The sequence below is a fragment of the Gastrolobium bilobum genome, unplaced genomic scaffold (genome assembly GCF_033153095.1).
Source record: "Gastrolobium bilobum isolate Gb01-03AN ecotype WA unplaced genomic scaffold, APGP_CSIRO_Gbil_v1 utg9634, whole genome shotgun sequence".
NCBI classification, from domain to species: domain Eukaryota; kingdom Viridiplantae; phylum Streptophyta; class Magnoliopsida; order Fabales; family Fabaceae; genus Gastrolobium; species Gastrolobium bilobum.
In genome coordinates, this window is record NW_026897818.1 from 6,819 (window position 1) to 128,714 (window position 121,896).

Consider the following 121,896-nt stretch of genomic DNA (forward strand, 5'->3'; position numbering starts at 1 on the left):
CATGTGCTACATCCATATTATGTTTGATGCGCAGTGTTCATATCATTCTCTCTCTCCCTCTCCTTATACTTTTTCACTTTTTAACTCAAAAAACAAGTCCCACATGGTCTCATTGCTTCCGGTTTGTCAAAAGTGTCCTGTAAGTTGTGCATTGGGGAGTGGTCCCACATAGTCAGTGTGCGATTTTGACTGCATTAATAGGATATAACTTATGGCATGCACATTAATAAGGCATATCTTTTTGCCACTGAATGGTCAAAAAGTGAGTACTCAACATATAAAATTATGTATATATATTAAAAATATATTTATTTCTAAAAAATTATTTTTATACGTGTATAATACAGTAATTACATTTATGAAGAAAAATAAACACAAAAGCTGTAGAGCTTCATATATGTCACATGGAAAAAATTGAATGATATGATTTTGAGGTTCGAAGAAAAACACTTATCTTATGTGAGATTCTTGTATTTAATTTCTTTCCGTAACTCACACTTCTTTGTATAAAATAAAGTCCTTATCATTGCCTACTTAAAATTCTCTATAAGGGATATTAACAAGTGATGAGTTAGCCTTAAGGTTAATATAAGATGTATACTTTCATGATGGATGCAAGTGAATTAACATTTTTTCACACAAAATTTGTTTATGTAAATTTTTGCATATGAATTTAGTTTTGATGCACTATTAATATAATTTTTTTTACAAGTAACACTTTATTAAATAATTTGTTTACAACAAAATCATATTGAAATTCAGCCATACCTTCATATTTGTGCAAAACTCATTTTTTTTTCGTTGATCATATATACTATTTACCAAGTAAGGTAAAACAAATGCAAGAAATCAACTTACAAAATAAATATTACCTAGGGGGCGTTTAGTTGAGGAGAAATTTTATAAATAATAGGAAAATATTATTGATAGGGAAATGAGGGGAAGTGAGTTTGGTAGGAAAATGTAAAAAAAAGTTGTTTGGTTGGAAAAAAATTTACCGGGAAAATTAGGTAACATTTATAAAGTCTAAGTTTGGCTGTAGGTAAAATATAAATGGGAAAAAAGTTGCTATTACGAAAATAACCCTGTTTTAAAATTTGAAATGAATCAAACATGATACCCTTTACTCATAAAAGTTGCTATTGCAATAATATCTTAGCGCTTCAGGAGGGTATTTTCGGTTGCTTTATTTTTTCATTTTGCAATTTAGCCGGCTATCCTCGAAAAACCACGTGCAACTTCTCTTTCTAAAGAGTGCAGATGGCTAGCTTTCTAAGCCAAATGGGGAAATGTTATGCAAATGGCACAGATGGGCAACTTTTATGAATCTCTCTACTAAACAAGGACATTGTGTTTTGCCAAGTTGATTTGCCTAGGAAAATTTCAAGATCTCCTCAACCAAACAGCACCCCAAAGATTATTCATAATATCACAGGTCATTTTAATACGAGTAATTCCATAGCTAGAGACAAGAGTTTAGTCAAAATTCATAATGTTTAATAATAATCGTTAGATAAGTCAAAATGAAAAAATTACCCATATTTTCAAAAGTTAATAACAACGACAACTTATTTAAGCAGGAATTTCAGGTAAAAAACTTAGGGCTTTGTTTTTCTCCTTTCACATGAGAAAAGAAATTTTTCTACACGCACATTCTTAAGATAGATCTCACCATTAAGAAATTAAATAAAATAAAAAAATAAAGTACACATATCGATGTATGAGTGTTATAAAAAATACTTTTTTTTTTGGAAACTGATCCTAATTACCTCTTTGAGGTCAGAACCCTTCGGTATTCCCACGGGTTCGACTCTTTGAGCCGCCTATGGGACTAATCCAGAGTTCGGGTGCGAGTCCAATGATTACGGTACTTATGCCCCTCTCCAGATGGTGTTGGTGGGATTCGAACCGAGATCATCTCCCACCACTAAGTTCTCATGCTACCAACTGAGCCACCACATTTGGGATTCCAACAACATAAGAAAGTATTTCGCCAAAAACTTATCTCACTTTGATTTCCGTGTGGGCCCCACTATATGCCCTTTCTGCCAGAAATAGAAAACTTTTCCTGCAATAGAAGTTTGGCTTTCAAATTTTTTTTGTACAATAGCAAAAAATTTTCTCATATATAAGATCCACATTTATTAAAAAAAAAATGCTACACAAAAATTGAAATATCGTTAAAAAAAAATTCTTTTATAACATAAGAAATTGTTTTTCGAAATTATAACCCCTATTTGTATTTTGAAATAGAATATTATATTTATATTTTTATACTTACTTTAACTACTTTTCTTCACACCGTTACATCTTAATTTCAACCAACAAAACAATAGAGATTTATATAATTAACAGACAAATCTTTTCGGTTCTTTTCCTCTCCCAACAACGGTGTAATTATTTTTCCATGTTTCAAAGAGTTTTTTTATAAACTTCTTTTTAGGAAAGTATTAGTACTTGTCAATAATTAATAATTAATATTTATGAAAAAATATTTATTATTTTAAAGAACATATTTACATGTCATTAAACAATCATATTTTGATGTTTTTTTTTTTTTTTCTTTTTCTCCTCTTTCGTGGAAATAAGAGAATATAAAAAAGGAGAGATTATATTTATATTTATTATTGAAAAATTTTACAACTCTTATTACTAAATAAATCACTATTGATTTCTGTCAATCTACTGTTATAATTCATTGGGTACACTTATTAATTTTTAATAAATTATAACTGTTAGATTGACCAAAATGAGAGATGATTAGTAAAAAATTTCAGTAATAAGTTTAACCGCTCCCATATAAAAATCATCAAAAATGTACCCAAAGATAATCGTTTTACATAAAATGACACAAAATTATATTATCAAGGTGCGGTTATACTTACCATCATTTTAGGTTTACTACTTGGTTGGTTATCGTTAAATTGATTTGAAATCAACGGCCGGAAAATGAAAAAAATTAACTGACGTTGATTTTAAATTGATCAAACAGTAGCCAATAGATAGTAAGAGTGGTAAACTTAAAATGATGATAAATATAACCTTCTCCATTAAGGAAGGGAGCAATTATACTTATCATCATTTTAGGCTTACTACTCTTGCTACTTGGTTGGTTATCATTAATTAATTTGAAATCAATGGTTAAAAAATTGAAAAAATCAATTACCGTTGATTTCAAATTGATCAAACAATAATCAATTAGTTAAAAAGAGTTATAAGTTAAACGGAAAAAGAATTCTCATGTTGCAGGAGACCTCTCTTCTCATGTTAGTGAGAGTTCGTTTTGCATGCAATAAATTTTTTTGTTTTCTTTTTTTTTATGTGTGGGCCCCACTATGAATTTGAGTGTGTAGGAAACTCTCCTCTTGTCCAATAACATGAGAAATGCATTGCCCTAAGTTAAATGGTGGTAAATATAAGTATATAACCTTCAGAATTATGAAAGATGAAGTTATACTTACTATCATGTTAAGCTTATTACTCTAAGGGCCTGTTTGGTGTGACATGTAAGGCATGATAGTATAAGCTTATACTATACGTTATGACATTTTTAGTTGTTTGGTATGACCACCGTATAGTATAAGCTTATACAACATAATCCCTTAATACATCAAAACGATGTATAACTTAATCCGGCCTAAGGGTGAGGGATAAGACCTGATAAGAGATTGATGTATTCAAGAAAGCACGGACACTTGTAAAAACAGGGAGAGTCGTGTCCGACACGGCGACACGCTCCGACACGGTGTCGAACACGCGGTCAACTTTTTCCGACACGTTGACCATTCCGAAATGACATTTTCGTAATTTTTTTTATAATTTTTTTTTATAATTTTTTTTATAATTTTTTTTAAAAAAAATTACTTTTTTTAAAATTAAAATATATTAATAAAGTTTCCACCTGATCATATCAATTTTATTTTTTTGTCTTTTTTCCCCTTAAGTAGATAAGAGATCATCTCAGCATCATTGTTGTCAATTCCTATCACGCTCTTGTTGTATCTCCTTCTCTCTGATCTCTCTCTCTAATATGATTTGATCTCTCTATCTGATATTATATCTCTTTCTCATCTCAGTTCTTATTTTCTTTATTAAAGCTTCCATCTTTATAACGTGTTGATGCGTATTATTAATTTAGTTTCATTTTTTTGTTAAATTATTAAATATTAAATGAAATATACATTATATAAATTAAAAATATTATTTAATATTAAAACGTGTCCCAACGTGTCGAAATCCATAATTTTTAGGATTGACGTGTCAGAGTGTCATGTCGTGTCGTGTCACGTGTCGCATGTTGTATCGGTGCTACATAGGATGTATTAACATCGTTGACCAATGTAATTCTCAAAAATTAATATATTATTTTAATATTAGTCTATTAAAATAAAAATTTATTTTTCAATATATTAATTTTTAAAATAATGAATATTTTTATTTTTATAAAAATTAATTTATATTTTGGACACACTAATCAATAAATTTTTATAAAAATTAATATCATATGACATTTTTTGAATAATTATATAAATTCTTTATTAAAGGATATTTTTATTAAAAATATATATTTTTATCATATATAGTATTATACAGTGCATTACCAAATATTAGATGATATTATCTTATACAATATATTATTTTATACAATACCGTGTCAAACGCTTAATAGTATTAAAATTCAATCAGGTCTTATACAATCAGACCTTATACTATCAGGTCTTATACTATCAGGCCTTATCTTATACTATGCATCAAACATGCCCTAAGTGCTTGTTTGAATTATTTTTTTTTAAGATAGAAGCTACTTATAAGCAAAAATTAGATCGAACAGATTATGAAAAAAAAATTTATAATAAAAAGTTCCTTTCTGTGTAATGAAAATAAAAAATTAAAAGTCAAAAGCTCCTCGAGCTATTATCAACTTTTATTAAATTGTGTGTGTGTGTTTTTTTTGAAATATAGAGATAGAGAAAATTTTCTTAAAATATGTATTTTTAAGTAAATTTTAAGCTAAAATTTTTATATATTCACCAAATAATTTTATTTTTTTAATTTTTTAACTCAAAAAAAAAAAATACATGTTGCTGTTACTCTTGCCATTAATTTAAAATAAACTGTACCCACGATCAATATTTATTTACGGGAAAAGAGTTTATCATTTTAAATAACAGAAAATTATGTCATTTTAAGAGAGATACAGACACAAAAAATTAGAATTTTAAATTAAAAAAAAATCAGTTATTTTCACTCTCCCATGATTTCTGTTTTTCCTGTATATATCTCTCCTACAATGACAAACAACAAATCCTTTATTTACATATAAAAACTCGTAAATAAGCGCTAGACACAGTCCATTCTCTTTGGTAGTCACGTTCGCCGACGGCAATCGTAATCGGAGCCACCGCATCTCCGACAAGAATCTCGAAGTCTCTCTCGTTTGATTTCCACTTCAAGTTCAAACTTCTTTCTCTGATTATGCAAAGCTCCGCATGAAACCCTAAAAATGAGTGCGGCAGGTATTTGTTTCTTTCTCCGCCCTTTTCGTCCTTCGTTTGTGTAAATTTCTACGTGAAAAGGATTGAAGGATTGATCTAGACTCTAGATTCTGTAGCTTAACTTTGTTCACTTGTTTGAAATATTTTCGCTTATACTTGTGTTTCTAAGATCAATGACTTGTTCTGGATTCAAAAAAGTGTTTACGCTCTTTTTTGGCCTATGGTTGCTTTGAAACTCAATTGAATTCCTCTGTGTGTGATATAGGAGGTGCATTTGGTGGCAATAGGGGGCTCCGTCCAGTGCCCCCCGAAAAAGGAATATTCCCATTGGACCGCATGCATTTATGTGATCTGGTATTATACATAGGGAAATGATCAATTTACACTTGTGTAAAAATAATATATTTTACACAATCTTAGTCGTTGATTTTCGATTTATTCGGTATTTTTATTAATTAATTATTAATTCTCAATAACTCTGAGTTTTTCAGTTGTACCTTGATTCTTGTATTGGCCTTGTGTTCAGGATAAGAAAGAATATCTCAATTGTCTAAAGACTGCTGGACACCAGTCTGAAAAATGCAGGGAATTCTCAAAAAAATACCTGCTTTGTCGTATGGAAAAGTAAGTTGGTTTCACTGTATTATACGCATCGTAATTATCTAGGAGTTTTTAATGCAGATTTGTTTTACTGTTGCCGTATTGTTTTTATTATTTTTAGTGTAATTTGGTAAGTAAGCAACCATGACTAGCTAACATAGCCTGACAAGTCATTAGTACTAATTTCAGAAGTCTTATATTTCAAAGGAGTTTTTGTCAAGATTTCGATAGAATCTCCCTTGAAATATGCCCATTTCTTAACAATACAGGCACTTGTAAATCAACAAAGATCCACAGCCAACCGACACCAAGGCCTCACACGGGCAAAAACAATCCAGAACCTACCTATTATTGTACTATTGTTCCACTAGAAAATGTAATAGAGTCAGTATAGGAATATTGGATTTATATAGTTTACAGTCCTAGAGCTGAGGTCTAGAAGAGGTGGTGGTTTAGCATGAGCCTGACTTTTTGAAATAGATTAGAGAGACAACGTGAGTCATCACTCAATGAGTAAATGATGAAGAGTATAACAAGCGGGACATGTAATCCAAAATAATTCTCATGAAGAAATTTGATGTGGAGAAGTTGGCATTTTTAAGTGGATATCTTGATCCGTTTTCTTATTATTCATTGTAAAATATTGATATATTACTGATGTTGTTATTATTTTTGGTACATATGGTTCTTTGGTTTGTTTTGACTAGAGTTTTGTTATAACTGGTTGTCCATGAACTATAATAATTGGTATCTTGCAGGAACTTGATGGCAAAGCAAGACTTGGCAGAACTTGGTTTTAAGGGAAGTAATGTAGAAACTCCTGGAGAGAAAATTACCGACAGGATTGATAATTGAGACCATTGAACCCAAAGAATTAAGAATGTATATTACTTTTGAGGTTAACTTTTGGTAATGTCGTTTTCCCGTTGTTATTCAATTCATTTGATAAGCAAGATGTCTAACCATGGAATGGTGTCAACGGTATGTCGGTGAACAAAAAATGATGGACACAGTTTGTCTCATTCCCTCAACCAGTCATGTGGTTATACTTACATGGAAGTGGATTACTATTGCAAAGAGGCATTTTGTTCACGGCTCTTTTTCCTTAATGTAGTGGGCAAAAAGCAAAGCTGAGGAGCATTTTTGGGAATTCCAAGTTCACTACAGTTTTTTCAATATCAGTTCGAGAATCATTTGTAATTTCTTCTGTGCCGTAAAGACATATTAATATGTGTTTATGAACAAATCTTTTATCAGATGAATATTTGGTCTTAAAAGTCGAATTCTGTGCGCGATTTAAATCGAATATGAAATGTCGTTTAAAGGGACAATGATTTATTTATTTTTAATTAATTCTCGAAGGTTGTTTACTACCCGCTGACTCTCAATAATTGCAAAACCTGTATCTAGTTCAATTAAAGTGAGTCTTGGGACAATCTTGTGTAGTTGCTCTGTACAATAATGGAGTAATGCAATTTTATTACCATCTGACTTATTAGTTGATCTCTGTAAGGATGGAGTGTGATTATATATCTGCTCTAGCTCCTCAAATAGAGTCTCAAGTCTCATGCAGAGCAGTGTTTAACCCCAATGGTCTTGGATTTGGGCTTTGCGGGTAATATAAGAAGAACCTCCGTGGAGTTGAAGTTTAGTGTTTGTACATCTTCAATTCTTTATACAATCTCTCTGTCTGTCTCTCTCTCTTTTTAATGGTTTTCATATTTGCAGTATGTATTCTGTCATTACAATGTTACAAAAACTAAGCTAGCAGGAGCTAAATCCGAAGAGAAATGTACAACAAAATATAATTTTAAACTTTTGGCTTTTCTTCCATTTGTAATGAAGTTGCTGAATTATTTATAAATCAGTATCTATCTCTTTCTGTGCCTCGATGACACCGCTACATCTCCAGCATTTATCAGTTCCAAGATGGCTGTTTTTTTTCTTACTCTTTCTCCTTCCATGGCTACCCATTTGAATCTGCAACATCAACTACTCAACTACTCGTAAGCTTCCTCTCTTTCTCTTTATTACTTTAACGTTAATATACTTTGCAATGAAGAGTGACACTCCTTTATCCTGTAAAAGGAATAATATTTGAAATATATATTAAGCACATTACATATTAATGTCAAGCACAATCTTGTTCCATTTTGAAGATTTTGCTACCTGAAATTGGTTTTCATATATATACACTTAAGGGATTTGTGCAGATTATACAGAAGATAATAACGAAATTTCTGAGTTTTGAGGATGAGCAACCGAATGGGATGTAGTTTCCATTATTGGTATACATTCTTTCGCTACCCCTTTTGCCCCATTATGAAATTAAGCGTCTCTATTTTCTTATTTTCCCCGTCTAGTAAAACTTCTCCAGAAATAAGCCTATTATATGTTGAATCAGAGTTCACCAAAGTATCAACGCAGTTGCTATTATATGTTGAATCAGAGTTCATCAAAGTTGTGTTAAAACTTGGTAGGAAGAACTTTAATAAGGTCCTATCCGGCTTGAATTGGACTAGTCGAGTAATCGATCATGGATAATATCTAAAAAAGAAATTCACCAAAGTAATTTTGAAAAAAAAAAAAAAAATCACCAAAATTGTTGCAAGGTCGCATTTTCATAGAAATTAAAATTTTATCTTCTGTTGCTGTTGTTTACGTCCTTGGGATGATGTATCGTTAAGGCAATCGAAAGTTTTCAAACCGAGTGTCCTCTTGCTAAACAGGGGAGGGATGCTCCCGTATCGTATGTGAGATATATTACCAAATAATAATTTATATATGACAAATAATTCATTCACAAATGTATATGTGTGTGCGTCTGTATGTGAAATTAAGAAGTAGCTTACTATATTGGTTCACTAGTTTCAATTGATGTGTGTGATGTCGTTTTTTCTCTATTCATTTAAGCCATTGCATCTCTACTATTCCTGAAAAGTTTATGCAACCCGTGTTTCTTCCAACAGCAGATCCTTCAGATCAGATATCAGAAAAAAGACAACAGCCTGTGCCCTTCAACATGCCAATTCGAATGCTATTGAGGAAAGTAACAATAGCTCTTTGAATAATGGTCTGTTAGTTGGATCTTTGTCTAGATGTTACACGTCCTTAAGGAAGTGCTCATCATTGGTAGCATCAGCTAAGGATCATTTTTCATGTACTGATCAAGGCAAAGAAGCAGATAAGGTTTCTAATGTTGCATCCAGTAGTCAGGAAATGGAATTTAATAGGGTGGATTGTGTTGTATGTGTATTGCACGAATCTGCTAGGAGTTTTTCCCAAGCAGTTGAGTCACTTGGACTAGCAAGGAGTGATCCAGGGATTGCAATGGCTTGGATTGGGAAGGATGTGCATGAGTGGCATAGACGTATTGCCTATCAGGTATATGCAACTAATTGTTCTTTGGTAAAGAAATATGTAGTATTCTCCTCCAAGTTTTAATGTAGTTATCAGGTATATGCAGCAAATTGTTCTTTGGTAAAATGTGGTATAAGCATTTTAATGAGATGGGGCATAGAATTATTTTCTGCCCTGAGAAATTAACATGGACAGTTGATTGGATCTAATAGAAAAAATAACTGATGACTGCTTACACAGGTTGCAGTTTATTCTTTAATGAAAACAGCAATTGATTTGGAGATGTTGCTTTCACATGAACGACAGAATGAAATTTCCCCTGTTAGAGAGATGTAAGCTTTTACTGTTTTCTCTTGCTTTCTAATAAATAACATGTAGTTGGGAGGTGCTTTACTTGTAAATAGCAACATTAACAGATGTAAGGGACCTAACAAGCTAGAATTTTATCAACTTTCTATGATTGGAAGAATATTGTGCCTAATAGTATATTATTTTTCCCATTTCTACTTTTGCTAAACAAGTTATGACTAGTAATTGTAAGTGCAAATTACCTTTTGGGTTCTTAACAAATATCACGTGGTCCAATTTAATCTCTTAAAAAAAAAAAAAGTCGACTCGTGAAACCCATATTAATCCTTTTGAAGGCCTAACATGGGTCTTCTTTGAATTGAATTTCAGAGGGACCACGATTTCAATTAACTGGGCCTATTTTGAATTTCAAAACTACCACAAGTCGAACTTTTTTTTTTCTTTCTAAGAGATTAAAATGGGCCCTTGATTTGCTGAGTACCCAAAAGTTACTTTACTCTAATTGTAACTACAAAACAGACTCATACAACTCATGTAAGCATTGCTCGAATCTGAGTTACTTTTTTTTTTCTTTTTTCAGTTTGACCCCATTAGTAAATCAGATGGGGGAACACATTGAAATTCAACTGAAAATGAGGCATCCATATTTGTTGCAGTGGTTTAGCGACACCGAAATGCCACAAATAGCAGGATATTTTATTCCACTTCTAAAAAAGTGGTCTGTGGAATATGCAGGAAGGTTTGCTTGTAACAATCTTGTTTTTAGAAACATATATTTGAACCTTGGATGGAAATCCTTTTTCTTAGTCCGCCAATGTCTTTTCATTAACTTGACCTCCGAAGTTATTCTTCAAGTTGATGATTTTACTTGCATTTCTGTTAGATTCGCCTATTATTCAGAGGAAGGATTTAGCCTGACAAAAAAGTATTCAGCGGTATTGCAGGAATAATTGTGGCTGTAACCTGCTGTTGTGCAGTAGTGAAATTGGGCTCTAGGCACAAATGCTGCTCCTTATTTGTATTGTCTCTTAAGGATGTTTTAGTCAAGCTCATGGATTTTTCACTCAATCTTGCATCTGTGGACAAGATACACCTGTTAGCAAATGAGGCAGGATTTGAACTGAATTTCTTGTCCCATTTTGGTGGGAAGGTTCTCCCCAGTGAAAAAACTGAGGACCTAGAGTTTTGGATTGGTTTGGCCCATAAGAAACTATTGAAAGCTTTCTGTGAAGAAAGCATCATTACAAACAAGCAAAATTTTCAGCACAAGGTTAACTTGCAAACTCATGCAGAGATTCATGGATTGTTAGAACTTAATCTGAATATAATATTTACTTAAGAAATTTGTCTCATTCACGTCGAATGCTGTAAAGAACCAGTGTTAGGTGATGGCCTTCTTAATGATTTATATTATCTTTTAACACACCTCCTCACGTAAGAGTCCTTTAGGCTTAAAGCGTGGATATTGTACAGGTCCAATTTTTAGTTTACCTTGCGTTTATTTAATTCCAATAGAAAGTGGATTAGGTGAGGATAGAACTCGTAACCTTGTGGTCACTGAAGCTCTGATACCATGTAAAAAACCATTTTAATCCAAAACTTTAAGGTGTTGAGTGAGGGCCTTTTTAATAGTTTATATGATTTTCTAACTAGGGGGTGTGTTAGAAATAATATAAACCATTACCCAACACCTTAAGATTTTGGGTTAAATTGATTCTTTACATGATATCAGAGCTTTAGTAATCACAAGATCACGAGTTCGATCTTTACTGTCCCCTATTTTTTAGTGGAATTAAATAAACACAAGGTAAACTAAAAATTGGACCTGTGCAATATGCACGCTTCAAGCCCAAAGAGCTCTTGCATGAGGAGGTGTGTCAAAAGATAATATAAACCATTAAAAAGGCTCTCACCCAACACCTTAAGATTTTGGATTGAAATATTTCTTTACAAATGCCAGAAACATTTTGGCAAATATTTTAGATCAAATTTCAGTCCTGTTTTCTAGATGCATAGTTGACATAAAGGACATACTTTGTCAGTGTGTAATTTTCATTTTTAGTTTCACTAAAACGGAAAACAGATATTCGTAATCATGCTTTACATGATCATATGCCTTGCCAAATACCTGATCCTGTTAATCTCATTATTTTATAGGTGCAGTGGTTATTTGGCATTCTGCATTAAGATAATTGTTCATGGTGTGTCTTTTACAGATTCAATCAGATAGTTTGGCCACTTTGGGACTTTTTGCATATCTTGGAAGAAGGACTAGAATATTTTTGTCAGCAATGGGCATTAAGGATCCAGACGAAATGGTTAAGGATTTCATCAGGTAGGTCTCTTTGCACGTTTATTGCATTTTAAAATTTCAATTTTCAAGATACTGATACTGAAGATCAACGCATTGGTTTAAGTTACTTGGAATGTGGCATTCTTTTCATTTATCCAGAATTTTCCTCCATCTCAGTGTACCAGCTTTTCATGGAGGTTAGTCACTGTTAATTCTGCCAATGCAGATGTTAAATACTTTTTTTGTGTTGAGATTAAATGTCACTAATTTTGATCTATACTGTTTTTCAGGTAGTAACTGAAGAGATAGGATGGCTTGATTTTTATGCTTCGTATGATCAAATAAACTGCCAGGAGAAAAGGTCCAAACATCATGCTTGCCAGGCTGAGAAAGAGATAATTTATCCTGTAGTTTTTACCGTGTGTTATGATGTATTTTCTGGATTTGCACACTTCAATCGCTCAACTCAACAATCATTGGACACAGCTTCACTCTCATACTTGCTTCACTGGTAACATTTAATTTTTACATCATTTTTACTATTTTATGTTTCTGTCTGCCTAGAGTTTCTATTCACCTTGTATGTTTTTCCTTCTTTCTCGACATTCTTAGTCAGGGGTTGCTAAGTATTTGTCTGCAAGATCACTGGGCTGCTTATGACAAATCAGGGTAGGCTGGTTTTGGTGGATTCTTTTACTCAATATTTTCTCTCGTATGAGCTAATTTTCTAAGAAAACAAGGAAATAATTATGATTGAATTTGCGTTCTATTTGCAGTGAATCACTTAATATGGTGGATCATGCTGCGTTTGACAACCATACATCATGTATACGAAGTATAAATGGAACCAAGTTACCTTTTGTGTTTGAAGCACGGCAGAAGTCACATGATTTAACAACAGAAGGATGTCCAAAAAGTAATTCTCAGAACAGTTCTGTATTCGAAAAGGTATATTAGGCAATTCTATTTGTTGTAAAAATGTAATATATACGAAGTTAGGAAATTCATTATCTTGTTAAACTAGAGATGTAAGTTGATGGCTTTTGAGTTATATACCCAAATTTATTTTCTGTTTGTAGAGTAACAGTACATATATTGGTATTAAATCTTAATCATGCAAATCAGCACATAAAACTTAGTTTTAATGTAAAACTAGAAAGTGGTGATCTCTATTTCTGCACATGCATTCTGCATAGCATGTATGCTTGCTATAAAACTCCCTATTCTGCACCAAATTTGTTAGCACAAGATCTGATGTGTATTCTACCATATGAGAAAACAATAACCTACATTTTTGAACTAGTGCTGTCAAGTGGTGGAACTTCAGTTATACATATGCTCATCTTTTAGTAACCACTGTTTTCTCATTTTATTTTTTATCATAGGCTCCAATTTCAGCAATCACAAACAAGAACACACGATGGAAAGGTTCTTGCATTGATAAGTCAACTCCTCCACGTGAAAGCTATATCAAGAGAAACAGCATCAAGTTGGCATCCACAAGTGCGGTAGGAGTTCTAAATAGTTTGCTTATAGTAAATGTGCAGATTGTCTTGACTCTTTAAGTTGTTAATCAATGGAATTTGTTACTAGGACCTCTGGAAGGGTACTCTGTTACTCTTCATAGACATCATGGTTGCTTTAGAGCTACTTATAAGTCAAGCACATGGCTGCAAAGCTTCAAGGAGTCAAAGAAAAATGCTAGAAAGAACCATGACTGACATAATTGTGCTAATTCCAATGACAATCTTGATGCTACTTCCTGTAAGCACCTTTACCCTTCCAGTTCTATTTGGTGTTTAGTTAGACTTGACGTTTTCTTTTATGCGGATGTAATAGTAACTAGTTGTTTATTGGGACAGGGACCAAAATGCCAAGCTTTGGCAAAAAATTATCAGAATGACACGCGAACAGTAAAATTTTCCAAACTGCCACGCGGCATAATTCGCTACAGTTATGTATGTAAGTAATTCGCTACACAGTGTAGCGAAATATGCCACGTTAGAATGCACAGAACCAAAAAGTGTCATGTGTCAGAATTGTTGAAATTCGCTACATAGGGTAGCGAATTTCAACAATTTTGACACATGGCACTTTTTGGTTCTGACGTGGCATATTTCGCTACACTGTGTAGCGAATTACTTGCATGCATAATTCGCTACACTGTGTAGCAAATTATGCCGCGTGGCAGTTTGGCAAAATTTACTGTTGGCGTGACAGTCTGATAATTTTTTTGTTCAAACGTGGCAAAATGGTCGGTGTCACTTGTTTATTGATATCATAAGAAGTTTGGTGGGTTTCCCCTGGTGTATAGAAACATTGGACTAAAAAAGGACAAAAACTGTGTTTAAGATAGTGAACCCAAAGTTACGAAACTTGGGTGTGGATATTTTTTTTTTAAATGAAATTAATGGGCTTACCTTACATGTCAGTTGCCTTGTTTTGTTGAATGTTTGCCATGTTGCCGTGTCATACATGAGGGGAATTTGAAATCAAATATTGAGGTGTTAAGAAAAGGGTTCGTTTTTTCTGCAATTAATGCAGATAAGTTATCTGTATTGAGCCCAAAACGACATCGTTTTAGGACGAAAATCAAGGTGTTTTTGTAATTTTAATTTATTTCAGAGTTATAATAGTCTTTATAATTATAATTTTTTAATATTTCATCACCAAAACAACGTCGTTTTGAGAGTAAATGCAAATAACTTATCTGCAGTAATTGCGGAAATATTTTTCTGTGAGAAAAATATCCATGGAGAGAACCAAGAGGTGCCATTGTTGAATAAATGGTTATTGTCAACTTCTAGTTGTTAAAGGTATTCATAAACTTGAGAGTTTAAGAAGTTAAGTAGAAATGTAGAGGTATCTATCAATTAATTTTTTTTTCGAGTGCTTGATAAAAGGCTTTACACTTGGACTGTGCAGAATGTGGAAGTTTGGGATATTAATGATGGGAAAACATTTTTTCCTTTTAAAGGAGAATTTTTTTCTCCTATTAAAGGGGTGTTTGGTAGGAGAGAAAATAAAATTGCCCAAGAAAATGGGGTGAGGAAAATAGTTTAGCCAAGTTTGGTAGGAGTAAAATAAAAAAATGGATAGCAAATTTTTTTGGCTGGGAAACATATTTTACACATGATCTTATTATAAAATATTACCATCCAATGTATGGTAAAAAAATTTGCCTAGAGCCAACACATATTTTCTTATCTTACCCGGCAATAAATTTTGACATACCAAACATCTTTTCGTATTTTATCCAGCAATAAATTTTTTCTACCATGTTCCCAACAAATTTCTTATCTTATAGCATAAGTGAATTTCATCTTGAATTTTTTTTCTCTCCACTATTTTGTAGACCTCACTTATATTACGAGACTATGAGTAGTAGGAGAAAATATTTTCCCATTAATGATATATACAATAGATATCTTTTAAGGGAAAATACTTTCTTATGTTGATGGAGAAAGCATTTTTCATGTTATTCATACATCGATATGCGTGTATTGTTTTTTTATTTTTATTTTTATTTTTTAATGGTGGGACCTACCTTAAACATGTGTGTGTAGGAGAATTCTTTTTCTCATGTGAAAGGAGAAAAACAAAGCCCATGTTTTAATGACATGAATACCTCAATTATTTTTTTTTATTTTTTTTTTTGCTTTTGGTATCAGTTGAGTATACTCTTAAAAATCACAGTGAAAAATCAAAAGATGATTTAAAAAAATAAAAGAATTCATAAAAATATCATCCCTAAAATTTTCACCCATTTTAAAGGCTATACTAACCTACCCATTAATATAATATGTAGTGCTTTTTCCAACATACATTGCGTCTGTTTTTTCCCCCCTCCAGTATGGGAAACATATAACATAGTTATGTTAAAATTTAATACCAGAGGATCCACTATAAAAAAAAAAATTGTTGGGAATGAGAACTGGTATTGAATCTAGCCATTTATGAATGGATACTTCACAAATTTTCCTTCCACATTTGGAATTCCAAACAAAGGGTTATATGATCTTCGCTGAATGTGGGACCATAATATGATATAAGTAAGAGTTACGCAGAGAAGAAATATGCTGTAAGTATTTCAATGAAACGTTGATTTTCCATTCTTTTACCAGGTAACAATTGTAGGCCATGCAGCTATGCTAGAGGCTATAAAGAAGTATATGCCATTCTTGGTAACTTTTTTCTGCCTTGTCCTGTTGTCCATCATCATGTTTTTCATTTATCTTCTACACTATTTATGGTGCTTGCTACTATTTGTAGATCCCTTCCTCCTATTCTACAGAGCGCTTGGATGTTGTAAAGCAACTAAATCAAACTAGAGAGATGGGTGATCAGTTATGGGGAAACCTTGAAGATCAATCATCAACCATTTCTTGAGTATGATAGTCTCATTTGCATTTAGGTCAGTGCTTAATCATTCGAATCAAACTTCATACTGATCTATCTGTTGATTTTCTAATAGATGACCACAATATTTAAATGTTAAAATGGATGTTTTACACTTACATTAGAAATTAGAATATTCGACTTGATAACCCCTAAAGCTTGTTTGATAAAATGCAAATGCAAAAAAAATGCTCCAGTTTTTATTGATCTCCACTAGCTCTTGATGCCAGCTCTACAACCCTCTGAAACTTATAGATTTTCACACCTTAGTATATGAGTAATAAATGAGAGCTAACCATCGTAATTGAGCACACTTTTGTTTTAATAATTAAAAGTTATATGAAATATTAGTTTATATGGCAGCAAATAGAGATCAGAATACCATTTCATTTGGTTTTGTAGTTTTAATGGTTTTCTTGGTATATCAGATCTCGTCTTTATGGTGAACTGGTTGCTATCAAGACTGGTCTAGGGATTGATTGGGATCATGGCATTCGAAACATGCAAAACTGATTCTCTTGAAGCTAGTATCCATGGAGCTTCTCACTTGGAGCGGTGTAACTTGAGTGTCATCCTCAGGGCTTAGGTCTTTTTCTAATAGTTCTAGTGTTCTTTTCCTAGACCTTAGGCTCTGGTTTCTTTTCCAGTGTACCTATAAACTATCTGTAATCTATGACATAAAATCGAGAACCTATAGACTATTGCGCTGTTTCACACAAACAACGAATAGAAATAAGGGAAAAAGATCTATCCTTTTAAAAGATATAAACTTATATCATTTTATATCCTAACCGTTGATTTCCGTCCATCAACGGTTATAATCTATTTGGTCAAACTTAATGGGCCAAATTTATTATTAATTAATTAATAATTTTGTCCAATAAATTATAACCGTTGATGAACGGAAATCAACGGTTAGGATCTAAAATGATATAAGTTTATATCCTTTAAAATGACAGATGTTATTCCCTAGAAATAAATATATATTAAGACAAATACTCTTTCAACGCACAAGATCATGAGAAACTAGTGATTTTCTTAGCACCTGAATTACAGTAGCGAAATCTCAACTATTCACTACATACAAAACATACTCAGGAGTCAGGAAAATAAAAACACTGCACAACATTCTCATCCTAAATTCTATCCAAAATATCGAGAACTAGCAACCATTTTGAACCTCTCTTTCCATGTCCAAAATGTTTTCATATTTTATTATTTTGTCAACATGGACATGTAGAATATCCCTATAATGCTACATCATGGTAAGAGAAAATCAACTTTTTGCTCAGGAAAGAAAACTATTAACCGTTTGATCTATTAATAACACCATAAATATCCTCCATAAAAGCACAAGATCTAAATTTCAAATCATTCTCCTTGAATCACGAGCAGAAGCAAGATGGTCCTACAAGCATGAAACAATGTGATCAAGTCAATCCACCAAAAGCTAGACAAAGTAATCTATAAAATGAAGCAAGCCAATAAACCAAACTTGTCATCACCTCATAAATTTCAATTCCACCCAAAGCTCACTGATTTTTTATTTTTATTTTCTAACTTTATGTATTAAATATTAAAAATTACCCCCCTGTCCCATGCATAGCATGGGGGACCGAGGACTAGTGACAACATAGTAATCCAGTTTATCAAACCAATTATAGTATGTTTTGCCCTGAACAGGAATATGCATCACCCATGAAGGAAAATGCAAGCTTGGAGTGTAAACCATGACCTAACAAAGTAAATTATTCATGTTGACTTTTGGTTTCTAGATGTTCAATTATGAAATTCTCGTTTCAGACTTTCAGGCCTATGTTCCATAAATGGTCTGTAACACCAAGTGGCTTGTTTCTGAAGATAAATCACATTTGAAATGATTTAATTTCATTCAAGTGGCAAAAATTAACACCGCACAAATTTGTATTTCACAAAGCAGTAAATTCTAACAGACCATTAACAAAAAAATAAATCAATGAAGGTATATGCATAAAGTATTTCACCCAGACTTACCGAGATAAAATCAAATGCTTTAGTTTCTTCTTTCTTTGAACTGTTGATCATGGAGCTCGGAGTTTGAGTTGAAAAATTTGGTTGAAATATGTCTGGCAAAGCTGTTCGTCCATTGGGTCCAGCAATGTGAGCAACACCATCATCTCGCATGTTGGCATTACTAAGTTGTTGGAAATTAGCCATTGTTGCCAGGAATTGCTGCTGAGCCAAGAGAGTCCCCATGGCACCATAATTAAGAGGCTGAGAAGAATACGATTGGTTCAACATAATACCAGGCTGTATATTATAAGGCAGATGACCAGTAGGAAACATGGGATTTACATTGAACCCAACTGGCTGAGAGCCCAACATGCCACCTAAATCATTGTCAGGGATGTGATTATTTAAACCTGAAAATAAAGATTCAGATTGCATGGCAGGAGATGCTCCCTTCTGCTTCGTACTTGAGGTATTTTCATCCATTGACAAACCGGCCATCAAATCACTAACAACCTCTTTATGGTTTCCTTGCTCAGAATTGGAAGCAAAAATGTCAACAAATTGAGGATCACTTCTGTTCCCCTGCCTTTGATTCTCATGATCACCCTGTTTATCACCGCCAATTGTCATCCCTGAAAAGAGATCATCTGCATGTTCTTTGTTCTCGCCTGTATGAAATGATACATCAGCAAATGGGTCATCATCATTTTTCAGTTCATGACGAGCTCCAATAGAGCCACTAAAATCTCCAAATAAATCATCAACCAGAGGAGTGGATGATGTCAAATTTGCTATATTTTCATCATTTGTACTCTTTGTAGTGTTGTCCATTATGTCATAATCATTTGAATCACCAGTGTCTATCAAGTCAGGCAACTCAGAAACTGTAGCACTCTCTGTCTTCACAGCCTTCTCTGAATTAATAGCAGAGCTGTTTGGCTGGCCTCCGCCTAGTAGACCAAGTACCTGTCCATCAAGGGGCCAAGTGCTAAATTAAATTACAAAAGTTTCTCTTAAACTTATTGGGCTGACATTACTAAGCAGTCTAACCTTATCACATAAAATATATAATCGAAAGTTTAATACAAACTAGTGATATATATTGCCAACTTATGGACTCTAAATGACCAATTTTTCCACTTCCTAGCTCACCGGCATTTTCATTACTGCAGCACGAGGTAACTTATTCACATTAAAACTGGATTGAAATAAGTTTAAAATGTGAAAATGAATGAGTAGATGAAATTTTAATGTAGTACTTATTCATTCAGATTGATTAAAGGGGTACCTTGATAGCCTTTTCCCTCAAAGAAGCCTGGGGAGATTCAGAACATCTCAGCACCACATCTTTATTTTCAGTGAAGTAAGATGCCATACATGAAAAATGATCATCATCCTTCTTCCTAAGGATGGAATCAAGGACACAAATAGCTTTCATGCGAACCTGAAAATATTATTCTCGTAAGAAATTAAAAAAAAAAAAAGTAATGCAGCAGGACCTTTTAAGAATTCTTTATATGACATTGCATTATAATATATGCAATATGAAACCATTTAACAAAAATGATAATTAACAATGCACTATTCAAGGTCTTCACTTGTATGTGCACTGACGCATGCAAGATTGCAAGGTCTAATAATACTATGGGGGAAAAAAAGGATATACATGCTTACATTAAAATGCATATAAAACTCATTCAAAATTAAAATGTTTTTCCACCAGAAAAGATGTTTAAGTTCCACCAGAAAATGAAAGTTAATCTACAAAATTTAAAAACTCATTTAAATAAAAAAGTGGAAGTTTGAATTATTCATATGGATTTTCATGCGAGAATTTATATTTTTGCAGAAACATCAACATAACAGACATGCCTGCCAAATTGGAGACTGGAGCCTTTGTTCAAGGGCATGACATAAAGCCAGGGCATCCAACTTTGCAGCCTCTGTTAGGAAAACTTGAATGGCATCTCGAGTGGGTTGTAGGCGAACACCTCCTGAAGTTACAATTGTCTCCAGCAACCTATCCTCTCTTGTCTTACTCTCTGAATAACTTGAACCAGATTCCCCATTTGATATTTCCATCTTAGGTGCTCTTGAATCCTGATTCCAAGGACCACTAGATTGATTCCTCGGAAGTCCAAAACTACTCTGACTTTCGTTTTGATACGCAACTGGTTCATATCTGTCGTTATGTTCTGTTTCAATGGTCAATGACCTTCGAAGATTTGGACTCTTGTAGCTTCCAGTTTCATTCTTCTTCAGTGAATGTCCCTGCGTTAAGCTATTAAGTCCTTGCTTAATTGATGCACTTCCAATACCAACTACTTCACTAATAAAAGATTTCTTTTCTTCCGACGGTGCTTCAAAGTTTGTATTTCCAAACCCTTGTATCCGCCTGGTTACATCTTCAGCAGGTGCTGGCTTATTGTCTTCTGAAAAGATGGCAGAAATAGCCTCATGAGCAGTGTCTCTCACAGCCTTATTTAGAGCATCACCTTTCAAAGGATCCAACTGTCCCTTGTAGTGAAACAACTGACGAACTGCAACTGAATGTCTTTGCATTTCCCTTCTGAACTCTACACCAGACTTTCCAACCGCATATTTTATCAATCTTAAAGCCTGCCAACATTCAAAAAAAAAAGAAAAAGGAACAGAGCAAAACGAGTTTAGACAAATGATATATGAACCTGAAATACAGTATAATCCTTTTTATACTTCCCCACTTCCAATTTTCTACCGTATAATAATAAAGGATGTGTGATTAAAGTTATAAATAAATCATGCAAATTCAAGGACAAGTACAACAATTCAATTTAGGTTGGAAGGTAGTGTTCTTAGAGGATAACTCCATTCCAGTGTCAGAAACATATAAAGACAGATAACTCTTTCCTCACAAATCAATGCAACACTGGATTGCACTAAAGATAGAAAAGTATGCATTATCAAAATCACGTTACTCAAAGCTGATTCCAACTATCTCTTTTATCCTATTTCAAAAACTACCAAAACTACCCCTAAAAAAAACAAAAATCAAAAATCAAAACTTTGATCCACCCAGATCCAGCTCATCCAATTCCATGAAGGAAACATAAACCAAAAACAACAATTGTTAATTGTACCTTCTGTTTTACGATTGGGCTCTTATGCTCCAAACGTTTCAAGACAAAATCTGAGACCTCCTTCACAATACTAGCATGCGAAGATCGCAAAAGCTCGCAGACTTCATCCAATTTGTAAACCGGTGTGACTTTATCTTCATCGGACGTAGCTGAATCGATCAACCGCGACCTCCAGTACGATTCCACCGCTCTTCGACTCGATTCCATTTTTTCTCCCCAAATCACAACCCAACAAAACAATGAAACCCACCCTAATCAGGAGTTTCAAAAATCGCAAATTTTTCTGTGGTTAATCGAATCAGAAACGTGCCTCAAAAGGATTATTAGGATTCGAAAACACAGAATTTTGAGATTTGGGATTTGTGGCAACAAATATCAGGATGAAGGAGCAGACATGCCTCCAGTGCGCTCGCGGTGCACGTTAGCATATTTTCCTCTGTGTAAAAAAACACACATAATAAAGACTATCATATTGTCCCCACAAAAAATTCATACATATTATGATAATACTGTCAGAAAAATTTATACACGAGTTGAAAAATATTTAATATTTTCAAGGATCTACGGATCCCATAATATATTTTTTATCAAAATGATTATACTTACAACTTATTTTTGTTTACAACATCTTATAATCATATCTTATTGTTGATTTTGCAAAAATAAAAAATAATAATAGTTGATTGACGAAAATCAACTGTTAAGATATAATTGTAAGAAATTATAAATGAAAATAGATGATAAGTATAACTTTGTTCTTTTATTAAATATAAAAAAAATTAATGTGTATACACAACTCTTATTAAATAATATCTGATTTTAATCTATCATTTGTATAATTATTAAGGGAAGGATATTGTATCAACCAATTAGGATTACTATCAATGTTACTACCAATCGATTTCACTGTTAGATCGATTATATTGATCCAACAGTTATATTTATTTTCATTTTTATATGGTTATAATTTCTCATACTTTATATTTATTTTCACTTTTGTATGGTTATTATTTCTTATATTTAATGTTTTTACGTAAAATATGAGAAATTATAACCATACAAAGATAGAAATAAATATAACTGTTGGATCAACATAATCGATTTAATGATAAAATTAATTAGTAGTAACATTAATAATAACTCTAATTAATTATTACAATATCCTACCCCAATTATATAATGTAACAGGGGTTGCATTTTTTCACGTGAGAAGTTTTTATTCTACACATACAACCAAGTGGGCTTATTAGTTTTTTTTTTAAAAAATAAAAAATATTGATACGAAAATCGAGCTCTCACTTATGTGAGAGGAATTTTATTTCTACAACAAGGACACTTATTTATTCCAATGTAATAAGTTCTATTTTTGTTAAAATAGTCTAGTATTTTGATAATACAAGGACTTCTTTCAATTCACCGGCACTTCATAAATTATAGTGTTATAATAAAAATTAAATTATTATTTTTATCTCCAAAAAAAAAGTAAGTTGATATTAATTGTTATTAAAAAATACTTGATATTAATTTAACTTATTAGTAATATAAAAATAAAAATTAACTTAATTGACATTAATTTAATTTGAAAATGATAATTTTGATATTATTTTTAAGATTAATGAATTAAATTGATATAATTTTTATTTTAAATATCAATTACTTATGTAATGCTTATTAGTTATTAGTTGATTTTTAAATGTTCTTTGTATACACGTTTTCCATGCATCGTCTGGGAAAGGACGAGCTACGTGCCCAAAAGTTAGAAAAGTTGGTAGAAGAACAATAATTTATACTATTAATTATGGGAACAACTTCTCCGGGAGAAGTTTTTTGGTGCAGCTGACACATTCCACTAGCATTGAAATGTGTGATATTTTTTTTGTTTTGTTTTCTCTAAAACAATGAATGGATCCACCAAAAAATTAACTTAGCTGCAAACAAAAAACTTCTCCTTTGAAAGGAGAAGTTGTTTACCCATTAATTATTGATATCTATTTATCTCATGTGAGATGAAATAATTATTTGATGCAACAAAGACAAAATATTGGGGTCCATTATTTAAAAAAAAAATAGTGAACCCTACTACTTTGTCTCTGTTGCAAATGAAATAATTATTTTCCTTAATTATTTATACTATCAAAATTTACTATCATTCTAATTAGGAATGTAAATGGGTTAGATCGGCCTACAAAAACCTACGACCTAGTTTATATTAGGTTAAATTTGGCGTGTTATAAAAAGTTAAATAGAACAGGGCCTAGGCTTTTAAAAAATCTATTTAGAAAGTAAGACATAGACTTTTTTGTACATGTCGGGCCTATAAGCCTACAGCGCCTTTATCATATTATTTATTTAAAATAAAATAAAAAAATTATTATTTTAATAATTTTGAATAATAAAGTAATATTATTTTAATTTTTTTGTAATTATTGAAGGTTTAATAGGCATAAACAGAATAACAGGTCTATGCAAAGACTTTTTATATTTTAAATATAAATTAGATTAGACTTATAATTGTGGCCTATATAGGTTAGACTTATAATTTCGACCTACACAGGCTATCAGGCAGGCTAGGTTAGAGGTTTTTTTATATAGTCATGACCTATTTTAGTCAAAGCCTGAATTAGCCTAATCTATTTAGACCCTTAATTTTAATCACCATTGGAACCCATTTTTTAGCCGATAATCTTTGAAAATATTTTAAAGAGAAACAAACGAAAAATAACTTTTAATGTATTTTCTGAAATATATATAGTTGTATTAAAATGATAGTATTGACAATAAAAATAATTGACAGTGTAAATATTCAATTCAAAGTAACACGTTTTTCATAAACATCTGATATAATACAACTACATACTACCTACTCTTTGCTTGCATTCTTCTGAAACCTGAGATGTGCATAGCCATCGTCCTCCACTTCCCTCCTTTTTGTTCAATTAAACAATTTGGTTTTGGAATTCAATTGCACCCTATGTCATAGCTGACAGGGCTTTTTTCTTGAGCAAGCCTTATTCTTAATCTACATTTGAGAATACAGTTTGCCATTACAAGTAAAGTCTGATGGGCAGGCCCAAACTCACTATGCACAGGACAGCCCATCTGAGAACTTTGGGCCAAATCATCAGCTGATGAGTTCTCCAAAGTCCAAAGGAAACCCAAGAAGTTATTGTAATAACACACGCCTTTCCATTTTTTTGAATATTATCTATTGATTTATGGATTTTATAAGAATTATGTTGTAGGAAAAGTGATTGCGTAATGTTATAGAGATTCATTTTGCGTGCCGTAATTTTTTCTTTTTCTTTTTTCTTCAAAAAGTGTGGGCTCCACAAAATGTTGTGTGTGTAGGAAAATTTGTTGTGTCATGTTAAATGACAAATGCAAATCCCTTGATTTATTTATTATTCAACTAGTTCGATTCGAGTTGGATTGAGTGTCAAAATTTTCCTTACCAAATTTTAATCCAGTTGCATTTTAGTAACTTGAACTCAAGACTAGCGTTTAAGTTGAAAAACTAGAACAATCAATTATGGGTTGATTCACTTACATGGTTGTACACCTTCCCACATTTAACATATTTTAAACATCAACTCTCTCATTATATTATGATTATTTACTTATTATTGGCCTCCTTTTTCTGAAATATATTTATATATATATAGGGTTTTATAATTTTTATGTTGAATGATAGTTGAAATCTCATGTTATAGAGATAAAAAACATGTGAGATTCATGTGTTAGAAAAAATTATATGTAGGACCCATGTCAACACGGAAATCGAAGGGTGTGTAGGAAAATTATAATTCTCATGTAGAAGGAGAATTATAAAACCCATATATATATAGGGAGTTACTAATCTCATGTTGCTTGAGATAGTTCTCTCATGTGTGTAAGATAAATATGTGGGGTCCACACTTTAAAACAAAAGAAAAAAGAAATGAAAAAAGCTGGGACAAAATTTGATGAGTGTATAAAATGAGATAGTTATCTCCAACGAAATGAGAAAAATATTTTTCATATATATATATATATATATATATATATATATATATATATATATTTTGATTGTTTTCCACTTCCATGCATGTTTTGTTGTCTGCTACTAAGATCCGTTATTGCATTGGCAATGCATCTCATACAAAGCATTTATAGGAGATTTCTCAAGTTGAATTCTAAAGATATAAGTCATTAATTTTAATGAAAAATAAAACTCCTTATGAAATAATATTATTCCACAGTATTTTCCATGTAAAACAGCATGAAGAATTTTTCGAGTCCATTAGTTAAAGATGATACTTTTATAACACACAGGACATCCAATTATTCTGCATGACATTAGTATGTGGGACTCAATTTTTAATAGAACTTAGTCTACGCAAAATTCGGAAGGGAAGGGAATCTGTAAGTTTTCCTAAACTACTTATGAAGTTATGATGTAGGAGAATATTATATTTACAAATCTTTTGTTTACAAACTCTTACAAATTACACTAAGTATGATCGGTCATACTTAGTGTAATTTGTAAAAAAAAATTATGAACGGATTATTCCTCTATGATATATGTACAAACAAGTGAGGAAATTAGAAATTAAAGAAGGGAATATAATTTCTACTTCAAAAGAAGATAAATTTGTCTATGCCCCATAGACAAATTGATAGAGAGAGAAAACACAGAGGAATAAGAGAGAAAAAAAAAATGAGGCCACTGCTTTTATCTCTCTATGGCAAACAAGTTTTTCTGCTTTTTGAAGTATAAATCATTTTCCGATTAAAGAAAGGGGTTTATTACTCTCTTTTTATAGGAAAATTGTTCTCTCCTAGAGGTGTTCATCAACCGATCCAAACCGATTCAAACCGCGGTGACCGAACCGAAAAACCGATAACCGAATAAACCGAAAACCAAAAAATCGAAAACCGATTAAAAACCGCAAATTTTAATTGGATTGGATCGGTTTTTGGATGGGTTGATGAAAACCGATCCAATCCAAACCGATCCAATATATTAATTTTCCTCTACCTACTTGGGTATTTCCCTAATCATAGCCTAAAAATTTCCAAACCCAAGACCCATTAACCCATCAACTAAACTCAAGAAAAAATCTAGTCATATCTCATCAACAAAATTTTATTTTTGTAGAGCTTTATATCTCATTTCCAAAATTAAAAAAATTATATTATAGTTTACTAATGCTTTTGTATTTCAAAAAAAAAATTTACAAAGGCAATATATACAAAAGATGTTATTTTCACAATAATCATGAAATAAATTTTAAAATTTTCAAAAAACCAAAAACCGATCCAATCCAAACCGAAAAAAATTGGATTTGATCGGATCGGATTTGAAAAAAAATCAAAATCGAATGGATGATTATATGATCAAACCGAATGGATTGGATCGGATGATTTTTGCTTCCAAAACCGATCCAATCCAAACCGCGAACACCCTTATTCTCTCCTACTGCACTCACAAACCAACAATGAAACCCACCAAAATAAAAAAAAGAAAAAAAAATTAAATGGAATCCATGTCATTTTTCACTCTACGTAAAAAATAATATCTTCTATGACAGAGAATAGTAAAACTCTTAGGGGGTGTTTGGTTGACGAGAAATATTATGAATGATAGGGAAATATTATGTATAGGGAAATGGGTGGGAAGTAAGATTGGTAGGAAAATGTAAAAAAAAGTTGTTTGGTTGAAAAAATTTTACTGAGAAAATATGGTAACATTTATAAAGTCTATGTTTGGCTGTTAATAAAATATAGATGGGAAAATGCGTGTGAGTTTATAAAATTAGCCCTGACTTTAATAAGTTTTTGAATGAAAAGCAAGACAAAAAGTGTCCGTGTGCTATTCTTGGTCTTTGGCAAGTACAGGTTCTAAAGAAATGGACAAAAAGTGAAGCTACGTCATTGTCATTTTCGCGTCATTCAGAAGGGTACGCTGGTCTTTAGCTTAGCACAGTAAGTGAGCAAATGTAGAGGTGTTTCACAATACCACTCTTCAAAAGGGCAACTTTGGCCGGCAAGTTGAGGAAAGATACATAGATAAATCAGAAACACAGCAAACACACTTACCTACATAAGTCAACAAACCCATCCAACCAAACGAAGGTTTCTTACTTTCCCACTCCTCATTTATCTATGTATCTGTTGAGAATCCTAGAAACAAACAGCCCCTTAAAGAAATGCTCTATGACCTATGTTTTATCCATGTTTCTTATTCTCTGTTGACTGGTGGCTTTATTTTATGGAAAAAATATTTATTATTTTAAATAACACAACTTGTATTATTTCATTTTTATAAAGAAGTGGAATCCACACCTTTATTTATTTTTTCTTCACTTTCTCTCCCTCATGATCTATCTTTTACTCTCACTTAAAATGACATAACTTTATATCCTTTAAAGTAATACACATTTTCCTCTTATTTAGATAAGGATTCCAAATAATTAATAACTTATAGAGAAAAAATGTACGTCATTTTAAAGGATGTAAAGTTGTGTCATTTTAAGAAAGATAAAGAGATAGACAAAGGAGGAGAGAGAGTTGACAAAAAAATATAAAGGTATGAGTCTCACCTCTTTGTGAGAGTGAAAAGATGCATTTATAAAAGTGAAAAAATATAAGTTGTGTCATTAAAAAAGATAAACACTTTTCCCTAACTTATAACCAGCAATTGGGACAAAAACTAGTGCTGCTGCTATGCCATTCTATGGTAAAATCTCATCTTCACATATAAGTACATCAGGTACAAAACTACTTTGATTAACGTCGTATGTACCTGCTACGCCTGATCTAAATGATACTTTCTGGAAAATTTATCAGCATTACATAGAACGCTTTCTGCTGCAATTGAGTCATTTGTGCTTTACTCTGAATTTTTATTAAGGGAAAATATTTTCACTTTTTAAAGGAGAAAATTTTTCTCCTACTAGCGACGCAAGTATAAGTGGGGCTTACAAAATAGTGGAGAAAAAAAATATTCAAGATAGAACCCACTTATGTTATGAGTCACTAATAGAGAAAATTTTTCTCTTTTAAAGGAAGAAAATGTTTTCCCAATAATTAATTATGCCTACCTCTTTTCATGCCTACTTTATTTAATCATATCCAATATCACGAGGAGAGAAAAATAATAAAGGTCGAGATTCTAATTTAACGATATTGGAAAGGAGCAAGTAGAGTATACATGAAAAAAAATAAGCATAATATTCTATGGGACAGGATCCGTTTACAAATTTTTTTTGCAATTACACTAATGTAGGACCGGTCGTACACTGTGTGATTAATGTAGGACTGGTCCTACATAGTGTAGTTTGTAAATAAAAAAGTTTGTAAATATAACTTGCCCCATATTCTATTCCATAAATTAATAATGACATAATCATAATTAATCAAACCCTTTTTCAAGCTTTTAACAAATAGAAGTGCCAAAAAGGCCCATAAATATTTCTTTAATTAGCACCCATTAGCCGACCATTTTTTCCGTAATATAGACCTAACCAACCATATATGCGACATATTAATTCGTTAAAATTATAAACACCAACCAAATTGTGTCACTCATTTTCAAATTCCACAACCTCTTTACAGTTTTTTTGACCATGGGCGGTGCTATATGTGGCCCAAGGCTATTCATGTTCTCCACTCATACTTTTCTTTTATGATTATTTCCTTCACATTCTACCCCACCAAACACCACCACTTCCCCATTCTCTTATGCTCACATGGAGAAATCATTCATTAGCTTCCAGACATCTCTAATAAAGCAAGCCCACACAACTAAGTTTGCCAGTAAAAGACCTCATTGGATCTGCATGGATATGTTGGACACATGACAGAGCCATATTCCCCTTTTATCACAATAAAAACATACACTAAAATAGTAGTATAACTTGCAATTAACTTAGGGGAACGTGTGTATCATTTTAAAGAATGTAAAGTTGTATCAATTTAATTGAGAGAAAAAGATAGATAAAAAAGAAGAGAGAATGGACAAAAAAAATATAAAGGTGTAGTCTCACCTCTTTGTGAAAGTGAAATGACACAAGTTGTGTCATTTAACACTTTTCCCATTAATTTATTAATACTGTGTTTTTGACAACTTTTGCGGTATATATATAACTCACCAGAGAAGCCCTTTGTGCCATATTTCTTATTTGAAACATTTCCTTACCTTATCCTAACCCCCATCTTTAAACAGTTCCTCTAGAAACTTGTGAACATGACTGGAATAGCATTCGGACGCTTTGATGATTCTTTCAGTTTGAGCTCAATCAAGGCCTATATTGCTGAGTTTATCTCAACCTTGCTTTTTGTTTTTGCTGGTGTTGGTTCAGCCATAGCCTATGGTTAGTTTTCTCTGCTTTACAAGAGAATTGAACCTAATATCTCTCTCAACATAAAACAATCCTTAAAAATAAATGAAAAGTGATGAAACAAAGAGTATTTATTTATTTATTGTTTTTAGTTGTTGCCATGCAGAAGTTTACATAACATTATGAAATCATACTGCTTACTTATTTTCAACATGTGTCTGATTTTTCTTTCTCTTTAATTGCAGCTAAGTTGACATCAGATGCAGCTCTTGATCCTGCTGGGTTAGTAGCAGTTGCAGTTTGCCACGGTTTTGCTCTCTTCGTTGCTGTTTCTGTTGGTGCCAACATTTCTGGTGGCCATGTCAACCCTGCTGTGACTTTTGGATTGGCTCTTGGTGGCCAGATCACCATCCTCACTGGTATCTTCTACTGGATTGCACAGCTTCTTGGCTCCATTGTAGCATGTTTTCTTCTCCAGTTTGTCACTGGAGGCTTGGTAAGTTTAAACTGAACCCATCTATATGATTCCATCACTTGTGGGATCAACATGGTTAAATGGAAAATCTCTTCCTTGCACCACAAGTTTCTTGCATAAACCAAGGGCGCATATGCCTTTTCGCTATCCATCGTACTATTATAGGAACCATACAGTTACCTAATTCTTTTGGTTATTACCAACCGGCGTTCGAAGTTCTAAGGCTCCACTGATCCGGTTTTGGGTTTGAGCCTCTCCAGCCTTCTCAGAAATTGCGATTTTTGGGAATCGAACTAACTATCTTTTGAGCGGATCAAATCTTGGGATCTAGCTGGAACGCCACTGAACCAAAAACTCTTGGGTAGTTACTTAAGTCTTTAGTATAAACCCTTAATTTTAGTTTGAACCATGACATTCAACTAGTAAGTAGCTTGAAAATCCAATGACCAAATTTCATTGATAACGAGTAAGACGGGGCATAATATAAATGTAAATAAAATACCCTCCATTAATTTAATACTACATAATAAAAAAAAGTCCAATAACAGAAAAATATCATAATATTGAGTTCATTTTTGTTAAGATTATAAACTGAAGTGGTGTTATTTTCTTGCCAGACAATTCCCATTCACAGTGTGGCATCCGGAGTTGGAGTTTTTGAAGGGGTTGTTACTGAGATCATCATAACATTTGGTTTGGTTTACACTGTGTATGCTACAGCAGCTGACCCCAAGAAAGGATCATTGGGGACAATTGCACCCATTGCAATAGGTTTCATTGTTGGTGCAAACATCTTGGCAGCAGGGCCTTTCTCTGGAGGGTCAATGAACCCAGCACGCTCCTTTGGCCCTGCAGTTGTTAGTGGTAACTTCCATGACAACTGGATCTATTGGATTGGACCTCTCATTGGTGGTGGTTTGGCTGGCCTTATCTATGGCAATGTGTTCATGCGCTCTGACCATGCACCTCTTTCCACTGAATTTTGATTTTATTTGAGATTATTACCTATAAGTAGTAATTCATGTTCCTCTATAATAAAAAGGAGGAAAAACAACTCTTGCTTTTCTTTCTTTTGTATCTCTTTCTCTTTTCTTTTCTTTTCTTCTAGGCTTTCTATGTTTTTACTTTAATTGTAAAGCGTGCGAGAGTCAATCGTTGTTGGGTGAAAAATTCAAGAGGTTGGTGGTGTGCAGAAGTGTTTTATTATATCTAAAGGTTTACTTTTCTGGGTTCACTTAATTTGAATGCCATAAGGACTAGTGTGCCACTGCCATTAATTACTATGTAGAAGTTGAGACCCTTATAACACTGCAAATTGCTGACATAGATCAAGAAAATGAAAGTGGTCACGATTAAAGCAGATACATTGAAAAACCCGTAACTTAGAATTATTTTGAAATTGTCCATGGGAATAATGGTTTAGTGACTTGGTGCAATGGAAGAGTTAATGCAAAATGTCAATAATTAGCTGTTCAATAATACCATATAGAAGACTGAAAAATGCAAAAAAAGTGGCAGGCAGTGCTTAGAAATGGGAATCCAAGGACTTTATGTTCAATAATACCATCATAGAGATATACCCTGTTGGCTGGCCCTTAGTCTCTTACATGACTCGGTGAACATTCTGTAGGGACAAGTTATCAGTATTAGGCAAGGAACAATGATCAAAGAAAAAAAATGATTGTGCTTGTAATCAGAAGATTCAATGAGAAGTCGCAAATCACAAGTTAGAAGCTTGTCTTGGCATATAAGAAAGTTATACACACATTGAAATCATTCATAAGTTGTGACAGAATCAACGAGCAAATATTATGGTTAAAAAGATGAAATTCATTGATCATAACAAATCTTGGATATTGAATAGTGTGAGGTAGGAAGTAAGCAAGATCAGTTATGTTAACAAGAAAGCTCACAAAATCAACAATAAAAATCCAACCCCTTCCCCCACCTCCTCCCCCTCTTCTCCCGAAAAATAGAATAAAATAATTGAAAATTTAAAAAAATAAAATAAAATAAAAATTTCTATATATATTCACACCAAACCAATACATTAGTGTTTCTCGTGTATGACTAATATTTCTATTATTATAAGGATAATTTTATGTTTTATTACACATACAAAATATGGAACCTATATTTTTTTTTTCTCTTTCTTCAATTTATATTGTCCCATGTGAGCTTCACACACATAAAAATATGTGTAAAAAATAAAATTATCGCAATAATGACAGTTAATTAAGAAGACATATATGGGCTTTGGACAATATTTGGGCCTCTCGAAGGCAAGGCCCGTTATTGAGTATCCAACAGTCCATCTTGATGGAGTGAGTCTAATAAGCTTTTTTCCTTTTTCCTTTTTTGGAGATAGAGTCTAATAAGCTTTTAGATAAGCTTTGTTATTCTGGTTGGAGTCAGGTGTTGGTGTTCATAAGCGATGGCTTCTTCTTGTCTCAACCAAAACACTACTTTTCTTAAACCCCACATTCAGCCCCCCTCCGCCACCGCCACGCGCTGGGGCTATGTTCGGGTGCGGTGCGGTGGACCACGTTCCCAGCGTGGACCTCTGGTGAAAGGTCGAATCCTTAGCATTGAAGCCATCCAAGCCATCCAAACCCTAAAACGCCTCCACCGAACCAACCCACCGAACCTCTCCCAACTCCTCTCCAACACCCTCACGCGCCTCTTAAAAAAAGACCTCGTTGCTACCCTGCATGAGCTCCTACGCCAGCAAAACTGCACCCTCGCCGTTCGCGTCTTCTCAACCCTTCGATCTGAATACGGCGCTGACTTATCCCTCTACGCCGAGATGTTGCAGGCCTTATCCACCAGCGGCATGTTGGAGGATGTGGACCGTATGATCCTCGAATTGGAGGATGGGAATGGGATCCAGTGTGATGATCCTAAGGGACTTGTGAAGTTGATCAAGGCCGTCGTTGAAGCTCGGAGAAGAGAATCAACGGTCAGGATTTACGAGTTGATGAAGAGTAATGGGTGGGCCACAGTTGTTGAGCCCGATGAGTATGTGGTTAAGGTTTTGGTTAATGGGCTCAAGAGTTTTGGGGAAGAGGCTCTTGCGGAAGAGCTTCAAAATGAATCCAACAAGTTTTTTAGGGCCAAATTTGACCCCTTCAGGATTCAATGAAATTTGTAAAATTTTGATTTTTTTTTTTTATATAATTATTCAATAGCTATTTAGTATTATGTTGGGACTACACTCTCTTTTTTTTCTTTTTTTTTTTCAAACTCAATATTTAAATTAATGTAGAAAAATAAATAAAACTCAAATCTAAGTTTCCTTTTCTTATTTTATAAATTGCGTATTATAAACTTGTCTCCTTTTATCAACCTTTTTTTGTTGGTTTAGAATATTTTGAACTTGGCTTTTATCAACCTTTTAGATTACGAGATACATGGTACAACACTAGATACAAAATCTGCCAAGAGGATTCAGTAACAAGTGTATAGAGCAAAATATTTTTCTTATTTTGAGAATATTAAAGAATTTCTCATGAAATTAATATGAAATCTAGATTGTTACAGATTACAATGTATTGCATCAAGTCATGAATGACACGCAAATATTTCTGTTTTTCTGTTTAATTGAATTCTCGGTTTACCTTAGCTTTAAACATACATTTGATTTTGTGTAATCATGTTTTATGATCAATAGCCAATAGGTAGAGTGATAATTTTCATTCTCTTATTTTATATTAAAATTGTGACGGTTAATTTATGAATGAATAATTTTGCAATTTTGCAATTTTTTTTATTAATATTATGATTGATTGAAATCTTATAAGATCCATTCTTTGTGTGCATTTTACCCTAAATAGAAGGGCAAACATTCGCTCTTAAAATAAGAGAAAAATTACCCTGTGTATAATTTCTTATTTCTTATACCAAGTATTATAAAAAGCAAACCAAAAAATGGGCTGGTAAACCTTTGGTGAGTATTTATATTGGTTCAAGTGATTAAATTAGTCCAAAACCATGTTAAAACCGAAAAATATAATAAGATTTTATGAAATTGGAGACATAATAAGATCATGGTCTCAAAAAGTAAACGGACATCTACCGTCTAATTTTAAGAAAATTAATCACATTTTTGGTCTATCTATGCTATTTTAATCTCTCAATATTTTTTTATTCGAATTTAATTCCCTAATTATAATAAATTGCAGTTTTTCTCTGCTTAAAATCCAAATACTCATTTCGTACTTAAAATAACTTAGGGTTTGAGATGAATTTGATAAATTATTTGAATGGTTTAGAATCTGAAAATTTAGTGGAAAATTAAAGGATTTTGCAAGACGCAAGGTTAAAATTTTCAAGCAATTTTTTTTTTTACCGAGGGAGGTTATAGTTACTATTTTTTTTTCTTATTACTAAATCTTAATCGTTGATCTCTATCAATTTAACAATTGTAATTTATTGCATCATATTTATTAATTAATTATAAATATCCAATAAATTATAACTGTTAGATTGACAAAAATTAACAATTAAAATTTGATAGTCAAAAATAGTAAATATAATCTTTCTCTTTTTTATTCGGGTGAAATTAAATTTTTGATTGGTAGGTTTTGAGTGGAAAAGAATTTAAAATAATTTAAACGGTTCATTTTGTGTATATTTTGGGTAAAAGAAATAAAATTTATAATGTTTTTAAGTAAAAAAATAAAAAATGACGATAATGAAAAAATAAAAAATAAAATAAAATGAAGAGATGAAATGCAACATTGCCTTGAACCGCTTTGTGAACAGTATTAGAACTAATCTCCGAACAGAGGTGGTGGATGGACAGAGAAAACCCACCAACTTCTTCTTCTTCATCTTCTTCATCTTCTTCATCATCATCATCATCAACGGCTATGAGTAGTAGCAGTAGTCTCCCTCCACAAGATGCTTGGACTCTCACTTGCCACAACTTGCTCCCTCGCTGGGAATCTTTTTCCCTCTCTCATCAGGTCCTTTCCACTACCATTCAATCTTCTATTTTGTAAATTAGGGTTTTCCCACCTTTTCTTAATTCATCTTCATAACCTTATTTCCTTATTGATTGATTATTGTTTGTTGGGCCTTTTTTTTTTTTTTTTTTTGGAAGAACCTTTCCCCTAATGATAAAAAAAAAAATTAATATATTTTTTGTTTCATGGGCTGGATTTTTATGGAAGAAATTTTCGTTCCATATGGAGCTTACCAGAGATACGTGCTGAATTTCTGCAAGCTTCAAGGAGATAAATAGTTTAATGACATAAAAATATGATTTTTTATTTTCAAATTGAAGATTGAGTATCAAGTTGCATGATGCATAGTGTGTTTCCTAATCTGCTTTCCCCTGTACTTTTGTTGTTATTATTATTGTTTTATTTTGATATTGCAATAACATTGCTGATTAAATTATTATCCGTGTGGGATTTTCTGCAGTCAATGATCCCAATCTCTATATCAAGAGTTAACCAAGTTGATGCAGGAAGACTGGACGTTGAAATGTCAGCCATGTTGAAGGAACAATTGGTTAAAGTGTTCTCTTTAATGAAGGTACGGTTATGGCTTAACTTTGATATTGTGTAAAATGAATGTCTATGATAATTTGACTACCAATTTGGAAATGCTATGAAAGTCTTTCAAATTCTTTTACATTTTTTGGGATTAGCCAGGAATGTTATTTCAGTATGAAGCGGAGCTTGATGCCTTCCTTGAGTTTCTTATTTGGCGGTTCTCAATTTGGGTGGATAAACCAACTCCAGGCATTGCTCTCATGAACCTGAGATACAGAGATGAGCGAGCACTGGAATCAAGAGATAAAGGTAGGAAGGTCTGATTCTTATCTGTCTGTTGCGCTATTTAGCTAAGTAGGTCTTTGATGTTGTGAGATGGTTCTGAAGTCTAATTGACTATTTGGTAAGTTGCAAGGGTTAAATACAGAGAATGAACTCTGTGGAACACACCTGCTATCGCCATTGTTACCAGCATTATTAGTGATTGTTCCCTGAAATAAGTGTAATTGATGACATCCTGTCGATGCTTTTGAATAAGAAATTTTAATGCACACATGTTCAAACTTGTGTTTCTAGTCTTTGTTTTGTAATTTCTCTCAGACTGACCTTAAATATAAGCATAATATATGATTATTTGTACTCTGCATCATGGTCATATAGCACTCAGCGAAAAGTTTTGAATTACATAATTTTATGAGGTATTTCCATGCTTTAACAAAACAATAACGTAGAGGAAAAAATTTACAATTTTTTTGGTGATCCATATGCTTTGATTTGAGTGTTGTTCATCCTTGTACTATGTTCATCTAAATAATCTTAATTTCTCATTCTTCTGTGGTACATTCCACTCAGTCAGAACTGGTCTGGAGGGACCTGGACTCACCGTTGCTCAGAAGATTTGGTATTGTCTTGCCACTGTTGGCGGTCAGTATATCTGGGCTCGCTTACAATCCTTCTCTGCTTTTCGTAGATGGGGTGATACTGAGCAGGTATTATTTTTGAGTTGGCCTTTTTAAGCCCTATGCGTCCAACTTGCAAGCCTATAGGCAAGTGTGGATTGAAGCGAACTCTAATTTGACTTCTTTTTTCCCCTCCTTTTCAGAGACCATTGGCACGACGTTTATGGATCTTGTTACAACGGATAGAAGGAATTTACAGAGCTGCTTCATTTGGAAATCTGTTGATTTTTCTTTGCACGGGAAGGTGATTCTTTTCAACAGCCAGACAATTCACACAACCCACTTTGTTTCTTCAGTTTTTGTCCTTTGAAATATTTCCTTTTTATCTTTTTTATATTTTTCAAACATATAATTGGTTTCATTTAGTTTGATTGACCTGCTCTATAAAACTTATCTTCTTTTTGTGTGCTATTGTCAAGCAGATATCGTAATCTTATTGAAAGAGCCTTACGAGCAAGGCTTGTATATGGGAGCCCAAATATGAATCGTGCTGTTAGCTTCGAGTATATGAATCGACAATTAGTTTGGAATGAATTCTCGGTACTTTTCCCCCTCTTTGTCAACTTTCTTTGTTCTAGTTTGCAGAATCTGATGGGTTAAATGATATCTTTCTTTTATTTACTATTTAAGACAAATGAATATGAAAGTGGGGGTATCTGACTGAATGCAACTTACTAGATCAAGAGGGTAAAATACTTTTCTTTTTTGTATGACTTCGATTTTATTTGCGTTAAAAGACAAATGAATATGAAAGTGGGTATACCTGACTGAATGCAACTTACTAAATCAAGAGGGTATAATACTTTTCCTTTTTGTATGACTTCGATTTTATTTGCATTAAAAGACAAAAAAGTGGGTGTACCTTACTGAATGCAACTTGCTAGGTCAAGAGGGTAAAATACTTTTCCTTTTTGAAATTTTTATGACATAGGTTTTATTTGCATTAAGGTCTTCTTATGTTGGGCACTAGTCTTGGTATGCATTGTTTTCCATCTTCTGCTTAGAATGATGGGAAGTGCGTTATTCTTGGCTATTCATTTTCCATTTAATATGAGGTTCTTGAAGTGTGCTGTTACCTGTGTAACTTGATTTATTGATTAAATTAATTAATCCAAGTTAAAACATAAGTATTCCTGTTACTAAAAATGTTTGCTGCGTCCTCAGAGTCAGAGATACTGGGTTTGTTTGAATTCTGTTGTCAAAAGTAGTTTTTAAATTTTTAGAACCAAAAAACTGTTTGATAATGCCTGTTCTGTAAAAGTTCTAAAAATTATAACTGTTTTTTAGTTTTTAGAATCAAATTTAGAGAACATATTTCTATTGTTTCTGTTTTGTGTTTTGACTTTTAACTTTCAAAACAAAAAAAAATACAGAAAGTACTTATTTCATTGACTACTCTACAAAACAATTTTAAGGAGAAAAAAAGAAGAAGCAAAACACAATCAAACAGGCCCACTATTAGTTGTTTTCGATATTAATTTTATGACATAAGGAACAGCTGGATGCGCCCCGCCGGATTTTATGACAATTGAATTTGCAAGAATGTTTCACTTCTGATTTTGTAATGCTTTGGAGCTAAATTATGTCTGGTTATGATGGCAGGAAATGCTGTTATTGCTTCTTCCTCTTCTTAATTCATCTTCTGTGAAAAATCTCCTTCGACCTTTTTCTAAGGATAAATCATCAAGTTCAGCCGAAGATGGCACTGCATGTCCCATTTGCCAGGCTACACCAACCATTCCTTTTGTTGCTCTACCTTGTCAGCACAGGTGCATCTCTAGATATGTACTCTCATCTCTCTTTATTTTATGCTGGTAGAATCTTTTTACTGGACACCCCTTTTGATAATTTGGAAGCACTTATAGCTATGGAATATTTGTAGATCTCAACTTTATGTATACATGCTTCAAATTGAGCTGGTTTTCATTAGAGAAGGGCTAAGCAATGCTTTAAAATTTGTTTCTGTTAGATATTGTTACTACTGTCTTCGGACACGATGTGCTGCTGCCCCATCATTTAGGTGTTCAAGGTGCAATGAACCAGTTGTTGCTATGCAAAGGCATGGTGGTGTCCCCTCGGAATGATTGTTACTAAGAGAGAAGTAAATAATTTTAGGCTTAGGGAGCATTTAATCTATATATAGAATTAGCATATAATACACTGCCTAGCATTGTGGTGGTATTTTTTTTTTTTTTCCCTTTATTTTGTTTCTCCCTTATTATTCACATTTAATTTGGAAAAACAAATCAAATTTCTTCGCTGCATCACTCACTCGATTGAGTGGGATGTATTCTATCTCTCAATGTATCATTTAAGAAAATTATTTTCATTACTCCTGGGACTGAAGACTGAGTACATTATTTATTATAGTTAAAAAAATTTTATTTATTTAATGTTATATGAATTTCATTATTTTATCTATTTCTTTGTGATTAATGTTATATGAATTGTACTTTTGGTTAAAGAGTGCCAATTATCATTCAGTGACGTCTCGTACATATCTTTGCTTTCTATATTTAGTCATTAGTTGAAGTTCAAACTCGTATGTATTGTCTTTCCATATCGAACATTAATTCTCTTAGAAAATTAAAAGCTAAGCTATTGATGAAGGCTCATGACGTTATATACAATGTTCAATAAATACAAGAAATTGAGCGTTTGGTAGACGAGAAAATTTTTTTTATCCAAGAATCTCGATTTTCAGAAATATGATTTTTACATTCAGTTTACGATAATATCCGAAAATTTAAAATTTAGAAAAAATTATTTTTCCGGGAATCTTAAGAAAAGTCATGTACCAAACGGTTCTATTTATGATGTTTTGGAAAAATAAACACCATATAGCCATTTTGCTATGGATTGATTTTTGTTTTTTGGATTTAATATAAGGGTTTAGATCATTGTCAGTTTAAATTGTTTCATACGTTATTATTTAATTATGCGTTACTAAATTATTAATAAGATGCTAATAAGATTTTCATAATGATCTTCATCTCCCATTTTAATCTACAACATAGATCTAAGGATGTGGAAAGCTGAGCTCAATTAATTGGATTGTCTTTTCCAATAAAAGGTTGTATCAAGAATCATTTGACTAGGATGTATTTTTGACTGAGAAATCACCTGATCATAGCAAAATGTGCACTTCTATTGTTCAAGTAATTTTTCTTTCGTTTTGAGGGAGTACCGTATTCATGTTTTTTTTTTTTTTTGAAAGGAAATTTTTATTTTCATTTAACATCTTTATTTTTATTTTCATCTAGGACCCAATTTCAAATTTGTCGGGAGTTATCACACGTGAACAAAAAAAAAGAGAAAACAAGAAACAAAAAATCAACAATCGGTCAAACTCAGTCTCAACCCCTTTTTCAACTTTTTCTTTATCATTTTTGTTGTTTCCTGTATGATTATGCAAAAGATCACAATTGAATAAAAAGGGATTGATAGATATCACTTAGCTTATCGTCTGATTATTATTGAATATTCTTGAGTGGAAGACCAATGGTCAAAACGAATCCATCTCATCCAATTCTTATCTCATCTTTGTAATGATCAGTCGTATATAACATGTGCTATGTTGAATTCACAACCTTTTAATTAAAGATTCGTTTTTTTGCAGTTATTACAGATAAATTAACTGCAGTAAGCTTAATACGACATTGTTTTGGGATGAAAATCATAGTATTTTTATAATTTTAATTTATTTCATAGTTATTATCGTTTTTATAATTATAATTATTTAATTTTTCAATCTTAAAATGACATCATTTCGAGAGTAAATACAAATAATTTATTTACAGTAACTGCAGAAATATTTTTCTGTTAATTAAAAGGTAAAAAAGAAGGGAAAAATATTTCTGCAGATGCTTATCTGCATTTATTCCCAAAACGACGTCGTTTTGATATTGAAATCTTAAAAAATTATAAACATAAAGACTATTATAACCCTGAAATAAATTAAAATTACAAAAATACCATGATTTCTGCCCCAAAACGACGTCGTATTGAACTTACTGCAGATAATTTATCTGCAGTAACTGCAGAAAAAGCGAACCAAAAGGAATTGACATGAGACCAACATTTTCTTTTTCTTTTGCATATATTAGGCTATCATCTTTCCTTTTCATTGATTCTCACGTGATGGAAAAAAAAAAAAAAAAAAAAAAAAACTTGTTCTGAGAAAGATGCCAAATGGATTTAAACACTTTGACCATCAGAAAAGCTAGCTGAACAATACCTGAGCGATTTCCGTACGCAACATATAATTTGAGAGTTAATAACAATAACACATTTATCTTAAATTAATTGGAGTGATAATTTATGGATCCAAATGAAAAGCAATGAAAGATTGCGGGAAAAAAAGGAAAAATAAAAAAGAAAATCAAAATATAGATAAGGAAAAAATTAAATAATAAAAATAAGAATAGATAAATAAAAGAAAAAATAAAATAGAGAGGAAATAAATTAAATAACCAAATAAAGAAATGAAGGGGAAATATAAGGAAAAATAACTAAATAGAAACTTTCTGAAACATATATAGAAAAAGGGAATAACATCTATCATTTTAAAGGATATAAGCTTATATCATTTTAGATCATAATCGTTGATTTTCGTCCATCAACGGTTATAATTTATTGGATCAAAATTATTAATTAATTAATAATAAATTTGGCCCATTAAGTTTGACCCAATAAATTATAACTGTTGATGGACGGAAATCAACGTTTAGAATCTAAAATGATATAAGCTTATATCCTTTAAAAAAATAGATGTTTTTTCCATAGAAAAAATGAGTCTATTCCTTCACAATACTGATAATTTTCCTCTCATCCATCTTAAGACACATTATTTGTCAATCTAATTCTCATTTTATTAAGCCTTATTTTGCTCAATCTTTTTCTCTTTTTTGTGTCAAACTCGTGATAACAAATTTTTATTCTCATGAAAGTATATAGGGATCTTTCTATTATATGCTTAAAGAATCTTAATCTATGTCTAATTTGAGTGGAACAACTAGGGGTGAAAGTGGACTGGGCTGGGCCAAGCTTTGCCCCGAAAAGCTCAAGCCTACGTCAAATTTTTTTAATTTGGTCTGGTCCAAACCTAGTAGGAGTCTAACTATTAGTCTGGCTTGGTTCGTTTATAAAAAAATAAATAGCCTAGCCTAACCCGTTAGCCTGTTAATTTTTAACTTCCAAGCAGAACCATGAAACAACTTTACAAAATACTCAAATTCTGTTGCTAAACCAAAAATCATAATTTCAACGTCCAAACAGAATCATGAATCACAACAAACGCATCATGTTGCTTGTAATAAGTATAATCTCTCCCAAAAACCTTTTAATATATTCATAAATACAATGTAACATGTTAAGATGTTGGTTCCTCCTACATAAGAAATAAAGTCATATTTCTATTAAAATATAATCAAATATAATTAAGTTATAAATAATTGTAATTGATTAAATTTAAATTTTTTTTTTTCAAGGCATACTTATTATATTATATTTTATTTAAAATAAATAGTACAATATAGGCCAGCCTGCAGCTTATAGGCCAGACCTTGTGAAAGTGAGCCTACGGCCTTTTTATTAAACAAACTTTTTCAAAGCCCAAGCCCCGGCCTATTTTACAAAGTATACTAGATCAAGTCTGACCTGATGTAGGCCGAGCCGTAGATCCCTGTAGGCCGGGCCGGCCCAGTTTCACCCCTAGCAACAACTAATAATTTGATCTTTACTTGTTAAAATATTTAGTAGTATACTCAACAAAATAAACACAAGGAAAATTATTTGTCCTTTTAAATGACATAACTTGTGTCATTTTACTCTCACAAAAAGTTGGAACTCACATCTTTATTTTTTCTATCCACTCTCTCTTCATAATGATTTATTTTTTTCTCTCACTTAAAATGACATAACTTTAAATCATTTAAAATGACACACATTCATCCTATAAACATAATATCTAATGGTTTTCGACGAAATCATCCCAACCATGCGGCATAAGGATTGCAAATTGGACCTAGCTTGCACATGTTGTCATCCATATTGAGCGACAAATTATAACAGAAAGTTTTGGTGACTGAATTATTTTACTTTTAGTATAAATTACTTTTGGTAAAAATCTTGGTATTAATATTTCTCATATTGTATAAAATAATTTGGAGTCCATAATTTTTTTTTCTCTCTTACATGGCCCCACAAGATCGAATCTCTGATCAACTAATATAAAAAAATAAGCAATATATATCCATACTTAAATTTGCGTCATTTATCTCTATTGATGAGGGTAGAATCATATTCACTCATTGACTCGATCGGTTTATAATACAGTAAACTTAGAAAGAAAGAAAGAAAAAAAAAACATTTATGTCGATTCTCACTTGTTATTTTCGTAATTGATATTGTACATTTTACTGATGGTACTAGTTCTTCAATTAGAATCTTCAACATGTTTCATGATTTAAGTTTGAAAAATGCTAAATGATTTATATAAATAAATTTTGTGAACCGCTTTATGAACAGAAATAAAAAATAATAAACATTTATTATGTATTTTCAATTAATTCTTAATTTTTTTAATCAATTTCCCTCATGAAACATAATTATTAGACACTACAATAGTTTTCTTACAAAAACTTTTTCACTAAACATTTGTATATATTGTAGATATATACAACTGAGCATTTATTAGAATTCTATCAATTTCTTCTTTTGGTCTTCTTATTCTAATCAGCCACTTAGATTCAGTAGTTTGTTTGTTAAATTGAATTATTGCTCCTGAGAATAAATAAAGTATCTGACATTGATCTCAATACTATTATGCCCTACATCTACCCCAACCCTAGCCCCAAAACAATCCCAAGGTGCAACCCCAAATTAAGGAAATAAGTCTCAGTAACCATTAATTTATTGCCTCAAAACATTGCCTACCACCTTTTGCGTTCCACTTTATAATAAAAAGGAATACTGAATAAATGAAAGAAAAAAGAAAAGAAAGAAAAAGCAACATATGCAAAGTTTCTCCACCCCAACTCTATAAAATACTGAGACCCCAAAACTTTAAGTTTCTTCAATAACTAGTAAGAAAGCAAAACAGAACACTCTAAGCTTTAATCAAAGGCTTGTTTGAGTGCACATACAAGGAAATATCACAAAGGTGAAAGAGGAAAAGTGTAAGGGAAAAAAGAAACTAAAGTTTTCATTTCTTATAAGTTAATTTGAAGGAAGGAATTGAGTTTTCATTCCACAGTAGTGTAGATTCTTCTTAGTTCAGTAAATGATGTCTGAGAATCCTAACTGGTGGAGTATGCATCCACCATCATTGATCCCTCCCCAGTATGGTTTTGAATCTTCTTCAATCCCTTTTAATTCTTTGACAGATAATCCAGAGAACCCTCAATCATTGAGCCAACTTCTTTTGTAAGCACCTCTCTCTCTTCTTTGTGCCTTTATGTGGCTTCTTGATCATTACATATGTTATCAAATATTGTGTCTTTTTAAGTGTTTGAAAAACTGTTTTATAGTTTTGCTTACTGATGTTAATCAAAGAACTATACATTTATTTATGTGCTCCAGCTTAAGTACTTCCAATTAATTATATAAGTTCTTTTACCTAAGTTCAAGTTTTTTTTTTTTTTTTTTTAATTCCCTTTTGTTGGTGTGAAAATTTCTTGGTTCTATTTGTTTTGCAGCACTGGATTACCGGGAGAAGAAGAGAGAGTACTGGGATTGAGTCATTTTCAATCAAAAAAGTTGGAAAACTGGGATGAACATATTTTTAATCCATCAACCATAGTTCCTATTAATGTTGATGTAATAAAGCAAGAGGTTCCCCAAAGTGGCAACAACTTATATCACCATAGGCATGAGGAATTTCAGGTTTCTGGAGCTGGGTCATCTTGGTCACATATTTTGCCAGTGTCTTCCCCTAGGTCTAGTGTCCCTAGCTTTAACAGTAATAATTTATTGGAATTCACTTATAACAAAGCAGATCATAGAAAGAACCAACTACCAGATCACAAATCTGAGGTAAGATTGAGAGGTTCTTTTTTTTTTTTTGTATACCAGACTGAGAGGTTCTTGTTATTCATATCTTTTTATTTTTTATTTTTTATCTCATCTAATTAAAACCTTCACATTTGAATACTAATTTAAGCATGCATAGATTATCCTCTTTATAATATAATATTCAAATTAATTTTCATCTTTCCATTCTGCTCTCTAGTCTAATAGCACAGCCACTGTTGGACTTTGCAAGAAGAATAGGGGTCAGCCTTCATCTTCAAGCCAACCCCCTCTGAAGGTAATGAAATATTCCATGATATCTAGCTAGTTGAAATTAAGAGAGAAAATTAAACATATGAATTCATGAGCTGAATTTCACAAATGAAATTTGAATCAGGTGAGGAAGGAGAAACTAGGTGATAGAATTACAGCCCTTCACCAGCTAGTTTCTCCATTTGGAAAGGTAAGAAACCAACTTCTCCATTACTACGTACAAACACAATAAACACACATACAAAATACAATACTATAAACCATTAAAATTAAGTGCCTTTGTATTTGGTTTTAGTTTTTAGAAGACCCCATGATGAACAGTTCTTTTCCACCCTTCTATATGTTCCAAGTCCAACTAATGTTTACCTCTTTATCTTTTCTCAATGATCGTAATTTCACTTTTAACCTTTGAAGAAGAGTTGTGATTATGGTGTGTGTGTGTGTGTTTCACTTTTGCAGACTGACACAGCTTCTGTCTTGTTAGAAGCCATTGGATATATCAGATTCCTGCAGGGTCAAATTGAGGTGATGTTTCTCTTAACATATTTTAATTATATACTCTGCAAGCTAGTGAGAGTTAGTGATAAAGTGTCATGCACCGACATTGATATGCTTCTCTCCAAAACATTCTTTAGTCGTGGAAGTTTTAAAATTTTGTTTTTTTCCCATCCTTGGTTGCAGGCACTCAGTTCTCCTTACTTGGGCAATGGATCGAAAAACATAAGGAATCAACATTCTGTAAGTACCCATTTCCCAAAGCCTCTATCTCTGTCTCTCTCTCTCACACACACTTTAGCATGACAAAAATATAAAAAAAATATCCGTTTACAATTTCTTTTTTTACAAATTATATTAAGTATGATCGGTCGTACATTCTTGATTAAAGTATGACCGATCATACTAGATGCAGTTTGTAAACAAAAAATTTGTAAATATAACTATATTAATTGTATGTACAAAAACATATAATTGAAGGGAAAGTTTCCTCCTTTTGTTTCTTTTCTTTTCAAAAAACAGGTATATGGAGAAAGAAATTCTGTATTTCCTGAGGACCCCGGTCAGGTATATGCTTTATTGGATCCATCAATTCATTACAATCAAATTAGGAGGCTCTTTGCAATTATTACAATATTAAATATATGGAAAAAGCTTGTTAAAAATAATAAGGTTTTTCAGCCTTCTATACCATTTTTTAAAGCTAGTGAAAAGCATAATGCATGCGAGGCTGCATTGCTCATTTTGAAGTCAAAAAAGGTGGAGAGAAAAGTGAAATTACTAATACTTTATTTATTTATTTCCATTTAGCTTTTGAATGACACTGGCCTCAAAAGAAAGGGAGCTCCAAACCAGGTATTCTTTAGTATTATCCTTCATTTACTCATTATTATTTTGGATATTTTATAAGTGTCATCCTAATGATTATTATCATTATTACCGTTAGCATCTTTATTTTGATGTCATTTAATATATAAAGGATTAATCAATTATCATTTTATAATCTATTTAATTATTTGTTCATCAAAACAATAATTCAGGATGCAAAAGATAAACCAAAGGACTTGAGGAGTAGAGGGTTGTGCTTGGTTCCTGTCTCTTGTACCCAACATGTTGGAAGTGAAAATGGAGGTGATTACTGGGCACCATGGGCACCTGCATAAATATTACAGTGAATCTTAACATGCAGCAGCAACCCTTTTTGGCTACAGCATATATATGGAAGAAATTAGTGGATGATATAATTAACATCGTATAGCAATCAATCTGTACGTAGTAATGAAAAGGCTGATTGTTCCCGATGCTATGTGACATTCACCATTTAGCTAGTGAATAAGGAAAAATATATATCCATTTTGTATTGTCTCTAATCTAATTAGGTTAACTTATTTTAATAAGTTGTCAAAACATTAATTAATCTGTAATTTTAGTTTTCTAAATATATGTATTTTCTAAGGTAGCAATTATCCTTTCTTTTGTTCAGAACGATGATTAACATCGTGTTATGTTTGTTTAAGATTATAATATCAACTTTGTTCCTTTCCATCACCCTCTCCTCCTTTATACTCTTTTTTTCATTCTAATGCTTGAAGGAGTACATTAATTATCTCATGACAATCTTAATTTTGTTACTGATGATATACATGGACAAATACAAAAGTTTTAGCATTTCTTTATACAAAAGGAAAGTAAAAAACGTAGTGAACAAAAGAAATCAAGAAGAGGTGATGAAAAGAGAAAGTGAATAATATGGATATTTATGTTGATTTTGAATCAAATACCTGATAAAAATGAGAGTGATTATAATTTCAATCACTTTTATTGAATCAAATTTGGTCTAGGAGATTGTTAGAGAGATATATAAAAATCGTGATAAATAACCATATCAACTACAAGCTAGGCTACGGGCCTTCAATGATTTTTATATTATATTTCTCTAACACACCTTTCATGTAAAATAAAATTGAACTTGAGGCGTGAATATTGCACATGCTCATTTTTTCTTGTTCTACATTGTGTTGACTTAATTCCACTAAAAAATAGAAGGTAGCGAAGATTAAATTCGTGATCCCGTGTGGTCACATAGGCTTTGATACCATATAAAGAATTATTTCACCTAGAAGTTTTAGCTTTTTGGTTGAATGAGTGTTTTACATGGTATCAAAGTCTCCATAACCATAGGATTACGAGTTCGATCCTCATCGTCCTCCACTTTCTAATCAAATTATTAAGTCAGCATAAGGCAATATAAAAAGGGGTTGTGCAATATATACGCTTCAAGCGTGAGAGAGTGTGTTAGAAAAATATAAAAAACCATTAATGAACCTTCACTTTCTTGTTTAAACTTTTGGGTTGAATCTGTACTTTTCAGGAATAATGAAAATTTAGAAACAATTCATGGAATATATATCATTATCGAGGTCAAAATAATGTGAAAATGTTCATTATATCTTATTGTAGACTTTAGAGTCACTAGTTAATTAGTTAAAAAATATCACTAATGTAGGCTAATTATATAGGTGCGATGACGTGTTAATGCATATACATCTTTTAATCTATCCTTGCAAGCATGCATTAGAGATTTAAAACAAGAATGCAGTTCCACTATCTTTCCCAATTTAATTTGAAATACTATATATAACCTATATGGTATTCCTCCTGACAAATCAGAAATGAAGGCAAACACATGCATGCATGCATTGCAGAGAGAAATATGCAAAATATGTCAAAGTTTTTCGAAATGACACAAATTAATTTGTACGTGTATATAAATGGCTCACAAGCACTATTTTAAATCATGGAAACTAGCTAAAATTTTAGTTGACAAAATAAACAACTTGTTGTCAACAGGTCATGGGAATGGATTTAGGGTTGGCTAACACGAATGTGACTAAATATGGGTCCCATATACCACCTTTTAGAAACTACTCAAGTGCCCCATATGCCCCATTTCTCTCCCACACGCTTCCTCCAATTGCACCCAACCCCAAGTGGCGCTTTCATCATACTTACGCTACATATTGCATCATCTCAAAGAATAAAACCCCACTATAATTAATATACATACACTGGCTAGTACTTCTTTAATCAATTTGTATTTGGCAAATGTTAAGTTGGCTTTTGCGGTTTCATGCTGCCTTAATTAATATCCACTTTGTAATGTAAAGCCAATGGGGTACTGACTGGTGAAAACCTTTTATCCACAAACAAGTAATTTATATATATAAAATGATCATGTAAACTAAGAATCATTGATCGATGAATTAGTTAAATGATTAGTGCATTACGGAACCTGGCTCTCAATTTCATTATTTGACTATGTACATTCATATTCTGTTTTTGAAGATGACGTTCTCCGATAGATAGTTGTAGCTTAGAATTGTTTTATACATTAATAAATGATATGAGAAAATGCAAAAGTTAAAAGTTTGAATGTGATTGTATCATTTGTTTTCTTGCAAGTCCTTCCGAGTGTTTTCCACTGTTAAAAACAGAAAGGGAAGTAAACCAATTAAAGAAATTGTTGAGACATATAGTCCCACATTGATTGGATGGGCAACTAATATGGCCTATATAAGGCTTTGGGCACTCCCACCCCTTGAGCTAGCTTTTGGGGTGGTGACCTCAAGGTTCTTTACATGGTATTAGAGCCTCACCGTCCCCCGCTTTAAAATGTGGAATTAAAAAAAAAAAGCACAAAAAGGTAAACCAAAAATGGGCCTGTGCAATTTCCACACTTCTAGCCTAAAGGGCTCTTGCGTGAGGGGTGGAAGTGCCCAAAGCCTTATATAGGCCATATTAGTTGTCCATCCAATCAATGTGGGACTATATGTCTCAACAGAAATGAACATATACATCTACCTAGAAAAAGAAGAAGAAGAAGAAATGAACATAAAATATTAAAGAAGAAATGTTAAGTTCAACCTATCTATAAGAAAATTTATATTTCTTGTCATCAACCAATTCCTTGAAAAGTTTAACCTATCCGATGAAAATGCATAAATAGGTATATCACATCTCTAACTTAAATTAATATATTACTTTCGCAGCCGCATGATATTTTTTTACGATGAAATTGAAAAATAAAAATAAAGTTTAATCTTTCTTATGTTATAAAATTATGAAATATTTATCTCATACACATATAAAAGTATGTGGGTCATAATTTTTTTTTTCTTTCTCTTCTTCTTACATAACTCTACATGAATCTCTCATATATTTTTATATATGTGTAAAAAATAATTTTATTTCTTTAAATACTTACAACATATTGCAAACTGAGAATATAAATAATTTAAAACGCTAAGCACGGGCATGCACTATGCTGTATACTATAATAAGACAAAAGAACAAGAGTGATATGGGTTAAAGTTAAACCACATAAAACAAAAGCAAAGGGTCATGGGTGTAATGTAACTCTATAATTAGTTTTTTTAAATAATTAAGTAGTGCTTGGGCTGTGTCAGTGTCACTTTCTGTTTGTCTTCATTTCTAGCCTTGCGTCCGTGCTGCCAACCCTATGAATAGCGAAAGAGGAAACGCACACAGATAAAAAGAGAAAATAATTTTAACTAAGCTTGGAAATTGGAATATATGTATATCGTAAATTAAAGGCGTATATACGCATGTTGCTTAAATCACCAAAGTGAAGTTATTGTTGATAATTAAAAGATTGACTGATGCGATTATAGGTTCAATTAGAGAAAGGCCTAATAAGCCCAAAAGGCCGTTACTAAGCAAAGAAGAAAATGCATTTATCTTACGAAACTTGAGAATCTCGTAACATCTTGACATATGTGACTTGTTACTTAAAGTATATTTACTCTTACATGAACTAATGATTAAAGGATAACACATGGATGTTTCAACATTTACAAAGGCTTAGCCTGATCATAGGCATCTAGCCCACAAAGTAATATGTGAAAGTTATCATTCTCTGTCAATAGGAATAAATACAGTTATATTAAGGCGACATGAGCAAGGCACCCATCTACTATATATACAAAGACATTAATTACAAGTCCATGTAAAAACTTGAACTCTTATTACTTACTAAAACATCAAATTATCTTACATATACACCCTCACTCTCCTCAAATTACTTCAAAGTATCAATTAATATATACCAGTTCAACTATCTAGCCAACCACCCAGACATCTCACAAATAGTATATCAGCCAAGACACCCTTCAATAGTTGCAGGCTCAATTCAGTGTGATCGAGCAAAATAGTTATTGGACTGATAGTTAACGATCTAATTTTTTTAAAGCATAATTAAACTTATAATAATTGGTGGATTTAAATGATTTCTATTATTTTATGCTTTAAAAGAGTCAAACATGGTAAGACAGAAAGGCTAACATATATAGTGCGTGTTTGGATCCTCTCTTTTTTTTAAGCTAGAAGCTACTTATAAGCATAAGCTAAGCCAAACAGGTTTTGGAAAAAGCTCTTATAATGAAAAGCTCTTTTTTCTATAATGAAGAAAAAAGCTGAAAATTAAAAGCTCCTAGGAGGAGCTTTTTTTTAAGCTCTTATCAGTTTTTCTTGAATTGTGTGCTTTTTTTTAAATGAAGAGTGATAAAGATAGAGAGAGAGATAATTTTCTTGAAATATGTGCTTTTAAGTAAATTTTAAGCTAAAATTTTCATGTAATTTCCAAACAGCTTTTAGCTTCTTTTCTTAAGCTCTCTTTTTTAGCTTTAGCTTATAAGTAGCTTCTAGCTTAAAAATAAGAGAATCCAAACAGGCTCATATATATATATATATATGTGTGTGGTTGAGTAGTTTAATTTATGCGCCAATTAACTTGCATTTTGCTTTGGGTATTACTAATGAAAAAATCAAAATAGTAAGTTTAATTAAATATATTATGATTCATACTTTATTTTCCGAAATATAAATAATTGATTCTTTCAATTAATGGTTATTGACACTATTTTATTTTATTTTTGTAAACATTGACACTGTGCTTTTTACTTTCAAATTATAGGATGATACTCATGAAATATACACTACTATGGTTTTGAAGCTCAAATCAGTGTTTTTCGATCGGTTTGTTTAGAATACCTAAATCCCACAAAGGGACCCCTAGCAAGCGTCCTGGTGGCCCCTCATTCCTCAGAAAGCAATCGAGCTCTCCAATGCTCCTTTTTTCTTTTCTTTTTTTATTATTCAAATTTTGACCAATTCAGCTATACTATTATGGAAGTAATTGAATTGAACCCTTACCCACCCCACTTTGGACTACACATGGGCTTGCACTTTCCAAAGTTCGTACGTGCTATACTGCTATGATTGTACATGATCAGCCCAATACCAGCTAGTACCAGTTTCCTAATTAGTAGTAGGGAAATAATAACTATAATGTTGTAGGAAAGTTGTTAGGTTATGTTATAGAGATAGAGATTGTGGGATTCACACTTATTTTGTTTTTTGAAAATAAGTGTGGGTCCCACAATCTCTATCTCTATAACATAACCTAATAATTTTCTTACAACATTATTCTTTTTTTTCCCTTAGTAATAATTACCGTCCATCATGGAGGTTTTTATAAAGATGTGAAAATTTGTATTTGTTAAGATCAAATTTGGTTGGATTTTTTTTATACAAAGTGATATGGTCCCGTACTAAATTGGATGAAGGGTCTAGTTCAATAATAGTTCAAAAGGCCCTAATACAAAGATTTGTTCAATAAGAAAATATATACAATACATATATACATAATAATGCGAACACACAATTGCACTAACAGCAGCTAAGACACTTAAATCTCTCCAATAGCCAATGATTAAGGAATATGTATGAGATTCCAGATATGTATGTAAACTCATTAAAGACATAATCTCGTATACGAGATATACTAGCAAAGTCACCACAATATATCACTAATAATGCATGTCGTCATACTAATTAAGGTGACATAACAATGTGACAAGCAAGTCATGTTGTTAATGTAAAAGAAAGGCTCACAACCCATATATAATCATCTTCTTTTAATTTACTTAATCTCATTATTTAAAATATTAATTTGAGCATCGAAATATCCTACGAGAAGTCATAACTCTCATATGTCCCAAAGGAGCAAACTCCTCAAACATCAGAACCATTATCCCGTAGATTCCATCCCACATAGCAAACCAACAGATCCCGTAACAAGCATTCCTCAATCACCACTTGGATCAAGCTTAACTGTGTATGATGAGACTTAACTTCTCTTGAAATCATAACAAAACTTCATAGATTAATCAGTCACACAAAGTGTAAATATTAGGCTCACATAGCATACCAAAGTCTCGTTTGGATGAGCTTTTTTTTTCTTTAAAAACTACTTTTTAGAATAAATAAAAAAATACTTCTCATTTTTAGTTCGTTTGGATGTTTGTTTTTAAAAAAAACAGAAGTCACAAAAAAAGCCAAAAATCTACTTTTTTCAGAAGCTACAAATTTTAACTTCTCAAAAAAACAGAAGTCAAAAGTCAAATATTTTTTTCAAAAACTAAATATTTTTATAAAAATATAAATAACTTTAACTTTTATAAAAAGTACTTTTAAAATAAAAAAGAGATAAAAGTTACTTTTTTAAAAAGTGGAAACAAACTGACTCCAAGTATCACAAGCAAACCCATCGAGTTTGCCACTAGGTATTTAATTTCCCAAACTTCCTCGGTAGCATTTGTTGTTAGACGAACTTGCCCTATCTTTTTCTTGTCACCCAAGTCAAAATTATCAAAATTCCAGGCCAAGAAAAACTCTTCTTAGCCGAATACTATTCTATCGCAAACGGGCTAAAGCACCGTTTTATAATTTTTGAGCAAAAGAATTCTCTAGTTAAAATTGTTTGGATAAATTTTTCAAAAGTAATGTAGGTAAACATGTCACATATGCTAACGGGACTAGTCCCGTCAATTAATGATACTGACGGGACTCGTGCCACGTTAGCATCACGTAGGCAGTTCGATTACCGTAAAACTTCGGAAGGTCGTAACTTGTGACTCGGGGATTTAAATCAGATAATTTTTTTTATTGATTTCACATAATTTTTCGAGATCTACGCAATAACACCTCATTTGACATATTTTATTTCTCACGAACATAATTTGAATTTGTAACAATTGTACCACAATCACAAGAGCGTTTAAATCCAGAAGATCTTCAAACTATATTTATGGGAGATAAAATATGTCAAATGAGATGCAGTGAAACTTATCACTGAAGAAATTTTCTTTGGTTTGGATACTATGGTTTTGTTAAAGACTGAAGCAACTAACCAAGACATTGAAACCAACCCAGTTTAATGACTTACTCTACCTAATATGGGTGCTATTCGTCCCAATATGAATTCTTATTGGTTTTTGTTTACTTCATTTTCCCAATTGTCAAAGTGAAAATCTCGTGGCATTCTCCTTTTTATTTTAGTGCTAAAAATCAAAATCAATTACCAAAACAGATTAGACTCCCTTATTTAAAGAAAGAAATATATTTTACCAAAAAAAGGAAAGAAAGAAAGATAAAAAAAAAAAAAAAAAACCTTCAGAACAATACAGAAGGGTAAGCTAGGACACGGGCTTTTTTCCAAAAAATGCATATAAATGGACCTCAACACAATTTGATTCTTCTTGATGCTACTAACAAATTACCGTAGAGAAGATGGTGGATGATTCTGCTGCCGTGGGAATTGACGCAATTATTCTTAGAATGATAGTTAACAGTTAATTTTAAAAAATATTAAATTTTAATATATTAATATACGTTTTGATATTAAATAATATTTTTAATTTATGTAATATATATTATATTTAATATTTAATAATTTAACAAAGAAAATGATCCGGATATAATATAGGCCTAACCAGGGCCCAATAAACACATGGAAGCCCAAGCCCATAAAAGACCTAGAACAAGGCATAAAAGACAGGCACGTGACGCGATAACCCTATCATGTCACACCAGCGTGATCTCCATATCGCGGAACACCAGGCGCGATAGTCCCATAGTGTCATACACGGCGCAGTGCCTCATCACAGCATGCAGGATATACTTACTCCCCACGCAACGGGATACCTTCTACAGACAGTAAACTTAAGGGCCAAGGCAACACCACCCCGCCCTCACATCAGTAAGCAATAGACAGCTCCAGCTCGCCACAACTCTACTAATAGACACCATGGTGGCAAGCTCCTCAACATTTAAACCATGACAGCCACACTACGTTGGCCCCAAGGAACCTTTGACTTCACCATGAAGAAAGGTCTCCTCCGAACACACATCTCGATTACTATATAAACATACGTTGTGCCACCAAGGTACGATCATCCTTTACTTTCACAACCTAAACACCTGCCTCTGATACTGGCTTGAGCGTCGGAGTGTCTTCGCAGGTACCCCCCCAATCCGGTGCAACGTGAAGAACGAAGGACAAAGAGCTCAGGCTCATCCCACATCAACGGTACCAGGCCCAGGCCAGTTACCATCTAAGGAGTCTCAACCGTGTGTGATTTGGGCTTGATACGCATTGGGCCATCCCTACCGTCTCTGGTCCGATCATTGGCGTCGTTTGTGGGAACATATATTACCCATCATTCTCTAAAAACATGGTTGAAACTCGCAGCAAATCTCAGAACGGCTCCAAAAGAAAGCAGAAGGAGACCCCTGCTTCCCGTGAAAAATCAGCTTCTTCGGTGGCACCAGTTACCATCCACCTGGATGACCCACCGACACCCCAACATCTGTTGGACCTCATCACGTTACAAAACAAGAAAATTGCCCAGCAAAATCGAGATTTAGCTCGATTGAAAAAAGCTCAAAATAAAAAAGAAAAAACTCAAGAAAAGGGAAAATAAAAAGAGAAAAATCAGGAAAAGGAAAAAGATCTCAAAAATTCTGCATAAAGCGAACCACTTAATTCGCACTCAACAGGGAACCCAGGACCTTCGGGTCACAAAAATAAAAAAGGTGAAGAAATCAAAGATACTCAGGAGAATGAGAATTCTCATGGTCCTTCAAGGACTGTTTCTCGAATTATTCACCCCTTTGTCCCCCGCATCATGAAAATCCCAATCCCTCGCGATGTCAAGATAACAACAGAAAAATATAACGGCAAGGGGGACCCTCAAGAGCATCTGGAACAATTCCAGACAAACATGATGGCACAAGATGTCACAGATCCAATAGCATGCCGACTATTTCCTACAACTCTTAAGGAAACAGCCCTTAGATGGTACTCAGCGTTCCCACCTAATTCGGTACAAAGCTGGGAAGACTTAACCAACCAGTTTCTCGTGCGGTTCGCAACGAGCAAAGCGCAATACAAATCCACTCACGCGCTAAAAACAGTTCGACAAGAGTCGAATGAATCTTTGCGCGATTATTTAAACAGATTCTTCGATGAAGCATTTCTGGTTAGAGACTTAGATTCACAAGTCTCACTACACATCATCACTGAAGGCCTTTTGGAAGGACCTTTTTCTATGTCGCTAGCCAAATAGCGACCTCGCACCATAGAAGAACTGTGTGCGCGCTCAGAGAAATTTATCAACTTGGAGGATTACAAGCGTTCACGAGAAATCTCCAACACCAGAACCAGTACAGACAACTTCGAAAAAGATATCCAGAAGAATGTCCAATGCAAATTTCGCGAAAAAAGAAGGCGGGGAAAATACGACAGCCACACCCCCTTGAATACATCTCCCAAGCGGATTTTCAAGGAAGTTTTCCAAAGAGGGTATGTCTGTGTTAACAAACGTCCTCCTATGTCAAAAGGAGTTCAGCGCGATGAATCCAAATTTTGTGAATTCCATAACGACAAAGTCACACCACCGACGAATGTCTCGCGCTCAGAAATACGATTGAGACACTCATTAGAGAAGGAAAGCTCGAAGAATTTATTTCCACTTGCAGGGAATACAAGACACAACAAAAGCGTGATAGAAGCCCTGATCACGACTCGAATCCCAACGAGCAAAGGGCACGTCCTAGGAGAACTTATAACTCCACTCGTAACAGTGACCGTAGAGAGGACAGAGCAACATCAACTGACAGACGTCATAGAACTCCATCAAGAAACAGACAGCAAGGCGCAGGGCAACACCGTGATGGACTACCCAATAACGCAGCAGGCGTTCTAGCAACCATTGCCGGGGGCTCAGCGGGAGGCGGTGCGACCACATCTCAACGAAAAAAGCACTTAAAGTCAGTAATGACAGTGCGCAATCACGCACGCCCATCAACCCCTCGCGATCTAAAACAGGGCATCAGTTTTGATGATGATGACTATGGTGACATCATCCCAGACCACGATGACCCGCTAGTAATCTCAGCATGCAAGGCTAACCTCCAGGTAAAACGTATTATGATTGATAATGGTAGTTCAGCTGATATCATATTCTGGGATGCCTTTTACGCGATGCACATCCCAGAGGAACATCTTCTGCATGGATGTTCGGATTTAATAGCCTTCGCTGGAGAATGCATACAACCTAAAGGCACCATTGAAATGTGGGTCACCTTTGGAAACATGCCTTTAGCTCAAACTATCAAGGTGAAATTTTATGTCATTGAATACGCTTCAGCGTATAACATCATTTTAGGAAGACCAACTATTGTGGCATTAAAGGCAATCATTTCCATGCCTCATCTTTTGATGAAATTTCGTAACAAGTCTGGCACGGTAGTTGCCATTAGAGGAGATCAGAAAACAGCACGCAGTTGTTACAATACCAGTCTAAGAGCCAAGACTCCTGTACAGCCTGATGAAAAAGGCAAAGCATCGGTAAATATGATCGATCTCGATGTACGCGATGATCTACGCGATATTCGTCCTCAACCTGATGGGGAGTTGGAAGACCTCCAGATAGGCCCACTCCCTGACAACACTACCAAAATTGGTCGAAACTTCCAAGAGGCTGAGAAAAGCGTGCTAATAACCGTACTGCAAAATAACAAAGACCTTTTTGCGTGGACAACCGCGGACATGCCAGGGATAGACCCAGGGATAATATGTCACCATTTAACCCTGGATCCTAAAGCAAAGCCCATCGCGCAGAAAAAGCGCAAAATATCCCCTGAGAAACAACAGGCGGTTGAAGCTGAAGTAACAAAATTACTTGATGCTGGAGTGATTAGAGAAATCACTTACTCTACATGGCTCTCCAATGTGGTATTAGTCAAGAAACCCAATGGAAAGTGGCGCATGTGTACTGATTACACAGATCTTAACAAACACTGCCCAAAGGATTTTTATCCACTTCCCACCATCGACAAGCTGGTCGATAATTCTGCAGGATACCAAATTTTATCCTTTATGGACGCATATTCTGGTTACAACCAGATTCCAATGTTCACACCAAATGAGGAAGCCACAGCTTTCATCACCGAAAAAGCTACTTACTGCTATAACATGATGCCATTTGGTCTAAAAAATACTGGAGCCACTTATCAACGCATGATGAACAAAGTTTTCAGCCAACAGATAGGCCAGATGCTTGAAGTTTACATTGATGATATGATAGTCAAAACAATGACAACTGCGCAACATCCTCAAGATTTGGAACAGGTATTTCAACAACTGCGCAAATACAGGCTACGGCTGAATCCAGCTAAATGCGCGTTTGGGGTACCTACTGGAAAATTCTTAGGATTCATGCTCACGCATCGCGGGATAGAGGCCAACCCTGACAAATGCAATGCCATTCTCAGCATGACAAGCCCGCGAAACGTCAAGGAATTGCAACAACTGACATGAAGAATTACTGCTCTAACTAGATTCCTTCCTGCATCAGCTCAAAAATCATTGCCCATGTTCAAACTTTTGCGCAAGCAGACAGACTTCAACTAGACTCCTGAATGCGAGGCAGGGTTCTTGGCCATCAAAGAACATTTGGCTAACCCACCAGTCTTGGTCAAGCCTCCACCCAATGAACCCTTGGTCCTGTACCTTTCCGTCAGTAATGAGGCCATAAGCGCTGTCCTCTTGCTCGAAAAAAAATTGGGACAACAGTTAGTGGGACACGTGGCGGGAAGGGGAAGCGTTTTACTCGTAAACACCCACGAGTGTCCTTAAACCCCCACGTAATCACTGCTGCATTTAATGCTCCTGATTGATTAGACATCTAATCCACCGTTCTTAAGCGGTCGAAGGTCATGATGACACTACAAAGCATCATTACCGCGGACAAACAACGGCATGTGACTCAAAACACTACCGCACCTCATACACAAAGACATATAGCTCACGGCCTTGTCACATAGACAACGCTGCAAGCTAGGGGGCATCTGATCCGGATATAATATAGGCCTAACCAGGGCCCAATAAACACATGGAAGCCCAAGCCCATAAAAGACCTAGAACAAGGCTTAAAAGACAGGCACGGGACGCGATAACACCAGCGCGATGTCCATATCGCGGAACACCAGGCGCGATAGTCCCATCGCGTCATACACGACGCAGTACCTCATCACAGCATGCAGGATATACTTACTCCTCACGCAACGGGATACCTTCTACAGACAGTAAACTTAAGGGCCAAGGCAACACCACCGCGCCCTCACACCAGTAAGCAATGGACAACTCCATCTCGCCACAACTCTACTAATAGACACCATGGCGGCAAGCTCCTCAACATTTAAACCATGACAGCCACACTACGTTGGCCCCAAGTAACCTTTGCCTTCACCATAAAGAAAGGTCTCCTCCGAACACACATCTCGATTACTATATAAACATACGTTGTGCCACCAAGGTACGATCATCCTTTACTTTCACAACCTAAACACCTGCCTCTGATACTGACTTGAGCGTCAGAGTGTCTTCGCAGGTACCCCTAACCGGTGCAACGTGAAGGACGAAGGACAAAGAGCTCAGGCTCATCCCACATCAACGGTACCAGGCCCAGGCCAGTTACCATCTAAGGAGTCTTAACCGTGTGTGATTTGGGCTTGATACGCATTGGGCCATCCTTACTGTATCTGGTCCGATCAGAAAATAAAACTAAACTTAAAACATCTATTAATTTTATAAAAAAACATAAGATGTAAATTGTTACTATTATATTTTTAAATTGAAAATTTATCGGACATTCCAATAAAATTTATTGGTATCTATTTTAAATTTTTATTATATCAGTTTAATAAAATATTGATCAATTTTTTTATGATATTTATTGAAATTTTAAATATAATAAATGTTGAAACATGTCAGATGTCAAAGAGTTTTAGACATATCATATCAAATTTTTTGAAGTATCCGTACCAGACAAATTATCTCTATCTTTATTTATAACTACTTTACCTATTCTTTTCTAACACTGTTAGATAGTAATATCAAGAAAAAAGAAAAGGTTGAAGTTTAATTAAAATTGTGGTATAACAGTGTTAAAAAAATTACATAAAATAAGCATGAAAGAGCTATCATTATTTGGTCATATCTTATTATTTATTAAGCAATGATACAGTGAATTAAAGTGTCTGGAAAAAAATAAATGAGTGTCTGAAAAATATCTGGAACAGAAACAGAAGCATCACTTGAACTTTGAATATAGAGAAAATGGACACCACTGCATCCTTTAAAGCTTGGTCAACTTTTATAGGGTTGTCCTCTAGCTCTACAACTGCAAATTTGAAGCTCCCACCAACTCCATTTCTCAAGCTGAATACACCCAATTTGAGTTATTGGTAATTCCTTTTCTTCACCATTTCTCCACTACTTTCCTTCACTAATTTGTGGTTCATGTTTCAAGCGCCTGTGCAGTGGGATCATACATCATAAGCGACCCAATTGGCCAAAGTCCTTGTCACTGCGCTCAAAATCTGGGCTTGGTGGAGTTGGCCCTTTGGAAATGGCAGAGGATTGGAATCGCACGGCTCTTCTTGTAATCGACATGCAGGTAGTAGTTACACTATGTCTTTTCCCCAACGTTGTTCTTCGTGCCTCCTTCCTAGGATGTTTTCGGAGAAATTAAGGATTCTCTCTGTGGGTTTGTGAGGTTGCAGAAAGATTTTATAGAAGATGGGGGTTCTCTGCTAGTAAAAGGAGGGAAAGACATTGTCCCAAATGTGATTAAGGCTGTGGAAGTTTCCAGGCAGCGTGGAATTCTCATAGTTTGGGTAATAACAGTTCATTCCCATATATTTTTCTCTGTTATGGGTTGTCTATAGACTTTTACTGAGTAGGTTGTTGATGTGTTAATTCTAAAAATGTTAGATTTTGATATATTAACACACACACACCAATGAAATGAATCCAGTTATGATATGAATTACTTGTTTACATGAAGGAAGCCTTCAAGCCTGGTGAAGTTGGTAGGAAAAGTATTGTTGGATATTAGGGAAAGAGTATGAAAATGTATAAAATTAAGTTTCTTTTTTAGCTTTCATAATTCCCTAAGTTCTTGATTTTTGTTTTCTTTTTTTTCACATACCGTCATCGGTGCTCAGCATTTTGAATTAGAGCTTTGTTTTTTGTCTTCTTAGCAACCTTATGGTATCACAACAGAGGTGTTTTCCCTGGGTAATGCTCCGTAGTCCATACATTTTTAGCCACTTACCTGAAGAAGTGAAAGAACTACCTATATTCACTTGATATCTCGGGCTGTTGACATTCAAGAAAAGAGTTTTGTAATTGTTGAATTTTTTTCTCTCAAAATGTTTTCAGGTAGTGCGTGAACATGATCCCTTAGGAAGAGATGTTGAACTCTTTCGTCGGCATCTATATGCAGCAGGGAAAGTTGGTCCAACATCTAAAGGAAATGTAGGTGCAGAATTAGTTGATGGGCTAGTAATCAGAGAAGGGGATTATAAACTTGTGAAAACCAGGTTTAGTGCATTCTTTGCTACACACCTTCATTCAGTGCTTCAAGGAGCAGGAATTAATAGACTGGTGATCACAGGTAAGTAATAGTTCTAATGTGCAAAATGAACTTACTTACAGTTTTATATTTATGTATTGACTTCATATAGCTTTACAGGTGTTCAAACTCCAAACTGTATCAGGCAAACTGTCTACGATGCCGTAGCATTGGACTATCAACCTGTAACTGTTATTGTTGATGCCACAGCGGCGGCCACACCTGATATTCATCTTGGTATGTATTTTTTAATTTTTTGCAAGCCTTGCAATTGGCAGGAACTTTATTGGGATAACCTTCTAAGAAAAGACCTTCTCTCCTATAGATTTAAGCAAATAATGGTTGGAAGACTAGTCTGATCTGCTTTACAATGTCTAATCTTTGTTCAAATTTTCTGTATTGTCTCTGGAAGAGTATCTATTTGTTGCACTTGCACATATACTCATATGTCCAAGAGTTCTGAGCAGAGAGATATAGAACTCTGATCTATGTAAAGTTGTATTGCGATTAGTTAGGTTGGGGTATGATTATTAGAGTTTGTCCACTTTCGATACGTCACTAATTAAGAGGGTGTACTCTAGGAAGGCTAGGGTCGAGTGCAGTGAGGCAGGACCTGCAGAGGATGACTTCGGTAGTTGTATCTAGATCTTTGGGACTCTCGAGATGGACTACTGGCAGAGTGTTAGTGGGGAAATTATGTAATACCATTAAGAGAATGTGAATAAAAGGAAAGGAAAGTATGAGGAGAGGAGGAAAAATCTGAGTGGTGTTTGGCAGCATTATTGCAGGAGAGCAAGGCTTTCTTAAACAGACTCTATCTGTGCCTTTTCCATTCAACCAATAAAATTGAATTTCAGTCATTTGCTTGTTTCATTAAGTTATCTGACTTTGTAGACGCCAAATTTAGGTAGCAATACCTTTGAATGAGTGTATAGCTATAAATCTATAATCCATTGATCATAAATGATCACTTCAAAATTCAACTTTGAGCAAGTCGGTATTGATTTCTGGAGAGGAATTATTTATGAAAATGCTTTTCTAAATGTCAATTCATTATTTTGTATGAGAGGAGTTTAATATCAGACAAGTGGTGACATGTGTGAGGAGTTGAGGACATATTATTGTAAAGACAAAATTTCTTGCTAAGTTTTCTCCTTACTCTGGATTTGACATGGTTGCACTAGTGACAGATATAATGCTGTTATACACTGCACTTCTTTAAGCTCAGTATCTTTTGTGGCTATGTTCTGATATTCTAGATTCCTTCAAGGCAGATAGATTTGATATTTTTTCAAAATAATTTTATGATGATCAAAGTTTATTAGATGGTTATGATGACCAGCATTTGGGTGGTTTCAGCCAATGTGTTTGACATGAAAAATATTGGAGTCGCAACCCCAACATTACAAGAATGGAGCGAATCCAAAGCTTGATCTGCATGGACCATGCAGCTGTTTGCATCCTGTTGGTGTTCAATTCCAAGACTCAAAAGGTGTTGATGTATTTGGCAATTCAAAATGTAAAATGAAGGGAAACTATGTATACTGCTTTACTTGGCTACTACAACATAAAATGATTTACATGGCTATGTTTGTTTTAGTATTTACATCACTTTTTTTTGGGTACTGTGTTATACTGTATTAACATATCTTTTTCTTATCCAATGCGCTCCAATTTAGAAAATTCTAAGTTACTAAACTCAACTCAAATTTATTCTTGAAACTTCTGACCATCCATCCATCAACTCAACTCTTTTTTTATTATATTATCCATTGGATCATTGATTACTTAATTATATATTATCCATATGGTCATAGATTACTTGACTAGTCCAGATCCGAGTTAGATAGGACTACATGAGCGGTAAAAAAATTTCTACTAAGTTTTAACGCAATTGCGTTTTTGTGGAAAAGGTGAAACAATCTTTTATTAGTTGATTCATGCGATTGGTGGTATGTAAGTGTATTTTCATTCTTCAAATACACTCCCAAATGTCTCTTGTGGAAAAGATCTTAGATTCCTTCTAAATTAATATAAGGTGATTTATTTTTATTTTTTCTTTAAAGAATTAGTATGTGAGTTTGAAGGATACCATCTCTGGATTGGAGCGTTGTTCTGGAAATGGTTTGCTTATATAGAAGCAAAATATGGTTCTGTGACAATGGAAATTGGGGGTTAGTAGCATTTCTTGAAGGATTTAGCAAGAGGAGGATTGCTTTACACTGTTGTACACTTAATATTTTTATGCTATTCAATAATTTTATGTAACGTATAATTTTTATGGATATAATTGTTGAATTATATTATCTATTTTTAATTATTTATTTTATAAAAATTGAATAACAATAAAAATATAATAAAATAATTTTTAATTTTATATATTTCAAAATTAAATGTTGCGTTTAAATTTGATGTACAATAATGAATTGAAGTACTAAATAAATTTCTGTTATTACTGTAAGTACATATGTTAACATTTATTTTGATTAACATATTACTTTCGTTTGATTAATTTTGATTAAATACATTAATAAAGTACTAAAAAAATTATTAACATATGTTAAGTACATATTACATTAACTATTTAATTTTGATTTATTAACATTACCTTCAGTACATCTGTTCACAAGGACTATATTAAGTTTATATGAAATATTTCTCATTTATTTAAAAATAAATAAATATTGAAAAGTGTTTTTTTCTGTATCATCTCGTAGCATAGAATACGCCAATTTATCTGTTTGTAAGAGTTATGATTATCAGCAATTTAATCTGTCGTAAAAAAAATTTATACGAAAAATGATATAAATGTTTAGTAATAAATTATATTAAGGAGAGAAAACAAATTACAAAAATAAAGGAGTAATTAATAAATAAATAAAATTGTTTTATTTTTCTCTAGTTTATTTAACATTTTTCTAAACATGAAAACACGTTTATAAATAAACTTTAAATAATGAATATATTTGGAAATTGCATGTATAAATCAAAGATTTTATAAGAGTTATATTCTAAAAAAATTGATTATGTAATGTTATAGAAATTCATTTTATGTGCAATAATTTTGTTTTTTTTTTTTTTTACTTAAAAAAAGTGCGGGCTAGTGTGTAAAACAATATTTTGTATCACTTGACATGATATATGCAAATCGCATGAATCAAAGCACGTAACACGAGTGTTTGTAATTTGGAGGTTTCGACATTTAATAATGTTGGAAAAGAGACACACACAAAAGAGGGTTTGTTGACTATTTGACAGACCCATTTTTGTGTAGATGAAGTTTCTACTTAGGAATTGGAAGAACACTGTGATCAATGGAGATGGAGGTGGAACTTTCTTCAGCTCAAAGGCGCATCAAGGGTGGCCTCGTCACCATGCCTTTCATCATAGGTTTGTTACTTGGTTTCGTTCCCTCAGACTCAAAACAAACTCAGACTTTGTTGTTCATGATGGAAATCTTGTTTTGTTTGTTTATACTTTTGGGGTTTTGGGATGTTATTGTAAATGGCAGCAAATGAAGCACTTGCAAGGGTGGCTACGTTGGGGCTTTTGCCCAACATGGTATTGTATTTGATGGGTAACTACAATCTTCATTTGGCAAAAGCTACCCACATACTCCTTTTATCAGTTGCTACCACCAATTTCACTCCTCTTCCTGGTGCTTTCATTGCTGATTCTTATCTGGGTCGGTTCCTCTCTGTTGGTTTAGGTTCCATCATCACTTTCCTGGTACGTTTTCATGCTCACTCTCTTGCTAAGGAAACTAAATTGAAAGTGCCACAGCTTTATCAAACTCTTGCCATTCATACAATATCAAAGTTGCCTATTCAATGGTTATTCCAATGAATTTAAATCTCAGTTACTTATTAATAGAATTGTGAAGTCAGTTCAATTGTTTATGATATATCACAACTATGTGATTTTCAAAGTATATGTGACATGTATTGTATGAAGATGAAAATGAATATGAGGACAAGATTAACATTTTTAATGTCCTTTTCACTTTCTTTTCTATTTTGTACAGAAATCAGTTTGCCCATGGGGTTATGGACATTCAAATTTGTCAAGGAAAAACTAATTGATTTGATGTTCTCAAAGTAATTCTGTATTCAGATAAATCAATTTCCCCCCCTTTTGGTAACAGGGAATGGTGCTCTTGTGGTTGACAGCGATGATCCCACAGGCGCGGCCTCCTCCTTGCAATCCTGCAACTGAAAGATGTAAATCAGCAACAACTGGGCAAATGGCATTGTTAATCTCTTCCCTTGCTCTCATGTCAATTGGAAATGGTGGCCTTTCATGCTCCTTGGCATTTGGTGCAGATCAGTTGAATAGAAAAGATAACCCCAATAACCAGAGGGCCTTAGAGATGTTCTTCAGCTGGTATTATGCTTCCTCAGCTATTTCTGTCATAATTGCCTTTACGGGAATAGTATATATCCAAGATCATCTTGGATGGAAACTGGGTTTTGGAGTTCCGGCAGCACTTATGTTCTTATCCACTTTCTTCTTCTTCCTTGCTTCTCCTATTTATGTGAAGAATCAAACACATGGCAGCTTGCTTACTAGCTTTGCGCGAGTAATTGTTGTGGCCTATAAGAACAGAAAACTACGATTACCACTTAAGAACTCAGCTGGAATGTATCATCTTAAGAAGGACTCTGATCTTGTTGTTCCAACTGATAAGCTAAGGTTGAAACTTGAATCACATATTGACGTTACCATTCTTATTATTTTTTGCTTATTCAGTGAATGAAATAATACTGAACCTCTGGTGATGTTTTGTTTTGTAGGTTTCTGAATAAAGCTTGCTTTATTAAAGACCCTGAAAAAGATATAGCTCCTGATGGGACAGCCTCAAATCCGCGGAGTCTCTGCACAATAGACCAGGTGGAAGAACTAAAAGCCATTATTAAAGTCATTCCCTTGTGGTCTTCAGGGATCATGATGTCACTTAACATTGGAGGCTCATTTGGATTGCTGCAAGCTAAATCCCTGAATAGACATATAACTCCAAACTTCGAAGTTCCAGCAGGTTCTTTGAGCGTAATCATGATATTTACAATATTTTTATGGATAGCTCTTTATGATCGAGTCATAATTCCTCTAGCATCAAAGCTCAGAGGCAAACCAGTTAGGATCAGTGCCAAGAGAAGAATGGGAATTGGTTTGTTTTTCTCCTTTCTTCACTTGGTAACTGCAGCAATGGTTGAGACAACAAGGCGAAGAAGAGCAATCAGGGAGGGATATATTAATAATACTCATGCAGTGTTGAATATGTCTGCTATGTGGCTTTTTCCTCAACTTTGCTTGGGTGGCATAGCTGAAGCATTCAATGTAATAGGCCAAAATGAGTTCTATTACACTGAGTTTCCTAAGTCTATGTCGAGCATTGCTTCATCCCTTTTTGGACTGGGAATGGCTGTAGGATACGTGGTATCTTCTTTGGTATTCAAAATTGTAGAAAACGTTACTTCAAGAGGGGGAAAGGATGGATGGGTTTCAGATAATATTAACAAGGGTCGTTTTGACAAGTACTACTGGCTTCTTGCCACACTGAGTGCTGTTAATATACTGTATTATCTAGTATGCAGTTGGGCTTATGGACCTACTTCTGATCAAGAATCAAAGATGACTGAAGAAAATGGTTCAAATGAGGAAGAATTACCATTAATTGAATTGGAGACTGAGGGTGTGTACGACAAGGTATCCTAGTTTAGTGAAGAACTTTATCACGTAAACTAACTGTAACCGAAACTTTACATTGAAATAAGTTTTAGTGTATACTATAAATAAGAATGCTAGTTCCTTTGAATCCTCTGTCAGTTTTCACTGAAAAAAAGAAGAAGCAGCAAAAGATTCATATTTAGGACCCTTGCCCCTTATTCCTTTGAGGGTCATCAATACAGCACTCTTTTGGTGATAGGTTAAATAGATCAATCATTGGTTTCTTTTGATTTTTCTTTATTACTGGGCAACTGAAACCTGTAGCTGGTTTTGTATGAGGCAGTATTTCATATGGTTTGACAATATTGATGTTATTTTTCTTCTTTTGAGAAGAGAAATTTAGGATTTTATTATTTGTTTATTTATTGAAACAATGATCATCACAAAAGATAAGCCAAGGGACTTGGGGAGTAGAGGGATCTGCTTAGTGCCTGTCTCTTCCACTCAACATGTCGGGAAGCGAGAATGGAGCTGATTACTGTGCACCTTTCTTGATATAATTAATACAAATATGATGAAGTTCCATTATTGTTTTTGAAATACTTGGTTTTTAATATTGTTAATGACCAATCATAAATGAGTGTATAGAAATTTACTTAAGATGCACTAGGGGAATGAATGTGTAAATTTTACATCATCAAATTATGTATCATGTATGAATTTTGTGTCTATCTTTCATTTTATATATATTTACAAATATTGTAAAGAACCTTGGGATACACCACCCCAAAAGCTAGCTCAAAGGGTGGGAGTGCTCAAGGTTTTATAAAGGCCACATTAGTTGCCCACAAAATCAATGTGGGACTATATATCTCAACACACGGGTAGAATTGCACAGACCCAATTTTTTGTTTACATTTTTGTGTTTTTTTATTTTAATTCCACTTTAAAGTGGGGGACGGTGAGGCTCTGATACCATGTAAAGAACCTTGGGATACACCACTCCAAAAGCTAGCTCAAAAGGTGGAAGTGCCCAAGACCTTATAAAGCCACATTAGTTACCCACATAATCAATGTGAGACTATATATCTCAACAAATAATATTAATAAGGTCCCAAATAGTTAATGCTTGCGATGGTACCGGTATTTGAACCTGCATCGTTATGAAAATGTTCTACAACAATTACCACATCGACCAGGAATGCCGGTCAAATAGTTAATGCTTTTAGGTGTTGTTTGGTTCACGGTTTTACAAAATTTTACTAGTTTGGTTGAATAGATTCTGTCAAGAAGCCTATCCATCCAATTTGCATTGCTTTCTCAATTTTGTCATGGAATGACATCTTTCGGCACTGTTAAGAAAGCGTTTTCGTAGGTGGTTTTATTTGGAAAGCCGTCTAAACCACTGTTTACACAATTTCTTCCAGACCATTGTACCCTCTAAAAAGGCGGATGATGTGGGTTTGTGGTGGATCATTGCATGGTGGATCGGTGAAGGGAGGATGATGTGGGTTTGTGGTGGCTGTTAATGGAGTTATTTTATTGCTGCATCACCGGAACTCTGGGGAAGCGTTGGGTGGTGGCGGGGCTAGCACTACAAGAAAATGGGGATATAGAGGCGGTGTCTTGGTGGCTATTTTAGAAACCGATCGTAAACTACTTGAAGGTACTCGCTCTCTGCTAAGTATTCAATTGGCATATATCATTTTTTTTTTCCGCAACAAAAGCATTTTCTAATTTTTTTCTAGCCTCCCATTGCACATCGCATTTCTATTTATTTTTTTTGCTAAGTTCAGATATCTGAACCTTTGTTGACATCTATGAATGTTTGAGTACCATGGAGTATTTTCTTTATTCATCTTCTTTCCTTCTTCTTTGCTAGATTTTAGATTGATTTTCTAATTAATATATTGATTTCGATATTCGCTCCATTTTAGTCTAAGAAGAATAACAAGGTTAGAATTTAATTGGTATTTTATCGCAAGACATACCACAAATCGTTCTCAGCAGCAGCACCCACCAGGTCTCTTTGCCCATTACATGCTTGATAAAATACCCAAATGGATCATGAGTTACATTATGCATATATATAATACCTTTTAACAATCATACTCCATTCTGCGTATGTGAGAAACCAAAAATTCGTAATATCCTTGATTGGTAAATAGAAGCTACTTAATGTTGGAGTTTTATCTGATTTGTGTTACTGGCTTAAAAGTAAATATGTGATACTTTTTTTTTGTCTTCAGCACTGGAAGTGGAGATATTGATACCTCAAAGGTGGTGAAGGTTGATGCTGATGGTTGTATTTCTGGGGCATCAGGTTAGAGCTAGGGAATAAATAGTGGTCATACATTCTTCAATTAATATAACATACATGCAGTAATACTTGATTTCTAGTACCTGAATGAAGTAACAAATTATGAGTTTAAGCTTTTCTACTTAAACTATTCTGATGTGTCCCTAATGGGAGCCACATAGCCACATAGTGTGGGAATGAGTTCGTGAGAGGCATTGAAAGTTTGGCTAGGATTTGGAACTATGATTGGGAAAGTCCAGGCATCTCTGAAGTTTTGGGTTATCTTATATATATATATATATATATATATATATATATATATATATATATATATATATATACTTTTATTTTGTTATACTCTGTAACTCCAGGCAAAGGCTGTTGAGATATTAGTGGGTGATTTAAAAGTGTTTTCCACCTTCAATGAGGAACTGTACAAAGAAATCACCAAGCTATTAACTCAATAATTTCAAGTAATATCTTGAATATATAATCTAAGGTTCATCTTTAGCAAGTTCATCTTAGTTCATCATTATTATTAGCATTTCAATATTTTTTTTTTGGGTATGATGTAATTCTAAGGTTAATTACATAACATTTCAGTAACTAAGGTAAACCCTTGGATCCAATGCAACGTCAAGCTTTGGATGAAAGGCTTAACAATACGGGATTTATGCCCCTACCTCTGACCTCTGCTAGAATCTCATAATCGAGCACATCGAAAGCTCCTTCTCGACCTTATTATCTGCAGAATGGCAACTCAATTGCAAGGCAGACTGGAGGTACCATTGCTTCCCCAACAAAATCATTGGTGTCCAAGATCATGGATTTGATGTTTGGAGTCTAGCTGAGCTATTCCAGTGAATCAAACTATATCATTCTGTTTTATTGTAAGCAACGAATTTACTCTTTCAGCTACCCATACACTCTGAAGAGTTGCAGCATGTCTTGTTCATTTTGAGTTGGAATGTTTACTCTTTGGATCACAGTTGACAGAATTAATAGCATCTTAACATGTCAATCTTATGGATGACTATTGATCATATGTTTTGAGAAATGAAAGCATAATATATAATATTGGTTGATAAATTTTTATGTAAATTTGACTATTGCCCAGGTACTTGAGATTTTGTACACAACATGATCATGTCGTTTGATTCCTCTAGTTGATTTCACCTAATGGGAAAATGTTTTGGTTTTTATTGTTGTTACGGTACTTGAGATTTTGATGCTCCTCTCGTGGTAAAAAATCTTTTCTGACCTTTAAAATTACAGAGGCTGAGATGTAATTCGAGTGTGGAAATCATTAACTGGTTACTTAGTATAATACGAATGGCAGAACTAAGATGATAACAGAAACATTATATGATCTTTGGTTACATGTCTATTGCAAATTTTTTTGACTGATTACTTCTGTCAACGGAATTTGGAAAGTTCTGTTCAATTACCATTAAATGTTGTTTTTCCATGCCTCGACCTTGTGACATGTGTAATGGATCCTAAAGCCTAAAATTTGTATTTGAAATATCAGTTATGCTGTTTCTGATTAGAGATGATGTCTGCAACTTTATGAATGGCACTAGAGGGTCAACGGTTCTCCAGTTAACTCCAGCCATCGTGGCACTAGGTACGATGTAATTCTTGGTTCTTTTAATTTTTTTGATATATATATTTCTTGTAATCTTGTCCTCCATACCTTTTAATATATTGCATATTTCTTGTAGGTATTAAGATTTCACGTGAAAAGTTTAATCTCATTTTATAAAAAAGAAAAGATTGTTGGATAATCATCCGGACTAAGGTATTATACTTCTAGATTATACTTTTAATTTTTTTTCCATTTTTTTCTGTTTTTTACTATAAAAAACATTTTATACTATATGTTCATGCATTTCTCTTAATTTATAGTTCAGTCATCAATTTGTTTTAATGTGGTTACTAAAAGGATCCGCTCGTGTAGAGAGAACATCAAAACGAAGAGAATATACTTATATGAAAGTTTTAAAGATTGATATTTGAAAATAAAGAGAATATATGTCGCAATGATGATTAAAGCACGTGATGAACTTTTGCTCCAACGAAGGTTTTATTATTGAGAAAAATGTTACTGTTTTTGAATGATATAACTTATGTCATTTCACTCTTTTAAAAATGTGATAACTATATTTTTTTTGTCCACTCTCTCAGTCTCTCTTATAATTTATCTCTTACTCTTATTCAAAATTACACAACTTTACATCCTTAAAAAATGATACACATTTTTTCCTTCATTATTTTTCCTCTTTTAAGAAATAGAAGCAATATAGACCTTGTACATGACAAACAATTTATTTTTAAGTAAAGTCGTGTGTCGTTTTAAAATAAAGATGTGTCACTTTAAATAAAAGAAAAAAAATAAATTATTAGAAAGAGAGTAGGAAAAAAAAGTATAGATCTCACCTTATTTTAAAGTGAAATTACATGACTTATAATTTTAAAACATAAATATTTTATCTTGGCAAAACACCCATCAAACAAAATTTGTTAAAAGTTATAGCTTCGGTATGTTTTACGGTAGTACTTGACGTTAGTGTTTGTGATTGTGACAGCACTAGTGGCTGACGCCACTGGCTCCCATTGATGCTATCTGTTGGGTAATCGAAGCTCTGCCATAGAAACTTTGTTGGGTCATTCTCGTTTGCTTATCTGAGAATCAAGTTCCCAGAATCCAAAAGCTGAAGAACAGGGTTGATGATAGTTGTTGTGGATTGATTCGAGGACCATATGGGTTTCTCTCTGACTGATCCATGAGAACTATGTTTCCCCTTTCACCTTCGAATAAATATTTTGAAAATAAATTAATAAATCAAGGGTGTTGAAAATTATTTTATCTCCTTTTAACAAATTATATATTGGTTTGCTTTTTTTTTTTTTAATAAATATTCGAAGGTGAAAACGGAAACATCGTTCTCATGGATCACTCCGAGAAACCCATATGGTCCTCGAATCAAAATTAAAGCAATGCCAACAAAGCCAGTGACGTCAGTGGGGTTGACGCCACTAGTGGCGTCGAGCAGCCAAACGGCATTAGTGCTGTCACTTGGTCACGTAATGGTTTCATACGGCACTCAACACGTCAACTCAACCTGCTCCGTTAACTGCTTACTCTGATCCAACATATCGAAGGTGCTTAAACTGGGTATAGCTTTTAACCAATATTGTTAGATGGGTGCTTTTGCCTATGAACTTGTTACATACTTTTAAGTGAACTAATTTCAATCATTTAAAACCATAACAGAACTAATGTATTATTTCATAATTTTTATGAGTGTCAATAAAAAAAATCTAAATTTGCCATGGATGCAAATTTATATTAGGGAAAACTTCAAAATTTCTCCTATGATTTTTCTCAATTTTCATTTACCCCAGTAAGGGATAAGTGATAAAAAAACTTTAAGTCAAGAATAAATGATTCAAAATTTTGGAAAATGGATAAATGATTACGAGTAAAGTTATGGGTTTTTTTTTTTTTTTAATTTTTCCTTTATATTAAAAATGAGTTATCAGTTTTAATCAATAATTGGCAACAATTTGGCCGGTAACTGAAGGAACGCACCTGTTTAAAAAAGAATATTGATGACGCTTTTAAGTATCATAGATGCATGCATACATTGTAAATAGAATGTCACACGTTGTATGTTTACTTTAACTAGCATCTTGTTCAAGAGACACGTACATGAACATGGTCCGCTCTTGGAAGCTCTAACATTACATGAAGAGTTCTATTTAAGAGTGTTTTCTTTCTTTATTTTTATGTTCAAGCAATGGAGAAAGAAGTGGAAATTGCTTCACAACCACAAAGGAGAAAGGGTGGTCTTGTTACCATGCCTTTCATCATAGGTAAACTTCCCCCCAAATGGATTTGGTTCCTTTCAGATTCTGTTTTGGTGATGAATTCTTTGTTTCTTTTTTATCTTATTTTCTTTTGGTTTTGGTTGTTCATGTGGCTGCAGCAAATGAAGCACTTGCGACTGTGGCAACCATTGGTCTTCAGCCTAACATGATATTGTATTTGATGGGGAATTACAAGCTTCATTTATCCAGAGCAAACCAGATTCTCATGTTATCTTCTGCAGCAAGTAATTTCACTGCTATAGTGGGTGCTTTCGTTGCTGATTCTTATATGGGTCGATTCCTAGTTGTTGGGTTAGGTTCCATCATCATTTTCCTGGTATTCCTTCTCTTTACTTTCTTTTCATATTCCTTCTGCATTTTCTCTTTTGAATTGATAATTCTAGAGTTCAATTTAGGAGCTTGTCTTGACTTTTTATTTATTTTTTTCCCGTTAATTGCTCGTGTACTTAATAATAAGAAAAATATTTACTCCAATCCGGATGGCAGATAGCTGAGATTAATTGGAAAATGTTATGTTGCTATCTTTCAATAATAGGCTTTGCTTTGCAGGGAATAGCACTCTTGTGGTTAACAGCCATGATCCCACAAGCACAACCTCCTCCTTGCAACCCTGCAACTGAAAGATGTAAATCAGCAACAACTGGGCAAATGGCATTGTTAATCTCTTCCTTTGCTCTCATGTCCATTGGAAATGGTGGCCTTTCATGCTCCTTGACATTTGGTGCAGATCAGGTGAATAGAAAAGATAACCCCAATAACCAGAGGGCCTTAGAGATGTTCTTCAGCTGGTATTATGCTTCCTCAGCTATTTCTGTCATAATTGCCTTCACGGGAATAGTATATATCCAAGATCATCTTGGATGGAAACTGGGTTTTGGAGTTCCAGCAGCACTTATGTTCTTATCCACTTTCTTCTTCTTCCTTGCTTCTCCTATTTATGTGAAGAATCAAACACATGGCAGCTTGCTTACTAGCTTCGCACGAGTAATTGTTGTGGCCTATAAGAACAGGAAACTCCAATTACCACCTAAGAACTCAGCTGGAATGTATCATCATAAGAAGGACTCTGATGTTGTTGTTCCAACTGATAAGCTAAGGTTGAAACTTGAATCATATATTCAAATTACCATTCTTATTATCTTTTGCTTATTCAGTGAATGAAATAATACTGAACTTCTGGTGATGCTTTGTTTTAAAGGTTTCTGAATAAAGCTTGCTTTATTAAAGACCGAGAAAAAGATATAGCTTCTGATGGGTCAGCCTCAAATCCGTGGAGACTCTGCACAATAGATCAAGTAGAAGAACTTAAAGCCATTATCAAAGTCATTCCCCTGTGGTCTTCCGGGATCATGATGTCACTTAACATTGGAGGTTCATTTGAATTGCTACAAGCTAAATCCATGAACAGACACATCACTTCACACTTTGAAGTTCCACCAGCTTCTTTAGTGGTAATCATGGTATTTACAATATTTATATGGGTGGCTCTTTATGATCGTGTCATTATTCCTCTAGCATCAAAGCTCAGAGGCAAACCAGTTAGGATAAATGCCAAGAGAAGAATGGGAATTGGTTTGTTTTTCTCTTTACTCCACTTGGTAACTGCAGCTATTGTTGAGGCTACAAGGCGAAGGAGAGCAATCAGGGAGGGATACATTAATGATAGTCATGCAGTGTTGAATATGTCTGCAATGTGGCTTGTTCCTCAACTTTGCTTCATTGGCTTGGCTGAAGCATTCAATGCAATAGGCCAAAATGAGTTCTATTACACAGAGTTTCCTAGAACTATGTCAAGTCTTGCTTCTTCCCTTGTAGGACTGGGAATGGGTGTAGGAAAATTGGTGTCTAGTTTGGTATTCAAAATTGTGGAAAACGTTACTTCAAGAGGGGGGAAGGAAGGGTGGGTTTTAGACAATATAAACAAGGGTCGTTATGACAGGTACTACTGGGTTCTTGCATCAGTGAGTTCTGTTAACATACTTTATTATCTTGTGTGCAGTTGGGCTTATGGACCTACAGCTGATGAAGTATACAAGTTAACCCATGAAAATTGTTCAAATGGGGAAGATTTAACTAAACTGATGAACGGGGTTCAGGATGACAAGGTATCTTATGCTAGTGAAGAAATTGGCCCAAAGGAAAAGGAGTAAACTGGATTTGGTAATGGGAAAAGGTGTGCTAGGTTAGTGAAAACAATGGCTCAAAGGAAGAGGTGGAACTCTTATACAGCAGCTGATGAATCAAGCGAAGACTGCAAATTACAGAGCTTCCCTATCATTCATATATGAAATTATTGTTCAAATTATGGTGTCTTAGTAGTTGCTTCTATGAGTATACAATTCGTGCAACTTATGCACAATCTACATTGGACCATGTACATGCTAATTTGCAGCATTGCAATCTAAGTTTTAAAATGAGCAAAATTGAACTAACTATTACATATAAGAGGGATCATAAATAAGGATCTGCTTGATCAATAAAGATAGGTCTTACATATATGTAATTAAGAGTCCAATGCTAATATCGATTGAAATGAGGTTGATTGAAATGAGGTTGATTGAAACGGTTTCTTTTAATATGATAGGGTATCTCCAAGAAACAATATGTAAAGGAAGCACTGAAATTACTCTCCGAGGGTCTTGTATTGAAGCACCAAATTAAGAAGTTAGAGTTTACTAGCCTGGTGTCTTGCATTCCTTCTAGCAACTGCCATCCATAGCTTTCCCAAAGCAATCAATTCACCATTCTCCTTTTTCCTAACTTGCACAATCACAGAAGTCAATTCATCCTTCTTTCCTATAACCTTTGCCTCTACTTCAGCCTCTACCTGTTATTAAAATATAAATTAGACATGTTACAAAAACAAATCAAATTTCTGCAGAGTGAATGAATGAATTTGATGAGGGAAACAATTGGACTCAAACTAAGGGAGAAGACTACCTGATCCTTTGCCGTTGAGTAGTATGATATACTGAAATCAATAGTGACATGTTTATATGAAGTACTAAAGGAGTAGGAGGCAATGCTGCCAATGATGTCAACTAATGTTGCTATTGCACCCACATGCCAATTTTCATTTTCATCCTATAATTAAACATATAAAGCAACAATTGTCATGGACATAACTAAAAAAATCTTAAATGAAAGGGAAAGATAAAATTAATGCGTTTAAGTCGGAGACGAATCAGATTATTACCAACAAGCCATTGTGTATGATGAAGTCACAAAGGAGGAAACCTCTGTGTGCCTTTGCAACCCGGATACCCCTTGTGGTTATTGTCTCTACCTCATGACCCATAGTACCATCTGCCAGGTCTCTTATCCATTTCACGGCTTCTTCAAGACACGAGTCTTCCATCTTGCTTTCTCAAGCATCCCCCGAAACTAGATTGTCAGAGAATCTTTCATTTCGTTACTCTTTCTTCAGGTTATAGTATATATATATATGATTATGAGTGACGATTCAACGTTGTCTTATGACCAAGTCACAAAACTTCTCTTTATCCACAGAATCACACACACACGACACAAGTATCTAGCAAGCAAAGGACACTACAATCATGTTAGCCTTTTGTGGCTACTGTCTCGCCACGTGGCGCATTTGTAGCGGACACAAAAGTCGCTGGACACTGTAATTAATGACTTTTGTGGTGAACATGTTAGCCTTTTCTGCGCGCGTACCACTTGCCATCCCACCAAATGAATAAATGTACGAACATTCAGTGCATCTCATTAATAAATAGAAGTATTACATATTATGGGAGAGAAAAAAAATTTGACAGAGAAAAAAAAACTTTAACTGACATATAATATTTTTATTGATAGGATGTACTAAATCTTTAGTACAACATCAGCACTAAAGATTTATTCCCACCAAATACAAAGGACTTGACACACTCATAGTCTCTTTGGAACTTACACTTGGCCAAGACTTTCACATCCCCTAATTTGCATGCATGTAACGTAAGACACTTGGTCACTTTGGTGACACATTAATTGCAAGCTCCACTCATCCTCGGTCGCATGCAAACCCGTTTACTCACTTTGCTTCCTCTCAACTCAACCGAGAACACACCATGCACCAAGCTATCGCCAACTTTATCTTTTCTTTCATACTCAACCAAAGCCAATATCTCCTCCTCCATTATTTTACCAGCGCCTTCAGTCCAAATTTTTTTAATATGTTGAGACTCACGGATGAGTGGAGAGGAGGAAATGGGGGGTTATATAGAACCAAACTCGTTGTTGACCCGTTGACCCATTCCAATTAATTAATTAGTTAATTACTTAATCAATGTAACAATACTAGTATTATAATTTGTATCGTGTTTGTGTGTGTATTTTGAATGTATTAAAATAAAATCTCAAACACATTCTCATTAATCCTGTACATAATGTGTCATCATCCAATCATTTTAATAACCCACTTGATTGGGTAACTAAGTATATAAAAAAATAATAACGTAATATGGTGGTTTGACTTGATTATATTTTTTTATTCGTTATTGATATTTTATTTAAAAATTGTAATGATCATATTACATTACTGGATGCCAACCATTAAAAAAAAATTCTTCAAATTTTAAGGATGGGGGCGGACGCCCACCCTAGCACCACCCCCTCCGCCCTTGCCAAAAATACTCTCCACCATAACATATAATGCTCAGACATTCAAGATATGTCAGCTTTATGGCTTTGAACTTTCTTGGCTCAATAGACTTTGTAAACATCATTGCTATGAAAATATCATTAGTACTACGGATGCATTGAGTTTTCAGTGTATTTTTTACTCATAATGTGACATGTATTTTACTTTTATCAAATTATTAATAAATAATTTATTTTAAAATCAAGTGAGAAAATAATTTGATAAAAAGTAAGATATATATCACATTATGAGTGAGAGATATATCAAAAATTCAGTGTATGAAATTTTCCATCAGTATTTCCAACGGGTCAGTGGTTGTGTACCAAGTACAAAATATAATATGGAAATTAAATAATAAATTTATTTAAAAAATATTAAGTATAATTCTCAGAATATGAAGAAATTTAAAATGTTTAATTTTAAAAAAAATATTGGGTACAAATATTTGACATATATATATATAAGTAAATGAAAATGTTTTTAGAGAATCATAAGAAAATCTCTCATTTTCTTTCATTTTCTTTATAAAACTCCTCAATAAAAGAATGTCTTATTTAGGACTTCAATAAATATTTTAAATATAGATCAAATAATTTTTTCAATAAATCCTTTAAATAATTGAACTTTTATACAATCAATATATAGTATTCTATTTTTCACCAAAATATTGACACCCGCATACTAGTTTTACAACAATTCAATATTTAAAATGTTTTTGAACGCGCTGCATTATATCCTATAATTAATTAATGAGCAATGTCTGAAATTTGTTTCTGAATCCTTCATGAATTTACATGGAATTAGTCCCTCAAGGCAGATAGATTTGGTATTTTTTCAGAATTAATTTTAGGATGATCAAAGTTCATTAGATGGTAATAATGACAAACATTTGAGGGGTTCAGCCAATGCGTTTGACATGAAAAATATTGGAGTCGCAACCCCGACATTACAAGAATGGAGCGAATCCAAAGCATGATCTGCATGGACCATGCAACTTTTTGCATCCTGCTGGTGTTCAATTCCAAGACTCAAAGGTGTTAATGTATTTGGCAATTTAAATTTTAAACTGTTAAAGTGAAGGGAAACTATGTGTGCTGCTTCACTTGGCTGCTACAACATAAAATGATTTACATGGCTATGTTTGTATTAGTATTTACATCACTTTTTTGGGGTACTGTTATACTGTATTAACATTTTTTTTTCTTATCCAAATGAACTCCAACTTAGAAAATTTTAAGTTGCTAAACTCAACTCAAATCTATTCTACAAACTTCTGACCATCCATCAACCCAACTGCAATTTCATTCTTCAAATACGGGTCCTATATGACAAAAGTATTAAAAAAATTCATTAACATATGTTAAGTACATATTACATTAATTATTTAATTTTGATTTATTAACGTTATCTTTATTACATCTGTTAGCGAGGTCTATATTTAATGGGAAAGTATATTCTCATATTGTTCGCAAGTGTTTTTTTGTTGTACACATTTTTACAAAATTTGCATGTCGGACACCGACACGCGGTCAACATTTTAGGACACGTGGTCAACTCTTTAACACGTTTTTTTGACACGCAATCAACTTCCGACACGCGGTTAACGCTCCGACACGCATCTGACACGTTTTTTTTTTAAGGTCTTGATTTTAATTTATTAATTAAACATAAAAAAATAATTTATAAATCAATTTTTGTCTGTTATGAAATTTGACATAAAAAATTAAAAAGGTACGAATTTTTTTTTTTTATATTTATGTTATAAAATTTGAATATTTGATTGATTATATGACTTATATATATTATGGGTTGTTATATGTATTAAATATAAATTATATTATATATATTAAAAATATTATTTAATATTAAAACGTGTCAAAATATGATATTTTTTAAAATTAACGTGTCGGTGTGTCGTGTCGTGTTCCGTATCCCGTGTCAGTGCATCATAGGTACACATTACATTTCTTATATTTTCGCGTTGCTTTTTTTCTTTTCTTTTTATAGGTGAGAGGGTTTTACATATGGTTGTCTCTATAACACAAGAGGATTTCTCTCCTATTGTATGAGATTAATATTTAATTTATATGAAATATTTCTCATTTATTTAAGAAATATTGAAAAGTGTTTTTTTTTTCTTTATCATCTCGTAGCATAAAATACGCCTATTTATCTGTTTGTAAGAGTTATCATTATCAGCAAAACAAATTTGGTGAACTATGATTATCAGCAAATTTTTTTAATTTTGCATAAATGTTTAATAATTTTTTTTGGTAGATAAATGTTTAATAATTAATTACATTAAAGAGGGGAAACAAATTAAAAAAATAAAGGACTAATTAATAAATATAATTTTTTATATTTATTTTTCTAGTTTATTTAACATTTTTCTATATTTCATATATTTCTTACGTTGTAGAAGATAAAATTATCTGCTGTACACACATAAAAAGTGTGGAACCTATCCGGGGCTATGCCAAGAGAAAAAAAATACACTTTTATATATGTGAGGGGCCGGTATAAAAGTAAATTTTTTTTTTATAAACGTAGGTATAATCGAATATATATTCTCATCTCCATCAACTCTAATCCGTCAACTGAAGTACTATCTTATACGTTTATCATATTGTGCACCCACCAACAAGAACTATCATCTTGCTATCGAGAAAATCAGAAAAAAAGCAATTTGAGCAGTTGGACGATCAAATACTTTGTCGTATTTGTTCTCAATCTCAATCACTTTACCGGTGACCGCTATCAAGCTCAACCTCCTCGTCATCCCCCTCGCTTCTGACTTCTCTATATTATAAACTGAAGGCACTAGTCAATCCACTGGTCATCTTTTTTCGTCTATGAATATTATTTCTTTTTCTTACTTGTTACCTACTCTTGTTTGCTAATGCTAAAAATAATCACTCCATTTAATTATTGTGGACCCCTCCAAAGTTAGTGTCACTACTAAAAAAGTATGAATAAGGGACGAAATTTAAAGAAGGAAAATATTCCGTTCCAAATTGGTACGGCTTTAGAGACGAAAAAATTATTTTGTTCCTATTTGGGACAAAATTAGCTATGAAATAAGTTCTGTCTTTAATAGGGACGGATTTTGAGATGAAAAAATATCTCGTCCCTGTTAGGGATGGATTTTGAGATGAAAAAATATTCTGTTTTTATTAGAGATGGAATTAGGGGCAGAAAACTTTCAATTTTTGAAATCTGTCTCTAATTTTGTCCCTAATAAGGACGGAATATTGTCCGTCCCAGCTCGGGATAGGATTAGGATATTGTTTCGAAAATCCGTTCCAAAATCCGTCCCTACTAGGGATGGAAAAAATCCGTCTCTAATAGGGATGAAAAACTGAACAATCCATCCTTAATAGAGATAAAAAACGAAAAATAATTTGTCCCAAATTGGGAAAGATTTAGGGACTAAAATTATATTTAAGTGTTATTGCTACATTATCTACATTGGATATTTCTATTAAAAAAAATTACAATACGTGATTTATGTGGGAAGAAATATATGAAGGATGGTTAATCTAACTTGTCGTGACAACTAGAAAAGTGTGGATAAAAGACGAAAAAAATATTTTTAATATGAATGGATTCAGAGATGAAATCTCGATCACTCACCAATAGAAAATATTGATAAACTCATTGGTTATCATATTTTATAAGACTAATATCAAAATAATTAACTCTCAAATCAAGCGTAGAGCATGAAAATTTTGAGTTATTTGGCTAGGGAAAGCAATTTTAACCATGTTACTGTGACATATTTGATTAATATTTGTTATTTTTGTAGGGGAGTTGAATTTAGTAAGAGCAAGGATGAACCTAGAAGGACTTCGAGTAAGCAAAAAGGAGCGAATCAACCACTTAGATTACTGGAAGAGCACGTTAAAGCACCCATCAGCAAACTAATATGAGAATTTTTATTTGGAAGAGCGTGCTTCAGTGCACTAAAGTGAACAAATGTACCTAGTTTGTTCTGTTCAAGCACGCTATAGCGCTTCAATTTGATTTTTGCTAGTCGAAGCACGCTATTTTGCGCACTAATTCAATTTTTTTTTTGGCCAAACATGCTATTAAGTAACTTAGCTCAACTTTTTACGCACTTCACCGTGCATTGGCGCTGTAGCTCCCTATTTACGATCCAGTTATGGCTCATTATGTGGTTTATACCCAATACAAAAATTCTTTAACCTATTTAAATTAGTTATCATAATATTTTGAAATTAACTTATTAATCATTTTTATTATACGGTTTACATATGTGGAGTAAATATAATGCCTCATAAATATTTGTCACCTCGTGTAAAGGAGATTTTTATCATAAGAGTTGCACACTCATGAAATCTTGTGCCCATTTTAAAAAAAAAAAAAAAATTATGGAACCCACTACTTTGTTTCACTACATAAGATTAATAGCTCCCTACTTTTTTATTTAATATTTTTTGTTTGGTAGAAACTTTTTTATTCAATATTTAACTAAATATCTCTCACTTTTTCTTATCATGATTTTTGTTTATCTCACTATAAAATATAATATTTTTAAATTCTTTAAAAGGTAAAACACAAATTCCTTTAAATATAAAAAAATTATAACTATAAATTCTTTTAATAGTATTTTGGTGAAATTTATGCTCCAAAATTATATGCTCCAAAAACATTATTTGATAAAATTTAATTTCACCCTCCCATTTTTTTTTCATTCCCGCGTGTTACACTCCACAATTTCTTTTCCCACTCTTATTTTCATCTTTGTCTTTCTCAAAGTTGCCCTAAGTATTTCTTTCTCTTTCTTTATCTTTCTCAAAGTTGCCCTAGTCTCGGTGGTTCTATGTCAGGAAAGGACATTCTCCTACACATATTCTCCTCTTTCTTTTTCAGCTCTCACCTGCATATATTTGACACCATTATTTAGTGCAATTCTTGTTTTCCTTACAAATTTTATGTTGCATTGCAGAAATTAGCATTTTTTGTTGTAAACGATAAGCAAGGATATGCAAAAACAGCAGAGGACGCTGTAGCTGATTGTGCCCAACGTTATTTTAAGTCTAGGGGTTCAAATATTATAATATAAGGGAAATATAATTGTTACCACTTTACATGGCTGAAGTGTAGGTTCGAAAGTTATACTTTTCTTTCAATTAATTTTGTGAGTATATCGTTATGTTTATTTTAGATCTATCCTTTTAAAGGATATAATCATATATCATTTTAGATTTTAATCGTGATTTTCGTCCCTCAACGGTTATAATTTATTGGATTAAAATTATTAATTAATTAATAATAAGTTTTGCCCATTAAGTTTGACCCAATAAATTATAATCATTAATGGACAAAAATCAACGGTTAGGATCTAAAATGACATATGATTATATCCTTTAAAAGGATAGATACTTTTCCCATAAATAAATAACAAAAGGGGATTTTGTTTCACTGAAATGTAATCGACAGCACTGAATAACGAGGTTGTTTGTTGTGGTCCTGGCTCAAGAGGTCCTTTTCTAAATATAGAATAAAAAAAATGGAGAGGAAATTTGAAAAAAAGAAAAAGGTATAAATGAAATAAAATTTTATCAAAAATAAGAAAGAACCACAAAAAGTGATATGGGCCGGGATCATAATAAAAAAAAAAACCCGGATAACTAAGCTAACGAGAGTGAACAAGTGGAAGACGCAAAATAAGACTTTTGCAGTATTTTATTATGTGAAAACGACAAGAAGGAAAAGATTTTTTTTTTTATTATTTCTCTACAATCTAATGTATGTTACGGCAAGAAGCAATTTCCATATGAATTGCACTATCACACATTAAATCATGTATTGTTATTTTCTTGGCATTAAGTCTATATTCGAACCGTGTGTAAGTAACATGCTTTTGGTAATTATTGATAATCTTCATAAAGTGAAATTGTCTCACTTTATCATTAATAACCTTTTACTATTTTTTTTAATTTAGATCCTCTCATGTGAAAAAGTGATCATATGATCATGTTATTAGATCACAACCACTCATTTAAAAATTATATTTATTTTCTCTCTTATCTCATTATCAATGAATAAAAAATGAGTGGTTGAAATCAAATAATACGAGAGGATCCAAATCTATTTTTTTTTATATTAAACGTGTAATAATTTGAACTCAAATATTATGGTTATAGCAAAAATTGGGTGACAGCTTGTTAGCCCGGGACACCATGTTATTTTTTTTATTTAATTTAATAATTTCGTATCGTTACAATTACATATAAGAAGGATCATATATACATAAGGAAATGCTTGATCAATAAATATAGGTCTTACATATAACTAATTAAGAGTCCAATGCTAATATCAATAGAAATGAGGTTGATTGAAACGGTTTATTTTAATATGATAGGGGGAAAACAGAATCTCCATGAACAATATGTAAAGGAAGCACTGAAATTGCTCTCCGAGGGTCTTATATTCAAGCACCAAATTAAGATGTTAGAGTTTACTAGCCTGTTGTCTTGCATTCATTCTAGCAACTGCCATCCATAGCTTTCCAAGAGCAATCAATTCACCATTCTCCTTTTTCCTAACTTGCACAATCACAGAAGTCAATTCATCCTTCTTTGCTATAACCTTTGCCTCTACTTCAACCTCTTCCTGTTATTAAAATATAAATTAGAGTGAATGAATTTGATCAGGGAAATTAACATTTGGACTGAAGATTACAAATATTTCACAAATAACAAAGATATTGAAATGTCAATGTTAAAGAAATATAAAATTATTAATGTAACTTCACCCAACAGCTTAAGTTCAAATATCATGTAAAGAACTAATTCAACCCAAAAACTTAAATTGTTGGGTGAAGTTACGTTAATGATTTTATACTTTTCTAACCGTCAAGATAAGTAGAAGACTACCTGAACCTTTGCCGTTGAGTAGTATGATATACTGAAATCAATAGTGACATATTTATATGAAGTAAAGGAGTAGGAGGCAGTGCTGCCAATGATGTCAACTAATGTTGCTATTGCACCCACATGCCAATTTTCATTTTCATCCTATAATTAAACATATAAAGCAACAATTGTCATGGACATATATAACCAACAAAGCTTAAATGAAAGGGAAAGATAAAATGCTTTTAATTAAGTAAAATCAGATTATTATTACCAACAAGCCGTTGTGTATGATGAAGTCACAAAGGAGGGAACCTTTATGTGCCTTTACAACACGGATACCCCTTGCGGTTATTGTCTCTATCTCATGACCAATAGTACCATCTGCAAGGTCTTTTATCCATTTCAGGGCTACTTCAAGACTCGAGTCTTCCATCTTGCTTTCTCAAGCATCCCCAGAAACTAGATTGTCAGAGAATCTTTCATTTCATTACTCTTAATTTCTTCAGGTTATATTATATGAGTGACGGTTCAACGTTGTCTTTTGACTAAGTCACAAAACTTATGTCCCAAGACAATACTTAAAATACTCAAATAGTAAACTCATGGCTTTTTTACCTGGTCATTTCCACTGATCGATTGCAAAGTTAAGATTTAAGAATCTTGTTTACGCAATCTTCACATGTCAGCCAGCATTCATTGAGGCCACAAAGGAATTGCTCTTGTCTTTTATTAATATAAGATCACGTCTCTTATTAATATGATTGTAACTATATGTAATGTCAAGAATATCAATATATAGATGGCCAGCATGCAATTAAAATGACATTGATAGGAATATTCTAAGTAACCTTCCAATATACCATTTTCTAAGTAACACTTACTTTTGAGTGATCTAAGAGTGTGGGTCATCTAGGCCAATATAGTATAGTAAATGTGTTTGATATTTCTGTCTAAGGAAAAAGTTAATAAACCTTTTGTGGTTTACTCTTTTATAACTTACACCCCTATGATTTGCACTAAGATAGATGGTCAGAGGCATATTCACAAATTTTGGAGTATCTTTTATGGTAGATATTTTTCTTTCTTCCCTCAAAAGCTGATCATTTGCTCTCAGCTATGATAAAAAAACATGTGATTTGTACCCAAAGTTGAATGTGCAGTTGCATATTCTTTATAATTTTGAGGAAATATTTCAAACCATGAAATAACTCAAAAAAAAAAAAAAAAAAACCATTGCATTAGAATCCTAAAACAACGTAAAAACTGTTTTCCATGATTGATCAACCCTCATATAATGAAACATGCCATACTTCTAGGAAGCTGGTAAATGTTTTCTGGTTGTGTTTCTCCAAGTATTTTATCAAAAGGTTGAGAAAGTTGCCACTGTGAATTAATCCGTGATACGAGCCTAGTGATAAATAATGCATCATCACAACAAAAGAACCGTTCTTGTCTTCCCTTTCTGGTTCATAGTAGGTAGACTAGGACTTTCAGTCAACTAACATTTGAGAAGATGTGTCTCGTTACTTGAAACTTTTGGCCTTTGTATATTCGAGTTAGTAGCACTCATTTTTATCAAAAACTAATCTAAAAACGTAGAAACGCAATATAAAAATATAATTATTAAAAAACAGGTAAAAACGCATGTAGAAACATAAAAATGGTAGAAACACAAGATTTTACGTTTTTATCATTTTTACTTAAACTCAATTTTCTTATTTTTTATTTTTAAAAAAATCTATTTTTCATATTTTAAATTTAATTTTCTCTTTTAATGTTTTTAGACTTATGTCTTATATAGTTATGTGACTTATATTTTTCAAACATAAAGTTGTTTATTAAATTTTGAGTAGTGACTAATGAAAAAAAAAATTACATGCATAAAAAAAAAAATTACATGCACATATATATATATATATATATATATATTATTTTGTATCTTTTTTCGATTTTTACTATTTTACCTTAAATAATAAATTTTTTACGTTTCGTCTCCTTTTTTTCGATTTACGTTTTTACCACCCTCTTCTGTTTCTACGTAGAAACTCGATTTGGACTATATTGGTAGTACCTGAAGCAAGCAATAAAATCTTATGATGGGATTGTGAAATGGACAAGTTAGCTCAATTATTAACGGTGTTAAAATGAGACTTGGATTGAAAAAAATCATGGAGGAGTAATTAATAAAAAAAATAAAATAAAAATATAAAGTGTAAGTGATAAAAAAATAAACCCATGAGAGTTTATGAACTTTTCTTAAAATATAAATATTATCTTCATAGGAGAAGGTTATATTTATAAATTTTTTGTTTACAAACTCTTATAAATTTTATTGTAATTTGTAAAAAAAATAAAATTGTAAAAGGATGCTTGGCTATCTTCATAATTATTATCAATTTTTTTACTGAAATAAACTAGCACTCACATGAAGATGACAGTCTTAGCTTACATTTTTGCGAAATGCTTACTAAATTTTACACACCTGTCCAATTTTATAAGCTTGTATTAACATTTTGAAACGCCAACTATTTGTTACATTCTGTAACAGTCGAAGTTGCCAACACCGTTGATCTTAACCTCTATGTAATACTTAAACATCCACTTTGTCTTAATACTAAAAAGGTCTGGATAAGTTTAAGAAGAAAAATATATATTTTCATGCATGATATAACTTGAAAAAAAAAAAAAAAAAAAAAAACTGTTCCTTTTAGCTATCGAAATAACATTAAAACTTGTTTAAAGTTTTTATTTAATATTTCTCAAAAAACTTATCAAATTACCGTGAGTTTTTTCTTTTCCAAACACGCTTTTTAATTTAAAAAAGTACTTTTTTCTTTAAAAAACAATGCACAAACAAACAATTCTTAAGTCCACAAGAATCCAGAACTAGCGTTCAAAGTCCAAGTGGGCAGACTGCGAAGTTAGATGCACTGACCGGTTCATCAGACAGGAACATCGACATGGACAAGTAGAGTGAACACAGGATAAAAGCCAATGAATTTGTAGAAGAAACGTATAAAAGGAAAGATCATTATAAACAAAACTAGATTTAGAAAAGCAAAAGAAAAAACAAAAGGGAAAACATATAGTAAATAATCCACCTCATTACATTTTCCATGTTGCCTTTCCGTTTCCAGTTGTAAAAATATGATGAAAAATAATCCCAAAATCATGAATTCAGCAACATATTACTGCACACTTTAACCATGCCATAATGTTATCCAATCCAACGAGTCAGGTTCTCTATCTCAGGTTCCTGCTACCATCAATAATATCCGGATGTTTTCTTTGAACCAATTACCCCAGCCATGCAGGAGACAAAGTAGAGAAGCAACAAGGAAACCAGTTCTAATTCAAACCCAAGCAATAGCCTTTGCAACGGTTTGAAAATAATATTATGAGATGTATTTTTCCTGCTGCTCTTGAAGTAGCTTGGCTGATGACTTGGCATCTAGATAGAGTGAACAAACTTCGTCGAGATCCGCCTATAACAATAGTAATGATAACAATAAAAACTCATTAAGATAAGGATGTAGTAAAATTATTTCAAGTGCCTGACATCCAATGATCCAATATTGTAATTACCTTGCAGATGTTGTCTCGGCCATTCATTTTTGCAACAATGCTTGCAGGTGATAAAAGCTGAACCGCATGCCTGTAAGCAACAAGTGTAAGTAACATGGTAAAGAAAAACATTCGAGAATAGCCAATCTAGAATGAAGACCTTAAAGATGTCCGTTGTCCAATCTCCCCAAGGAAAGCTAAACTTTCCTCATCCACAACCAGTTCCTCTACTTGTGCACGGATAGCTAGAATCTGTCCCACAGGTAAGAAGCAAGTATTTTAGTACATCCAAACATATGAGTTTGACACATTAAAAGGGTATTCAAAAGAAAGATGAAAGCCATTACCTGTATCATTTCAGCAGGACCGTAGGTCTGTGTTCGAATGATGACCAACCGATCCAATAGGTCAACTGGTATGCCATGAGGACTGGTCATATCAGTCCCTCTGTAAATAATGAAAATGAAACCATATCAGTCTAACTACTAATCAATATAATCACCCGTTTTAAGGAACTTACATGCCTCAACAAATCATGAAAATAGACATGGCCCATTGAGATACTCTAAAAATCCAACATTATTAGGTGTCTTATAAGACATGCAAAGAGCACCGAAGACTAATTGACTTAAATTTACATTAATTTATGTATATTAAGAATAAAACTAAAACCCTAAACGTCAACAAGGGTCCACAACCACAGAGGTTTACCTTTAAATTTTTTCCAATCACATGCACAAAAGTCATATAGGTTCATCACATAAAAAATGCAAAGAAAGCAGTGCGAGAAAAAAATCTTGGGAGAAGCAGTGCGAGAAGCTAGAGGCAAGGTTTTCGACGAGTTGTATAAAAATCTTGGGAGCAAGGATTGTGAAAGAGGTATTTATAAACTTGCAAAGATAAGGGATAAGAAAAGTAAAGACCTCACCCAAGTTAGATGCATCAAGGATGAAAATCAAAAACTTCTGGTGAGAGATGAAGATGTAAATGAAAGATGGTTGAAATACTTCAACAAGCTGTATAATGGGGATGGAGATACAAGCGAGGTGGACTTAGAGGATGCGTGTGATGATATGAATAGAAGATTTGTACGCAGAATTAATACACATGAAGTTAAGGAGGCTTTAAAGAGGATGAAGACTAATAAAGCCTTAGGGCCTGATGGTGTCCCTATTGAAGTGTGGAGAGGCCTGGGGGATGTGGCAATAAAATGGTTGACCAATCTTTTTAATAAGATTCTCCAGACGAATAAGATGCCTGATGTATGGAGGAAAAGTATGATTGTGCCTATCTACAAAAACAAGGGAGATATACAGAATTGTTCAAACTATAGAGGCATTAAGCTAATGAGCCATACTATGAAGTTGTGGGAGAGGGTTATTGAACATCGCTTGAGGAGAGATACCAAGGTTTCTGTAAATCAATTTGGATTTATGCCAGGAAGATGTACCATAGAAGCAATTTTCTTGATGCGACAACTAATGGAAAGATACCGAGAAAAGAAAAAGGACTTGCATATGGTGTTCATAGACCTTGAGAAAGCATACGATAGGGTTCCAAGGAAAGTTTTATGGTGGGTCCTGGAGAAGAAAAAGGTTTCATTAAAGTATGTAAAGGCAATCAAGGATATGTATGATGGGGCTACTACATGCGTAAAAGCTTGTAATGGATCATCAAGTTATTTTCCTATCACGGTAGGTGTACACCAAGGGTCGGCTCTAAGTCCTTACCTCTTTGCCTTAGTTATGGATGAACTAACAAAAGATATTCAAGAGGAAGTGCCATGGTGTATGCTTTTTGCAGACGATATTGTGCTTATTGATGAGAGCAAGGAGAGTGTTAATAGAAAACTTGAATTGTGGAGAAGCACATTGGAATCCAGAGGATTCACATTAAGTCGAAGCAAGACTGAGTATCTGAAGTGTGAGTTTTCTCTGGTACGAGATGAGGACCAAGAACCTGTGCATCTAAATGGTCAAGAGGTACCCAAAAAAGATGCTTTTAAATACTTGGGCTCCATTTTACAAAACGGTGGAGAGATTGATGAGGATGTAAATCACAGAATCAGAGCAGGGTGGATGAAATGGCGCAGTGCATCTGCATTTTTGTGTGACCGCAAAATCCCCCTGAAGTTAAAAGGAAAATTCTATAAAACGGCAGTAAGACCGGCAATGCTATATGGAGCAGAATGCTGGCCAGCACATAGGCAACATGAGCATAAGATGGGAGTAGCAGAGATGAGGATGTTAAGGTGGATGTGTGGTTACACAAGGATGGATAAGATAAGAAATGAAGATATTCGACGAAAGGTCGGAGTAGTACCGATAGCCGAGAAGATGAGAGAACATAGATTGAGGTGGTTTGGGCACGTGATGAGAAGACCCATGGATGCTCCTGTAAGAACAGAAGTTTGTTACCAAGAGCTCAACACAAAAAGAGGCAGAGGTAGGCCGAAGCTTACTTGGGGGAAAATAGTAAAACAAGATTTAATGGAGTGGGATATAGATTGGCGGACAGTATGTCTTAGAACGGAATGGAGAAAAGCTATAAGTATGGTGGAGGGTCAGACCCGCTGTTATTCCTATGTTCCAGATGGTCCCTTTTTTATTTATTTATACATATATTGTTATTTTATTTTATCTTATTTTATATTTTTATTTTATTTGTTTATTTTTATTTATTTATTTTTGGCTTTTTTACTTTCTTTTTTTTTTTTTTATTTTTTTTTCAACCGTTTTGTATCTTTCATGTGGGTTCATCTACCACCGACCCCAATTAATTTGGGATAAAGGTGTTGTTGATGTTGATGTTGATGCACAAAAGTCATATGACAAAGTTAAAGTCAATATGAAGGAGATAATCTGAAACACTAATTAACAAAATAAAGAACCATGGCAATGCCTGATAAGGTAATAACGCATGAAGAATGACTGGCTATCAATTATCACATTTCATTCATTTGATTTCTCAACTTTAACACTGGGCCAAAACTTCTTTAAAAGCAAGATTAGTTTAATCATACCTTACGTTGCATATTCCTCTATTTGTAGCAAAGATTACTATTGGAGATAGTGAGCTCTCTAAAGCACGATTCAAATAGGAAAAACACTCCATATCTAACATATGCACCTGCAAAGAAGCATTGAAAAATTGATTAATTAAAAGCAATAGAAACGCAAACATTAGTTGGTGAGAAAGATGATAACAGCAACCTCATCAATAAACAAAACTCCAGGGACAAGCTCTGCTACACCTTCATCAATATATCGGTTGACAACCTGTCACCAACATAAACATATTAGTAAGCATTTAAGTTACCCACTTGGTATTATCCTCCTCTTTTCCTTTGGTTTCTTGGTCAAAAGTATGACTTTGTTAATCATCACTTTCAATTCGAGGCATAAAACATCCAAAAGATTAAGTAATATTCTCAAGGACAACTGAAAGTAAGAGGAAATTGCTAAGAAAAAAGCTCACATTTTATACCCTTAATTTACCATCCATGACTAATTAAACAAAAAAATACAAACATATATCACAAGTTATGACAATACCTTGTTAATTTCTTGTCTCAACTTGTCAGTGATTTCAGTTTTCCTGGGTTTCATCATCTGACCCATAAGAGACAGAATATCTTGCCCACCTTGAGGTCGTGCATTGGCAGCATCCAGATCATGTAGGGTTACATCCTTTAAGAACAAAAACAATCCAAATCACAATAACAAATCAGTAATATATAGCCAATGCCTAAAGCACATTCTCAAAGAATCTGGACCCCTGACTATTTTTATTTAAAACTGTTTTCCAAAAAGATATTTATTCTGAAAACAAATAAAATTCAAAAGATTTATCTCCTCTAAAATTGAAATCTACAAGAAAAACATTCTGATGTCCACGGAAATTTTGCTTGAAGTACTCCATGTCCCCCTCATGACATGGTTTCAATTTAATAATTGCAATAAAATTAGACAATCGCAACAGAATGAATGAACTAAAAGTAGATGCTACTCCAAGTTAAATTTAGAGGATTTACAGAGTGACATCTTAAGGTGGTTTGATACACTGCCTCCAGGCTTGTTCCTCTACAATCAACATTATCACTTTTATCCCAAATGAAAAGTATGAAAAGATTGAGGGAAAAAAAAAGAAAGAAGAAAGAACCAAACGAACAGAAAAAAAAAGGATAAAAAGAAAATTAAAAGGAAAAATATATAAATAACTAGAAATTAAACAAAGGAGAACCGGAACAGTGGTAAAACTGTTCCTTTATGACTGAAGGATCATGGGTTCGAATTCAGGAAACAGCATCTTTGCAATTATGCAAGGGTAGGACTGCGTGCAAGGATTACCTCCACCCCACACTCGCTAGTCGGGTTTAACGGGGAATGGTTTTTTTTTTTTTAAACTAGAAATTAAACAAAAATAGCAATAAACAATAAAAAAAAAAGTGAAAATAAAGATAGAAAACTTTCTTTCAACGGTGAAATATATCAGCTCCTTGTATTGCTTAAACTCTCAATATATAAACAAAATGTTGGCTAGGGAACAATTGAAACGTCACCCGAACAAACTACATCCTAAGTATGTTATCATCTACATGGGGTCAGTTACAGATCACCTTGAAATAGATTATAGATGTGATGATATTGAAAAAAACAATTAAATTTAGACATGAAACCGGACATCAATTTAAGTTTCAAGTACGATCAAATATCGGGATTTAAAACTAGCATATCTATAGTCTATAGAGGCATTACATAAAAAAAAAAAAAAATCGATCTTCAAGCCAAATACCTGAACAATCTCCTTTTTTTTGTGAACCTCTCCCTTAGGAAGTGGAACATACTCCTCTGCTTCAAGGTCAAACTCTGTAGCAAAAGCATCACTTCGGCCCACCCTTTTCACAGCCCCACTATTTGCCTCAATATATATAACATCCCCTACAGCTACCTGCACATTATGCAGAAATCCCAAATCAAAATATCAGATTGGTCGACACAAATATTACACAGCTTTAAAATTAAAACAGCATCCTACCAAAAAAAAAACTTCTTACGCACAAGAGCACACACACACACAGAGAAACATGACAGCAGTAAGTGGAAAGCAAGAAAATTAGAGACCTCACCTTTTCCTTAATCAAAGCATCATATATAGTGGGATCCAACTTCAGTTGCTTGGTTCCTTTCACCGTCTTCAATCCAATTATCACATGGCTAATACTTTTACCATAACCACCTGTTACGCTCTCGGTTTCTTCTGGAGAGAGCTCAGTTACCTTACACAAGAAAAGCAACACATCAGGACTTGATATGAACAATAATATGTAGAGGGAAAAGCAAACAACAATCTCATCCCAATTTTAACATGTGAATTACAACAAACTCACCTCTCCTTCATATACTTCCTTATTTTCCTTGATACGTAAGCCAATAGCCCGTCGAAAATTTTCCATAAGGACCTCAGTCTTCTTTACCTCTGATGAGTATACTTCCGAGCCAACCATTGGGCAGAACGGAACCTGCAGAGTCATATAAATTTATTAGCATTAGCAAGATGGGTCACAAACACAATACGACCTGGTGCTATAAAGATCCTGCTCTACGCAGGGTCTAGCAAAGGGTGTAATGGTGTATACAGTATAGTAATCAGCTTTACATTACATTTTGTAAGAGGCTAATTACACGAATCAAATTGTGACCTCCCCTTCATAGGTCACAAAGAGAAAACAAATTAAAATACAAGAATGAGTTGTTGGTAGGAGACCTTTGTTCCAAGCTCCTGACTTATCCCAAGAGCTAAAGCAGTCTTGCCGGTTCCGGGCGGTCCGGCGAGAAGGAGTGCCCGGCCAGCCATCTTCTTCTGGCGTATCATGTCAACCACAAGACCCGACGCTTCTCTTGCCTCTGCTTGTCCCACAAAACCAGCAGCAAAAGGCAATGCTCTTCCACTTGCCTAAACAATACAAATACATCAACAACATCACCTATATCACAACCTAGACTCGCCTAAACAATAATCAAACCAAAATAAATAAATAAATAAAAATGTAATTTTTCACTTAAGTCTCTTAAAATTGAAGCATTCATAAGTCATAACATTTGAGCAGAGCATGATTTTGTGTTGTTGGTCACTATAAGCAAAAGAGTTCCACTTCGACCTACAAGCTTAAAATCTATGACAATAAGGAAGGACCTATAAACAGTTTAAAAAATTTGCAATTATTTTTCATGCAATTAAAACCCCACAATAGAAGAATAAGAATAAGAGTAAGGGGAAGAGAAGGAACCTCAAGACCTAGGCCTTTGATGTGAGTGTGGGTAGCAACACGCTGTTTCTTCGTCGTCGACTGAACTTCTTCTATTTTCATCTTCTCCATTTCTCTCTCTCTCTCTCTCTCTCTCTAAGGTTTTCACTTTGCAGCGTAGAGAAGCAGAGAGCGGTTGTAACATGAATTCAACAATTATCACTTGGCCAAGACGTGGGCTAACCCAAGCCCGATAAATCAAACGGCCTTTCTTTACGACTTAAATCGAGCTTGTATGGGCTTGCCATATGGGGTTCGGCCTCATCGGTAGACACCACTTGCCAGATACCAAGAAACGAGAAAACGCACCGCACAGACAAAAACAGCCCAAAACCATGACTTAAGAATAAAAAAAAAAAACACTGTAACAATTAGATGATAAAACGGGCCAACACATTTAAAGTCACTATGATGAGATGGGTTAGCCTTATTAAAAAAAAAAAAAAAAAAGAAGCGACACCTTATTAAAAAGATGGGTTAGTTAGGCGCGCGAAAATTTTTTGGTCTGTTAGGGTTTCTATTCTAAGAACTTGTTGTTTCAATGGGGAATTTGAAGGAGAATCACTCTGATTTATTGTGCATGACTAGGAAGAGCACGAAGCGTGCGAAGAATGGTGATGAGATTCCGACTGAAGGGTGAATGCGTGAAGTGGTAAATGAGTTTCAAGCTGTTGAAAAGGGTCTTGAGAAGCAGAGGTCCTTCGCGGAGGTTAGAGGGATGGAGAATGGTGTTTCGGGCGAAGCATCACCCTGGCTGATGGAGGAGGAGGATCCTGATCTGGATCCGCTCGATCCGAATCAGGGGACTATTTCTGAGTGGGGCTTTTAAACACTAGTCAGAGAGGATGGACGGGTGGAAATTAAGAGCAATGGAGAAGCTAGAGCTCACATGCGTCTGCGATGGAAGAACGCCTTGATTGTTAAGTTGCTGGGCAAGAGGATTGGTGTAGGCAGAGGTGGCTGGAGGTAGATGAGAAGGAGGGCAAGTGCTCACCCTTAAAATATGAGTAAAAATACAAAAATACACTTATGTTAAAATTCAAGTTTTTTAAATTTAATTTCGGGGTAGGATATTATAACAATTAATTAGGGTTACTACTAATATTATTATCAATCATTTTCACCGTTAGATCGATTATGTTGATCCAACGGTTATATTTATTTTCATCTTTTTATAGTTATGATTCCCCATATTTGATACTTTATATTTATTTTCACTTTTGTATGGTTATGATTTCTCATATTTAATGCTTTTACATTAAATATGGGGATCATAACCATACAAATAACCATACAAAGATAAAAATAAATATAACTATTGGATCAACATAATCGATCTCACGGTGAAATTGATTGGTAGTAATTCTAGTTGGTTGTTACGATATCCTGCCCCTTTAATTTTTCTCCTTCTATTTTATTTTCCCGTGAGTATTTTTTCTCCTCCACCTTTATTATCCAAATCTAACAGCAGAGAGCTCTGTTCCCGACCCATCATTTGCATATACATACTGATTCATCTCCTCTCAAATCTCAATCTCCGTTATTGGAAGTTGAAACATTTGCTTCTTCCTCCATCATCGGTCTAATTGAGTCACAATCCGTCCAGATCTAGATCTAAACCAGATCCAGTCAGCCGACAGCTGCTCGCAAGTCGCGTTCCAGACCAGACCTAGATCTATAAGTACATGAACTTGTTGAGTGCCCACTCTTCGTTAATTTTCTGGATACGCCACTGGGTGTAGGGTTCATGAAACGAAGATTGGAAGTTCTCTAGCTAAGACGGGTAGCATTACTGTAGCTGATCTAGGGAATGACTTCTTCTCTATTCAATTCAGCTGCTTGGAGGACCTGAATCTGGCGATTACGGGAGGGCCTTGGGTGATCTTGGGACATTACCTGGCAACTACGACATGGGAGCCTTGCTTTGATCCAGAGAAGGAAAACATTCATAAGGTTGCTGCATGGGTGCGCCTGCCAGGTATTCCACAAGAGTATTGTGAGTTTCCTTTTTTGAATCATTTAGGAACTGTGATTGGTAAAGTCTTAAGAGTTGATAGAACAACTTCAACTGGAGATAGGGCTAGGTTTGTGATGTGCCTCTGGCAAGTGTGATTTTCTGTGTTAAAATTGATAAGAATTGAGTCATAAAAGAGCAACTTAATTACATATTTGCTAATTATATTGATTCTTTCTTTTCAATTATATTTCTCACCTATTGGTTGTGTTTTTACAGGAAAAAGAAGTGAAAACTATAAAAGCCTGTTGACGCAGACCAGCGCCGAATTGGAAAGGTTGCACAGTACAGAAGATCAGAGACTTGGCGCAAGTTTGCGCCAAAATGGCGCACACCCGCGCCGGATCACGAACTTTGCAACGGAGAATTTTAAGTGGCACCAAAGTGGCGCCAACTGGAGCCACATTCATCACCATTCCATGGCGCCAATAGGCGCCCAAATTCACAAGAAAATGGCGCCACTAGGCGCCCAAAATGAAGAAGAAGTGGCGCCACTAGGCGCCCAAACTAAAGCCAACCAGCGCCGAAATGCAGCATACATTGGGCAGGAAGATGGCGCTAACTGGCGCCACACCGGCGCCAACTGGCGCCGGTTTGCGGGAAAGAAGTATTGTGCTGCGCGAAGGGTATTTTTGGAAGAAGGAAAAGAGGTTTATAAATAGGATCCCTATGACAGAATTAGGCATTGAGACCTATTCTTCTGAAGAGAGACGACGACAGAGCTCTGAGGGGATTCCTGGGGATCAAGTTCATCTTCTCTTTTCTCCTTAATTTTATGCTTTTGAATATTGGATTATTTTTAGCCATGATTATGCTTGGCTAGTTATCTTTTATTGTAGTTAAGGTCACGAGCCCTATGTGAACCCTTGTTACGATGGATTGATTTAGTTTTACTCATTTATATAATTATCTTTGTCTCTACCTTGTGCGTATTTTCTATTTTCTTTATTAGAACTGATCAATCTGATAGTTGAGAATAGTTTGAGGGTTAAAACCCTAGATAGGAATATTGGGGTTTTGATCTTGAAAGGGGGTAGGATAACAATTGGTATGCATGCTAGTAATAGATGTGTATTTAATTGCGGATGCTTAAATTATTGTGTTCATTGCTTAATACCATGAGGAACATTGCAAGGAATTGGGGTTCCAATTGGGCATTAAAGGGTTAACCTTGCAAGGAATTGAGGGTTAACTAATAAATATTCTTAGATAATAATTTATCCGAGTAATTCTATAAATAAGTATTGTGAATCAATCCAAAGTAAGAAGTGGGGATCACAAGGTGAGTGCGCTCTAGCTACAATGTTTTCTCATATTTTTAAAATCAATTCTCATTGATATTGTTTTATTTCTCTTAAATAAAAATTCAAAAATAAGTCTTTACTTTTATTTCTTATTGTTACTCAAAATCAATTCGCAATTTTTCCAAACAACAAATCGAGTTTTCCAACTTAAGGGGACTGGTTATTGTAGTACTTGATTTGCAATTCCTGTGGAGACGATACTCTACTTACTCATTATATTACTTGTGCGATCGGTATACTTGTCGGAGAGCATCAAGTTTTTGGCGCCGTTGCCGGGGATTGTTAATTCCAATATTACAAATAACCGTTGATCTTTGAGATTGGATTTTTATTTTTATTTTGTTTTGTTCTATCTTGTTTTGTGTTTGCAGGTGCTACTAATTATTTTTTTTTCCAGAGTTTATGCGAGGTAGACTTGCTCCTACAGACTTTGTGATTGATTCTGAAATTGCAAGAACTGAGAGAAGAATGAGGAAAGTTGCCAAGCAGATAATTTGGGAAGAATTCAAGAACGTACCTGTACAACCAATACAAGGAATGACGGGTAACAACAATGCAAACGACCCACCTCCAAGATTGTTGGACACCATTCTGACTCCGGTGTTCAATAGGCCAAATTCAAGTATAATCAGGCCGACGGTGGAGGCAAACAATTTCGAGCTGAAGCCATCTTTGATTACTTTGGTGGAAAGGGTTCAGTTTTCTGGTGCTGAGGAGGAAGATCCTCATGAGTTCATAGACCGATTTCTGATGATCTGTGACACTACCAAGCACAATGGAGTGTCTGCCGATGCTATCAGGCTTCGATTATTCCCTTTTGTTGTTAAGGGAAAAGCTCTTAGATGGATAGAAAGGCAGCCAGCTAATAGTATCATGACATGGGAAGACTTGTCCACAAAGTTCTTTGTCGAGTTCTTTTCTATGGAGAAGTACAACCAGCTGGTAAATGAGATCACAAACTTCCGTCAGCTTGAAGGAGAATCGCTGTGTGCAACCTGGAAGAGATTTCAGGAACTTATCCGGAAGTGTCCGCACTATGAGGGAGATGATGACAGAAAGGTAGCAATTTTCTTTAATGGCATCTCTCCTGACACAAGATTGGTGATTAATAGTGCAGCTGGGGGTTCTATTCGGCAGAGTACATCTGAGCAAGTCATTGACTTGATCAAGAAACTTGCAAGAAATGAGAATGAGAGCTTCCCAGTTCAGGCAAGAAAAGGAGTAATAAAGTTGGAAACCAATGATGCTATGCTTGCTGAACAAAAGCTGTTGTCCAAAAAGTTTGACAGTTTGAATGAGAAATTTGAGAAAATGCAAGTGTCCAAGGTTCAATCAACTTCTGTGATGTGTGAATATTGTAAGGAAGCTCATGAGTCTAATGAGTGTCCCACTCTAATGGGTGATAATCCACAGCAGTTGCAAGTGAATGGGGTTTGGTATGAGCAGAAGCCCCAACAAAATTTTCAAAGAAATCATAATTCTCCTGGCAAAAATAATTTTCAAAGGAGAGGTCAAGGAGGTGGTCTTGATTATAGTTCAAACAACTTTCTGCAACCTCCTCCTATTCCACAGAAGGAACTTTCTGATTTGGAGAGGTTAGTTGGACAAATGGCTCAACACTCCAATGCTTTTATGGAGGAGACTAGAGCCTATACCAAAAACACAAATGCTTTCATGGAAGAGACTAGGGCTAATACCAGAAACATGAGTGCTTCGATCAGAAATCTGGAGAATCAAATTGGCCAGCTGGCCAAGCAAGTTGCTGATAGAACTCCAGGTAATTTCCCTAGTAACACAGTCACCAATCCAAAGGATGATTGTATGTTTGTCACCACTAGAAGTGGTAAAGTGGTAGCAGCTCCAGAAAAGCCGAGAATAAATGTGGAAGCTGAAAATAAGCTGGATACTGCAGGTGAGCCAGAAAAAGAAATTGAAAAACCTGCTGAAGTGGAAAAACCAGTTGCAAAGAATAAGTTTGAACTGAAACCAGAATATGTGAGGGCAATGGCACCTTATCCATAAAGGTTTAAGAAAGATGCTCAAAAACAGCATTATGAAATATTTCTGGATATATTCAAGAAATTGCATATCAACATTCCCTTTGCTAAAGCTCTGGCTTGCATGCCCAATTATGCCAAGTTCATGAAGGACTTGTTATCAAAAAAGCATAAGCTGCAGGAATGCCAAACTGTAACACTCACTGAGGAGTGTAGTGCCATCATACAGAAGAAGTTCCCACCCAAACTCAGTGATCCAGGGAGTTTCAAAATTCCTATTGAAATTGGGGACACAAAAATTGGCAGAGCATTATGCGATCTTGGGGCTAGTATTAATTTGATGCCCCTTTCTGTTTGTAAATCCTTGGGGATCACCGAGTTGAAGCCCACTTTGGCATCTTTTCAACTTGCTGATAAGTCTTTGAGGAAGCCTAGTGGTATTATTGAAGATGTTCTTGTAAAGATGGACAAGTTCATCTTTCCTGGTGATTTTGTAGTGTTGGACATGGAAGGGGGAGCTGAGATGCCTCTTTTGCTGGGTAGACCTTTCTTGGCCACTGCTCGGGCCATGATTGATGTTGAAAATGGAAAGCTTGAGTTAAGGATGAATGATGAGACCGTTACCATCAACGTCTTTGATTCTCTAAAACAGTCTTCTCACAAAGACGATTGTTTTAGTCTTGAAGTCTTAAAGGAAAAACAAAGTGTAACAGATGATGCCAAGGAAGATGGTGCCATAAAGGTGGATTTGAAGGAGCTTCCTCAACCTCAAAAAAAATGTCTTCTTGGGTAATAAGGAGGCGGTGATTGAAGCACTGAAGGAAGAGGAAACTGAATTGAAAAATAAAGATCCTTTTTCCCATACCATCAAAATTCTCAATGAAGATGATGACAAACACGGGAGAAAATCCCAAGGGAAGCGTCATCCTATACGGAAGAAGGTACTGAGAAAGGAAGTGGTGAAACTCTTTGATACGAGTTGGAAGAGACACCGGGAGCTGAAATTTGACAAGAGACACCGAGACTCTATCTCCCAGAAAAACCAAAGCTTCAAAGAGTTCTTAACATGGCTTCATGGTTTGGAACAAATCTGGGAATGGTGGTCTCATACACCAAGGCATCCAATACCACAAGATCCTCCATTTGCCGAGTCATCCCACGCTGCTGAGGGGGATGACATGGAGGGTTGAGTATATCTCCTTGCGTATGGAGAACTTGTATATTAGTTTATTTTTCTGTTTCGTATTTCTTTTCTTTAGTTACTTTGTGTTAGGATATTTTTCTCTGATGTTTTAATGTGTGCATTATAGTTTCTTATATATGCCACTATTTGTTCTATTGTGCAGGTTTTTCTTCTTTCTCGTGGTTTAATTATTGCTGAGGACATTAATTCTCTAAATCTGGGAATGGTAGGCAGGCTTGCACCTGAGAACTGCAATTCTTCTATCAGGGGAGATACTCTAACTTTTTTAATTTTCTTAGTTATTTTTATAGTTATTTTGTGTGATATATATATAACAATTTTTTTTTTTTTGAACATGTTTTCTGAGCAAGTCTCAGGTTTAGATATGCTTTCCCTAGTTAACTTGCCTGATTCATCCTAGGAAACATGTTTTGTATAAACTTCTGGCATGATATTATATGGGCATGAGTAGACTTCATGATTGCTCGTTTGTCTGAATTTTGTGTTTGAATGATTAATGATGCCTGATGTTTCTTTTGGAAGTCTAGCTTGACATCATAGCTGGTGAGGTTTTGTGCTTAAACACTTATTTTATTCTGAGAGACCTCATTGTGATAGCATTCTAGAACTTGCTCTATTTCTCTGAGATACATGCATTGGTTGATATGATAAAGACATTTTTTTTTCTTGTTAGCTATTGGCCAAAAATAACCCACCTGTATGAATTTTTCCATTGCTAACCCCTTTTGAGCCTGAGCCTTTTTGTTCATAATTCCTTATTGATGGTTTAGCCTATATCCATGTGACTTACCTTAATTGAGATTGAATTACAGATGTGTTGAAAAATTAAACAAAGAAATTGAGGTAAGCTCCACAAAGGTCAAGTAATTAGGGGAGGTAAAATTTCATCTGTGCCCTTAAAACAAAGGGAGAAAAAGAAAAAAAAAAGAGAAAAGAAAAGAAAAAGCAAGAAAAAGAGAAAGGATGAATGTAAAGAAAAAGTGGTTGATAGGAATTAATTCCCGAAATTATGTGGGAATCTGAGTGGAGAAACTCCATTGAGTTGGATGATGTTAAAGTGAAATAATACTAGTTTTTCAATCTCATTGTTGTTTGAGCTACTAACCATAAATTCATACCCTTAAGCCTAGCCAAGTTACAACCTGTGAAGTCTTTTTGATCAATTATGCATGTGTTAATGTTCCTCATCTTTAGGAACTTGAGAATATGATCAAGCTTATGGTAATGTTATTGCTGTGATGGATTGAGTGATTGTTACTCCCTTAAACACTTGAGTGCTGAGCGTTATATGATTATCTTGGTGAGGGGTGTTCAAGCTAGATTCTGACATGTTCATGAGAATATAAGACATTGTTAGGAGTTCTTTGCATTGATTCAGTCATGCTTAGCATAGTGATCTCTTGATTGTCTGTATGATGTTGTATTGGAAGAATTAATTGTTTCCTGGATTGAGTCTTGTACATTGCTGGGGACAGCAACGTTTAAATCTGGGAATGATTTGATGTGCCTCTGGCAAGTGTGATTTTATGTGTTAAAATTGATAAGAATTGAGTTATAAAAGAGCAACTTAATTACATATTTGCTAATTATATTGATTCTTTCTTTTCAATTATATTTCTCACCTATTGGTTGTGTTTTTACAGGAAAAAGAAGTGAAAACTATAAAAGCCTGTTGACGCAGACCAGCGCCGGATTGGAAAGGTTGCACAGTACAGAAGACCAGAGACTTGGCGCAAGTTTGCGCCAAAATGGCGCACACCCGCGCCGGATCACAAACTTTGCAACAGAGAATTTTGAGTGGCGCTTAGTGGCACCAAAATGGCGCCACATTCATCACCATTCCATGGCGCCAATAGCGCGCAAATTCACAAGAAAGTGGCGCCACTAGGCGCCCAACATGAAGAAGAAGTGGCGCCACTAGGCGCCCAAACTAAAGCCAACCAGCGCCGAAATGCAGCATACATTGGGCAGGAAGATGGCGCTAACTGGCACCACACCGGCGCCGGTTTGCGGGAAAGAAGTATCGTGCTGCGCGAAGGGTATTTTTGGAAGAAGGAAAAGAGGTTTATAAATAGGATCCCTATGACAGAATTAGGCATTGAGACCTATTCTTCTGAAGAGAGACGACGACAGAGCTCTGAGGGGATTCCTGGGGATCAAGTTCATCTTCTCTTTTCTCCTTAATTTTATGCTTTTGAATATTGGATTATTTTTAGCCATGATTATGCTTGGCTAGTTATCTTTTATTGTAGTTAATGTCAGGAGCCCTATGTGAACCCTTGTTACGATGGATTGATTTAGTTTTACTCATTTATATAATTATCTTTGTCTCTACCTTGTGCGTATTTTCTATTTTCTTTATTAGAACTGATCAATCTAATAGTTGAGAATAGTTTGAGGGTTAGAACCCTAGATAAGAATATTGGGGTTTTGATCTTGAAAGGGGGTAGGATAACAATTGGTATGCATGCTAGGAATAGATGTGTATTTAATTGCAGATGCTTAAATTATTGCGTTCATTGCTTAATACCATGAGGAACATTGCAAGGAATTGGGGTTCCAATTGGGCATTAAAGGGTTAACCTTGCAAGGAATTGAGGGTTAACTAATAAATATTCTTAGATAATAAAAATTATTCGAGTAATTCTATAAATAAGTATTGTGAATCAATCCAAAGTAAGAAGTGATGATCATAAGGTGAGTGCGCTCTAGCTACAATGTTTTCTCATATTTTTAAAATCAATTCTCATTGTTATTGTTTTATTTCTCTTAAATAAAAATTCAAAAACAAGTCTTTACTTTTATTTCTTATTGTTACTCAAAATCAATTCGCAATTTTTCCAAACAACAAATCGAGTTTTCCAACTTAAGGGGACTGGTTATTGTAGTACTTGGTTTACAATCCCTGTGGAGACGATACTCTACTTACTCATTATATTACTTGTGCGATCGGTATACTTTCCGGAGAGCATCAGTTTGCAAGAGTATGCATTGAGATTGATCTTGCCAAGCCTCTGAGAGGGATGTATGTTCTGGATGGCTGTAGGAAAAGGATAGAATATGAAGGATTGTATCTAATTTGTTTGAAGTGTGGCAGATACGGGCACAATCTTGAGTCCTGTCCAGAAGCTGCTAAACACACTCCAATGGAAACGCCTAGTGAGAATCCTGTGCAACCAGTGGAAAAGCCTGAATCTCAGGGGGTTGGTGAGTGGATGGTGGTGCAGAGAAGGAAGAAAGGAGGTCAAGTACCACTTAAGAGTGATCCCAAGAATGCCAGATTATTTGGGGAGGACATTTCCAATACTAAGAAGGGTATGGGGATGAAAACTAGTGTGAGTAGTGGGAGTAGCATTCAGAAGAAAGTTATTGATAAAGATCCTGGAGTGAATATTCTCACTTCTTTGATGAATAAGGAGAATCTGTCATTGGGCAATAATACTCAGAATGTTGTGGGGGTGATGAATTTCACTGCTAAGGCCCAAAACAATCTCAATAAAAATTTTGGTGTGAAGCAAGGGGTTCAAATACTTAAAAGAAATTCGAATAAGGCCTTATCAGCTAAAGGAAAAGGGGTACAGAAGTTGCCTGCTCTTTCTTTGGATACTGGGACTAGTTCATTGTCTCTGATACCAGTCAAAGAGAACCTGGACCAATGCAAAGGCAAATTATGGGGGGATTTGGTGATGGCAGCTGATTCTTCAGCTACTGAGGCTCTTCTGGAAACTGTAGAGAACATTCAACAAGTTGGCAGTATGCTCCTGGAGTGTGAGTTGAAGGACCCTGAACCACCTGACTTGGTGAAGAAGGATAACTTAAAAAATGCAGAACCTCATTCTGGTATGGAGTTGGATCAGCATTATGGGGCAGTTAAGGATAGTTGTATGGTCGGTATGGCTTAGCTATGTGGTGGTGAGGGAGATGTTATTATTCAGGAGGCTTCTGATGTAAGTCTTGATGTAAGTGGCAAGAGCTTTGTTATCTTGCACCAAGCTCAACATTCATGATAAATATAATGACCTGGAACTGTAGAGGTGCTGGAAAGAAACAATTTAAGAGCACTTTCAGAAGGTTCAGGAAGAAGTATGGAGTTGGAGTTGCTGCCATTTTGGAGCCTAGAGTTAGTGGAGATAAAGCCTTGAGAATTATTCGAAGTTTGGAGTATTCTAACTATATAATCTCTGAAGCCAATGGGTTTGCAGGAGGTGTGTGGATTGTATGGGATCCGTTTGAGGTGAGTATCACACTTGAGAGAAAGCAGGATCAATTCATCCATTGTTGGGTTGAATTTCCTAGTAAGGAGGGCTTTTTCTGGACTACAGTATATGCTAGTCCTAAAGAAGAAAAGAGAAGAATGTTGTGGGAAGAACTGAAGCATATTGGTAGAACCATGAATAGTCCTTGGATGTTGTCAGGAGATTTTAATGAGATTACTTCAGTTTCTGAGAAGAAAGGAGGCAATCCAGTTGATGTTAATAGATGTCTTATGTTCAATAATGTGTTAAATGCATGTGGGGTTATAGATTTGGGAGGAGGAGTAAATAGATTCACTTGGAAAGGGCACAAATTCCCACACTTGGATAGAGTGTTCAAAAGGCTTGATAGAGCAGTTGCAAATGATGCTTGGAGAACCTGTTTTGAGGAAGCTGTTGTCTTAAACCTTCCTAGAATTTTCTCTGATCATTGCCCTGTCTTGGTGAGATTGGATAAAGAGGATCATTGTTGGAGGGATAGACCTTTTATGTTCATGGCTGTATGGCAGAATGATTCTCGGTTCCACTCTTTCCTCAAAACCAATTGGGATTCAAATTCCAAACTACTGGACAGTCTGATCACTTTTACTCCAGCAGTCAGAAACTGGAATAAGAATGTCTTTGGCTTCACACACTATAGAAAGAACAGGGTGATAGCTAGACTGGAAGGCATTCAAAGACAGATGAGCTTGAGAAATTGCTACCATTTGGAGGAGTTGGAAGCCAATCTAAATAAGGAACTTGCTGATATATTAGCTCAAGAGGAACAAATTTGGTACCAGAAATCTAGGGGGGATTGGATCAAAGGAGGTGATAGAAATACTAGGTATTATCACACTTGTACCTTGATTAGGAGAAAGAGGAACAAGATCATCAAGCTACAGAATAATGGTGGTGGATGGATTTCTGGAGATGAGGAATTGATAGAATTAGCCAGAAGCTTTTTCATTAATCTATTCACAGAAGACTTGATTGATTCAGAGTAGAGCCAAACTGTTTGTTCATGGCCAGCTATCAGGGAGGAATACAGAGGCTTACTGTCATTGGATATAACTCTAGAGGATGTTAAGAAAGCTTTCTTTCAAATGGCCCCATTGAAAACTCCTGGTCCAGATGGCTACCCTGCATTGTTCTATCATAAGAACTGGGACCTGATTAAGGAAAAAGTCTTCAATAGCATGAAGTTGTACCTCAGCAAGCCTGAACAGATTAAGGAGATTAATCAGACTCTTCTTACTCTAATCCCCAAAGTGCATAGGCCTTGTTTCATGAAGCAGTTTCGTCCCATTGCACTTTGCAATACTGTGTATAAGGGATTGAGTAAAATTCTGGTTAATAAGATTAAGCCTTTTATAGGTGATCTTGTCTCTCCTAATCAGGTAAGCTTCATCCCCAAGAGGAATATTCAGGACAATATAATTATTGTCCAGGAACTTATTCACTCTATGCATAGGATGCAAGGAAAAAAAGTTACTTCTCTATCAAGATTGATCTAGAGAAGGCTTATGATAAGCTCAATTGGAGTTTTGTTAAGGCTGTGCTTGAAGAGTTGAAGCTTCCAGATGAGTTGATAGCTGCTGTTATGGGTTGTGTTACAAGTCCCTTCTTTGAGGTGTTATGGAATGGGAGCAGGACTCAGGGATTTTACTCTCAAAGGGGACTAAGGCAAGGGGACCCATTGTCTCCTTACTTATTTGTCCTTTGCATGGAGAAGTTGACTCATCTTATTATGGATGAAGTAGACAGGAAGAAATGGTATCCAATTAGAGCTGGTAGGGCAGGGCCTCAGATATCCCATCTAATGTTTGCTGATGATATCATCCTATTTGCTGAAGCTTCCCTTAGTTAGATGGAGTGTATTACAGGCTGTTTGGAGAAATTCTCTCGAATGTCAGGCCAATGTGTGAGTATGGAGAAGTCCTGTATCTATTTCTCTAAGAACACACCTCAGGAGACACTGAGTCTTTTGGCTGATGTAAGTGGGTTCAAAGTTGTCAACGGCATTGGCTGTTATCTAGGAACCTTGATGAGACATGGGAAGATTAGTAGGCATCATTATTCTAATGTCATTAGTAGAGTTCAGAATCAGCTCCAAGGGTGGAAGACCAAATGCTTGTCTATGGCTGGTAGAATCACATTGGCTAAGAGTGTGATATCAGCTATGCCAATGTATCACATGCAAAACAACTCTATACCAATTCACATATGCCAAGAAATTGAAAAACTCCAACGAAATTTTATCTGGGGAGACTCTGATGTAAAAAGGAAAGCACACTATGTGGCATGGGAGCAACTTTATAAGCCAAAGGAGTGTGGTGGCTTAGGGATTATTAATCTTCGAGTGCAGAATGAAGCTTTCATGCAAAAGAGAGCCTGTATGCTTATTTCTGAGCTTAACAGCCTCTGGAGTAGAGTTCTCCTTGGGAAATATGGGAGAAAGCATGATCCTAGGAGAGGATTATCTGTAAAAAATGGAGACTCATCCTTATGGAAGAGTATTTGTGCAGCTCGTGACAAACTTGACCAGCATCTGACTTGGGAGATGGGGAATGGTAATTCAGTTTTATTTTGGACAGATTGTTGGCATTGATGGCAAGATAATCTTTATGAGCTGGCCTTTAATAAACCTTGCACTGCTGAGCAGGATTTGAAGGTGATTAATATTGTTGATCAAGTAACAGGTGATTGGAAGTGGGAATATCTGAAGAATTATCTTGAAGATCCTATTCTTAGGAGGATGCAAAGCATACAGATCCCTTGCACAAATGGACCAGAGGACAGGATCTGTTGGTTAAGAAGCAGTCCAAGTTGTTCTATGGTTAGAAATGCATACCAGCAATTAATGGCTGCAAACTTGAAGAAAGATAAAGCCTGGTCTCTAATCTGGAAATGGAGAGGGCCCTTTAGGATTGCAACATTTATGTGGTTAGCATGTCTTAACAAATTGACAGTTAGAAATATCACTAGCTTGTGGAATGGAGGTGAGATTCTTTGCCCGAACTGCTCAACATCTCATGAGACTTTAATGCATGTGCTGAGAGACTGCTTGAAAGCTAGGAAGGTGTGGGAGAGATGGTTTGGAGGTAAGATTCCTGATGTTTTTCTGTCAGTTAATGATCTTGACTGGTTCAGATTAAATATTTGTAAATCTTTTTCAACGAAGTGCTGGCATTCATGGAAGGAAGCATTTTTTGTAACCTGTTGGATGCTTTGGCAATGGAGAAATCTAGTTGTTCATGAGGATTTATTTGATTGGCCTAGTGATCCGATGAGTAGGATCTTGCTGTATCTAAGAGACATGAAAAGTAACTGCTCTGATGATCCTTTTTCTCAGAAAGTAGACCCATCTATACCTCTGTCGGGGCTGGCTTTCAGGAGCAGAAGGAGGTTTTAAAATTTTTTGTAGATGGTGCTGTGAACTTGGAGACTAAAACAGGAGCATGTGGGGGCTTGATCTGCAATTGGAAAGGTGACTGGATCAGTGGATTCTCACTTAAGATTGGTACTTGTTCAATCTTTGAAGCTGAGTTGTGGGGCATTTGGCAAGGTCTAAAGCTGGCAAGTGATTTAAAGATTAAGAAAGTATGGCTTGGGAGTGAAAGTAAAGAAGCCTTACTATGTGTGGCTAACCTAAATGATTTGGATGACTGCTCATTGGTAGCTAGGAAAATTAGGAATAACTTACTGTCATTTGAGCATGTTTCTTTCGAATTTGTTCCCAGAAAGTTTAACTATTGTGCTGATAGTTTAGCTTTGGTAGGATTTAAGTGTAGGAGTGGAGAGTTGGAGTTATATTCCTCTCCTCCTACAAGTATTTTTCCATTTTGGAGTGACTTTTGTAAGTTCTTGCTGATGGAGCATGTTTCTCTTAACATGCATCAGCTTTCAATTTAATTCTATGGGTTAGGCCCACCACTTTTACCAAAAAAAAAAAAAAAACACTGTAACAATTAGATGGTAAAACGGGCCAACACATTTAAAGTCTTAATGTGTTAGGTTATTAGGGAAAGCATAAACAGAGGACGCAGATGGAACAACTGCACATAATTTGGACCATTGAAAGGCAGAAAACCATTTACCTTGGATGCCTGTTGAATTGTCTGAATCTAATATTCATAATGCTGAGAATTTGGATTCTGTTATCAGTAATCAAGAGAATGACATTGCTGAAGTGGGAAACCATGAGAGTCCAATGTTAATGCAACCCAAGGCTATTAATCTTGAGGAGGATCAAGTAGAGGGTAGTACTATTGATCTTGGTGAGTCAAAAGGTATTAGTGATGTGCAAGAAAAGTTTCATGTCAAGATAGATGAAGAGAATAAAGAAGAAGAAAGGGTGCAAGCAGATGAAAGTGTAGATATTGTTTCTTCCGTTCAACCTGAGGCTTCAGGTGATAACGAGAAAAGAGATGAGGTTGACGCTTCTGTTCTACATTCTGTGGCTACTGTGGATACTGAGAGTGTTGGTGAAGTATACAATTAATCTTAGTGAAAAAAAAAGATGGGAGTTGGAGGTTTTGTGTGAACTTCAGGGCACTCAAAAAAGCAACCATACCAGATAAATTTCCATTGCCCGTCATTGATGAGTTACTGGACGAATTAGATAGGGCAAAATTATTTTCTAAGCTAGACTTGAAATCTGGTTATCATCAGATCAGGATGAAACCAGAGGATATAGAAAAGACAGCATTCCAGACTCATGAGGGGCACTATGAGTACTTGGTAATGCCTTTTGGGTTGAGGCACCTTCCACTTTTCAGTCCTTGATGAATGAGGTATTCCGACCGTTCCTTCGTAGGTTTGTTTTGGTTTTTTTTTATGATATTCTGATTTATAGCCAAAATGAGGTTGCTCATGTTGATCATTTGAGGCAAGTAATGAAGGTATTACGAAAGCATCAATTCTGTGCCAATAAAAAAAAGTGCTCCTTTGCAGAAAGGGAATTAGAGTATCTTAGACATATTATTTCAGGAACAGGGGTGAAGGTAGACCCAGTGAAGGTGGAAGCCATACAGATATGGCCAATTCCCACGAATCTGAAGGGGCTCTGGAATTTTTGGGACTCACTGGGTACTATAGACGGTTTGTGAGGGGTTATAGCAAGATTGCTCGTCCACTCACTCAACTGTTAAAAAAAGACAGCTTTAATTGGGGGGGATTAAGCCCAAATCGCTTTTGAAGAGTTAAAAAGGGCAATGTTGCTGCCAGAGTTGGCAATGTCGAATTTTTCTTAAGTTTTCGTGGAAGAGACCGATGTGTCAGGAGTTGGAATGGGGGCTGCCCTTATGCAAAGGAAATGGCCAATAACGTTTTTAAGTCAAGCATTCTCGGATGCAGCCAAGTCCTTGTCAACCTATGAACGAGAATTAAAAGCAATCGTATTTGCGGTTCAAAAATGGCGACATTATTTGTTGGGGCGCCATTTCATTATCAGGACTGATCAAAGAAGCTTAAAATACTTAACGAAACAACGTTTAATCGTGGAGGGCCAGCATCGTTGGGTAACCAAGTTGGTGGGTTTCGATTTTGAGATACAATATAAACCCGGTGTGAAAAATAAAGCGGCTGATGCGCTATCAAGAGTAATGGATTGCAAGGGATTGTCCATTGTATCAAGCCCAGATTTACAGAGCTTGGCAGAAGATGTGAGTGCTGACCCTGTCACTAAATCTATTTTAATTGATGTCATGCAGGATGCTACGTCTCATCCGGGGTATCATGCATCCAGAGGCTGCCTTTGGTTTCATGATAAGCTGGTAATTCCATTCTCCTCTTCACGGATACATTTCATCTTACAAGAGTTTCATGATTCCCAGTGGGGTGAACATTCGGGTGAGCTGCGGACTTACAAGAGAATTGCAGCAGTGTTCTGGTGGAAGGGATGCGAAAGGACGTGACAAATTATGTTAAAGCATGTGGAGTGTGCCAACAACAAAAATATCAAAGCCTACAACCAGCGGGGCTGTTACAACCTCTACCGATTCCAGAACAAGTGTGGGAGGATCTTTCTATGGAGTTCATAGGAGGGTTACCAAAATCTAAAGGTATGGACACAATTCTGGTGGTAGTAAACAGACTCTCCAAATATGCCCATTTTATTACTCTAGTGCATCCATATTCAACTGAACAGGTAGCTGCTATGTTTGTAAAAGAGATTATCAGAATGCATGGATTTCCAAGGTCAATTGTTTTAGATAGAGATAAGGTATTTGTGAGCAAATTTTGGGGAGAGTTATTTAAAGCCGCAAGCACAAAGCTGAAATTTAGCTCTGCATATCATCCAATGACGGATGGACAAACGGAAGTGGTGAATAGGACTTTGGAGACTTGAGATGTTTCGTTAATGGACATCCTACAACTGGTGCCATCATACAACTAGTTGTGTATATGTGAAGTGTTTGATTTTGAACATTTTACTAACCCATAGCAAGTAGCAGATATTACACCTTACTATGTTCATACCCCAACAAGTACTTCATGTTGACGTCAAGTATTTGTTTGAACAAACAATTTGGCAAATAAAAAACTAATGATCTTGCATATATCTTTGCATGATGAAAACAGCTATCCACTCTTTTTCTTTTTCTTTTTTTTTTAAATACAGTATTGATGCAAAAGTTTACATTTAAAATTTCTTTGGGTTATAACAGTACACATTATAAATTCTACAAAGATAGTACCAAATTAATCACATTGTAAACAGCAAGTACAATCAATCAAATAGAATACTAACAACAGACCCTCTAGTTTGCTTAAGCTATTGGCCTATGTACTTCTACGGAAGATTTTGCACAATAGCGTTACAGTAATTAATCAACTAATGAAAGAACATTAGTTGCTAATGATCAAGCAAGTATGATGCAAATAAGATCGTACTCGACCTTATTGAAATTAAGATAGCTCGTATTGATCATATTCCCCCGGATTACACATAGAACTTAAACCAATAAATAAATAAATAATAAAAATGAACGGCTGAGATTGCCACATCTTAAAACTGGTTTCAGAAAATTTACTTTTCTGAAGCCAGCAGCTTCTTCAGCTCCTTTTTATTTACCTGAAATTTCACACGAAGAAGAATTAACTTACCTTCCTAAGAATGATTCATGGTGAAAAAGTAAATGATGTTGTTTATTAGGACGACATATAAACAAGGGAAAAGTTATATTTACAAACTTTTTCTTTACAAACTACGCTATGTCTAACCGGTCATACTTTAATCAAGAGTGTATGACCGGTCATACTTAATGTAATTTGTAAAAAAAAGTTTGTAAACGGATCCTTCCCCTATAAACAAAAGTAAATTACCTTCCCCATTGCATTGCGAGGGAGTGAGTCCCACAGGAATAGTTGAGTTGGTATCTAACAACATACAAACAAATTATCAAATGAAAATAACATAATATAAACAAGATATATGCAATTGATTAAATTATTAAAATAAAAGAAAGAAATCACCTAAATCATATGCATTGAAATTTTCAGAAAGGAACAGAAAGTATTGATGAACCTAGTATCACAAGCATTTTCAGTGGCAGCTTATATATGATTCTAAGAATATGAGGTTCATCTCCATAGATGACAATATATAAGCAAACAATGGCCATGCCCCCATTACCTTGTAAGGTGCAAGTTTGTCTTTGGCCCAGGTGGACAATTCTTCTAGGCTTAATGCAGGCTTTGACTCTTCATCTCGCTTTCGTTTAACATCAACCTCTGGTACAATAATTGCACCAACAACTTCTCCATAGTCTTTGTCTGGTAAGCCCAAAACACAACATTCTGAGACAGCTGGATGCTGCAAAAAGCTTCTGATTGTGAATACCATATCATTCCTTGTATTCAGCTCCTTCCGTGGAAAGAAACCATGCAACTATATAAAGTATTGCTAACAACTAACAACTAACAACGTTAGGATGAGAAAACGGTAGCTACTTGCCTCTATTATAACTGATTCAATTTCTAATGCAGACAGCTTATAGCCACCAGCCTTGATAATATCAGCATTAGTACCTGATAAACAAGTGGAGAACAAGCACAATATATTTAGTTTTATTAACACCACGATCTAACTTTTACTTCTCTGATGATAAGTTCAGATGTAGGGATTTTTACATTTTCACTTAGCCAATCAAGATAAAACAGTTATCTTCTGATACATATCCAAATTTTATACCAGTCAAGATTGGCAAAAAATTTCGGCAAAACCAGATGTCCTAGTTATTAGCAATTTAGGAATGTACTTTCTGACAAACTGCATGTAACACTTTAAGCATGATTTCTCTCTCTTTCGTTTGATGATTCATTTTGGGAAAATAGAAAGGCCCAGCTCAAAGATAATGTTCTAGAAATTTAAAATTGGGGTACTACTAGATATATGTAGTTAATGCATGAGAACCATACTGCAGGCTGCACTCAAAGCTCTGACTCTTACAAGCAAGCATATGACAGCATGCATGGAGAAGTATAGATTTCCTTACGTCCTAGAATGATGTAATATCCATCTTCATCTGTAGTAACTGTATCTCCAGTCTTAAAGAACCCATCATCAGTAAATGATCCCTTCGTTACCTGCATGGAAATAATAAAATTCTCAGAGGGAGAGATTATATTTCTTTTACCTTTGTGTTAGGAACCAAGAATGGGTTATGAGTTTTCAGAGAGGGAGAGATAAGAAAAACAGAGAAAGGAAAGGAAAGGAAAAGAAGAACGCGTCGGTAGTGTTTATTGAATTACAAACAAAGAACTATGTAGAGAATTCTCCTTCCAAGGATTTTCCCTTCACATAGGGTTTCTCCATCCAGAGATGCTTTCAGATATCTGAGATCAATTTTGCAAAAAGGTGAAGAGATTGATGAGGATGTAAATCATAGAATCAGAGCAGGGTGGATGAAATGGCGTAGTACATCTGGGTTTTTGTGTGACCACATAATTCCCCTTAGGCTAAAAGGAAAATTCTATAGGACAGCAGCAAGGCCTGCAATGTTATGTGGAGTTAAATGTTGGCCAGCACATAGGCAACATGAACATTAAATGGGAATAGCGGAAATAAGGATGTTAAGATGGATGTGTGGTTATATGAGGATGGATAAGAGAAGAAATGAAGTTATTCGACGAAAAGTGAAAGTAGTACCGGTGGCGGAAAAGATGAGAGAACATAGATTGAGGTAGTTTAAGCACGTAATGAGAAAGCCCCAGGATGCTCCCATAAGAACAAAAGTTTGTTATCAAGAGCTTGACACAAAGAGAGGTAGAGGTAGACCAAAATTTACTTGAGGAAAAGTAGTAAAAACAAGACTTAATGGAGTGGGATATACATTAGCGGACGATGTATCTTAGGACAGAGTGGAGAAGAAAAGCTATAAGCATAGTGGAGGATTAGACCCGTTTTTATTCCAATGTTTCAAATGGTCCCCTTTTAGTCCTTTTCCTCTTTATCTCCCTCCCTTTCTTTCTTTTTTTCCTTCTTTTCTTTTATTTCATTTTTCCTTTCAATCTTTTTTCTCTTACCCATTTATTTATGTGTTTTCTTTTTCTTTTTACCCCAAATTCCTTTTTATTTTATTTTTTTATTTTTTTTATTTCTTACTTATTATTTTATGTCCTACTATATATCTTCATTTTTCCCTTTAATTGTGTATTGCTTATATATATATATATATATATATATATATATATATATATATATATGATCCTTTGACACCAGTGTCAAATTTCAAATTTGACACCTCATCTGAGAGCCGTTAGATAAAAAAAAATCAACAACTCTGATTTGCAAGCATGTGACACCATTGATCTTTTTTGATCTAACGACTATCAGATGAGGTGTCAAAGGATCCTACCTCATATATATATAGACAGGATCAATTTACAACAATGTAAGAATAATAAATCTTACACTCAATCTTCACCTTTGATTTCCATTCATCAAAAGACTAATTAATTGGATTATTCTTATTAATTAACTATTAATTCCCAATAAATTATAACCGTCAGATATCAAAAATCGATTAAGATTAAGTGTAAAATTTATTATTCTTACATCGATGTCAGAAAATCCTGCCCCCCCCACACACACACATATATATACTTAAATTTTATTTTTGTCTTTTTTTCTCAATCTTTTTGTATCTCTCTTTTGGGTTCATCTACGATCTACCACCGACCCCAACTAGTTTGGAATAAAGGTGCTGTTGATGTTGATAGGGTTTCTCCTTTTACCATAGAGCCTTTGCTCTGCTTTTCAATCTAAAATCCTGAATGCTTCCCTCCTCTTACCTTGCTCCTGCTATTTAAGCCCGAACCCCTGTTCCTAACTCCTATCCCCTTGATAGATTCTAACTGAAACTAACTGATCAGACATCGCCCCGTCTAACTAACTTTGACCCTGTTTTCTTCTGGTGTCCTATCACATTATCTACCTTTGGAATCTTGAATTTTCTGCGACATAAATTAACGTTATATTCCTTTTATTGTGATATTGGAACTTCTGTTGCTCAAATAACCGCTTCTCAGAAAGAAAATGTGCAGTCTTATGCAGCATAGCAGGGAAATAGGGTATTATATCATGATGCACATAATCATGTAATGCATTATAAATCAACAAGGAACTACTAGAAGCATAAGAATCAAAAGAACAGGAAAGAACTATTACTAAATAATTATTTCAGAATCATAAACAAAAGAACATAACATTAAGTACCTCAGGAAGTTTATAATATTCTTTAAACAACGAAGGGCTTTTAACACAAAGCTCACCCACTCCAGTTTTATCACTCCCACTCTCCTCATCCGCGAGAATCTTGACCTGTCATGCATACAGAAAAGTCAACCTTGCAATTCCATGGGATATTATCTCTCACATTGAGCATCAACAACACTTGAGGCTACTCCTCCCTGCAGGTCATAGTAAAACATCCATCTCATAGTATGCCAAAGTCTACTTCTTTTACATGTATCCTTCAAGTTTATAACACATTATTTGGTTTCCTTAACCTGAAATTGAAACTCGTGCCCAGATAATTACTTAAATCCCCAATAGTTGATCATGTAAATATATTACGCGCAACAGCGGAATGAGAGATCAACAAGACCATATTTTATGGTCAACAGCAAATGGAAAAGTGCAAGCTCAACTAACCTGTATACCAGGAAATGGTTTGCCAACAGTGCCTGCCTTACGCTCACCTTTCAATGGATTTGACAATGCCATGACAAACTAGAAACATTAATATTATATCGTAAGATTCATCCAAGAATTGCTATAAAATTAATGAACAGTAGTAAAATACACTGTACATCTTTCTCTGCAAAGTTGAAGGACTTAAACTAAAGTGTACATACTTCAGTCATGCCATATCGCTCTAATAAGCGATGCCCAGTGATGGCTTCCCACTCTTGCATAACGGGCTGAGGAAGTGCAGAGGACCCACACATCTGAATGGTGAGATGATAAAATATCAGGTTTCTGAGATTGAGTTAGTAATCAGTGCTCAGAACCAATGCAGAACACATAATGTAAATTGTAGTGTGTCCATGCATAGCAAATTAAAAATAAAGAATAATCCTTTATTTTAAAATTCAAACAATTTTCTGTTTATCTTCTTTTAAGAGATAAAAATGTTTGATGAACAGCACAGTGCCTTTTTCTCTTACCATAAGACGCAGATTCCTTGCAGCAGATGCTGAAGCAACTTGTAGCTCAGGATCCATAGCATGATAACCTTGTATCAATCGGGTGTATATAGTTGGAACCTTCATTTACAAAACGATTTAATAATGATGAGGTCACCCAAGACAAGTTCTCCAACCACAACAACTAATGTTGATAGTAAATAGTATGCATATGAATTTTAAATGCACAAACCGTGCAACTTAAGAACTTTTTAGGCATAACAAAGAACACCATCATATGGCCTATAAATGCTGTCTTTGTATGATTAAAGCAGCAAAGATAATTATCTCCAGCCAAGCTTAGATTATATACACAAACCAAGGTACCATGAGAATGAACCATATCATAGATCTGCACAATGCTGATAAGAATTATACTTACTCCAGTGAACATAGTTATTGCATCATCAGCCTTAGATCCTTCAGTTGGATATGACTCCCGCCATCTCTGCCAAATTCCCCTCACACTAAATTTTGGCATGAACTCAACCTTCAACAAGACAATTTGATTCTTAGCAACAAAAAACTATCTATTTTGAATGCATACTACTTATTTAGAGGCCGCTGGAACAAAAATTTAACTTTTTTTTTTCTTCTAGTATTGTCTTTGCCTTGGAAGAAAAAGTGAAAAGAGTAAATTACCGTGGAACCTGCATAGAGAGGGGCCAGTAAACCATTGAAAAGCCCGTGAACATGTATATCATATATGTTAAGGATTGACATCATAAGGAAACCCCAAATCACATTTCAGCAAATATACAAAAGATGGTAATATGAATTATAAAATATTGAATAATGTAAACACTGAAACTTTCATGGATATGATGTAGCGGTAGACAATGCAGAAACTGATCGGCAGATGCATACTCCCATGCTTTTGTCAAGGTTTGAACCTAAAATCAAGACAAGATTGGGAAAGAATATTAAAGAAAAAGAAAATAAGAATGATTGACATGCTTAAGTCAACAAGGGTTAAATTGCACTATGATTAAAATTGTTATAAACAGCAGTATTTTGTACAATTTGATAATCACACCGAAAGAACTTGCAAAATCATAGAGCTACTGTTAAGGAAGAGGATTTTATCTTAGTAGATGAAAATGTCTATTCAAAGTATCATTTGATGTAACTAGACATAAATCACAGAGCATACCTGGGAAATGATGCTTCTGTGTGTATGAACAACTCCCTTAGGTTTACCTGTTGTCCCACTAGTGTACAAAATCAGTGCTGGATCTTCATCTATGCCAATGGATATGAAAAATAAATGATGAGAAACAATTGTCAGCTGATTGCTACCAAAAGATTTACTCTATCCATTTTAAAAGTTGAAACGTTCATTTTCTTACTTGATTTCCCAATATTCTCCAGGCAAAATCTGTCTGGGTCAATTTCCCCATTCTCTGAAGACTCATTGAGAACAGGCGGAAGATGAAAAAACTGAGAAGAGCTTTTATTGGCAATGCTTTGCATTAATTCACTATGGTCTTCAGTACTTAGTATTGCAGACACATCCTATAGCCAAATTATCATCAAATTTCTATTAAGATTTAATCCACAAAAGCAGAAGCAAAGCCCAAAGGTAATGTAGAATAAATAAATGGTTCAACTAATTTGTTAGCAATATATAAAAAATTCTTTCTTCCTTAGGTACATGATACTCAATCTATATTGTAGAAAGTTATTGGCATCTTCCAACCCATATTATAAGAATTTCGTCAGTTGAGAATGGACATACTTGCAGAAGCAGGACATAATAATGACAACAGAAGCATGTAAAAGCTATTCCAAAAGCAATTTGGATTATTTTGTTTGGGACAGGTGAACAGAAGAATCCATCATTCAATAGTTTATTCATGTCTGAACTGAACATCCAGTAAAATGAAATCAATAATATTAAAAGTTTACTTACATAGCATATTTCAGTCATGTACTTTCATAGAGGCAAAAATCTACATATAAATCAGCTATTTGAAAGTTGAGATGAAAGATATCAAGACAATGTGAATGGTGAATTGAGGGAGTTGACTTCATAAAGTTAGCAAGCCATTTAAATGTTACACAAACAAAAGAAAAGGGGAGCCATAATAAAAAGGGAGGGTTTCCAGAGCATACCGAATTATTAATCACATGCAAGAGCTCTACTTCTGGATAGCTTAGTGCAAGTGGAACAGCAACACCTCCACTAAACCAAGTCCCAAGTATTCCAGCAACAAATTCAGCAGAGGGTTTGGCTACAATTCCTATTCGAGCTCCACCAAGATTTCCCTGGATTTTAGTACCATCAAGAATTTACTAAATGATTATTTTGTACATATATGTGAATGTAGTACGTCACTCCCATTTCATGCAAGCATGAGCGCCAAAACTATTTCATCTAGCAACAACAATAGTATGTATTACGGTGTAACTCACTGTTTTGACACCATTGCCACACAAGAGATGAGATATCTTCTGTGCAGATGAGATGAGTTGCTTGTAACTGTAACTCTTCTGATCAGCTCTGATAGCAGTACTGCCATGATGAGCTGCAAGTTCTTGCTGAGCAATTGCTTTGAACACCTCCATAAATGTAGCAGATCGAGATGCTGTATAAAAGGAAGAAACAGTCAATCAACCTCATAAATGGAATTATTAGATTTTAAACAATGTCTACATTCTGTAAACTGAACCACCACAATATCTATTTGGTATTTTTCTTAAGTAATTGCTCAATAAACTAATATTTCTCAGTACCAAGATCACCCTTCTAAACTTTCCTACACAACAATATCATTATCACAGGATCATCATAACAACTTAATGTAAACCTCATAATATTAGAGTTCATCTCTTACAAACTGTGTATTTTATTAAGTTATGATGATTGAGACAAATACAGCATTTAGAAAGAAATTATTACAGGTACAAATAATTAATCCAGAAAACTCAGGTTTGCATGATAGCAAGATTACAACTTGATCAGCAATTCGGAGCTATATAATCAAACACACTGTTTGTCTAATCTCTATCCTTAATTATTAAAAAACAAAAAAAGACAAAAAAAAAAAAGAAAAAATTCCAAATTGTGCTAATGGGTGATGTCAGCTGATAGCTACAGAGAAACAGAGTTGCACAAAGAACAGTTTCAGGTAAAATTACTTCACCCCCATAATACATTCCAATCAAACTCAACATAAAGATACAATTTTTCATCTCTCAGTAAGAGAAATCAATACCCATTACTTGTGCATGCGGTAGTGAGACACCCCAATAATATATTCTATCAAAATCAACCTCAAGATAGAATTTTTCATCACCCCAATAAGTCAATAACCCAATTGAAATAAAAATCACTGACCCTATGACAAAACCCAAAAAAAATAAAAAAAATAAATTTACGTTCAATCAACAAAACCATACTTTCATTGTCAGCAACAAAAAGAAAATGAGGGAAGAAGAGAAACTCACATGAGTATGGCCGAAAGTGAGAGAAACACAACCTAGGATAAGTAGTAGGACTTGGCAAACGAGTGAATGAAGGTGAAGCTATGAAACCATAGAAAGCAGGGTGTTTGTGGAAAGAGATGAAATTAAGGTGTTTGGTGAAAGGCTTTAATGAGCTACTCATTTAGGTGGCAACAAACAAACAATGTGATATTAATTGAGCGGAAGAGTTAGATACGACTCTGTGTGACTGCGTTTATGCACTTTTATTGGCCTTTTGCAGTTTGTCTCTTTTCTTCGGTCAATGTGGGCGCTTGGGACGGTTGGTTTGGTTACCTTTGCTTTCTCCTCTTTTATATTTATAGGAAAAAATATTCGTTGTTTTAAATAACTATTTTTATAAAAAAGTGGGACTTATATCTTTACTTTTTTTGTCGACTCTCTGTTTTTATGTATCTCTTTCTCTCACTTAAAATAACACAATTATACATTCTTTAAAATGAGATACACTTTTCACTTATATATAAGTATATAACTCTTTCAATTCAAATACTAGGAAGATTTTGGAGGACTAATATTGTGATTAGATGTGTGTTACAACTTATAAGCAGATTTGTATGAATGTCATGTCACTTTCAACTTTCAAATATATTCATAAGGATGAGCATGAAACACGGGACATATACTAAATTATTATTATTTATAAGGATGAGTGTAATCGTAAATGAGCTTGCAAGTTGCAAGGCTGATTAAAATAATAGTGAGTCCACATCGGAGAGATTTTTTGACTTATGAGAATCGGTCCTGGTTTTTCTTTATTTTTTCTTTATAAGAAAATAAATACGAATATCTCAAGAAAAAATGTGTTATAAAGGATGTGAAAATATTTCATTTTAATTGAGAGAGAGAAATAGATTATAGGGAAGAAAAAGTGGATAAAAAAATAAAGATGTTGATCTCACTTTTTTGTGAAAGTAAAATAACACAAATTGTGTCGTTTAAAAGGACAAACAATTTTTCCATATCTTAAATTAAGTTTTACTAGATTTAACAAAAAAAAAAAAAATCATAAGGTAAGATATTCATTCTAGTACCAATCTACTATCACTCTAATTATTGTTGAATTAAACTTTAAGGCAAAAAGTCCGTTGAGGGGAGAGAAAAAAATTGATGAAAGATTTGATCTAACAATAATTAGAGTAATAATAGATTAATAGTAATAGAAAGTGATAGTATCAATATCCTAACTCATTTTTAAAAAAAAAAATATTTAACATTTTCGTGCATTTTGCTCTGTGCTTTACACGTGGTCATGTCAAC

At 34.3% G+C, this 121,896-nt stretch overlaps 15 protein-coding genes across 21 annotated transcripts; 10 read left to right on the plus strand and 5 right to left on the minus strand.

The window, feature by feature from the left end:
- The first annotated feature begins 5,329 nt into the window (after positions 1 to 5,329).
- LOC133310594 (cytochrome c oxidase assembly protein COX19-like) lies at positions 5,330 to 7,395 on the plus strand. The gene is made up of 4 exons (XM_061511553.1): positions 5,330 to 5,516; positions 5,761 to 5,849; positions 6,022 to 6,119; positions 6,854 to 7,395. Exons 1-4 carry the CDS (start codon positions 5,504 to 5,506, stop codon positions 6,948 to 6,950), a joined length of 297 nt encoding a protein of 98 aa, XP_061367537.1. The 5' UTR covers positions 5,330 to 5,503; the 3' UTR covers positions 6,951 to 7,395.
- Positions 7,396 to 17,535: 10,140 nt separating this feature from the next.
- On the minus strand, positions 17,536 to 21,977 carry LOC133310577 (protein MODIFIED TRANSPORT TO THE VACUOLE 1). The gene is made up of 5 exons (XM_061511528.1): positions 21,567 to 21,977; positions 20,320 to 21,066; positions 19,736 to 19,891; positions 18,469 to 19,413; positions 17,536 to 17,863 (listed from the first exon to the last, which is right to left on the minus strand). Exons 1-5 carry the CDS (start codon positions 21,771 to 21,773, stop codon positions 17,822 to 17,824), a joined length of 2,097 nt encoding a protein of 698 aa, XP_061367512.1. The 5' UTR covers positions 21,774 to 21,977; the 3' UTR covers positions 17,536 to 17,821.
- A 7,816-nt stretch (positions 21,978 to 29,793) lies between these two features.
- LOC133310598 (aquaporin TIP2-1-like) lies at positions 29,794 to 31,349 on the plus strand. The gene is made up of 3 exons (XM_061511560.1): positions 29,794 to 29,920; positions 30,133 to 30,383; positions 30,980 to 31,349. Exons 1-3 carry the CDS (start codon positions 29,794 to 29,796, stop codon positions 31,346 to 31,348), a joined length of 747 nt encoding a protein of 248 aa, XP_061367544.1. The 3' UTR covers position 31,349.
- Positions 31,350 to 32,744: 1,395 nt separating this feature from the next.
- Positions 32,745 to 33,574, plus strand: LOC133310597 (protein THYLAKOID ASSEMBLY 8, chloroplastic). The gene has a single exon (XM_061511559.1). It carries the CDS (start codon positions 32,797 to 32,799, stop codon positions 33,502 to 33,504), a length of 708 nt encoding a protein of 235 aa, XP_061367543.1. The 5' UTR covers positions 32,745 to 32,796; the 3' UTR covers positions 33,505 to 33,574.
- A 1,567-nt stretch (positions 33,575 to 35,141) lies between these two features.
- On the plus strand, positions 35,142 to 39,169 carry LOC133310589 (peroxisome biogenesis protein 2-like). Its single transcript, XM_061511548.1, has 8 exons — positions 35,142 to 35,329; positions 35,790 to 35,903; positions 36,019 to 36,172; positions 36,716 to 36,852; positions 36,966 to 37,066; positions 37,245 to 37,362; positions 38,425 to 38,591; positions 38,792 to 39,169. Exons 1-8 carry the CDS (start codon positions 35,159 to 35,161, stop codon positions 38,904 to 38,906), a joined length of 1,077 nt encoding a protein of 358 aa, XP_061367532.1. The 5' UTR covers positions 35,142 to 35,158; the 3' UTR covers positions 38,907 to 39,169.
- A 4,932-nt stretch (positions 39,170 to 44,101) lies between these two features.
- Positions 44,102 to 46,763, plus strand: LOC133310600 (transcription factor bHLH68-like). The gene is made up of 9 exons (XM_061511562.1): positions 44,102 to 44,247; positions 44,520 to 44,856; positions 45,053 to 45,130; positions 45,230 to 45,295; positions 45,565 to 45,630; positions 45,787 to 45,843; positions 46,123 to 46,167; positions 46,411 to 46,455; positions 46,641 to 46,763. Exons 1-9 carry the CDS (start codon positions 44,105 to 44,107, stop codon positions 46,761 to 46,763), a joined length of 960 nt encoding a protein of 319 aa, XP_061367546.1. The 5' UTR covers positions 44,102 to 44,104.
- Positions 46,764 to 55,193: 8,430 nt separating this feature from the next.
- On the plus strand, positions 55,194 to 58,342 carry LOC133310601 (uncharacterized). Its single transcript, XM_061511563.1, has 3 exons — positions 55,194 to 55,260; positions 55,519 to 55,819; positions 56,500 to 58,342. Exons 1-3 carry the CDS (start codon positions 55,194 to 55,196, stop codon positions 58,340 to 58,342), a joined length of 2,211 nt encoding a protein of 736 aa, XP_061367547.1.
- A 1,742-nt stretch (positions 58,343 to 60,084) lies between these two features.
- LOC133310585 (probable inactive nicotinamidase At3g16190) lies at positions 60,085 to 63,017 on the plus strand. Of its 2 annotated transcripts, none has more exons than XM_061511539.1 (6): positions 60,085 to 60,270; positions 60,347 to 60,482; positions 60,589 to 60,702; positions 61,250 to 61,484; positions 61,563 to 61,679; positions 62,802 to 63,017. In XM_061511539.1, the coding sequence occupies exons 1-6, from the start codon at positions 60,143 to 60,145 to the stop codon at positions 62,873 to 62,875; spliced, it is 804 nt and encodes a 267-aa protein (XP_061367523.1). In that variant the 5' UTR covers positions 60,085 to 60,142; the 3' UTR covers positions 62,876 to 63,017. The 2 variants fall into 2 exon arrangements, with proteins under 2 accessions (XP_061367523.1, XP_061367524.1); XM_061511540.1 differs by having other exon boundaries at positions 60,173 to 60,270; positions 60,336 to 60,482.
- Positions 63,018 to 64,718: 1,701 nt separating this feature from the next.
- LOC133310573 (protein NRT1/ PTR FAMILY 1.2-like) lies at positions 64,719 to 70,995 on the plus strand. Of its 3 annotated transcripts, XM_061511521.1 has the most exons (8): positions 64,719 to 64,832; positions 64,954 to 65,171; positions 65,587 to 66,134; positions 66,236 to 67,148; positions 68,537 to 68,775; positions 69,359 to 69,432; positions 70,012 to 70,298; positions 70,940 to 70,995. In XM_061511521.1, the coding sequence occupies exons 1-5, from the start codon at positions 64,757 to 64,759 to the stop codon at positions 68,636 to 68,638; spliced, it is 1,857 nt and encodes a 618-aa protein (XP_061367505.1). In that variant the 5' UTR covers positions 64,719 to 64,756; the 3' UTR covers positions 68,639 to 68,775; positions 69,359 to 69,432; positions 70,012 to 70,298; positions 70,940 to 70,995. The 3 variants fall into 3 exon arrangements, with proteins under 3 accessions (XP_061367505.1, XP_061367504.1, XP_061367506.1); XM_061511520.1 differs by lacking the exon at positions 70,940 to 70,995 and having other exon boundaries at positions 70,012 to 70,519; XM_061511522.1 differs by lacking the exons at positions 64,719 to 64,832; positions 70,940 to 70,995 and having other exon boundaries at positions 65,137 to 65,171; positions 65,612 to 66,134; positions 70,012 to 70,519.
- Positions 70,996 to 71,132: 137 nt separating this feature from the next.
- LOC133310574 (protein NRT1/ PTR FAMILY 1.2-like) lies at positions 71,133 to 75,574 on the plus strand. Of its 4 annotated transcripts, none has more exons than XM_061511525.1 (6): positions 72,335 to 72,586; positions 73,210 to 73,287; positions 73,401 to 73,618; positions 73,852 to 74,399; positions 74,501 to 74,762; positions 75,302 to 75,463. In XM_061511525.1, the coding sequence occupies exons 2-6, from the start codon at positions 73,212 to 73,214 to the stop codon at positions 75,323 to 75,325; spliced, it is 1,128 nt and encodes a 375-aa protein (XP_061367509.1). In that variant the 5' UTR covers positions 72,335 to 72,586; positions 73,210 to 73,211; the 3' UTR covers positions 75,326 to 75,463. The 4 variants fall into 4 exon arrangements, with proteins under 4 accessions (XP_061367508.1, XP_061367509.1, XP_061367510.1 ...); XM_061511526.1 differs by having other exon boundaries at positions 74,501 to 74,753; XM_061511524.1 differs by lacking the exon at positions 72,335 to 72,586 and adding an exon at positions 71,133 to 71,209 and having other exon boundaries at positions 74,501 to 75,574.
- A 198-nt stretch (positions 75,575 to 75,772) lies between these two features.
- Positions 75,773 to 76,812, minus strand: LOC133310575 (uncharacterized). Its single transcript, XM_061511527.1, has 3 exons — positions 76,499 to 76,812; positions 76,243 to 76,386; positions 75,773 to 76,129 (listed from the first exon to the last, which is right to left on the minus strand). Exons 1-3 carry the CDS (start codon positions 76,658 to 76,660, stop codon positions 75,968 to 75,970), a joined length of 468 nt encoding a protein of 155 aa, XP_061367511.1. The 5' UTR covers positions 76,661 to 76,812; the 3' UTR covers positions 75,773 to 75,967.
- A 7,569-nt stretch (positions 76,813 to 84,381) lies between these two features.
- On the minus strand, positions 84,382 to 85,291 carry LOC133310572 (uncharacterized). Its single transcript, XM_061511519.1, has 3 exons — positions 85,106 to 85,291; positions 84,853 to 84,993; positions 84,382 to 84,589 (listed from the first exon to the last, which is right to left on the minus strand). Exons 1-3 carry the CDS (start codon positions 85,265 to 85,267, stop codon positions 84,428 to 84,430), a joined length of 465 nt encoding a protein of 154 aa, XP_061367503.1. The 5' UTR covers positions 85,268 to 85,291; the 3' UTR covers positions 84,382 to 84,427.
- Positions 85,292 to 87,858: 2,567 nt separating this feature from the next.
- On the minus strand, positions 87,859 to 94,817 carry LOC133310582 (ruvB-like protein 1). The gene is made up of 12 exons (XM_061511535.1): positions 94,688 to 94,817; positions 94,165 to 94,353; positions 93,788 to 93,919; positions 93,527 to 93,676; positions 93,193 to 93,348; positions 91,953 to 92,087; positions 91,611 to 91,676; positions 91,421 to 91,527; positions 88,746 to 88,845; positions 88,559 to 88,650; positions 88,420 to 88,489; positions 87,859 to 88,319 (listed from the first exon to the last, which is right to left on the minus strand). The coding sequence occupies exons 1-12, from the start codon at positions 94,775 to 94,777 to the stop codon at positions 88,230 to 88,232; spliced, it is 1,377 nt and encodes a 458-aa protein (XP_061367519.1). The 5' UTR covers positions 94,778 to 94,817; the 3' UTR covers positions 87,859 to 88,229.
- A 10,422-nt stretch (positions 94,818 to 105,239) lies between these two features.
- On the plus strand, positions 105,240 to 106,463 carry LOC133310602 (uncharacterized). Its single transcript, XM_061511564.1, has one exon. It carries the CDS (start codon positions 105,240 to 105,242, stop codon positions 106,461 to 106,463), a length of 1,224 nt encoding a protein of 407 aa, XP_061367548.1.
- Positions 106,464 to 112,119: 5,656 nt separating this feature from the next.
- LOC133310579 (probable CoA ligase CCL8) lies at positions 112,120 to 120,735 on the minus strand. Its single transcript, XM_061511530.1, has 17 exons — positions 120,601 to 120,735; positions 119,554 to 119,738; positions 119,266 to 119,418; positions 118,500 to 118,665; positions 118,304 to 118,392; positions 117,974 to 118,043; positions 117,793 to 117,845; positions 117,533 to 117,640; positions 117,133 to 117,231; positions 116,821 to 116,913; positions 116,618 to 116,695; positions 116,180 to 116,284; positions 113,958 to 114,048; positions 113,417 to 113,490; positions 113,096 to 113,275; positions 112,786 to 112,839; positions 112,120 to 112,534 (listed from the first exon to the last, which is right to left on the minus strand). The coding sequence occupies exons 2-17, from the start codon at positions 119,716 to 119,718 to the stop codon at positions 112,490 to 112,492; spliced, it is 1,623 nt and encodes a 540-aa protein (XP_061367514.1). The 5' UTR covers positions 119,719 to 119,738; positions 120,601 to 120,735; the 3' UTR covers positions 112,120 to 112,489.
- Between the last annotated feature and the right edge of the window lie 1,161 nt (positions 120,736 to 121,896).

Bases quoted from the DNA above. Each gene is read 5' to 3' on its own strand.
- LOC133310582 (XM_061511535.1), bottom strand. From the start codon at position 94,777: ATGGAGAAGATGAAAATAGAAGAAGTTCAGTCGACGACGAAGAAACAG. The intron at 93,920-94,164 runs GTCTCCTACCAA...ATGACTCTGCAG, and splicing joins GTCAGGAGCTTGGAACAAAG to GTTCCGTTCTGCCCAATGGT. The intron at 88,320-88,419 runs GTAATTACAATA...CTATTGTTATAG, and splicing joins GCCGAGACAACATCTGCAAG to GCGGATCTCGACGAAGTTTG.
- LOC133310575 (XM_061511527.1), bottom strand. From the start codon at position 76,660: ATGGAAGACTCGTGTCTTGAAGAAGCCGTGAAATGGATAAGAGACCTG. The intron at 76,387-76,498 runs GTAATAATCTGA...GTTTAATTATAG, and splicing joins TCATACACAATGGCTTGTTG to GATGAAAATGAAAATTGGCA. The intron at 76,130-76,242 runs GTAGTCTTCTCC...TTTTAATAACAG, and splicing joins ACTCAACGGCAAAGGATCAG to GTAGAGGCTGAAGTAGAGGC.
- LOC133310594 (XM_061511553.1), top strand. The intron at 5,850-6,021 runs GTATTATACATA...CCTTGTGTTCAG, and splicing joins GCATGCATTTATGTGATCTG to GATAAGAAAGAATATCTCAA. The intron at 6,120-6,853 runs GTAAGTTGGTTT...GGTATCTTGCAG, and splicing joins CTGCTTTGTCGTATGGAAAA to GAACTTGATGGCAAAGCAAG.
- LOC133310589 (XM_061511548.1), top strand. From the start codon at position 35,159: ATGGACAGAGAAAACCCACCAACTTCTTCTTCTTCATCTTCTTCATCT. The intron at 35,330-35,789 runs GTCCTTTCCACT...GATTTTCTGCAG, and splicing joins CTTTTTCCCTCTCTCATCAG to TCAATGATCCCAATCTCTAT. The intron at 38,592-38,791 runs GTGCATCTCTAG...TGTTTCTGTTAG, and splicing joins GCTCTACCTTGTCAGCACAG to ATATTGTTACTACTGTCTTC.
- LOC133310585 (XM_061511539.1), top strand. From the start codon at position 60,143: ATGGACACCACTGCATCCTTTAAAGCTTGGTCAACTTTTATAGGGTTG. The intron at 60,271-60,346 runs GTAATTCCTTTT...GCGCCTGTGCAG, and splicing joins ACACCCAATTTGAGTTATTG to TGGGATCATACATCATAAGC. The intron at 60,703-61,249 runs GTAATAACAGTT...AAATGTTTTCAG, and splicing joins GTGGAATTCTCATAGTTTGG to GTAGTGCGTGAACATGATCC.
- LOC133310600 (XM_061511562.1), top strand. From the start codon at position 44,105: ATGATGTCTGAGAATCCTAACTGGTGGAGTATGCATCCACCATCATTG. The intron at 44,248-44,519 runs GTAAGCACCTCT...TTTGTTTTGCAG, and splicing joins TCATTGAGCCAACTTCTTTT to CACTGGATTACCGGGAGAAG. The intron at 45,296-45,564 runs GTAAGAAACCAA...TCACTTTTGCAG, and splicing joins TAGTTTCTCCATTTGGAAAG to ACTGACACAGCTTCTGTCTT.
- LOC133310579 (XM_061511530.1), bottom strand. From the start codon at position 119,718: ATGGAGGTGTTCAAAGCAATTGCTCAGCAAGAACTTGCAGCTCATCAT. The intron at 112,840-113,095 runs GTAATGGGGGCA...GTATGTTGTTAG, and splicing joins ACAAACTTGCACCTTACAAG to ATACCAACTCAACTATTCCT. The intron at 112,535-112,785 runs GTAATTTACTTT...GTGAAATTTCAG, and splicing joins CTCGCAATGCAATGGGGAAG to GTAAATAAAAAGGAGCTGAA.
- LOC133310597 (XM_061511559.1), top strand. From the start codon at position 32,797: ATGGCTTCTTCTTGTCTCAACCAAAACACTACTTTTCTTAAACCCCAC.
- LOC133310572 (XM_061511519.1), bottom strand. From the start codon at position 85,267: ATGGAAGACTCGAGTCTTGAAGTAGCCCTGAAATGGATAAAAGACCTT. The intron at 84,994-85,105 runs GTAATAATAATC...GTTTAATTATAG, and splicing joins TCATACACAACGGCTTGTTG to GATGAAAATGAAAATTGGCA. The intron at 84,590-84,852 runs GTAGTCTTCTAC...TTTTAATAACAG, and splicing joins ACTCAACGGCAAAGGTTCAG to GAAGAGGTTGAAGTAGAGGC.
- LOC133310602 (XM_061511564.1), top strand. From the start codon at position 105,240: ATGACCTGGAACTGTAGAGGTGCTGGAAAGAAACAATTTAAGAGCACT.
- LOC133310574 (XM_061511524.1), top strand. From the start codon at position 73,212: ATGGAGAAAGAAGTGGAAATTGCTTCACAACCACAAAGGAGAAAGGGT. The intron at 73,288-73,400 runs GTAAACTTCCCC...ATGTGGCTGCAG, and splicing joins TACCATGCCTTTCATCATAG to CAAATGAAGCACTTGCGACT. The intron at 73,619-73,851 runs GTATTCCTTCTC...TTTGCTTTGCAG, and splicing joins GTTCCATCATCATTTTCCTG to GGAATAGCACTCTTGTGGTT.
- LOC133310573 (XM_061511521.1), top strand. From the start codon at position 64,757: ATGGAGATGGAGGTGGAACTTTCTTCAGCTCAAAGGCGCATCAAGGGT. The intron at 64,833-64,953 runs GTTTGTTACTTG...TGTAAATGGCAG, and splicing joins CACCATGCCTTTCATCATAG to CAAATGAAGCACTTGCAAGG. The intron at 65,172-65,586 runs GTACGTTTTCAT...TTTTGGTAACAG, and splicing joins GTTCCATCATCACTTTCCTG to GGAATGGTGCTCTTGTGGTT.
- LOC133310598 (XM_061511560.1), top strand. From the start codon at position 29,794: ATGACTGGAATAGCATTCGGACGCTTTGATGATTCTTTCAGTTTGAGC. The intron at 29,921-30,132 runs GTTAGTTTTCTC...CTTTAATTGCAG, and splicing joins TGGTTCAGCCATAGCCTATG to CTAAGTTGACATCAGATGCA. The intron at 30,384-30,979 runs GTAAGTTTAAAC...TTTTCTTGCCAG, and splicing joins AGTTTGTCACTGGAGGCTTG to ACAATTCCCATTCACAGTGT.
- LOC133310577 (XM_061511528.1), bottom strand. From the start codon at position 21,773: ATGGAATCGAGTCGAAGAGCGGTGGAATCGTACTGGAGGTCGCGGTTG. The intron at 21,067-21,566 runs GTACAATTAACA...GAATGTTGGCAG, and splicing joins GCCCAATCGTAAAACAGAAG to GCTTTAAGATTGATAAAATA. The intron at 17,864-18,468 runs GTAAGTCTGGGT...TCATGCTTGTAG, and splicing joins AAGCATTTGATTTTATCTCG to GACCATCTTGCTTCTGCTCG.
- LOC133310601 (XM_061511563.1), top strand. From the start codon at position 55,194: ATGGTTGAAACTCGCAGCAAATCTCAGAACGGCTCCAAAAGAAAGCAG. The intron at 55,261-55,518 runs GTGAAAAATCAG...CGCACTCAACAG, and splicing joins GAAGGAGACCCCTGCTTCCC to GGAACCCAGGACCTTCGGGT. The intron at 55,820-56,499 runs GTACTCAGCGTT...TTCCACTTGCAG, and splicing joins AAGGAAACAGCCCTTAGATG to GGAATACAAGACACAACAAA.